Consider the following 144,179-nt stretch of genomic DNA (forward strand, 5'->3'; position numbering starts at 1 on the left):
CCGGCAGGTCGACCTGCCATACCAGATATTATGCCGGCAGGCAGGAAGGCTCGTTTGAATTACAAGGACACTCACCTGGGCTGAGTCATGCTTAACTGCAGATCTAGCCCAGGTAAGTAGGGGGGAAAAAAATGGAAGGAGAAAATTTGCAGCACCTAAATTTGCTCATTCAAATTGCAAATATATAAATACTGCATTGTAAAATACAAAACTATTGCATTGAAATATATCAGTATATTTTTTTATTGACGTACAGAATTTCTCACAACAATTTTAAATTCACATATTTAATGTTAAATAAATTATTATTTATTTTTTTAAACTAACCTTTTTCCACATTACAGATTGCAGAAATACTCATATATCAGGGGAAATACTATTCATATAATATCAACAATTTATAATCTTTATGGTTTTTTACCATTTTTTTAATGGTAAATGGTGTTTCAGTTTAATTATGGTCAGTACACTATTACCATTTGCTGTAAATCTGATTCCAGTTGATAAATGGCCCAAGTAACAAAACGCTCAGCTTAGCTATGGAGAAATTTTGTCAAATTAATGCAGAGATTTTTTTTTTAAAACCAAAGTGAAATAATAATCAGTATAAAACTCTTTAAAAAAATTTACAGTTGAGAAAAAAATACTATAGTTGTATTAAATAAAGATATGAATTGTAAAAAACATTTAGAAATATTTTATTAACACCGTTAAAATTTTATACAAAACAAACATTTTATCTTAGAAGGGATTAGGAGGTCTGGCTTAACAGATACTATTTAGTTATTAGGCTTACTATGAAGCTATCAGATATGGCCACAAAATTAAAGGGTCATATGAATGATTGACTTCCCAAGATTCTACAGGTTCTAATATCCTTAGGATAAACTTAACAAGATCAAATCTGTACTTACAAAAATAAAAATGGAAAAGAAGAACATAGGAATAGAGTTTAAAGAGAAAAAGTGGGTAGTGTGGATGGACATTCTACTCTCAGAGTAACTGTCATATGAGATAAACTACTTACTTAGAGGAAAATATAATGCCCAACCGAGGCAGCAAACAGCCATCCTGCCTACACTGGATAGGGCAACTTGATTTTGCATAGACAGCTTAAATGTACACTGCAACAAAAATCTATTTTCCTCAAAAAATGAAACAACTACCTGGGAACAGGTATGCAGGGTTTTCCTAAAATACAACTTCACCCATCTTCAGAACTATGAAGCCTTTTAAGTATCTAAATAACCAAATTCAATTCTGAAAGACCTCTATTATACAAAAGGCATTAAAGTTAGGTATCAGCTAAAGTTTGAAAATAAATACTTTTCCATTCTAATAGAAAAAAATGTAATTTTCTATAGACAATTATTACTGTTCTATGAAGATTAAAACAATACACATTTTGACACAAAATAAATAAAATACTTAATTCATATTTGACAAGTTGTTCCCCAGAAATTTCACCTCGGTTTGAGTGTGTATTTATATATGTATTTGTAAGAACACACACATACACATATGTATTTTGTATGTATTTTTTAGAACTAAAAAGAGTGATTGAGGAAGGGTATATATTTTCAAGTGATATATATTTATAAGCATTCAAGCGGTGTTCTCTCATTCAAGCAGCTAATTTGCCTTTATAATTATCTGAAATAAGATTGCGAAAATTCATACTGAAAAAAATTTATGATCTGGGGAAAATTAACCAAAATACAAATAAATAATTTTTGATTTATACATTTCAAGCAAACAGATAAACATATCTATCTGTAGAGATCTTTTTAATTTCTTTTATGTCACTGTTTTGATAATGTAGCATTAACAAAAAGAATTCTCATTACCTTATTTTCAATAATTATTCTTTAGTTTGATTAAATCATTTATTTATCAGTTTTTTTAGGAACATAACATACAAACTACAAAAAAATAGAAATTATAATTAACATGTTTTCACTATATGTCAATAATTAAGAGAAACAACTGTTCACAATAATTATTATAAAAACAAAAAAAATAAAGATAAAAGCTACTTATACAGTTAAAATATACAATATGAAATAAAAATTATAATTGCATTATAAAATACATAACATTATAAAATTTAAATAACGTAAGAAGAAAGTTGCCAGAGCTCATATCATTTGTGACAAATCTATAAATACTATTCAGCTACACATGACATTCAAATGTTAAATTTATAATTAATTGTATAACTATACATCTTTTATTCAATTAAACTTAGAAATTAAAAATATTTTTAATGTACTTTTAACAAAGACTCTGTCACAAAAAGTAAGTTTTACTTACATATTCTGTAACAGAAGACAACCAATAACAATAATACTGAGCCTCAAATTTATCTTAAAATGCTAAGCATAAATGATAAAAACAAACTTTCAAGGTAAATTGAGCAAGTTTTTAAACTGAAAGTAGGCTTCTGTTCTATTGTAAACTTCATTTGTGGCCTCCAACATAGATGGCAAACATTCCAGTGCTGAATCTGAATTTTCTCCACAAACCTGGAAAAAAAAAATTTAAATAATTATTGGAGTAAAGAAGAGTACTTAATAATTTAAGTATGTAGTTATAATACACAAATATATATGTAGGTTTGAGTTTCTTAAACTATGGATTGTCTTGAATAAGGAGTAAAGTTTTGGAAGGTGTAAAATATAGATAAAATGACAACAATATAACTTACATTTAATAAAGTAATTTCAATAGGTCTCTTTAAGTTAAACTTCAAGTTAGGATGCACTGTCCTGTATGCCATTTCAATTGATTAACTACTGGCTAATAACCACAATAAACATATATAAATTTAATGGGACAAATAAATTAAACTCTTGGAGAATTAGTCATACATTATACTCGTAAGATATTAAAAAATGTACTGTCAATTGTTTATATAAATTAAATTTTCCAGCTAACTTGATATATAGTTGGCACTTAAAACATTGAATGAGTTAGTACACAGTTATCAAAATGTAATTTGAACATATGCATGCTTAATAAACATTATAAATCAAATTATTCACATGGTGGTGTTATCTAGTCAGGAAATCTATAATTTGTTTAAAACATAAACAATTTGTAAGGTCCTTTCCAAAGTTATATTCTGATAACTGAATTACAACTAACTTTTTTAAACAATCTTGTAAAGTTGATATCATGTTAACAAAATCTTAACTTCTTAAAATCTTAACAGTATATTTTTAAATTTTAATTTACAGCTAATCAGTAATTTAATAAGCTAAATAATTTAATTTAAGAATTTCCAATGAGTGATTCTGTTAACTTTATATTTTTCATATGCAAAATAATTCTTTTTTTGTTTTAAATTAGTAATATAAGACAATTTGTAGACAAAAGAAAACAAATGATGGAAAAAAAATTATTTTTTGAACTAATAGATAGTAAAAAACACTATATCAATGTCCCAAAAGTTTAATTTATTTAAACTTTCATAGTGGCATTGTCTAAAAACAAAATATAATTAAAAACCAATAATTCACATTTTTCATCCATAGAGCAACAGTCAACAATCAAGTCAACAGCAACAACTAGTTTGGTGATCTAAGGAAATAAGTTTAATGAAACTATCTGTTATTATTTCTTTTATAATTTAAGATGTCAATTATTGTGAAAACTGAGGTGAAATGAAAATAACAGTCTATAATAATCTATAACTGATGATTTTATATTGGACCTTTATAAACTTAAGGTGTTTTAATTTTTATGAAGAAGTTATCACTTAAAATTATAAGGCTAAGTTTTATACAACTGAGATTATTTTCCCCCATATTTAACATCAGAGAAATTTCTCATTGTTAGAATATTCCTTTTTTTTTAACTAAAGTGGCTGTAATCTTCTATTGATTTAGGTACTAGTATTGGTTATATCTAATTGTTCTAATATTTTACTATAAACACTAATTCTGTGTCAACAATGTTAAATTACACGACATAGAAAATAACACACATCTTCCTTTTAACAATTTCTTAATTTTTGTTGTAGATACGTGTGCTTGTATAATATGAGTTACATATTCTGCATTTACTCAATATATATCTTGTAATTAATTATTTGTAGAGGAAAATATTAATGGAGGATATTATGGTTCTGGAGAAGACAATAGATTACCTAATTGGAGGCATCCCCCTACGTAGGTTGATTGTCACTTTCCTCATCCTTCATTCCTTTTTTTCTAAGGTTACGTGCCATGGGAATTGGGTAAGAAGCCCTGGTTACATCAGTAGCACCATGTTAGCATCTTCTGGTAGCTGCCAGAACAAACACTTACATTTGCAAGAGAATAATGGGATAAAGATTCAGTGTACCTGTCTAAAGTCTTGTCTTCTATCCAGAGTGTCACAAAAAACCAAACTAATAAATAAGATGCCTACTGAAAAAAGCCAGACCTGCTATTCCTGTCCTAATCAATCTGTAGAGTGTAGGATATTATAGTTTCCCCAATTAATTATTTTATTCTGAAAGATTGAAAATATACTTTTTAAATTCTATTAAATAAAATATCTCTAATAATAAATTACAATACCTTACTGTCTTGAAAAGAATAACAAATAAAAACATACTGAACTGAAGGTTTAGACATAATACAAATATAATTATTCTATGATTAAATTTTTTTTTTCTATAAACTTCTAAAACAATATAAATATACATATTAATAATCTTAAACAGCTTATAGCTAATTTTATTTTTGACTAAATACATCTTCTAGTTCATAAAACACAAAAACTATGTGGACTTAATTAGTAGGAAACAAAGAATCTTGAAAAATAAACTCTAACATTCTTAATAACTCGAACAACACACAGTAAATAAAGCATAATTTTGTACTTCAGTTACATTGGCTTTTGTTTTGTAGTGAACAGACTTTTTTTAATAAAATAATTTTTCTGATAGACATACGAGGTGCGACAATAAAGTAATGAGACTGATGTGAAAAAAATGTTGCTTACCGTTTTAGTCATGTTTCATGTTGTCTCCTTCAAAGTAGTTCCCCTCTGATTGCACACACTTATTTCAGCGCTTCTGCCATTGATGGTAACATTTTTGGAACTCATCTTCTGTAATATCCTCCAAGACCCTCGTCACAGCGTTTTGGACATCTTGTGTTGTTTGAAAATGGTGTCCCTTGACCGCCATTTTGACTCTTGGAAATAGAAAAAAGTCGCACGGAGCAATATCTGGTGAATAAGGTGGCTGTGGTAGTACTGAAATTTGTTTAGAGGTTAAAAATTGCCGTACTGACAGAGCAGTATGGGATGGCGCATTATCGTGATACAGAATCCAATTATCAGCAATGTTGGCGCAGACACGAAGAACTCGTTTACGAAGTCTTTCTAAAATTTCTTTGTAGAAATATTGGTTAACTGTTTGTCCAGGAGGCACCCACTCTTTATGAACAATTCCCTTGGAATCGAAGAAGTACACAAGCATGCATTTCACTTTTGACTTTGACATGCGAGCTTTTTTTGGTCTGGGTGATCCCTTTGAGCACCATTGCGAACTTTGGCGTTTTGTCTCTGGATCGTATTGAAAAAAACAACCTTCATCGCCAGTGATAACACAGCTCAACAAATCTGGATTGATTTCCGTTTGCTCTAACGGATCGGCTGCCACATTTTTCCGTGTTTCTCGCTGTTGAGATTTTTGAGGACCATTTTTGCACAAATCTTTCTCATACCAAGATCTTCAGTTAATATTAGACGAACTGTTTCTCGATCAATGTTGAGTTCTTCTGCAACCATTTTCACGGATAATCTTTGATCAGATCGTACGATTTCACGCACCCTGGTCAAGTTGACATCTGTCCGTGAGGTTGATGATCGTCCACTGCGGTCTTCATCTTTAACATTCGTTGGCTGCCTTCACTAAAAATTTTCTGCCACCGAAAAACTTGAGCTCTTGACATAATCTCCACTCCAAAAGCCTTCTGAAGCTTACCATAAGTTTTTCGTCGCGTTTTCACCCAATTTAATGCAACAAGAAATAGCATACCGTTGCGCAATATTTTGCGGTTTCATTTCTGTGACGAGAGACAAACACGTGTTCACTTATTACAGCACAACTTACGACTGAGCAGTTGCATCAATGTGCTGCTTGGACTAGAAGTAGCTTATAGACCAAGGTCAAAGATGGTGTGTGCCTACACAATCTGCAGGGTTGCCACATCTTGCAAAGAAAAATCAGTCTCATTACTTTATTGTCGCACCTCGTATATATATTATATTTATATACATAAAATAAGCGTATTCCCAAACAAAGTAAATAAGCAGCATTGTTGAATATAAAAATACAATAACTTTTATAACTGAATATCTGCTAATAAGATATGATTCTTATGACTGATCAAGATTTATCAAATTCAATAGTACAGAAGTAGATAAATCACTGCAATTGTTGCACAAATGAATGAAAAAAGTAAAGTAAATATTAATATAGTCTAATGTAAGATCAAAATTATTAATAATCAGTTTCATCGAGTAAACAATGATCTATAATGATGAACATAGACTTTTTATAATTATGATCTCTTTATTCTCATTAAACAGAAAAAAATGGATAGCGAAAAGATGAAAATCTATACTTTAAAGTTACAGAGAAAATATTGTATAGCAGAATAATATATATATATATATATATATATATATACGTATATTATGACTATATATAATTTCCTTCATATATATATATATATATGAAGGAAAACAGAAACTGAATTTTGAAAAAAAAACTGGTAACTTTTATATTAATATGGCTTGTCTTCTTGAAATGTGTTTGAGGGAGGGAAATGCCAAGGTATTTCCCTCCCTCAAATACATTTCCAGAATTTTTTCACTGTTGGAACACTTCCTGGAATTTTTTTGAATAATGTCTAATAGAAAATTTTCCTTACTCTCTTCTACTGTTTAGCCAAGGCTGATTCAGTTTAAATATTAAAAACAAAAAAAAAAAACAAATTGCAGAACCCAGTTCAGGAGAGCAGATAGGAACTGAAAAAAAAAACAGTTGTTGCATGTTTCACCAAAAATTTACCGATACAATGACGTGCAAGTGGTGCAGCATATATAAATAGCTGACCCACACCACCGGCCATTCCATTTTAACTGTCTTTTTAAACACTACACTATCTACAAATAATACTTTTTGATGACATCTACCTCTTGTGTTAGAATGATTTTGTTACATTTTTTGTTTTGTAATTGCAGTGACTTTTCCCATCTCCTATTTTGATTATGTATTGACTTCAATTATATTATAACTGAATATCCAAAATTTCATCATATGTTATGACATTTTTCAAATTGCTTTAGTTATAATTTGACAGATCGAAAACCACCAGATTGTCAACAGTGGATTTTTCTTTTTGTTTCTCCATCATCAGTTGTGGCATAAATTTTAAAATAATGTTCAGTATTTTAGTCAAAATGAAATGACAGATTTTCCACAAATGGCCACTTCTGATATCTGATGTAAGTTAACACTTTTTCCTCATAATTGCAAGAAATTTTCTAACATTTTGATTTTGGTAGAACATAAGATTTTTCATTGTTTTAGACTGTTATTTTGCTTAATTCAAAAAAATAAGATCACTCATAACGTAGTCATAACTCATATATTCATCCTTATAACATTTAAAATTTTTAGCTATAATTTCTCCAATTTAAAATAAAATTTAACATACACACACTCTGATACTGAACACTCAGTGTGTTCAGCACCCTTTAACTTTTTTATCAAGAAAATTATCACAAAAAACTTAATACAACTTCATTCACACAAATATAAAACCAAAAGTAAAAATCACACAAACTTGTAGGCAGTATGAGAAAATTCTTAAAATGCTGCTACACAGCATCACAACAAAGTGGATGTCACTAAACAATTGCAATCTGCCTCTTTTTCTCGGTAACTTTATAGTCAAGTCTTTTATGTAAAGGTACACATGTATACACACAGCACATACACATGCAAATACACACAGTAAGAATAGAGAGACTTACTCTCTTAAGAAGAACTTCTCTGGTAGGAAGAACATACATAGCCATAGCTGCCCCTTTTCTAACTAACCACGGATGATATTTACCCAAAGTGTCTTTATAAACTTCTTGTCCAACATTATTAGTATTCTCATGGGACTGCAGTTCACCAACTCTTTGCAAGAATTTCCGCAGAAAGTCTACACAAAATTGAGTAATAAAAACATAAAAATATAAGGTAATGAAAATAAATTACAGTTCTCTTATATTGAATAATGCAATAACAATATGGCAATTTTTAAGGCTTCTTTTAAACTGAACCCAGACAATCTCTCAGCAGAAGTATAAAGGCAATACAGGCCAAGAAGATTTATGATATTGAAAGCTAGGTGATAAATTGAGATCATTTTAGACTTAGGTTTATCTTACTGAGGTATAACCAGATCTTGGGATGCAGCTCAAGAACACATAATATAAAAATAAATTCAATAAAAAATGAAAAAAAAAAAATAAATTCAATAGAAATGGAATGAAGGATACTTGCTACTTGTAAAAAGCATGCACACATGTACTGTCCTCAGGTGGAATGGGTTAGTTAGGATATGAATATCAAAGCGTATTCAGGAAATAAATTTTGTTCATATGGAATAGCTGCTGGCTGTCTATCCACTCTGACACTATCTGTCAATAAAATTTGCAGACAATTATTTACATTTTTTAAAGATTAATGATATTTTCTTCCCAGTGGGGATTCCGGTTTCTGACAAGTTGTGAGGAATGAATAACAATCTAATTTGCAGTTACTAGATTTCGATAGGAGCGTCACAACGGCAACTGAGAATTTGTTAATGTTTAAGGGATTATTCATGATTATGCTTTTCACATTATACTTAAACAATGATTACTTCCTATCAAAATTTACTACTATTTACACCTTTTTTGACTACATTTTTTCTTCTTCATACATTTAAAACATCTGGTAGAATCATCAGTCTTGTTCATTCATGTTTTTCAATAACTTGGATTTCAGTGGATGCTAATTATAACATTAATTTTAAATATATATATATAAATAAATGATATTAGCTGATTAAGAAATTAATTAGTAACAAAAGAAAACTGCATGCAATGAAACTGCACCCAATATTGTTTAATTAATAAATCTAGAACTGGCTCATTAAGTGGTTTTGCCACTGCAATTTTATCATTACTGTAAATTCCATTTTCAAAGACTTTATTTACTGAGATGTCCAGACTTTGTGGAACAAAAGGCTGTAACTTAAACATTCATTAAAGAAACACAGTGGTCTTCAAACTTCAAAACTTAAAAATAGGGAATCAAAATGTTTGATTCCCTATCAGAAGATAAAAACAGAATAAACAGCAAAATAAAAATTTATATCCACATCTAATATAATAAATTGGAAATAATTTTGTCATTTAGTAAATTATAATAGATTTTGTCATTTATAATTATAATAGATTTAATAGAATTATAATAGACAATTTTTAAATATAGATTCAATTTTGCGTGAAATTGTAGAGAAGGAGTCAACTAACAATTTTTATGTTATTTACTCAGAAAACCCAGGTGGCTGTTTGTTGAATGGTATTATTAGCTATATGGTCATGATGTTGATTTTAGGTTACATTATAGGTTACAATCATATTACTTAACTGGGATTCAAGCTGTATTTTTTAAATTTGGATAAACTAGAGCACAGAATTCAGCAGATTAAATTAATGCAAAAGCTTCTTAAGGTGGTTGGTTAGATCTCCATCTATTATGAGTTAATTAATTAATTAGCTAATTAATGAATGGTGACAATTTTTGTAATTTTCTGTAGACTTCATCTTACAGATAATGTTCTAATGGATAACAAATGATACACTACAGTGCAACTATATAAAAATATAAAATTGTACAATGAGAAAATCTGGTCATTTTGTTAAATCATTAATATAAATTAAATAATATCTAAGCAATTTTTGCTTTAAATCTTGAAAAATATGTTAATTAAGAGATTTGAAATTCTACACATATTTGGCTACATAATATATATCTCCCAGATTTGGTGTGAAGGGGGCATCATGGTAATCATACTTTTTTTTGTTTTAGCAGATTGACTTTTTTTAATCTTATTGAATAACACTGCACCAAATTTGGTCATGTATTGAAATAAATAGTTACTCTGATAAATAAATTTTTAGGCTCCAAAAAAACAGTGGGAATAGTACTTAAAATATCAATTTTTTAAACTTTACTTTTCAAAACTGAAAATCTATCTGCATTCTAACATAGAAACAGTTTTTTAAAAAAGGAGGGGGTTCCTATAGGACCCGACCTAAGATTAAACTTTTTTTTATAACCTCTGATATATCATCTGTTTTTCAAGTTGCAACTGTTTTATAAATTTTATATGAGCAAGGGGGAAAAATGGAACCCAAATCTTTCCAATAAAAATTTGGATTCTTTTTTTTTGTAACAGTTTTATAATTCTGATGATACAAACATCACCTGTTCAAGGGATTCAACTTCTTTTACCAAGAATTTTGAGTTTTTCTCAATTATACTTTTAATATTACATAATTTGTAATGTAAAAATGTAATCTAATCAAGGAAATTAGTTAAACTATGTAATAAATATAAAGAAGTTCACTGACTATAAAAAGTTTTTCTGCAGACCACTGGTTAAAAAACAGTACATTACATGATATGTTCTTGTCCCAATGGTTTTTCCACTGTTTGAAACATTGTTTATATTTTTCTGAACTAATACTGCTATGCCTCCAGCAATTTTTCTTAACCTCTTTTATATCCTGAAAATGCTTTCACTTTAGATTTTTCTACATTCTTGGGAATAAGAAGTCACAGTGGCTAGTCGGGCAAGTAAGAGGGGTGAGAAACAATTTTCTTGCTGTTTTTCATCAAAAACTGGTTGATTTTCAATGCTGTGTGGGCAGGCACATTTTCATGATGAAGCAGCCAGTCTTCCTTGATTCCCACAATTCAGGCCATTTTTTCTAACTGCCTCATGTAATTGCTCAGCACTTGTAGATTGCATGTTGGTTCACTCTGGTGCTCTAGGGAACAAATTCAATGTAAATAACCCCTTTGATGTTGAAAAAACAAATGATCATGGACTTCACATTTCATTTCACTTGGTGTGCTTTTTGTTTGGTCTGAGTGATGAAGCTGTCTTCCACTGGCTGGACTACTGTTTTGTTTCAGGGTCATAGTCATAACAGCAATATCCATCCCCTGTTATGACTTTTGACAAAAATCTGAGTCAGTTTATGACTGCTTTTTTAATTCCTGGCACACTCTGACAGTTCTCCCTCGGTTATCGGAAAGCAGTTGTGGAACAACTTTGCCGCAATACATCTCATGTTCAAATATTCAGTTAGGATCCTCTAGTGTGAATTTCAAGAAATTCCAGTTATCTCCTCCAATTTGTCGATTGTTCTGTGATGATCGAACATGATTTTACTGCATACTTTTGAACATTTCTGTCTGGACATTGAGGGATGACCTACATGGGGGTTCATCTTCCGGAGGCATTTGGCCACTTGTAAATTCTTGCCTGACTTAAGAGCTTCCTTGCCATAAGTTTACCAAAGCATTCAAACTATTTTTGCTGCTGTTCACTTTAACAGGAAACAGAATTTGATGTTGACATGTTACTTCGTAAAGTCTGCTATCGAAGAATTGTAGAGAGGAGGGGCTAAAGAAAACAATCACTCTGTTTGCTGCAATGGTTTCTTGTGAATACTACCTGGCCAATTGAGTAGGCAGAGTGCCTAGCAGGAAAAGATATCTAGTGGGAGAGGGCAGCACTGCCAACTCAACTGCCTACAGAAAATAATTATTTTTTTTGGGAATCCCTGTATTGTAATACGGGGATATTTACTATAATAAGCTGGTTGAATTTGGTGCAGTGTAATTCAACAAGCATAAAGAAATAATTTACTAAAAAAAAAACAAAAAAAAAAATATATATATTATATAAATAATAATAACAATTAACATAAGTATTATTAGATAGTATAAGAGTGTCATATTAAACAGGCATACATAAAATTTTATATATATATATATATATATATATATATATAACTTTTATCAAAATGGAAATGTACTGAAATAAGCTTTATATCCTTTGATAATATAATTTAATAGATAATAAATCTGTTATCAATAAATGTTATACAAGTTAATAATAAATAAAAATATCACACCACACTTCAACATACATTTTCTATATACTTTTTCTAATAAATTTAAAAAGAACTTTTTAATTTTAGATTCTGTATTACATTTTCTAAATATAATGATTTAAAATAGAAAATGGATTATTTAAGATTTAATAATTGGTTATATTAAACAAAAGAACAGAAGAGAAATTTTCATATATTCATATAGGTGCATGCATCTAAGCATGAACATGGAGAAATATGTTCATGTATGAATATATAAATGTATGAATATACATGCTTTATAGAATAATTTAACAATGCATTGAAAAATGTACAGCACAAAAATGTTATGTCAAAAAAGAAGGCATCGCAAAAAAAAGTTACATGATATTGTAGCAAATTTTTGTATTCAAAATTTATATGAAATTATTCAAATACACAATGTATAAAAACAAGTTATTGTAGAAGCTTAGTCATATACTAATATAAATTATGTTGTAAATTCATATGCGATATTAAAGTAAGGGACACACATTATTACACATTCAAAATTATTACATTGAATTTTATAACTTTTTTTGTAGCAAAAATTATTTATCCTAATAGAAGGTGGACCTTATAGGTTTTCTCTAATATACAAATAATTTATCAAACGGAACTGTTTTGGTAATAAACATTTAATATTTTCAAAATTGATAGAGCAGTCATTTTGAAAATAACAATTTTTTTAAGTAAACATTTTGTTCTCAGCTGACAAACTATAGATTAAAAATCTTAAAACCAACAAAGAGGTGGTTAGTTTCTTGATAGTAAATGCAATATTTTAATAAATTGGTCCAGGCATCCAGGAATAGGCAAAATCTATAAATGGACTGAGAGATGGCCAATAAAACATCTTCTTTTAATCAATTACAGTTAAATGAGATTCTTTGTCTGAAAATTTCATAAAATGTTAATTGGTTAACTTTTTTTTGTAAATTAAATCCTAGTGACTGGAAAAGGCATAAGAAGAAAAAATTAACTAACATGTAATACTAAATAAATCAACACAGCCAAGCTCAAACGACAAGCTATTTTTTTGAACTATAACGATGTTTGATGTTCAGCTGGAATAATGATAAATCAAGTTTGGTTGATGTGTTTAAAATTTTGTAGCAAACTGATAAAAGTCAGAATCATACTACAATCTGTATGCGAAAGCTCTTTAAAGTTAATACTTTAGCATTACTGTGACAGTCAAATTGTTTTAGAACTCTCTTTGCATATATGGTAACTGGTACTTTTAATAAATAATGGGTACAATTTGCTACCTGGAAGGTCTAAAATGTCATGAAATTAATAACATTATCACTACATAAAAGATACTTCATATTTGTATGAAACACAAAGTGGTGCATGTAAGATGACGACTTACCCACCAGTAACAACCAATTTTTGTAAGTGATGCAATAATATTGTCATATAAGGCAATAGTTATTATCATCATGTTACCTGGTTAATTTTACTGATCAAAATAAGCACTATTATCATCATTCTTACATTTTGTTTCTAATGTCAACCAATCAGCTCAAAAAAAATAAGTGTTCTGTTTAATATCTTTTATGTAGTTAAGTGTACAGTTTGCCAAACAAAGTGATAACATGAATGAAATCTTAACTGAAGACAGACTGATTTATTATACATAGCAAATCTTGCAAACAGAAATAAAAAATTTGACGTGGACACCACATTACTTTCTTGTATGCCTATTAAATTATATATACACATTTTTTGCTGTACTTCATTTAAACTTATTTCATTTGAAAGTGAGATATGATCCTCTAATTCTTTATTGAAGTGGACAGTTACATAATTGCTGAAATATTAGTTATTTTTATTAACATCAAATATACAATTATAAATTCAACAATCTTACATGAAATATTAGAATAGTAGGAGTAAAAGTCCCTTTATTATTCATATTACTAGATCAGTATCATTTGCATCTTTGTGAGTTGCTGATTAACAAAAATTTCAGATTTCTGGTGTGTCGGAAAAATAAAAGTTAATAATAATTAAACTAATCCGTTTAGTGAACTCCTGTATACTGGTTAAAAATGTTAATTTTGACCTTACAGTGAAAAATATTCAGCTTTTATTATTGGATTATTTAGTGAATAATCAAAAATGAAAAAAGAGAAATAACATGAAGAAATGAGTCTCAAAAAGATGACAAGTAGATTAATATGAAGAGCAACAAAATGTTAACAACAAGGGAAGAATAAAAAAATTAAGAGAAGATGATAAATATAAAAAGGAAGCAAATGTTGCAACCAAAAACAAAGAATAAATGGGAAGAAAATGTTGCAAACAAGGAAAGAATAAAACTGTTACGAGAAGATGATAAATATAAAGAGGAAGAAAACATTAAGATCAAGGAAAGAATGAAATGATGAAGAGAGGATGATGAATATAAAGAGAAAAAATTTGAAAAGTAGAGAACGTGTACACAAATTAAAATCAGAAGAATTATATCAAACCAAAGAGTGATTAAATGTTTGGCAACAAAAAACAAATGAATGATATGATGATCAACTCCAACTTAGGTAGAATATTTTCTGACAATAAAAGAGAAACCATGAACTAAAAGATAAGAAATTTTTGCAATTTATTAAAGAGCGAGCATGTATGCCCCAGTGTACATGTTGTTTTTGTGAGGGTCTATTTTTTCAGTCACTCTGTAGTTAACTTTAATGTAGATAAAATTAAATAGAAATTCCAGATTAATTAAATAAAATTAAACTAGAAAATCCAAAAATAATATATTCTAAATAATAATTTTCAATTAATATTACGTAATCAGATGTCCATTACATACACACATGTAATAATGGCTATTAAATTATATATACACATTTTTAAAAGTACATAAATTTTAATTGACTAATAACTTCTGATTTTATTCATATCACGGGTTGATAATTATTAATAAATCAATATATTTAAATTAAAAAAAAGGAGATAAAGTTGGATTTGATCGACATGCCTTCCCCTTGTAAGTCCAAATATTTCATTAATCAAAATTCTATTTGGCTATAACTCTGGAACCAATGAAAATAAGTATCGCTTATGATATATCATTGAAAAGCTTTAAATGAGGGCTTATTACTGCAGTTAAGAAAAAGTCAAAAATCAAAATTTTTTGGGGTTTTGGGCTTTTTATACATGAAAACAGTTACATAAGATTATTTTTTAGGGCAGGGGTAACTTATGATGAAGTTTTATTGTAAAATTATTATTACAAGTTTTAAAAATTAAAGAAAAATGTTATTAAAACATTTTAATAATATTAAAAGTTTAAATACTCCAAAAAACATTTTGAAAAATCAAAAAATCTGTATATTCCAACTCTGATCAGTTCCCCCACCCCCAATACAGCCCCAAAGTATTTTTTGGGTCGCTTACATTACTACTAGTACGCCTAGGAAAACATTAAAAACAATTTGGTTAATAAAAATGCAACAAATAAAAACATAGCTTTTTCGATTTTTGGGATAAATTAAAAAAAAAAAAAAATGGTAAAACAAGCTTGCACCATGTACTTTTTTTTGAGCGAAAAACGTTTTCGTGTTATCATCGCCCGGAATGAAAGCTTTCATAAGGAATTACAATAAGATAATATAATCAAATAAAAAATATAAAATTCAACTAAAAATAAAACTATACAAACTCTGAAAGGGGGTTAAAGGGCCCCTTCTCGGATAACAGAATGACTAAGAACTATAACTAATTTTAAAAAACCTGTAACTAAACTAAAAATCTATAATTAACAAAATTATATACCTAATGTAAAACTAAAATATTAAAAATGAAATAAAACTTAAAACTAATATCACTAAATACTTAACTAATATCACAAAGGACTTATAACTAATATCAGTCAGAATTTTAAAATAGGATAAAATTTATTTTAAAAAAATATATAAATAAAAATAAAAAACACAATATAAAATTAATATAAATATAGTATTTCACAATATCCAAGAGGAATGTAAAGGGACCCCTTCTCGGATAAGAGAATAAAAAAAAAAAAAAACACAGAAAAAAATAAAAATAAAACAGACACTATAAACTTTACCAAAAACAAAACCATAGACCGCAATATTTAATTATAGTTATAAGAGCAGCACGATGCTAAAACTGAAACATCGGTCTAAAACTTTGTTGTCATTGCCCAAAAAATGATGGCTATTTCTGGGCAATTTAAATTTACTATGCAAAGCCGCATAAAGAATGCAAACCACAAGAATGTGGTGCACGGTCATATGACAATTGCATTGTGCGCATAGTGGTGCGTGACCTGCTGACATTAGGTACTTATGTGTGACTCAAGTATGGCCTAATCGCAATCGACAGAGGACCACTTCCTCACAATGGATTTTTCTGTACGAGGAGACCCAAGGCAACACAGAATGTTTAATGTCCCGGAGTTTGTTATCAACGGTGGCTGTCCAATCACCTTGCCACTTTGCTCGAAGAGACTGTTTAATAACAGTCTAACTGTTTAATGAAGAGATGTAATTAATAAAGTCCAAAATAGCAACACGAGTGGTGAAGGGAGGTTGATTACAAGCCTCTTTAGCAGCGGAATCCCCACTTTCGTTACCTGGAATTTCCACGTGGCTAGTAATCCAACAGAAAGTCACATCTGTGTTGCGATGATTCAACTGAGCGATTGCATTATAGATTTCTGTGATCAACGGATGTCTAGAGTAAAAATCTTGTAAAGCTTGGAGGGCACTACACGAGTCACTACAAATAAGGATATGACAGTACTTAAGGTTAATGATATTCAATGCCTTATTTATAACGTACAATTCAGCTGTAAATCTTAGGCACACCAAACATGTAGATTCTGCTATAAGAGTAAATGTGCTTCCAACGGTATCATTCTATTTTGAGCCATCTGTGTATACTATTGCGTCTGCGTTTATTTTGGAGAGAATATGATGAAAACTTTACTGAAAAACGATAGGTGGTGTTGCTTGTTTGTTGTATGTGGTAAGATCAAAAATAAAATTTATAAGGTTGATTCTCCATGGAGGATATGAACAGTGATATGTTGGAAAAATGGAAGGTACGTCCATGTTTAAATGATGTAGTAACTGCGGAGTATGTACACCCATAGACACAATATTATGTGGATGGTCTTCGTTTCTCTGTAAACTAGGATTTGCAACAACTGCGGTAAAAGCCGGGTGATTTGGTTGCCCTTTAACACGGACAAAGTAAGATGCTAGAAGTTGGTCACGTCTATCCCAAACAGATGGTTCACCGCACTCCACAAGTATGCTAGTGCCAGAGCTTGATCTAAAAGCACCTGTAGCAAGACAGAGAAAAGCATGGTGTACAGCATCTAACATCATCAGTGCGTTATTACGCGCTGAAGAGTAGGCACTGCAATCATAATCTAAGTGGGAACGAACTAAGGAATAATAGAATTGCAACATACTAGACCTGTCAGCTCCCCAGTTTGTGTTGCTAAGAACTCGCAGCATATCTAGCAGTTTGGAACATTTCGTTTTTAATGTTTGATGTGATTGACCCACATAAGACAGTTGTCAAAAAGCAAACCTAAAAACTTAATACCATAAGAGATAGCAATTTCCTCTTCATTCAGAAAGATTTGTGGTATAAAAGGGTCCCACAATCGAGAAGACTACAAATTTTGTTTTTTCAGATGAAAAGGTGAATCTGGTAACCAAGGTTCAAGATGAGATATTGTGTTCTACAATAGCCTTTCTGCTGTGAATGTTGAACAGGACGTGATATAGATGGTAAAGTCATCCACTAACAACGAACATGAAACAGGTGGTTACACACATGCAGTAATACTGTTGATGGCTACAGCGAATAAGGTGGTACTTAATACACTTCCTTGAGGTATTCCATTCTCCAAAGTGATGCTACCCGATAAGGAATCTCCAATACGAACACAGAAAGATCAGTCATTTAGGAAACCCTTGATAAATGCAAGCATACAGCCCTTGACTCCCCATTCTTTCAAGGTGTTGAGAATACCACGTCACCAGGCCGTGTCGTAAGCCTTCTTGATATCAAAGAAATCAGCGACAAGGCGTTGGCGGAATAGAAAAGCGCTTTGGATGGCTGTTTCCAGTGACACTAAATGGTCAATGAAAGAATGTCCTTGGCGGAAACCACATTGTTCTAGACATAGAAGGCCATGGCTTTCTAGGTACCTCGTGAACCTGTGGTTTACCATTCTTTCTTGAGTAATGTTAAGTTATCACTTTACGTAAAACGCTTGTTAAAGAGATAGGGCGGTAGCTTGAGGAGTTTGCTTTGTCTTTACCAGGATTAAGTATTGGAATGACAATGGATTCTGACCAGACTGACGGGAACACTTGTGAGGAGAATATTCTATTATAAATACATAAAAGGTGTTGTAGCGCCGAATTAGGAAGGTGCGATAGCATACTGAGATGAATGTTATCAGGTCCAGGCGAGGTGTCATGTGAGTTCTTAAGTGTGTGTGACTACTTCTTGAATAAAAATGAGGTGTTTAATTCACCGATCGAATCCCCCAACGTTTAATGATACTGCTTCCATCTGCAATTTGTACCTCTGAAATTCATTATTGTATGATAAGGTACGGGCACTGAACGGAAGTAATCTGCCAAAATATTTGCCACTGTAGTAGGTGATGTAAGGACTTCTCCTTCATGAATGAGTCCGAGAATGGATTGTTTTGGTGATCCGCAGATTGTACAGATCTTTTTCCATACAGTAGACATAGGTGTAGTGTGTGACATACTGTTCATGTATTTCGTCCAAGACTTCCTCTTAGCATCCAAGAATACTCGACGACATACCGCTCTAGCTCTACGGTATACATTTAGAAGTTCAGTTGTTGGTCAGCGGTTAAATTTGTGTAATGCCTGACGTCGATTCCTAATGGCATTTTTGCAATCATCATTCTACCAAGGAAAAAAGGATGTCTAGGTTTACCGGATAATATCTATTACCATTCTCAAATAACGTGGATGTAAAAGAGGTAAGTTGATCAAGGACGTCTGTGCCGTCGTCATACTGTGATGGGAAGGATTTATGATAACCGTTCCAATCTGCCTTTTCAACAATACATTTCCATGGCCTTTTTTCCACTTCGCGGTCGACACCAGTGGTTATAATAATTGGCTTGTGATCACTGCCGTAAAAATCATCACAAACAGACCAATTAAAACGAGGGAGAACTCGATGAGCATACGAAGAGGTTGATGTTTGACAGTGTATCGGAAGATGAAGACATAAATTTGTATGACCCATCATTCAGTAGACAAAGGTCCAAATCTTGTCTCACTCCGTTTATCGTATTTCCTCGAGAGGAGCAGAAAGATGATTCCCAGGAAATATGGTGGGCATTGAAGTCTTCTACTATTAACGAAGGCAACAGTATTAGTGTGAGGAGATTTGATATTTCTTGAGCATTGAACTCAGAGTTCGGCGAGAGATACAAATTGCAGATATGTAATTTAAAAAGAACTGAGACTTTTACAGCAACAGCGGGAATGAAGGTAGTCAGTTGTAGCCAACACCTCATTCCGCATGAAAATAGCAACACCACCACTTTCCCTACTATCTGCAAGACAGTCGTCTCTCTCACAGACATAGCCTCTGAGTGTTATTGCATCTTGCTGTAGTAGATGCGTTTCTTGGAAGCATATTATTAGTGGTTCATGTGCGCGCATCAACACTCTAACATCTTCAATGCAGGACCAAAGACCTCTAATGTTCTACTGAATAATGTTCATAGGTATAGATAAATAAATTCAAGAAAGTATAAATAATTAATTGCATGTGATTCGGGTTTTCTTTTTTGTATTTTTGATTTTAAAGAACTACGATGCCCTTTGGTTGGGTGGTTCTTCAATCATGTCCTCCAGTATATGAGGGTGGTGGAGGAGATTTAGTAGAATGGGATGCCGCAGATGACATCTCAGAGGGGTGGTTATGTGGGTTCCCTTAACAGGGAGCTTATTGGGTGGCTTACCACTGCCAGCTGTGATTATTCCTGTCCATACCGGTAAAACCTTGGGAACAGGAACTTTCATAGGGATCACACTGTTAGATTCACTAACTGCAACCAAAGATTTTTTGTTCGTCTTCATCAGTTCTGAAATAGTGGCTGTTAGTGAGGCAACTTGATCAGATAACATCTGAACATGTTTTTTTAGCGCACTGCAGGATCCGCATGGCTGATTACTTAAATTTGTAGGAGCTTTTTGTGATGCAGCGGCAGCAAAATTTACGTCTGGTTTGATCAGGTTTCTTGAGTTAATAGTTTTTTTATATTCTTTGCATGCCGCCGGAAAAGAAAGTTTCTGCTCGGTAGAGATTCTGAGAATTGACTTTTCTTCCTTTAAAGTTGGGCAATCTCATGAGCGAGCTGTATAGAACCACTGCAATTAGCACATTTTTCATCTTCTTGGCAGTTAGTATTATTGTGTCATTCTTTAGCACATCTACCACATACCTCTGTTTTTGATCAAGATATTGTCTTGTGACCATACCCATGGGATTTGAAACATCGTTGAGGGTTGGGAATGAAAGGTCGTACTTGAACTGAAAGAGAATCAATTTTTATTTTTGTTGGTGGGACTGGAAGGTTATCATTATAAGAGGTGTTGGTTCTTCCATTCCATTCTGCCTTTTCATTATACGCTTCACTTCTATAATATCTTGAGCATGAAGTTCATCAGCAATTTCGTTTATATCCATTTCCAGAAGGTTGCGGCAAAAAATTACTCCCCGCTGGTCTTGTGGAATGTCGCATTTATATTTATGCCATCCATATTGCCGAGACGTAACAGGGAGCGACTCGGCTCATCATTAAATGTTTCTATCAGAATTGTTCCGTCTCGTAGTTTTCTGATGTTCTTTGGAGAAACAATAGAACCGGTTATTGTTCTTGATTATTCTGAAGAATAACAAAACAAACATTCTTATATTTAACATTACAATTCTCTTCTGTAATAATATTATCCTTGTCAGACAAAGCTGATCGCGGCCTTTTCACTAGACTAAAATTGGTGGTTTTTCAGATGGGCCACTAACCATCATAGAATTTATTGTTGGATCGGAAATTTTGGTCCCACAAGTACCGGCTATATAACGGACCACTCCAGCAGAGCGCATGCGTACTGGAGCTAGAATTAAATACAACTGGGTTAGCCCAGAGGGCATTGTTTGAGACTTGCTATGTAGAAACATTCACCCATCGGCACAATAGTTTCCACCTTGGGTTACGGTTGCGTTTCGTAAGATGTTGCAACACCACCGAGTGTAAATGTAAGAGAAAATTGGTTGGATGTTGTTGTGTAGTTGAGTGATGATATATGTTGTAATTTGCATAGTGTTCTTGGTGTAGTATATGTGTATAGTGTAAAGAATTCTGCAGCTCAGTGTGTAGTAGGAAGAAAAGCTGCAGGGAACGTGGGGATGCCAACCCCCAAAGTCTTAAAGAATGACTCCCGTTGGGAATGTACCATGTACTGAACATAATATAAAGTGGAGTTATAGTTGAAAAATTTTTGAGAAAATTGACTTCTGCTACCATGTGGAATATTGAGCCCAAATTTTAAGCAACAAATTGCCCCATACACACAGGTCTGTGTACAAAACTTCATCAAAATCAGTTTGCCAATCAAATGTTATTAAGCATCAAATATGTCAACACATGTACATACGTACAAACAAACATTACCCACCACTTTTTTTTGGGTTTCTGGGTCATGAAACATCAAAAAATGCAAAAAATCCTTACCCCATTTTTTGACTGATTACCTTACTTTTCTTCTGGCAGCATAGTTCTAGAGCTATGATGCCAGGAAAGTAATTTCTTCTTGCACCATAGCTCTAGAACAGCATTTTTCAACCTGGGGGTTGTGGTAATATGAAAGGGGGGGAGTGATGAAATTAGCCTAACACTTTATACATAGTCATTTTATGAAAAAAAAAAATTATTTATTATAAACATTTTACTGACATTTATATGTAAACATGTAAATAAAATAAAATAATGAGATAGTTGCATTTGTTTTTCATTTAAAAGCTTCTCCATATGTGAATCTAAGTTAGTAACATACAAAAGCAAATTATTTTCAAGTGATAAAAGACTATTCCTATATTTAATTTCTAGCACCATCATACATGAAAAACCCTTTTCACAGAAATAAGACAAGGTAAAAGGGATTAATATTTTCAATGCTTATAGATTAAATTTCCATATTTACTTTGACGAGCAAGACAAAATGTATCTAAATTTTCAGATGTGAATTGGAGTTGTAACATTTTATCAGCAGACATTTCGATGAGCGGGTTGTGAATCTTAACTGGTAACTTAGCAGTTGCAACAGTGTTTTCATTAAATAGATTCAGTACCCATCTCTTCTAGAAATCATTTTTAACTTGCAGAAATGCATCTTTATGCTATCCAAATAGTGGTGAATAATACTGTCTTCTTCATCCAGATTTTTCTCAATGTAATCGAAAGTGAGTGGAAACATATCAAAATTTTTGAAGGTAAATTAATCCAGATATCAAGCTTCTTAATGAAAGCATGAACTTTGTCTGTAATAAATAAAATGTGTTTATCATGTTCTGGTATATTCAAATTTCATCAGGTAAGCAAGCCAACAGCAACACACACTCATTATTTTGTAAAAAAAATTGAGAATGGTGTTTGTTTATCATGGAAAAATATTATTAATTCTTCTCGCAATTCTTATAACCAGTTTTACACTATCCCCCACAATCTCCTTTTAACCTCTGTATGGAAAAGAAGAAATATTTTCTTTTCTCCTATTTCATTGCATAGTTTAGCAAACAGCCTATACAGTAATGGTTGACTTTTAATAAAATTAACCATTTTACAACTTTGCGAAGAATTTGTTTGAGATTTTCTGGCAAGAGCATGTATGTGAAGGAAACAGTGCATCCATGTTGCTCTTGGTATAAGACGATGTTTAAATTTTTTTAGAAATCCATTGTTCTTTCCTGTAATTATCTTTGAACCATTACTATATACTGCAATACATTGTATTCAGTCTATTCATAGGTTTTAGTATTTTCATAAAAAAACATCAACTGTCCTGTTGCTTAACCAGGTATTGATTTGCAAAACAACATATTTTCTTCGATTTAACTGTCCCTATCACATTCATATCTTACAAAACATAAGAATTGAGAAATGTTTGCTACATCTGTTGATTCATTAAATTGAATACTAAAACTTTCTGCGATTGTATGGGGACATCTTAGCTACTCTTAATGCTAAAAGTGTACTTTTAACAGTCTTAATTTACATTCAGAAGTATGTTGCTTTCTCAAAGTATGCAATTTTCTTTCAAAAAATTCCAAGGGTTTGTTTTTATGATCTAGATGTTTAGTTTCCAAGAAGTAAATTAATGTTGTTGGCTTCATGCTTTCATCGGAAAACACTTTAAAGCAAACAACGCACTGAGGCTTTCCATCCAATGAGGTAAAACCATAATTTAAATAACTGTCATTGTACAATCTTGTCTTTTTACCCATCAATTCACTGGATGTAGATGAATCACTTCATTTTTTCACATATTTATCCATTTTGCATAAGAATCTAATTGGAAAGATAAACAGTTAGACTGTTTAACTGCATAATAAAAAACCAAAACCTCAATTATTATTATTTTCAATTAAAATATGCTTTTAAGAACTTAAATAAAGGATCCAGATGCACGCTTCACATTTGAAACTAAACTTATGTTCTGCAATCCCTTATGTTTCTTTTACACTGCTGAGCGCACAACATGTTTAAACATATCATATGCATGTTCAAACATGATCCTCTCACAGTGAATATTATGCATGCAGACCAAATTACAAGGAGCTGTAAATATCAACTTGAAACCTGTAAATTGCTCACGTTTGTACACTTAATATATGCATGTTCATACTGTCCCTAACAATGCAGCTAAATAGTTTTAACTAGGTTTTATTACGTTGTGATTGGGGGGATTGTTAAATATTCATTACTTTGTTTACTTTTTGGGAGTCGTGGAGCTAAAAAGGTTGAGAATCATTACTCTAGAGCTACGATACTAGGAAAGTAAAATCAATTTTGACAAAAATATGTTAATATCTTCTGTAAAATTTACAAAACTGAAATTTGGATTTAAAAAAACCTGTTTAATAGAAAATAACTGAGTTTTGGTGATTTGAAACGTTTCTATTTTTTACACACTCCCTCTTGGAAGAATATGTTGCTTTTGTGATTATCTTTATGTCTAAGGATCCACTGTGAGAGACGTTTTAAAAATATTATATGTCCTTTTTCTGATTGTATATTCAAAATTGATTAAATTAAGGGCAAAATATGAAAGAAATCAATAAAAAAAAAGCAAATATATATATACATACACACATATTTTTTATAAGCATGTTCCTAACATCAGCACACCTTCAGAAAAAAATTCTTGTAGACATCTACATCAATTTTTATCTGTCTGTCTGTCACTTAAAATAAATATTTATATTTCATAAATGGATTGAGCTATTTTAATAAAAATCTGGCATTATCATTTTAAACTAATATTTTATTATAAAATAAATGTGGTATTACATGTACTGGTGGTATGTGCAAATAAGCACTTAATAATTAAATAACATAAAATTAGATTATGTATAAACTTATTTTCTTTTCTGAATTAAAACATCATTTATACAACTTCAGATATTAGTAAAGTTTATTTTATTAAAACCAGTAATATCATAAACAATGGTTTACATCATCAAACAACAAATTAATGTACATTACAATCCAATTTAACTAGACATTGTTTAAATCAATTAAAATTAAGTTATAGTTTTAATAATTTCACAAAACTAATAACTTATAATTAAACTGTAGAACAATCAAAATATAGAGAGACTACAGTAATTTGTTAGTTTACATTCTTATTCTGAGTGTCTTCTTATGGAAACCAGAGGCAGGCTGAATGTTAACAGAAACAAGTAATCAGATGACTTTTACTAGCAACAATATATTTTAATTTAATTTGTTGTTTGATGTTGTTTTATTACTGGTTTTAATAAAATAAACTTAAATAATATCTGAAGATGTACACATTGAAGACGTGCAGGTGATATTTTAATACAGAGAAGAAAACAAGTTTATACATTAATCTACTTTCATATAATTTAATTATCAAGTACTTATATGCACGTACTCAAATTGGAGATAAGTATTTATTTGAAAAAAAAAACACTACGTAACAGGTAGAAAAAAATCAATCTTTATACAAATTTTTTTCCTTGTACTGATGTTAGGAATACATTAACAAAATAATAGTACTTATGGCTGTCAAAATGAAAGCCTGTTAAATCAATTGAAGCAGTTAGAGAAAATTACAACAGAAAACTATAAAAAAATTGTAATCAATTTAAACTTTAGGACTTCTGAGATTATTAAATGAAATTAGAAAATTTCTGTATTTTACACATTTGTAATCAATCAAAATCTATGAAAGAGAAAACAATAAAATTTGTTGAATGTGAATAATTAAATGAAGCACTTTTACTTTGATTCAACCAGAAAAAAGGACATTCCTCTTTCTGGACCAATTTTACAAGATGCAGTGAATGTAAAAAGTAGAGTGAAGTTTAAAAGAAAATACAGTGTGTGTTTGCTTTTTTATTGGAAACTCCAGCCAGTAATTTACTTACAAAACAATTTACATTGGCATACAAGGAAATGAAAACAAAGAACAAATAAAAGTTTATTATTTTTTTGTGGCTAATGGATTTATGTACATTACTATATATAAAATTTTTTTATTTAGTATATTAATTTATATATAACATTTTACTTTTGCAATTTGTACATAGTTCAACAGAAAATGAATTTTTTTAAATGTTTGCTTATATGGAAGTGGATCAGCACAACATTATTTACGTTAAATGAATTTCTTTTGTGCTATGTTTTTTAATTCAGGTTGACTATTTATTTCATAGTGTGTGAATTGCAATGACCATAATATATCTTACTTAATTATAATTATTAATTATGGCAAAATTAATCATTTTATGAAATTATTTTTTTCTGTTATAACAGTATTATTAAAAGAATCGACCCACCATCTGTGGTCACACAGATTTAATAAACAAAACAAATTTATTCACAGACAATATTAACAGTACCTGAAATAAATAGGCATTTGTTTTAATTTAGGAACACGGATATTTGAAGCTATAAAATATCCAAATATTTCATTAACTAAAATTTTATTTGGCTATAACTCTAAAACCAATGAAATGAGTATCACTTATGATATATTGTTGAAAAGCTCTGAATGAGGGCTTAACTGCAGTTAAGAAAAAATCCAAAATTAAAATTTTTTGGATTTTGGGCTTTTTTAGACATTTTTGGTCAAGTTGATTGCAATCAAAAGGGGAGGTGCACAACTAGATGTCACAACGTCCTAAATCCAAAATTTCAACATTCTATGGCTAATAGTTTTTGAGTTATGCGAGAGATATATGTACGTACAGATGTTATGCTGAAAATAGTGAAAATGGATTCAGGGACAGTCAAAATGGATATTTCTGTTGAAATCTGAAAACCGAAATTTATTGCAATTACAATTCTTCCTTTACTTATTGCATACAAGGAAGTAAAAAGTTTCCAAGACAACTACCAAGGTAATATTGAATGTTTTTGTAGATATTACTCTGATAAGGAGATTAAAAATTTCTGTAGTTTTGCACAACATGTGCAATTAGATAGGGAAAAGATCTTTTTTCCCTATGAATCTTCTGCTTGATGTCACAAAAGCCTGTAGTGCAATAGTGCAAAGTCTCTGTTCTTAACTGGCAAAAGGAAGTAGTAGTAGTAGTAGTAAAAGTAATGAACCTTGGGTTTACATAGATTTGACTACCATGTCAGAACACTAGGTTTAATACACCTCATCATTTCTGCCTGATCTTTATATTAAACCTATTAGAAACACTGGTGAGGATCATACCAATTTGACAGCTTATACACAATTCAATTATTATTAAAATAACAGATAGGGATAAACCTATCTATAAATGATGGTAACAAATTTATAGATCCTTACCTAGGCCTCGATGTAATCTCAGAAAGGTACGACAACCAGAAACATATTGAGCATCTGCTAAAAGATTACTTTCCTCTTCATATTTTACCATACTTTTCATAGATGAAAAGTTACAATCTTTATCGTTTTTCCTCAATTCAATTAGTATATCCATTTTACTTCTTATTTCAGAACAGACAAATGTAAATACTGAACCCATGAGCTGACAAAATCTGTAATTTGTAAATATAACAACAATACGGTAATAAGTCTGAAATGTTTTTGGCTGAGAAAAATTACCTTTTCCACATAAAACAGTGTAACTGTTTTAGGTACTTACATATTAACGCCACCGCAGCTACAGCTTTGTTTAAAAACAAAGTAGTCAATCGGATTTCGGTGGAAAATGAACAGTCTCTTTATTAATTTTAATAAATGGTTATTTATATTTATTTATTTTATAATATTATAATTTAACCAAACTTAACCTACGCTCGCTAACCTTGACTAATTAACACGGTAATTTTTTGAGTATTTATTTAATAAATTCAGTAATTATTGCAATTATTTATTATTTAAATAATCAAAACACTCCTGGTGATTAGGCGAGGTTAGCGAGCGAAGCGAGCGTAGGTTAAGTTTGGTTATATATTTATAAAATAAATAAATAACCATTTATTAAAATTAATAAAGAGACTGTTTTGAATCTATGTTAAACTCTATATCGGCCCATTTTACACTGAAATCTGATTCACTACTTTGTTTTTAAATAAAGCTGTAGCTGCGATGGCGTTAATACATAAGTACCCTGTTTTAGTAAATGAAACCTAGAATGTTTGACCAATGATCAACAATTTGAAAAAGCAGAATGCTAATCTACAGTTTAATTCTTTATGACATCATTATTCATCTTGTCAAATTGTATATCTGATCAATGTATTTTTTAATTGGTATATTGTTAAGTTTTAGCAAATTTAGTACATAAATACACTTTTATATTGTTTGAGTGAATTTACTTTATGGCTTTTAGATATTACATAAACAATTTTAATATTGTGGTAATACTTTTGTATGCAAAACTTTTTTCCATGTGATAAAAAATTAAACTTTGCATATCAACTCATATAAATAAATATATAAATGCTTTAAGCACAACAAACAAATTTTACACAACATATCAATATAATGAAATCAACATACTCAAACTGATAAAATAAGTGACAAAAATGCATACTCCAAAAGCAGATATAAAAAGATAATATATTTGATCTGTGATGCAGAGATGAAGTATATTGCGTTTCTTAACTACCTCTTTCTTTGAATACCTGAAGAAACCGAGGAAATTTCTGAGCTGGTTTTGGTTTTTAAAGATTTTAAAAATAAAGAAGAAAAATTAGATGTAGTCTTAAAGAGATCTTCCAAAAACATAATTCCATTTATTAAGAATGATGACTTTATTTTGAATAAATAAGGTGGATATTGAATATATTCAGTAGCTAAAATACTGAATACTGTTGAAATAAAGGACAACTGCTACAGAGCTGTTTTGTGTAGTCTCTATTGTACATAATCAAATGAGAAATATATTTTTATCATAATTATGCAAGAAATATTGATATTCTAAACTCATAGTGTGTAAATCTTTATATTTATTTTCTATTCAGAATTAATTAAAAAAAAACTGTGTGCAGTCCAATAACATATAAGTATCAAATTAATCTAAATTTTCTTGATGTACACTTATAACAATTTGAGCTATGATGACACAAAATTAATTAAATTTCTAACAAAAAAAAATGGATAAACATTGTAAAATTATAATTAATAAAATGCATTACATGAAGATATTGAAATATAACACTTAAAGATTCACTTAAATAAAATAATATTTGTATAGGATGTGTTTTGTTTCATTTTCACACATAAAGATAAAGATACCTTTTAAATAAATACAAAGTATAAGGATTAAAATAAAATAAAAGATTACAAGAGACAATAATCAATCTTTTATTTTACTGTTATATTAAAACAATCACTAATGAAATAATTAAATTTAAAAAAGCCACACACAAAGGATTTTAAAATTAGTCCATTTTAGTATTGCAGGCGTTAGTATTTTCAAATTAAATAAAAATTAAAAAATGATACGAAAACATTATGATCTTGCAAAAAAAAACTTAAAAAAGAAAAACAAACATTTTCAAACGTGTAAACGTTAAAATAACTGTAATTAAAGTACTTAAAATTATCACACTAACTTGCATAATTCTTCATAGGCTTCAAGATATGATTTAAGTTCTATGTCTTCGGAATCTAGTAAACTTCTTTTAAAGGCACATTCTACTAAAAACAAATCAAAAAATTCGGATGATTTGATCACTTCAACATCATTTTCATTATTTTTTTCATCATTAGGCATATTGACTTCAATAATAATATGATTCTTGAGTAATAAAACTCTAATATAAAGTTATAGTCCAATTATCTTAGAAAAGTAACGTTGAAGTTAAATCTTCTCCGATCAAATATGGAACGTGTTGATGAGAACACAACACAGAACGTAACTGAGTGTTGTTATCCCATGAAACATATGATAACAGTACCAAGATATCAGCTGATTTTTTAAGAACAATGAACGTTTATTATAGTTATAGACAGTATCGATATTCAAATGAAATTAGCTTAAAGTAACTAAATGTAAAATAATGTGTTACATGCGCTATGATGTTAAGCTTTAATAAGAATAAAAATAAAAAAAACTTAAAAATAGGCTTAATCTTCTGAAGTTTTGTAGATTTTCGTGTGTTGTCTAAATGTAAATCATATTTTATTTAACTGGTTCGACGATCGTGATTCTGAAGGAACACAAGAAAAACGTCGATCTATCGAAACTACATCAGTCAATATAACCTTATTTTTGGTTATTTAGTTGCTATTTTGTTTGATTGATTAAGAGATATGTTTGAATCAAATTTGGAAGATGATTTGAAGAAGAGGTTTGAAAGTAAAATGCAGTGTGGTTATAATTTATTAGCTTCTTTAGATTCATTAAAAAGTAATGTTTCTGGGGTTTCAAAATTGAAGAAAAAAATAAAACAAGAATTGGCATTTCTAAACAAGGTAAATTTGAATACGACAAACAAGTATACTGTAAAATTATGCAAACTGTAAGATGCAAAGATTCGTTTGACGAGAAAAATGAAAGTCAACCTTCCTATATTTTAAATATCCTTGTAATTCATGGATTTTTATTATTTTAAGGGCCAGTAAACGTCATAACAAATGTAATTTTTTTTGTGTTGATTCAAGCTCACTTACATTAAACCGTTTTAAAAACTCTAATTAATACATAGACTTTATGACTAGTTTAAATTATCTAGAATAGTTTTTTATTTAGGAAATCAAAATGTCAAAACTTTGAAAAATTTATGTCTTGTTTTATTACAATGTTTTCTTGCAGTTACACCACATTATGGAATCTACTTGTGAAGTAGATGCCTCAAATGTTAGAACCATTCATCTTTTTCAGGAAATATCAAAGTTTTATTGAAAAAGGATTTCTGAGAACCTTGTTGGTTGCTAATCAATCTGCCCTTCTTCAATGCTATTATATATAAAATCCGGTTACAGAAGTTCAGCTGGAAATCTGTTTTACATTGAATTAATGTTAAATTAGTTTAAAATAGTGGCTTGCGTAGATGCATTCTTAGTAAAAGTTTGAAAACTTGTTACAAATCATGTGAATCAGAGTATGATATGAAAATTTTACAGTATGGTGATTGGTATACATAATCCTCATTAAAAAAGGCCAAGATGCTACTACACTGCCGTGGCATTTTAGTATACTATTAATGAATTGAATGTGGTAGTGAAGAATTTTAAAAATTTGGCCTGCCCTTTTTCTTAACACCATCCTAAGTACTGAGCTGGCTTTTGAAATTTTCACATTCCCCTCATATCAGCATGTCATTTACAAGATTATCTTTCTTCACAGTCACTTTTACTTGGTTTATTCATTCTCTCCATAACAACAATGAAAAATGATGGGAATTGAATACTTCCCTGTTCTACTCAAATTCTTTTTTAACTAACCAGTCAATGTTACCAAATGGATTCCTATCTCTACTTATCTGATGTCTGCAAGTTTCATTATACTCTTTAATACTTATTTCCTCGTGTCTTCCTATACTTTTCATATCCATAGAATCATACACATTCATGAATAACATCAATTTTCTGTTAAATTCCCAACTTTTTTCAGTCAGTTGGAAGTAGCAAAGATAAAATTAACTGTGCTTCTAACTCGTCTAAAATTTTTCTTTCCTCACTCTGACTGCTCTCTAGTTAACCCCCCCCCCTTTCTTTAGGATTATACTCTCAAAAATATTTGCTTCATGATCTCATCAATTTAACTCCCCATAATTTATGCATTGCTTTTTGTTGTCATTTTTAACTAGGAGATATAAGCCACATTTTTTGTAGTAATAATACTAAAAGGCTTCAGTGAATGATAACTTTATTTCTTATAAATTTTCATATTGTTTACATCGCAGCTAACTTACTACAATAAAAAAGAGTTTATTTGAAGTCAAATTAACATTCATGTATAATCAAGTAATATTTGTTAATATCTTACTTAAACAGAGTTGGCATGTTCTTTCTTCTCTTTTAGTCTTTAGGAGAAGTTTTAGTTTTCTGCATGCTACTGAAACACATTATAACCAATACATTTCCATTTGACCTACTGTTTTTATGAACTATACAGAAATTTCATCTGGCTCTCATAATTATCTACCAATTTTCTTGTTAATAACCTTTACTCTTCCCACTTGATTTCCTTCATCTCATCTATTTACTGTACTGCACTACTTATACATTTTCTGTTTAATAATCTTCAAATATATTTTTCTCAGTAATATCTGATCTTTTGCATTCTGAACAAGTTTTCTATTTTCTCTATTGTTATTTTTACCATTTATTTCTAATCATTCTATAGAACATCTTGTTCCCATTCACATCATCTTCTAATCATTTGTAAATTCTTCTTATCCTTTTCCTATTTTCTCAATATTTTCTTTTCATCTGGGTGTGCCCTTCAATCTTCCAAACAATGGAGTATTTCCCCACTTATGTTGTTATTTAAAAAGGTTCACTACTTCATTTAGAAAATTGTGTAAAAGTTGTGTTGCTGCTCATATTTTCTAAAGTAATTGAAAAACCTATGAAAAAATTAACTTTTAATATTTGTTGAAAAGTTTAACATGTTAACACTTTAAGCAATTGTCTTCAGACAGTCACTTCTCAATTTTTGGAAAATATTTTAAATTGTGTAGACAGGAAAAAGATTCCATTTTAAAATTTTTGCAATATCAAATTTGATTTGTGTTTTATGAAATAAAAAAATAAACTAGTGAAATCTATTCCACCTTCCTGTTGCCGAAAGGGATTCTTTTTAACTTTTTTTTTTTAAATATATTGATTTATTAATAATTATTAACCTCTCATTGTAAAAAAAAATTACAGTGAATAATAATTTAATAATAAAAAAAATAAAAAAATATCAGAAGTTATTAATGAAATAAAATGTTATGTGCTATTCATTTAAAAAAAATGTGTATATGTAATTTAATAGGTGTACAAGGAAGTCATGTGGTGTCCACGTCAGATTTTTTTTAAGTATGTTAAAAGTAAGATTTTACTATAAATAAACAGTAATAATGATGTAATACAATAGTATATGAAATGAGTTGTTTACTTATTATAGGTTATAATTTTGTGATTTTCTTTGACGTGGTGTAGTTAGTTATTTATGAAAATTATTTTTAAATAGCTCATACGCATTACTTAAGTGGTAACCAGTAGCACTGTTCCACTTGCTGGGTTATAGGGGTGTTGTAGAGGCAGCTTACAGGGAGGATCTGCCTTTAGATTTTACGTATACTATAGTTATGGTATTAAAGTAACTGCTTATAAGTGGTTATTCACATCATAAACATGAAGTTAAAATTCTATCTTTTGATAAGATTATACATATAAAAGTTAGGTCCTCACTTAGGGAAGTGTTCTTGATCCTTTTAATTTTTGAACCTCAAAATCTTGTACCATTAGTTTTAACCCTCTCACAGATGACACACCTGTATCTATATTTAAAGATAATTATTTAAATGGAATTTATGGAAAATTCTACAATAGTGGTTCAAAGAATTATTTACTAGGTGGATTGTAACTATTTAATTTTGAATATGGATAAAACTGTTGCATTGTGCTTCTCAAGTGGACATAACATTGCTGATTGTATGGATAGAATACCCTTTAATTGTAACAATAGTATATGTTACTCATAAAGTAAAATTTTTTTGTGTTTCATCTCATCTAAAGTAAAGTAATATTATCTCTTGGGCTCCCTCAAAATGTCAGAATGAATTTTTAAGATAGAAAATTGGGCTGTCAGATCATCTGGTACCCATAATTATGAATCTGGTAGACTGATATTTAGAAAATTAAATATGCCAACTTATCCTTATGAAATAATAATCACTTATTCTTAAAAAAGTAATAATATCTACACCTACCAAACCAGATAATGGAACTATTTTCATATAACTAATTCAACACAATTTTTCAGCTTATGAGAAAGGGCCATATTTTGCTTCCATTATAATTTTTAATAAATTACTGAACCACATGAAAAATCTTCCCATCAATTTATTTAAAATAAAATGAGTAAATTTTCCTTTACGGAAATAATATTAGTCTGTTGATGAATCTTTAGATAATACTAATTAAAAAAATAACAAAAATATAAAGCCCTGATTTATTTTCATCCCGTTTAATGTGTACACAGATATATGTTCAGATTATTTTCCAGTAGTATCATTTGAATTATGAATTATTTTTCTGTAATTTTTTATTTTTAATATATTTACCCCCTTAACGTTATTAATTATTAAATTTGGATTTTAATCACAATTATATTTTATCTTATAATTTATTTTTATATTTATAATTTATCTTATAAAGATGTGATTTATATAATTCATTATTATGTATTGATCAGAATAAAAGGTTTATTTAATTTATTTTTTATAATGTATGAACCCCCATCAGCTTTTACATTTTGAATTAACTTTACAATTTTTAGCCTTCTTCACAATTCGTTATTTATGAGAATACAATTTTCATAATTTGTGAGCCCAGCTGTATAAATTTTACATGACTTTCTGTTATATTAAAATCACCTGTTTGTCTAATTCTATTTCTTTGACGTAAGTTCATCAATCTTTCTCCTTCTTCTAACATACCTAAAACATTACAACTGTTGTTGTTAAACACCACATTGTAATCTCTTATCACTATGTTTGTACCTTAATATACCATTCTATTTCACTCTTATAATTCAGTTTCTGTGTAACTCTTTAATGCGTAAATCTGCATCAAATTGAATTTTTCTGTTTGAAACCTACAGGAATGGATTAGGGGTCTTATCAGATATACACATAATGCCTTCAGTAAAACTGTATTTTTATATTTTTTCATTACCACAACTCCATATCTCTTAATTTTGTCATCCTGCTCTAGTACATTTTCAGCTTCTTCTCTCTTCTATTCTCTTACTGAGGTTGTAGCTAATGAATGTAGACTATGTATAGGCACTGTGGAACTGCAGCACTTCCTATTTCCACTTGATATTGATAAAATTTGATACAAGTAGTTTTTTCTTTAATTATTTCTTTATACGTGTGCAATATATAATCCTTAAGCCTAATGTCAGTAGCCATCTCCCAGTTTATGAAAAAGATATAAAAACCTTTGTTTGGAACTGTGCGCTTCACAGTTCCAGCCGTGTGGTGTTTGGTTGTTGTGCACATAGGAAGCTGCACGCAATGCTGCAAGGGAGAGAGAGCACTGTCGCTCTTGCAGTACTGACCCTGGCGTGCTGGTGGAAGGTAGTTTCTTTTTTACTCCATGTGTGTTGTGCTTAAAAACCGTGTACCTTAGCCTTGAATGTGATAAATTGTAGAATTAGACTATTTTCCTGCTACCAGCTATTCTATTTGATTAATTTGTTTTTGGTTCTTTTATTTTACAGAAAACTTTAACCATGGCCTTGCAAAGGCCAGAAAAAAATTTTCTGTTGCAGCACCCCCGCTAATTTTAGCTACGAGCTGCCACTGAATGTAGATTATTTTTATAAAATAATGTCGACAGTAAATAAAAAGACTAAAAAATCAATTAAAGAATTACAGATTTTCATAGTGTTTTTACTTGGTTACTGTAATCTGTAAAATAAATTTTGAATCATTTTTTTGTGGGTGTTATCATTTATTTTTTTGGCTATTCTGATAAAATTCAGTTTATTTATTACTGAAAGTCCTTTTTTATTTCTGAAATTTTTGTGTTTGTTTTTTATGTACCTTAACTTTTAAAATGAATTTATCACTTTTTAATCAGTTGATTTGCCAGCATTTGAATTTTGTATTATGTTAGTTATTGACGTTACAAAATAAATATTGTTTCATTTAAGATAAAATCATTTTTTTATTACAGGTTTTAAATTCTGGTTTAATGAAGAATGAACATCTTTTAAGTACCAATCTACATCATTTTGAAGCTTTAGTATCTTGTATATTTAATTCAACAAATGTGATTTCGGTTCTTGAAACAAAATCGTTTCGAGATGAAAATAATTTACCAAAAAAACTTTGCGTTGACATTATTTGTGAAAACGGATGAAATTGGATTAAAGTAATTGCAAGAAATCCAAAAGCATTAAGCCAAATATTAAATGGTAATGATTTAATGTTTTTAAACATTATTATTCTGAATTTTTGTTGCATTAATTTGTTTGTGTGTAATGTTTGTAACGTTTTAAATGACTTTTTTTTTATCAATCTTGATGTTCAGTTTTGTATCTGTTGTGAGTACCTGAAGACAGACCTGGAATTCTAGGGCCACGCCTGTAGAAGATTCAGGATCAAGTCTAAAATTTTCTCTAATTGATTTGATTGATTGTGTTTTCACAAACATTTATTTACTTATGTTTTTGTACACAACAGATCAAATCTGTCAACAGTTCATCTATATATACATAATTACAACTAATGCATGACATACATCAAAGAAAAGTAATACAAAAATAGCAATAATTAAATAATAACATGTTACAATGAATTTCATAAATGGTCAACAGACCTTTTTTTGTAACACTAGTGATTAATCAATGTGAATAAAAGAAATGCCGCAACGGGTGTTTGAAAAAGGATGCAACCCTAAAATTAAGAAGGTAAAATCACGCATAGGTAAATTTTATTTCTCCCTACTCGTCAGCTGGCAACACTGTACTCAAGGTTAGCAGCTTGTAACAGTTGAAATGCCGTTATACACTAGTGCTATACCAATATAAATTCGTCCCTATTATGTTAACTATGTCGTTTTCCAAGAACCAACGTGTGTTTATTATTGAGACTTATTGCGCGTATACATCTTACGAACGAGTGAAAGACGAGTTTCGGATAACATTTCCCAATTCCTCAGTTCCTAATAAGTCGACAATATCGCGTTTGATTAATAAATTTCGTGAGATTGGGAGTGTACAAGATAGAAAAAGCAAAGATCGACCATCGCTGTTAACAGCATAATTCCTGGAGGATGTGAAAAACGTTTAACTCGCTCACCCAGAAAATCGCTCCGAAAGTTTTCTTCACTTGCCGAGCTTTCACTATCTGCAGCTTTCAAGGCTACTAAAAATTAGAATCGCATCGGTTTCGTTTAAGAACTGAAACAAGTAGACCTCGGAAAACTTATAAATATTGTCGTTAGTTTCGTTCTCTTTTTGGTGACAACGGTATTGAAGTGTTTATTTCAGCGACAAGGCACGGTTTCACTTGGATGGGTACATTAACAGCCAAATATGGAGCCCTGAAAAAATCCTCACGCGTTTCATGAACGACCATTACACGTACGTAAAATTTTTGATGTGCGATCTCCCGGCTTCGTGTAATAGTGCTTTTATTTTTTTACAAGTCTGTAGATGGTGTGGTTTATCGCAACTTAATCGAACAGTTTATTGCTATGTTAGATTTTCATGAACGAGAATGTTGGTTCCAGCATGATAACGCAACGTGTTATTCTGCTAATGACACGCTGGATATGTAACGGGAGTTTTTTGGCCACGTTTGATATCAAAAGGGTTGTGGCCTCCAAGATTCCCAGATCTTATTCGAGTAGACATTTTCGTATGAGGGTATTTAAAAAGTTTAGTTTTTAAAAACAACCCTCATACATTTGACGTATTGAAGGCTAACAGTGAAAGTGAGATTTCAAAAAACATTATGAAAAGTGACTCCAAATGTTATGAAATGTGTGTACGAACCTGCATCGGGATCATAGGAAATTAAATTGAACGTCTATTTTAAAGTTAAAGGTAATTTGTATTTTGTTGTATAAGTATTTTATAAACATTAGTATTTTTGTAATTAGTTCACATTGTCAAACAAGGGGTTGCGACCTTTTTGAAACACCGTTAGAATTTATTTTACTCTACCTTCTAATTAATTATAGGCATTTTTTTATGTTATTGTACAACTATATTATCAATAAGTAAAATATGTGGAGGAATTTTAAAATTTTGCCCAACTTAAAAATATTACAAAAATTAAAATTATTATTGGTACTTACGTATTAACGCCACCGCAGCAGCAGTTGTGTTCATCAACAGATGAACACAATGAAAATCGAAAAACATTCTTGCATCATAGTGAAACATATTTAAAGATATAAACATGAAAATATAATCTACCAAACTTAACCTCTTTTTTTCTTTTTCCTGTTTAACCTCCGGTAACTACCGTTCAGATAATACTTCAGAGGATGACATGTATGAGTGTGAATGAAGTGTAGTCTTGTACATTCTCAGTTCGACCATTTCTGAGATGTGTGATTAATTGAAACCCAACCACCAAAGAACACCGATATCCACGTTCAAGTATTCAAGTCCGCGTAAAAATAACTGACTTTACTAGGACTTGAACGCTGTAACTGTCGACTTCCAAATCAGCTGATTTGGGAAGACGCGTTCACCACTAGACCAACCCGGTGGGTTACCAAACTTAACCTACGCTCGCTAACCTTGACTAATTAACGGTAATGTTTTGATTATTTAAGTAATAAATAATAACCCACCGGGTTGGTCTAGTGGTGAACGCGTCTTCCCAAATCAGCTGATTTGGAAGTCGAGAGTTCCAGCGTTTAAGTCCTAGTAAAGCCAGCTATTTTTACACGGAATTGAATACTAGATCGTGGATACCGGTGTTCTTTGGTGGTTGGGTTTTAATTAACCACACATCTCAGAAATGGTCGAACTGAGAATGTACAAGACTACACTTCATTCACACTCATACATATCATCCTCTGAAGTATTATCTGAACGGTAGTTACCGGAGGCTAAACAGGAAAAGAAAGAAGAAGTAATAAATAATAAATTAGGTTAGATTCATTTCTTGATGATTGCGATTGTGTTTTTCTTGTTCCGAGTATTCCTGGTTATTATTGCAGTTTCGTTAATAGTTCTGTTTCTTTTTCGTTTTTTAGTGATGTTTTTAGTAGTTTTAAATGTTAGATGTTTTAAATATTACCCCGAAATTAATTGCAATAATTACTGAATTTATTAAATAAATACTCAAAAAATTACGGTGTTAATTAGTCAAGGTTAGCGAGCGTAGGTTAAGTTTGGTTAACCACCCATCTGATTTTTAACATTCTGCTATAGCACCACATTTCAAATGCTTCTAAACTTTCCTTCTCAGATACTCCGATTGTCCAAGCTTCACTTCCATATAAAGCGACACTCCAAACATATATTTTCAAAAATTTTTTCCTGACATTTAAATTAATTTTTGATATAAACAAATTATATTTCTGATTGAAGGTTCGTTTCGCTTATGCTAAAGTAGTGAATAAAATGTTATAAATGAAAAGAAAGAAGAGAAAAAAAGAATCAATTCAGTGCAATGTGTTGATTGAAACTGATTTTCTAATATCTGATGTAGAAATATTAATGAAGTACAGTATATTTTTCTTATAATAGGTAAAGTTTAAAATTATGCACTTAAACCCCTTCGTTTTTACACCACTGCCCAAAAAGAAGTGTAATGTTTTTAGGGCATATATACATATATGTATGTATGTACAGTGTATTCCATGTGTGTATGTATGTTCCACTGTAGCAGCTCAATGGCCAAACCGATTTAGATGTATGACCCTGTGCTGGAATCCTTACATTACGGGTAGTAGCATAGACTATATAAATATATGTTTAATTGTAACTACAGAGCAAAAAACATATCATATATACGATTCTAAATGGATAATTGATAGTATTGTCGCGTGGTGCGGTGTGGTTCCAGGCGGCTCGATCAGGATATTGAGAGGTTGTTGACAATTTATAATGTTTATATAATTATAGTTTGTTTTAAAATGTTCAAATTACAACCAAGCAAATTAATAATAATAATAATGGTGTTAAATACAGTAATGATGGTAATAATAATAATAAGTGACAATAATAAAACAGTCAATGAACACATATTAATATAGTAATTACAACCTCAATAATAGTCAGGATAATAGTAGTAAACGATTATTACATGACATGAAACATAACATAATCAAAACAGTAAGCATGTTAGAAAAACAGAGAAAAATACTTAACGTAATCAACAAAGATAACAATCAAAATTATTACATGTAAGTAACAATACATCAAATAGTGATAGTAATGTCAGTAGTAAGTACTAAATATAGATTACACATAAGAGAGTTTAAAATACATAATCGTTCGGAATTTATTCCAGGTATATAAACAGAAAACTAGTATTCAAGCCCATTAACAAAGAAACTGCTAGTTTTAACCCTTTTTAACCACTAGTCTTGCATAACACACAATCTCATAAAATTCACTTGCAAATCCGTTTTGCTGTATTTCTTAACAGCTTTTGAATGAAGTCTATTGGATTATTTATTTCGGATACACACTTAAAGTTTTACTGTAACTTATCGATAGTACTTTCTTGGTTACTGAATTATTCGTGGCGTCACCTTAATCGTATCGAATTGGATACTCTCCACGCTGGACCGTCGTCGTAGTCTCGCAAACTGGTTCTCGGAAGTCCGACGAACTCGCACAACTCGTTGCGTGACCGACGCTGTAACGCCTCGCAAACTGATTCACGGATTTCCGCCGAACTAAACTTTTATCTGGTCTTAGTGAGCTATTTATATTGTTAGCCGCTCTACCTGTAGGATCGGATCCAAGTCGAAGCGTGAGAAGAGTCGACCCAGGCTTTGTTCCCTTAAATTCCAAGCCTGTTCTCTTTTCATCGACCCAGGCTTTGTTCCCTTAAATTCCAAGCCTGTTCTCTTTTCATCGTACAACAGGTGTTCATTCTGTGTTAAGGGGTAGTATAACAAAAGACAATTGTAAAACGGACCTATTCTTTACAAAAAGTGTTCTCCTTTTTGTCCCTTTCTGTATTTTTACCAGTCAACTTATGACTGATTATTATTACTTTTATAATAATTGGTAGCAATCCATTATTCAGGCCCACTATACCGGTCTTGTTACATTATTTTCAGTATCAATTTATTCGTATAAAAAATTATTGTGTTTTAAGATCTGCTATGATATTGAATCAATGAATTACGGTAGTAAAATTTAATTAATAATTAATATAACTGTTGTTATTTATCGTTTATAAACGTTTAAGAAAAAAATCTTATAATTTTTTGACTAACAGTATGTTCGATCATGTAAGCATTGCTTATTATTAAGTAATTATTAATAAAATTAATTAAATAAATAATAAGTAAATAAAAATAATCTATACGCTTAGAGATTAAATTAAATAATCTGTAAATTAATTGACAACTAACTGCTTCTAGCGGGAGGGAGCCGTGTGCAGCCGCCCGGCGCACCACCATTGGTTCAGTCTGTGCCACAATTTTACTAAATATTAACTAATAATCCCTTTCTTTTATTCTTAATAATGTAATTGGTGATAAAATATTTAATTAAATTTCTTCTAATTTAATGATCCGTTCCTGAATGGTTCCCCGAATCCAATTATTAACTTCAATTCAGAAAGAGATTTACATAGAAATACGTAGCTCGTTTTTAATCGATCTTTGCTCCACATGCTTCTATTTTTTATTTATTTCTTTTGTTTGACCTTCAGAACCACTGTTAAGTATTGCTTTGAAATGATTTGTAGTGTGTGAAAATGCTAAGGTTTTTAGTTCATCCATTTTTATAGGACTAGCTGAACCCGGCAAAAGAACTTGAAAACTTATTGAAGATTCTTGGAATGCAAATTCTTGGAATGCATGTGTTTGGAATGCAATAAACAAGTGTTGCATCTCTTGCTTGCAGGAAATTCTCAGTAATCAATTATTTTTATTTAGTATTGTGTCAAAGTGAGCGCGGCACTCACGCGTCGAGTAACAGCATTACTCTTGCAGGGTCAAATAATGGCGGGTAAAGGTATATAGGAGGAGGTTACTGACTAGGGAGATGATTATGTAGCGATTTATCTCAAATTTTGTGAAAATACTTTTGAGGTGTTATACATTATGAAAATGTAAAATGCTAAAAATGGATTCTTTGGACCCAACATACTACATTTAACACCTGAGTGATAAATCTAATAATTGTCGGGCGATACCCAACAATTTCGGCTGGGGCTACGGTCCACTTCGCCCCTGCTCGCTACATGCATGATATTATTTTACTATATTTAGGGTGTATGTATGTTCCACCGTAGCAGCTCAACAGCTAAAGCAACTTAGATGAATGACCCCGTGTTGGAATCCGTATGTTACCAGGAGTGTCGTAGGCTACATAAATATATATATTTATGTAGCCTATTTAATATATATATATATATATATATATATATATATATATATATATGTTTAAGTGTGTTTAATTAAATTTAAAAAAATTATACTGTATACAAAATTGTCACCTGTGTGATCATTAATTATCCTATATATGTAATTAACTTATATTAAAGAGCAATGGTTTTTGGACAGTCGTATTTTTTAATTTTTAATATTTACCTCTTCTTATTATTACATTTTGGTAATAATTCTGGATCACAGAATTGTATTCTAAAGAAGCAATGAAAAGTATAAATATATTGTTAAAATTCTTTTATGTATTATGAATCCTAAATTTTTATTAATCTTGTTTACAGTCATTCAAATATGGTTAATTAAATTAATTAAGATAATGAAATTATTATTACTAAAGTATACTGTGTAAAAAAAAAATCAGTATGATTTTTATGATCAATTATCATACATTTACATTTTTTAATGTTAAAATTTAGCTTATTATTATCACAGCAATAGTAAATCTTACTATTGCCCTTTGTATAAGTCTGTCCCTTTGTATAATTCTGGATCATTAACATAACAGATAGTTTTAAAAAGCTTTGTATCATCCTCAAAATGTAATAATTCAGAGTACTTAATACAATCAATAAAATAAAGTATAAATATTGAAAATAACAAGGGCTTCAAGTTAGACATGGTACACCTGAAAAAATGGAACAGACTCTGGAATAAAAGATACTGCCCAGACTCTACTACAAATTGCCTAATCTTATGCTATGAATTGGATAAAATTATTTTTTGTAGACCATTGTCTTATAAATTCATGTTGGGTTATCATTTGGGATTTGGAATCTTTTATAAATGATATATTCAAAAATATTACATAGCAAGATCTGATGTATTAAACTTTTCCTTGGATGATTGTTACAATAAATGTATTTGCTAGTTTATTGTTTGCCATCAAAATATCATGTTTTGCTTAAAAAATATATTTATTTAATAATTTCTTACCTAAATATAAATGATGATGAAGTTGCTGGTAACAAGAAAGTCTATACGCTTTAAAACTAACTTTTTTCAAATTTAGCATTTAAAAATATCAAGTTTATAAACTCCTAAAATTATTTATTTCTGTGTTGTAGGTCCACAAATTACATAGTTTTATTATTTTTATTGTTATATATTAATAAACTGACATTAATATTATGGATTTTTTTAAGAAGTAACAGTGAATACAGAAAAAAATTATTGTGCAAGTTATTTTAAAGTTTGTCAGTGTATGTTATGAAACATTTTATTTATATGGATGCAGGTGGTGGAGAGTTTGGACAAAAATCTATTGTTGATCATGCCATTCAGTACATTAAATGTGCAAAACAAAATAATTACATGTTTGAACAGCCACAGGTAAGATGAAATTATGCTCTTATATACATTTTTATTATTCATATATTTTACATTTTTTAACTTACAGTATTATAATGTTTACATTTAAACTTCTATATTTCTTTGTATTTCATTTTTATTAGTAATTTTAGCTTTTAATGGATTTTTTGGTTGGAGTTCTCAGTGTATTTCTTGAGAGTACTGTATTTTTTGAATTTATTTTTATTTTTGTTGCAAAATGTTATATGGTATTCATGTTGAACTTATAGGGGTATATTGTTGTTATATGGTATATCGTTATATGATACTCATGTGATTATTTTAGTTGTTCAGTTTAAAAAAAAAAATTATTGTTTTAGTGTACTTTCATAGTAAATTGATTTTAAAATTAGTATTCCGCTGTGGAAATTATTTTAATTCTCATCCCTATTATTTTTCTATAGTAGTAGTCATAATTATTACATTTCTGTATCTATTTCATTGGCTAGGTAATCATTGTAAGGCTTTCAAATCTAAAATTTAAGGAGGCCTGGAGCTTTGGGAAAACTCAAAATTTGATACTACTGATTTTGATTATGCCCCTCAGAAGTTCTATTATTTTGAAAAGATGTGAATATAAAATGTGTGTGTCTTTTTTTATTGATGTGATTAATTAGACTTATGAGAGTCTTAAGGACTGATTGGGTTAAAACCTATTTTTATACCGTTAAGCTTTTTGTTTGTCTCAAAACAAAAATATAAGTTAAAACAACTTATATTAACAAAAAATGTCCATTTATAGCAGTATTTTGGCTTCTGTTAATTTATTATCAAATGGCCCCCTCCAGATAACATTAATGACTTTCAATTTTTTAAAACAGCAGTTAAACTTCCCAGTATTTCAGTTTTTCTTAAATTAATCGAAGGGTTTATGAGAGTTTGCATCCTCATCAAACCTAATAGTGACCGAAATGGGCCTGAAGATCAAATCCCGGAGTTTGGTGAACCTATTTTATTCTCTTGATGTATGATTTAATTTTTTATTTATATTTTATTAAAGATCTTATCATGGAGGAGTATCAACAATGAAAGGGAATTAGGTGGGGGTTTAATGAGGTAATTCATTTTTACACATATTATATCACTCTGGAAGAAATTTACTTTAAAAACAGGGAACAGATTTTTTTAAATTTGTTTCAGTAGTCATGGAAATTATCCTGCATAACCAAACTATACTATAATATATGGTCATCACTGATTTTTCTGGTTTGATGCTGTTCTCCATTTCTTTCTGTTTTATTATAATCTTTTAACCCTTCATTGTTTGTTTTTCACTCTTTATTTTGTAAATTAAAATTATTGTCTTTTACAGTTTCCACCCTGCTCTCAACCTTCTATTATCAAATTAACTAAATCTGAATGTCTTAATATAATCTTGAAAAGATTAAATTAATCTTAAATTAATTTAAAAAAAATAGTATTATTTCTGTTTGTTTATTATAAAATTAGATTGTATGTTTAATCAAATTTACCCTATAAAATTATTTTTTTCTTCTTATTTTACTTTGGTTTCATAAATTAAAAATAATTTCAGATTTAAAAAAAAAAATACAGGTGATCAAAGAAACGGGAAATTAAAAAAATTAAATAACGTTAATGAAAAAATGAATTTTATTTCATGTAATTGTACAAATGTTGCCATTTTAGGATACATACATTTTAGTTTATTTTTTAAAGATGACATCTTGCAGGTGACCTCCTCTTCTAAGTAAACATTCACGAAGTCTCTTTGTTAAATTGTTCATGGTTGGACGTAACATCTCAACTGGAATTTCCGCAATTGCTTCTTGGATCTTTGCCTTCAGTTCTTCCGTTGCTACTGTGGAACACTTTGCTTTTAAGGTGACCCCACAAAAAGTAATCGCAAGCTGAGAGATCAGGTGATCTGGGAGGCCATCTAATGTCATCATTTTGTCAAATGACACGTTGTCCAAACAATCGGCATACAGCTGCCATCAATATTCGTGCAGTATGTGACGTTGCTCCGTCTTGTTGAAACCAGGCTGTGTTAAGAATCGGTGGAAATCTCTTTTGTTGTTCCACAACAAAGGTTTCAAGCATGGCTATGTAACGAGCTGACGTCACTGTAATCGCAAGACTGTTGTCATCCTCAAAAAAATGAGGGCCTATAACACCGTAAGATGACATAGCACACCACACGGTCACTTTCTGGCTGTGCAAAGGACGCTGGTGTAGCTGCGTAGGATTTTCTTGTGCCCAGATCTGAAATTTTGCTTGTTAACAAATCCACTGAGGTGGAAATGCGCTTTGTCAGACATCCACAGTTCGTGAACAAACTCTTCGTTATCATTTATCTTCTGAAGCATTACATTACACAATTGTGCTCCCACAACTGCATTGTTCGGTTTCAGTTCCTGGACGATCTGCAACTTGTATGGATGGTATTGCAAGTCCTTCACTAACATTTTTCGAACACTTGAACTACGCAATTGTAAAGATGCTGAGAGATGACGGATTGACCGATGTGGACTTCATGTGACAGCATCTTGTAAAGCTTGTTGAACATTCTGTGGTGTATGGACGGTTCGCTCATGGCCTGGAGGTTTTTTCATTGCCGAACCAGTTTCCTCAAAATTAGATATCCATGTTTTAATTGCATGTGCTGATGAAACACAGTCGTGCCATCCCAGAATAAAATTCTCTACGTGCTCCCTCCACACTGTCATTGTTTTTGTAAAACGCTTTGATAGCAAATGCACATTGCGCACCACTCCAAGGATCCATGACAACTAAATGGCAAGTTAGGTTAGAGAGGCTGGTGCCACTTATCAAGTGGTACCAATCGCCCACGGCTACCAACACAACTTTCAAAATTTCCTGTTTCTTTGAATCAGCCTGTATATGTATTTATATAGATTTTTATATAAATTAAAAGTGAACTGGATGTATTGGGATTTATATGAAAATGTACAAAACTACAAGAAAAAATTCATGCAAAAAACTAATTTATGTGTTGGTAATTTAAAGTATTAATCATCCAGGTGCATGATCCTTCAGATTATGTACCCTTATAACAATATTTAACAATACCCAATTTTAACAGTACTTTACATAAACTTATTTAGAGCAGAAATTAATTAATATCCATTTTTTTTCAGGTTTATTTTTTCTTTGCATCAGGTGTGACAAAAACTTTAGCTGATAGTTTAAGTAAGTTGAATATAAATATAATAGGTAATGAAATTGAAGAGAATTTTTATGAACAAATAAATAATTTTAAGTTAAATACAGAATTTTTTTCTGAAAGTGATTCAGATGGTTTATCTGACTGTGATAATTGCGTGTATGATAGTTCGGCTGATCTTCTATCAAAGTAAGTTCAAATTGATTTATGTTATATATTTTGCTATGTATTTTAATTATTATTTTTTTCAATACCAACTCATCATGTTAATCTTGTATTTCCTTTTATTTTTGTTTTTCTTTTCTTTGAAAGGGTAAAATTTCATTTTACTATAATAACTGCGGACCATATTATCATATTTATGATGCTCTTTTTTCAATGAAAAGATGCTGTTACATTGGTGGTACTTGTTATTAGATGAGACCACTTCTCCTTTCCTCTAATCCTCGTCTTGTTACTTATGTGAGGTTACTTATTAATAATTGATTATATAAGATTATTTAGTTGTAATAAAATTATTTGTACAAAAGACATATTTAAAAATTTTCTATGTTTTACATAGTTTTCTATATGCACATTGATTGTTGTGTAAATAATTGAGTTTGAATAAAACCAGTTTTACTTGTATAATATTTCTGTTGAGCTGATACTATTAGCTGTTGTATTTCTGTTAGCAAGCCAATACTATCTTTCTTTTTACACCATGGTGATGGTCACAAATTGTGTGATTCTGTTTGTAATAAATGTTAACATGATTATGTAGGCTGTATTTTCAATCTTTGCTTTCAGAATGTATAAAAAAAAAATGTTAAAAAATAGATACTATTTTGTCTATTTAAGGGTATAATTGTGTGTATATAATTGTATATACACAATATATATATGTAATATTATTAATTTATTTAAATTAAACTTTTTGTAGTCCATATCTCCTCTGTATGTAAAATCTAGCTAATTATATAATATAAAACTTATTCAGCCACTCTGCAAAGTATAGTAAGAACACTCTTACCTTACTTTTTTTTCATTAAAGCGCTTTTGGGCATAAGTCCGTCTTCAGTAATGTTTTTTGTAAATTTTAACTTTTTACTTCTACACACAATAGATAACAAGATATATTAAAATTTATAGAAAAAATATTTGTTCAGCCAATAAAAAAGAAGAATTTATTTTTTTAATTTTAAAATGTCAAATTAAAATTCCCTAAATTTCACAGAAAATCCACAATGAATGGCATTAGAAACATGTAAAGTCTAATCACCCATGGTCACAAAAAATTGGTACATGTAAAAACTTGATTTTATTTTGTACATTGAACAATGAACACTGAAAACAAAATCAAGAAAGAAATATGTGTAATAAAACAAATATTAGTATTTAATGGTTTTGATAGTGAAATTATAGAAACCCACCAGGTTGGTCTAGTGGTGAACTCGTCATTGCAAATCAGCTGATTTCAAATTCTAGAGTTCTAAGGTTCAGATCTTAGTAAAGGCGCTTTTACGTGGATTTGAATGCTAGATTGTGGATACCGGCATTCTTTGGTGATTGGGTTTCAATTAACTACACACCTCAGAAGTAGTCGACTGAGACTGTACAAGACTACACTTCACTTACATTCGTACATATTCTCCTCATTCATCCGCTGAAGTAATACCCTATGGTGGTTCTGGAAGCTAAACAGAAAAAAGAGAGTAGTAAGTGGTGGTTGAGAGGATTTTATGGGAATATATAGGATTAAATGTAATGAATACAATAAGATTTATATTGGTAAAATTAACAGATCTTTTAAAAAAAAAAATTATGGAACATTACAGTGCTTACAGAAACAGAAAGAGGAGGTGTATATAATATGGCTGACTATTTGTTGCAATGTAAGCATAGTATTACTGATTATAAAAATAACTTAGAAATTTTGGAAATTTGTAACAATTCAAAAAATGAGTATACTTGAAAAATATATTTATAAATTTTTACAAGAGTTTGAAATGATTAACCAACAGATTGTTTTTGAAGATGATGTTTTAATTAAAGACATTGTGGGTTGTAGCAGTTTTGTGGTTGTTAGGGTTTATGTTTGCTAAATTTTTATTTCTTTTTAATGTTTGTTATTTGTTGATGTAAGTGTAGAATTATATACTGACTGATGATGCAGGATCCTGCAAAAGTCAACTATTGGTATTAGTCTTTTTAGGTTTTTCTCTTACTGGGTTTGGTGGTTAAGTTGTTGTTTTTTGAGTTTAATTGGCACAGTGGTCACTATGTTGATGAATTATTTGAATCTTCAGATTGATATATGTAGAGACATCTGTTATTTTTATAAATCATGATTAATTATTATATTTATGCATTTAAAAAGCAACATTTATAATTTTTTTTAATGCATTCATTATTTTAAATTACATTGTACAAAAAACTTGATTTTTATTTCTCATATGAAATTTATCATGTGGTTATAATTTATCATTAGTGATTATCAATGTGATTAGTAACTTATCATTTATCATGTGAAATTGTAGGAAAATTAACGTTGAAAAATTAAGCAATTTCAATTACCTAGTCTATGTCACAATGAAATTTTTTTCATGTTTAATGCAGATGTATCCATATTTTAATCCATCATGTTTGGCATTTTTCATACAACATGAATATCAAATAACATGCTTATGCTTGTAAGCTGATGTGATATATTAATTTTCTAAAAAAAGAAAAAATACCGGTTCCTGGCAAAGTTGGGAACTCTGGCTATCGAGGGTACTTTTTAGGTGAAAAATTAAGTGGAACATACAGTGTATAATTATGCAAGTAAGAAATTATATAAAAATATTCAACTATTTGATTAAAATTTTGAGTTACTGGCCCGTGGTGTTATAACTGGTTAAGGACCAGTTAAATGGCAAAGATTAAGTGGCAACACACCATATACAGAAATCATCACACCAAATTTCATCCAGATCAGTCTTTCCAGTCTGAAGATATCAAGCAAAATAAATATACTTATGTATGAAAACTTTCTGGAATTCAATTTCAATGCTAAAACTGCATTTTTTTTAATTAAAAGGATCATGAAATGTCAAGATCTACAAAAAACTATGATTAGCATATTTTCCCTTGTATGGTGTATTACACTCTATTACACTTAGCATAAGGTTTATACAGTCGTACACCTTACACAGCCAGGAAAGTAAAAGTAAAATCTTTTTAATTAAAAGGAAATAAAAAAAAAGTATTCTTGGTATGGTGAAGGATGCCAAGAAACAAGAACCGTTTGCATGCAAAGATTGGTTTTAAGACAGTTAATTATCCATTTACATTTTAAAGCATTGATTTTCAATATAATACTATGAAACATAATTTTGAACTAATTTAAAAACAAAATTATTGAAATGAAACTAAAAATAAATAAAAAAAAAGATTGGCCTGTACTTCATTTATGAAAATAAAATTATTGATCAAACGCGCCAAAAGAACACATGATGAACTTAAATAAATTATTAATTGTAAGTAGACTCTAAAAGAGATCGCCGTGCTAATGCCACTCATAAACAATTTAAAGATTGTATGTAGTTAACTTCTGAAAAGTTATTTTAGAAAACACTGAATTAAACATAGTTGATTTCAAGTATCTGTGGTGTGTGATTTATTTGGAGTGGCAAGTTAATTTAATTTTAATTGTGTAATGATAAGAATTAAGCATGAAGAAGTTTTCTTATTTTTAGATTAAATTTATTTCTAGTAATGCTAATTGATATTTTTCTTACTCATAATATTCTTAGGCCAGACATAACTACCATTAATTTAGATGTATCTACTATGATTGCGTATGTTTCTGCTCTAACTAATGGTGGTTCTAATTGGATATTCAGAGAACCACTGCTTAATCAGCAGGCAGAATGGGAAAGAAAACGACCTGTTAAACCTATCTTAGATGAAATTATTTTTGGTAAGTGTAAATCTGTCGCTAAAATGATTTTTTATGTGAGCATATTATATACATTGAATTAAGACTAAATTGTGAATTCAGATTTACAATTTAATGTGTACTTTTGTGAATTTTTCTGCTTGGTGTTATTGAATTGTTGGTATTAATCTATAAAATAAACTGAAATTATTTTAATATTTTAATATTTCACAATAATTGTAGAAAAAGAACCTGTTGAGAAAGAAATATAAAAGCCCATTTTTAAACAGTGATAGTACCAGGTGATGATACAACACTTCTTTGTGTGTTGATGTGTTTGTATGCACACATACACATGCATACCATGGAAAAGTCATGTGACTTCTTCAAAGTTAAAAATGTATCATTGGTAAGTTTTGTAATTTCAGTATTTTTGAATTATATTTACATAAAAATGTCAACCTTATGTTGGATTTAACCCCCAAAAAATTATTACAAGAAATCTGCTATGAAGCATAAAGGTCTTTCGCTATTAGAGACAGATTGCAACAGTTGAAAACTACTTAAATAAACTGGAACTGTCTGCCTTCCAAGTTAGCACCCTAACAGAAAATATCATCTGTTTCAAAACGTCTTGATTATTATAACCTCTTAATTTAAATTGATGGCTCTGCTTGAAATGTGTACAGTGGAAGAACAACATGCTATGATAAGAGTTTTGTTTTCTGAAGGTGTAAAACTAGCCGAAATTCAGTCATGGCATTTAATGAAGTTATTGTTTAAAACATGTTACTTTAATTTTATTATATGAGGGTTATTTTTTTTCTAGGTCTGATCAGTCACGAAATTAAAACCACAGTGAAAATAAAAAAAAATTTTATTTGTAACAAGTTATTACATAGTTACGCTATCTCTCTACATAGTCGCCACTGCGATTTAGACATTTGTCGTAGCGTGGTACCAACTTTCCAATACCCTCATCATAGAACAGAGCTGTCTGTGTTTTCAGCCATGTTTTTACGCTGGTCTGCAGCTCGATGTCTGTGCCAAAATGTTGTCCTCCTAGCCAGCGTTTCATGTGAGCAAAGAGGTGAAAATCAGGTGGAGCCAAGTCCTGGTTGGCTAGGACTTGGGGGTGATCAAACGCTGCAGGAGCTTCTTTGTTACAACTGTAGTGTGCAGCCGAGCATGTCATGGAGAAAGACAATGCCTGATGACAACATTCCTCTCCGCTTATTCTGAATTGTCCTTCGTAGATGTTGAAGAGTCACGCAGTATGAGGCTGCAGTGATGTCGTGCCACATTCCATAAATTCCACCAAGAGAACTCCATTCCGGTCCCAGAACTCAGTAGCCATGCACTTTCTGTTGGAGAAGGTTCGCTTGAACTTCTTTGGTTTACTGGGAGAATGAGAATTCATCCACTGTTTGGATTGTTCTTTTGTTTCTTCAGTTTCAAAATGGACCCATGTTTCGTCCCCTGTGACAATTTTGTTAAATAAATCTTCTCCTTCATTGTGGTACCGCTGATGAAATGTTAGGAAGGCGACCATTCTCATTGTTTTGTGATGGTCGGACAGCATCTTGGGAAGCCATCTCGCACACAGTTTGCGGTACTGAAGTCTGTCACTCACAATGGTGTAGAGCTGACCTTGAAATTTCAGGAAACGAATCACTCAATACAGAAATTGTGAAATGACGATTTTCTCGAATTGCCTCATCCACACTTGCTCAACAAGATCATTGGTTGACACTCGCTTCCTTCCCTGACCGCCTTTATCATGAATATCTGTTCGTCCTGCTTTAAAGTTCCTGCGCCATTGTCGCACTTTGCTGTCACTTATTGAAGTTTCACCATACACATTATTTATTCGTCTATGAATTTCAGCTGCATTACATCCCTCAGCCTGAAGAAATCGCATTACTGCACCCACTTCACACTTGGTGGGAGATGCTATTGTTGTAGAATGTTTACGTGCTAGCTGTATGTTCAGAAATAAACTAAGTGAGACGGCGTGATTGAAGGCCATACTAGAGACGGTGCGCAACACATATGCGCAAAGGTTCATCTGATTTTTACACAGGTTTTTATTTCCCGACCGATCGGACCTTGAAAAAAAATAAACCTCGTAGTAGTGGTTAAAGTATGCAAATGATGTATCTTATTTGTTTTCTTTTACCTTTTTTTAATGTATCTTTTTTAATGTATTTTTTTTTTTTTAATGTATCTTTAATAAGAATCTTTTCATTATTATTTATTCAAATCATACCTGATACCATGTACTTGGAATATCTACTGTATTTTATTATACGCAAGTATTGTGTGGTAATAGCATGTTCAAGATTGCTCATCATGTTCTTGAATGATAATCAATTTATCAAGGTAGCCACATTTTATTTACAAAATACTTAACCTGGAATGTGTAACTAATTCAACCATCATCATTCTACCCCTAAAGATTTTACATGGATGGCAGATGATTTATAGTCCTTACATTATGTTCATTTTGTTAGGATGGCAGATCTTTTCAGTTGTTTTAAGTAACAAGTATATTATCTTACTACTACTATTATTTTTTACTATTACTTGTACTATTTTATCTTAGGATTGTTCAGGTCAGGTCTGAAGGGTGAACAAAAGGTTTGTAACAGGACATTGTACAGTACACACAGTTACTTTTGTACAGATTTGAATACTAGATTGTGGATACTGGTGTTCTTTGGTGGTTGGGTTTCAATTAACCACATATCTCAGAAACAGTCGACCTGAGTGTACAAGACTACAGTTCATTTACATTCATACATATCATCCTCTGAAGTAATACCTTACAGTGGTTCTGGAGGCTAAACAGAAAAAGAAAAAAGTACGCACAATACAAGTTCGATTGTGATATTACAAAGGCTATAGTTATTTTAATTACTCAGGTTTTTCTGTTTGCAAACTTTAGGAAAGACTGGGGCCAAACAATGTTCTATCAAAACCGCCCAAACAGGTTTATCGAACTCTGTAGCACATTTTAAACAATTTAAGTGAATGTCTGGAGAGTTGCCTGGTTAAAGATAAATTTTACCTGTCCTACTCCCACTGGTAAATTCACTAGTCATAATTTTCAGTTTAAAAATACAGTGCTGTACCATAGAATCAGTTAAACAAACAGTATTGCGTTAAAGTGATTGATCAGATACCCAGTAGCCAAATACAGTACAGTAATACTGTAGTCGTGTCAGTGAATGCGTTTTCATTTTAGTGTTTCTTCCTAAAACAAACTGTACAGTTTATTTTTAAAAAAGTGGTGTTCTCTATTAACTCCAATTCATTTCTAATGAATGATGAAAAATATGGTCTCATTCCACACCATATTTCGATGGAAGATTACCATGATGAAGATGATATACCACTCTCAGAATGGATTCAAACTCTTAACTCAACAAAAAAATCAGCCTTTCAAGAATACTCAGTAGATGACTACACAACAGCCGATGAGGAAATATATACTACAGAAATTCCAACTAATGAAAATATTATTACTGAGGTAACTTATAGTCTTGCAGGTGGTAGCAAAGCTGAAACTGAAAATGAATCTACTACTCTCCCAGTTGTATCAATGAATGATGCCAAAGAATGTTTTAAAAAATTAACGAAGTTGGGAGACTAATAATGTAAGTGATGAATTTGTGGAGTACTTGAATAAACTACAAAACTGTTTTGATTATTACAGGTATAAGATTATTAAACAACAAAGATAAATGATTATTTTAAAGCTAATTAGTTTGTATGAATTAAGTTTTGACATATTCTGTTAGAATGAAGAAAAAAATAGATTAGAATGATTTTTTAGATTTAATAAATGCAGTTTGTGCATAAAAACCTGTGACAGAAATTTTTGTGTGGTGTTTTTTGTTACTTTCCTTGATGATTTTGATAAGTATAAATCAAAGTATACAAATAAAGGAGAGAAAGTAAACGTGCATGTCATATGTAAAATATTTCTGCTGTATATAGTATATAATGTACAAGCCAAACTAGCATGTTGGAGATGTGGTATTGTACTCTATTTTTTGCTCCTCATGTTACAAGTTCACTCATAACTGTATAATACCCTAGTCAACATATCATGTATAAAATTTCACTATTGATGTACTTAAAAAAAAAATTTACTCTAACTGTTGTTTTGAGTAAACTGTCATGCAAAATGAATGATAATAGTGAACTGATACATTTTTTGGGTCCAAAAAAATGACTAATTTTCATAAATCCATTTATAATGTTAACTTCAGGTGTAATATTTCATATTTCATGATTTATTTTTTTTACCCACCTGTTTTTTTCTTTATATCTGTAACTTTTTATTAATTTTAACAGGTTTTTTTAAATATGAGGTCTGTTAAAAAATAACCTAATTTCTATTACTCTGGTGCTTATAGATATATTTTAAGATATTTGGTTAACATAACTGCATACCATAATGACTAACACATAATCCCTCATTATCCATGTTTATTACAATTAGTTTTTGTGTAGCATTTTTTCAAAATACAACTTTGTACAGATTAATTGAAACAAGTACAAATTTTTGTATTTTGTTGTTGATCAACCTGCTTTCAGATGTTTCTCTCCAAATATCAGCTGATTATATTTAAAAAGTTTTGAGACGTTTGTAGTTCAGTAAGTGCTCAGTTCTTTTTTCCTGGTTATTTTATCATTTTGTTAGATTTTTTGTATATTTTTGTTTGTGTGAATAGAGAATTTTTAATAATGGATGAAATATCTAAGGAAAAAGAGGGCTGTTTTGATTGCTTTATATGAAAAAAACTTCCTTTATTCAATGAAATGTAGCTGCTAAATGTAAGATGTGTTACGTACAGTCAACAGAATCATTAAACTGGTTTAGTATCACCTAAATGCAAATGAAATTAACAGAGGAAAAGGGCTACCACTTCCTTCACAAAATTATATGTTTTTGATAAAAAAAAATAAAGTAGATCTTTAAAAAAACTCCTTTGACTTTCAAAAAGATCTTGAAGAGGTTAGTATGTAACTACGATTCATTAGAGGCTGGTTATAGTGCTTGTAGACCAGTCAAAAGCAAACTTTAGCATCTGCCATGATGTAAAAAAGATTTGAATGGGCTAGAAAATATAAAAGTTGGACTCAGGAAGGCTGGAGAAAAGTATTATTTTTTGACGAATCCCAGTTTCATGTTTAGGGAAAAAGAGTACAGCACGTGTGAAGAGCTGAGAAAAATTTAATTAAAATTTGGCCATACTAACTACCAAATTTTATTGTAATGTAAATTATTTTACTTATTTTAAAGAAATATAATAGAGAGTAATATATTACTCACTATAAAAAAATAAACCATTTATATTACAAAAATAATATTATTTTAGTTAATTTGCACAAGGTGTAGAAATGCTTTGGTTTGATTTTTCAGTGATCTTTGTGATGAGTGACTTTTACCAAAACAAAATGATTCAAGAGGTTTAAGGGGACTGTCTGAGCTGCACGTAATACTTCAAAATGGTTCAGAAATTCAGAAAGTGATCAAGAATCTACTGAAGGCATTGCTCATCCAAGAAGACTATTTATGTCAACACACATATCCTTCCTACATTGCCTGATTTAGTGAAGTCAAATAGATTTTGAACAGTTTCCCAGGTAGCGAAGAGACTGGAATTCAATGGCTTTATGTCACAAAATCTTAATTGAAAAATGCATTGTGTTGCTGGCAAAATCCTTTAGAAACGCTTGACATAAGAGCAGAAAGACAATAATCATTAATGATCTATCAGGCACTTTTGAATTATGCAAATGATGAAACCTTTTTATCAGTAAATAATAGTCAGCAGTGAGACATGGTTGTATAAGTATGATGTGGAAATAAAATCTCTGTCAACACAGTGGGACAGAGAATTGTGACTGAGACTGAAAAAGGCATGCTAGCAAAACCCATTCAAGCACAAAGGTGATGTTCACATTTTTCTTTTTTTTGATATTAAAAGCGTTATTTACTATGAGTTTCTACTTGTAGAATAGATGGTCAACTGACAAAAATATCTAGAAATCATCAGATGATGCTGCAAAAATGTGAGGAAGAAGAAAAGAGAATTTTGGCATGGCAACTTGTATTTCCTTTACCATGAGAATGTGTCAGTCTGTACATCATTGCTAATTCATGAGCTCTTTTTTTTTACAGATAAGTTGCTCTGTGTTATCCTTCACCCACTGTATTTACCTGACAAACCCCTGTTGAATTTTTTTTTATCCCCAAAATTAAAATTGCCATTAAAGAGACATTTGAGATAACAGAGTCCATGAAGGAAAATTCACAATACATCCTAAAAGTTGTTTTTAAAAGGGCATTCCAGAGCAGTTTTTCAAAGTGGAAGGGATATTTGAAAAAATGTGTAGAAGGAGAGAAGAGTACTTTTGAACTTAATTATACAATGGTTTAAATATTAAATAAACTATTTTTTTATCAAAGTTCAGTTATTTTTTGATCAGACCTTATGTAATTGACATCTAGATATTTTTTTTAATATTCTCATAAATGGAATTTCCATATGAGTAATATTGTTGAGTATTGGGAAATATAAATGATTAAAGTTGTTTGGTTAGCCAATATTGTTTATGTTTAAAAAATATAACAATTTATAAAATGTATATTTTCTCAAAGATATTTCAAATGAATAATCTAATAAATAAAAGACATGGCAAGAAATAGTGAAAATAAATAATTTTATTATACTAATGTAGTAGTAATTTTGTATACATATATGCATACATTTACATATTGTGTGTATTACTGATTATGTAAAAGTTCCCAGGTTCTATACCTTTTAATTAAAATTTGTGTAATGTTTAGTTTACATTACCTAATGTATTTGTAGCAATAGTATGTTATCAGTAGTTCTTTTATATAGTGCAGCATATTTTTGCCCGATAGAGTTAGGTATTTATCAATTACTATAGGTTTTTTTTTTTAGTAATTTATAAACATTTTAATATTGTTTATTATTTTGTTAACTTTGTAAACCACAGGCTTACTCACCCAATACTGGATAACCTTTTCTTATGATAGAAATTAATTTTATAGAATGTGAACAATTCCAAGCTAAGTATGGTTAAAACCTAGAATCATCTAGATGAAAATAGTACTACTGCTACTACTTTGAGATGCAGAAACATTACTATTTTGCTATAGAGATGAATATAATACTAATAGTATGAGTATAGTAGTATTGATTATAATTATACAAAATATTTTAATGTAAGTTATTTGTATAATTTATACTTGTATTTTTTTCCAAATATTGTAGTAATCTTTAAATGTGAATATTTTTCAGGTAAAAATTTAATTTGTTGTGATACTGCCTATAAAAGTTTTAGTAAAATTGTTGAAATAATTGGTGGTCCAAATGAGAAGGAAAGAACTGAAAAACTTTTGTCTCATGTTAAAGTTGTATCAGATGTACCATTTTCTGAGTTAAGGCTAGGTGGAAAAATTAAATCAAGATCTTTAGTGATTTTTGGTACTGGTTATCATCATAAAGCCCTGACTGCAACTGCCAATGAAGGATTTATACGAGCTGCCAAACATCAGGTACTTTATTTAATCTGTCATTAATCTTATGTAAAAATCTTTTTGTTTACAGAACATAGACAGGTAATTTTTTAATTTATTTTCTTCTTTTACTATTTTAGTTTTTTCTTTTTCTACCATCAAAAAAAATAAAAACATATTTCTTAAAAATCAAGTGTAAGAAACTATTACTTTTTTCTTAAGTTCAATTGAGTTAGTGTCTGTATGTTCATATACAAGGCATTTGCATAACTGACTGTCACAAACCAAATTGTAAGCTAAATAAATATGTAAATTGAAAATTTTACTGCATCATTTTTGGTATTTTTAATAAATCTAGAATCAGGCCATTGAAAAACAGCTTATTTAATTTATTTGCATGCCCCAAAAATAAAAAGATGAAACTTATTCTTGTCATAATTTTGTTAATCATCCGTGCCCTTAAAAGTTAATGGACAACAAAAAATATTTATACAATATGATATGTTTACATTTAATGTAATGAGGCATTCACTTTAGTGTGAACAAAGTACAAAAAAGTTGTAAAGACTATTTCTTTTTATTTAATGTTTCTTCCAGTTGTTTCTTGGTGAATTGTTATATTAATCACTTTTAAATTGTTACTATAAAAATAGTTTTCTGTTCTGATTACCAAATGTAGATGATCAGTCGAAATTATACATGCACCAAAAGATATCAAAAGTTCTCGTTCATGTTTAATTTTATCATTTTTACTTCCTTGTATGAAGTAAAGGAAGTATTGTGATAGTGAGATTTCTCGGTTTTCAGATTTCAACAGACATATCCATTTTGACTAGTTTCGGCATAACGTCTGTATATGTACATACATGTGTGTGTATGTATCTCCCATAACTTAAAAAATATTAGCCGTAGAATGTTTTTAATTTTGGATATGAGACTTATAACATCTAGTTGTGCACCTCCCCTCCTTTTGATTGCAATCAACTGGACCAAGTGTCCAAAAAATTTGGATTTGTACTTTTTGTTAACTGCAGTAATCAGCTCCCATTGAGAGTTTTTCAATGATATGTCATAAGTGGTACTTATTTTCAATGGTTTCAGAGTTATAGCCAAATAAAATTTAAATTAATGAAATATTTGGACTTACAAGGGGAAGGCACGTCGGTCAAATCCAACTTCATCTCCTTTTTTTTAAATTTAAATATATTGATTTATTAATAATTGTTAACCTTTGATTGTAAACTTATTTTTACTATAAATAATTCAATAATAACAATAAAAAAAAATAAAAAATATCATAAGTTATTAATAAAATAAAATTTTATGTACTTTTCATTTATAAAAAAAGTGTAAATTTAATAGGCATACAAGGAAGTCATGTGTTGTCCATATAGATTTTTTACATCATAACACTGATTCATGGATATTTAATTAAAATACAACTAGTCATATTTTAAGCATATTCTTTATTAATGATAACATGTTTTAAATGTAATATTTGTAGGTGTTATTGTTATTTGTAGCTGTAATTGTTTGTGTCTATGTAGTTTTATTTTTAAAGAATAACTAAATAAAACAATAATACATATCCAAAAAAATTACAATGAAGTTGTAAATAGTACAGTAAGAGACTTGCAAATATGATATCTTCTGCTCAAAAAACGAAAAAAGAAAAATTTGTTTTATGAGGCCTTTAGCGGCCTGATTTCATTTATTAAAAACAAATAATCATAAGAATTGTATTATTTCTGTAAATGTGATATGTATTACTTACAAATAAAATCAGGCTGGTAAGAATTTTGTAACAAATTTTAATTTTTTTTGCTTATTATATGGAACACTTAAACATTGTTTATTTATTATCTTTACTGTACGAGGGTTATTTTTTTCAAGGTCCGATCGGTCACGAAATTAAAACCACAGTGAAAATACTAAATTTTTTATTTGTAACAAGTACTTACATAGTTACACTACCTCTCTACATAGTCGCCACTGCGATTTAGACATTTGTTGTAGCGTGGTACCAACTTTCCTCATCATAGAACAGAGCCGCCTGTGTTTTCGGCCATGTTTCTACGCTGGTCTGCAGCTCGATGTCTTCGCCAAAATGTTGTCCTCCTAGCCAGTGTTTCATGTGAGCAAAGAGGTGAAAATCTGATGTAGCCAAGTCCGGGATGTATGATGGGTGATCAAACACTTCCAAACGAAAACACTGCAGGAGCTTCTTTGTTACAGCTGCAGTGTGCGGCCGAGCATTGTCATGAAGAAAGACAATGCCTGATGACAACATTCCTCTCCGCTTATTCTGAATTGCCCTTTGTAGACATTGAAGAGTCACGCAGTATGAGGTTGCAGTGATGGTCGTGCCACGTTCCATGAATTCCACCAAGAGAACTCCATTCCGGTCCCAGAACTCAGTAGCCATACACTTTCTGTTGGAGAAGGTTTGCTTGAACTTCTTTGGTTTACTGGGAGAATGAGAATTCATCCACTGTTTGGATTGTTCTTTTGTTTCTTCAGTTTCAAAATGGACCCATGTCTCATCCCCTGTGACAATTTTGTTCAAAAAATCTTCTCCTTCATTGTGGTAGCACTGGTGAAACATTAGGGAGACTACCATTCTCATTGTTTTGTGATGGTCGGACAGCATGTTGGAAACCCATCTCGCACACAGTTTGTGGTACTGAAGTCTCTCACTCACAATGGTGTAGAGATGACCTTGAAATTTCAGGAAATGAATCACTTAATACAGAAATTGTGAACTGACGATTTTCTCGAATTGCCTCATCAACTCGCTCAATGAGATCATCAGTTGACACTCGCTTCCTTCCCTGACCGCCTGCATCATGAACATCTGCACGTCCTGCTTTAAAGTTCCTGCACCATTGTCACACTTTGTTGTCACTCATTGAAGTTTCGCCGTACACATTACTTATTCATCAATGAATTTCAGCTGCATTACACCCTCAGCCTGAAGAAATTGAATTACTGCACGCACTTCACACTTGGTGGAAAATGCTATTGTTGTAAACATGTTTACGTGCTAGCTGAGTGTTCAGAACTAAACAATGTGATGCAGCGTGATTGAAGGCCATGCTAGAGATGCTCTGCAAAGGTTAATCAGATTTTTGCGCAGGGTTTTATTTCGCGACCAATCGGACCTTGAAAAAAATAAACCTTGTATATCTATTGTCTATTACATATATTAAACATGTATTTTTTTAAAAGAAAATTCTAACTTGATAACAGATTTTGATAATAGAAATTAGTGTCTTCCCTTTTTTGATATCAGTATAGTTTTGTTAAAAACAGTTTTATTTGTATTACAGAATAGATGATTATTCTTTTTATGAATTACTGATTGTTATCTTAGGAATTTATTATTAAAATTTATTGCCTTAGAACAAACAAATCGAATTTCATGGCCAATTATCTTTGTTGATAGCCATTTCATTCACTTCATACTGTATTTTACCTTTTTTAATAAAACTAGTATAATGAGCTTTACGAATGAAAAATTTGTGATGTGATATTGCACTTATTACTTTGTAAATGTAACCCTTGACTTTTATCGTTAAATTCTATTTTAAAAATCATATTTATTTCTCTTCTATTTATTCCTTTTTTAATAAAACTAATATAATCTCGTAAACTAATACTTTTATTTTTTTTTTAAAGAAGTGATGGGAATTAAAATATTGTTTCACCTTCAGTACTTTCATTTACATAATAACATTTACTATTAAAACAAGCTGTAGTATATTTTCTATTAAATCGTATTATATTAAGTACATTATCAAATTTTTGTATGCTACCCACTATTATCAAGTACTGCTACCTAGTGATGTGATTCATAAAGGTACATTAAAAAAATGAATAAAATGACATATTCGAGACTCGCGGTTTACCAAATGGAAAAAAAACCGTTGTCTAACAAAATTTGAGGTATCTTTTTAAAGTATAATTTATTAGTAATCTAATTGAACTGAAATATAATGTTTTCCTTATTTAAAGCAAGTTCAATTTAAGCATAGTAATACTTTTACTTGAATTAAGAAAAATAACTTGTTTGAGTAGTATACTTGAGAAAAATTCCTGATGTGTGTTGTGCAGCAATAAAAAGTTATACTCCTCACTGAGAATATTTATAAGACTTTCAGTGAGTGTAAAAAGAAACAAAAATTTGGAGGGCTGAATTTATCTTTAAAAAAACTTAAATACTTGTAGATAAATTTTTATTTAAGTCTTGTTGATTTGTTTTTAAAATAAATTTTAATTTTAACAACAGTTTATTTATCTGAATATAAGTACTGTACTTTAAAAAATCAAAGTCCCTGGACTTAAGGGAATGATTTGGAATATCAAAGTAAACAAAAAATTTCATAAAGTATGATAGGTACCCTATCTTATTTTTCCTCTGTGTGACAATTTCTGTTTTGTCAGTAAAAATGTATATTTTAAAAAAGGATTGAAAAATGTTAATGTGGTATGAACTCTAAAAAATAAGTTTAAAAATTCTGAAATGGTGGCCATTAAAGTTTTTTAATCATTACTAGTTCTTAAATATCACTTTATCAAATTACGTTTTTACTAGATAAAATCTTAAAACTTTTTATGGTGAACAAAATATCTAATTTGTTCAAATCAAAAAATCAGTTGATTACAGCTGAAAGATGGCTGAAATTATTGAAGAGGATTGTAAAAATTATGCAGTATATGATAGCTTTGGCATGTTTTCACTTCCTTCACTAATAGGATTAATAATTTCTATTACTAGTAAATTATTATTAACAATTCAATAGAAATAAGAAACCTAACTTTGGCCAAAACTATCAATATAAGAGGATCAGTGTAAACAATGAAATCTGTTAGTTTATTATCTAGGTTTTAGATAACTTAGATGATAACCTTTTTCAGATGAGTAAAACTTAGATTTGGAGTTTTCCATGTAGGTAACAATAATTTAAATTACATTATGAAAATGGCTCAGTTTGCCTGGATATGATCATTTTTGTTTAATTAGTTGAAAATGAAGAATATCTTTTTTTACTAAGCAAGGTAATAGTATGCGAAGCAATATTATTATTTATATCATTATTACTAAATAATATTTAGTAAAACACTGTATTCTATACAGAGATATTTATAGAGTATGAGTAACTCTACATCAGAAAAAAAGATTTGTGTATTACACATGTTTATATTTATGTTGTAAAGTTTTAATACCCTAGGTAAACATTTTCTATTTGTGTGTGAAAATTCTCATTGTCTTGTCATTGTCGCATAAGAGTGAGTTGAATATGATGATATCAGAGCAAAGGGAATGCATTCACTTGAGTTATGATCTTGTCTTTATATTCAGTTTTTGGTATCGCTAGCCTGTGGTGGGGGAGAAAAGTTAGTAGTTCCATTGGGAGGCTTGCTGGTACAGTTTCATTTAAAAAAAGGAATTATAATATTAGTAGTGTGCTGGATCATGATGTAATCTATGAAACACAACAAGAAAATTAATAATCTGGAATCGTAATAAATTTCTTTCTCCTTAATTCCTTAATAATTTTACAAAACAAAAAGTTTGTTTAATTTCAAAAAACAAAAAGTTTGTTCAGAATGTGTCTAACAAAGTATAGATTTTTTTAAACAATCATGGTTTTATTGTTTTTTAAAGAGTATTTTATAATTATATTAATGGTTATTATACTAACTACTCATCATCGAATGAAAATTGATAAATTGAAATATATATTTATATAAAAGTTCAGCATCAATTCTATGTTTTGTCAGTTTTATTATTTAATAAAGTTTTCTTATTTTTAATGTAGCTTCCTATACCTTCAAATTTTTTAATCAGTTTTGTTTTTTTCTTTTTGTTACAGGGTGTTGATTTCGCTGTTGTAATTCATGAATCAAGAGCATTAACAGAAATTAAACAGGATAATTACTTACAGCCATGATCTTAGTGTATTGCTGTTTTCTAAATTGATTGGTTTTACATATTATATTCCATTATTTGTTTCAGTATTGCATCAAAATCAATTTATGTTCCTTACAACAAAATTGACCAATAACAAATAACTTATGCACAGACATTGGTAGTGTGTTGACTTTAATAATGAGAGTCAAAAACTTGTTTATATTTCATTCTTTTTGTTTTAAATGTGATTGAGATTATTGTTTCAATAATAATAATAATAATAATAATAACAGCCATTAGATAATACATTTATTGATATGATTAGAAAACAATCAAAAATAATCTTTAGATTTTTTTTTCTAAAGAAACTTTGTTTTAACAAATATTTTTCAGTAGTTTTAATAGATTAATTTTAGTTACTTTTATTTCTTAATTAATTCCAAATTAGAAAAATTATTTTACTATTAAAACATAATTTTCAGTATCTTTTTGGGATTAAATGTATGTTCATGAATAAAGTTTAAAAAGCAATCGCATGTTTTGAAATGAAAACAAAGCAAACAAAACATATGAAGTGTATTGGCTGACTAACACAACATGTGCTATTATGAAATAGGTTTGTCAAATACTTTTTTTTAAATTCTATTAACAATTAAATAAAATATTGTAATTTGTAAGATATTCAGTACGTTATAATTTATATTTTATTACATCAAAAGCTGAGAAGGTTATGTTATGCTTTTGATTTTTCCCATGAAACAGGTTAACTAATTTTTAAGAAATGGTTGGAGTTACTGAAAATTATAATTTTTTTAATGATTACAATCATCTGAGCTGAAATTGCACACACTTTCAAAATATTAAAAAGAAAGTTAATTACAAAAAATTCTTGAAAGGTGCATTACACTTTTCTAGCTCTCTTACTTTTATCTTGTATTAATGAAAAGAAAGTGGATACGATGCAAAAGCAAAGGAATTGTATTATTTTAACTAATAAACAATAGTATGATTTAAAGATTAAAACACAAAAATTAAACACAAGATTTAAACAAAACAAACAATTAATACAAAAATTAAATATTATAAATTATTCAAATAGGATTAAAAACACAAAAATTAAAACACAAGATTTAAACAAAACAAACAATTAATACAAAAATTAAATATTATAAATTATTCAAATAGGATTAAAAAAGAATTCTATAACTTATAGTGCTCAATGTGACTCTTTGTGAAGTTGCTGCAAAGCTAGCTGATCAGGTATTAAATCCGAGAGTGACAAAGGATGCATGTTACAACATCCCTGATAAGGACATCTGAAGAAAAAACAAAGTTGCTATTAAAATAAAAATGTAAAGTTTATAAATTGATAAAATCATAGATTGTATTATAATTGCTAATCTGCTTTAGTAATGGAAAATAAATTAAGATTAAAAATTTAGTAATGCGTAAGACAATAAAAAATGATAAAACACTTGAAATAAACTATGAGAGCAGAAGCACTGCTATATATTTATCTATTTCTTGGTCAGTGCGTTTTTTTTTTTTAATATAAACACGTGTTTCTAACAAGTATGCTATGCTCAGACTGATTATATTCAGTCTATGAAATACATTTAGCACAGTTCCCGTGCAGTTAGTTTAGAATTGTTGGATCAATAATTAATGTTTTTTCTCCTGCTACAGCTTTCAGACAAATTGAAGTAATAATAGTTAATATAGTATGCACAGTACTATTTTTGAAACCAACACATGTTATTATATTTAACGACTTTAGTGTTGAGTTGAAATTTTTTTGCAACTTTAAAAAATAAAATCATGAGAAAGCAGTTAAATTTTTTTCTTCAAAGTTAAATTTTTTTCTTCAAATTTTACTTCAATGTAAAAGAAATTACAACAAATAAACTTGCTCAACAAGTATTTATTATTTTGTGAACTTAAGACAACTTAACTTATTTTGTGAACAAGACACTGAACATAAATAAATTTTATTTGTAAGAATTTTAAAGTATCAATCTCTCAATATCCTTTATCAGACTGATAATGCACAACATTATTTCTAATAACTCAAGATTTCTTAAATTTTTTAATACTTTTACATTTATAATAAAGTGATGATCAAAATTTGATTCGTTTCTTCTTTTACTTTTTATGATCTTAAATATTCTAAAAAGACTTTTTGTTTAAAGGTCTCATTGGTTTAGCTAAATATATTAGTTTATGATTAAATGAATTCTATAAATATAACTTCTGTTAAATTATCGGGATACCATGACATGACGGCCCCTTGCCTGAGTAGGTCGAAAATCTGGTTTGGCTCTGGCCCCAGTCAAACCAAATAAAATAAACATATGTATATTTTTTTTTTTAACCATGATATACATAATATCTGTCTTCTTCACACTGAGGCCTGAAGGAAACAAAACAGATACCGAGCAAGGCAGTATCAATCGGATGTACACAAAATTGCGTGACAGCTACTGCATGCCTGATCTAGTTTCTTGTAACAATAATAACACAGAAATAGTTGCCTATTGCTCGGTGTATTCTAAAAGGTTATAAATTGTTAAATATACTAAAGTTATCTCTGATGGTAATTTTGTTTTACCATTACAGTAGTAATTGTCATACACAGTTAGTAGTTATAAAAAATAATGGTTTAATGAAATGATAAACATAAATAGATCTGTAAATAATTTTTTAAGTACTTTACACAAATCCTGAAATACTACTTACATGCATAAAATAAATTAAAAAATATTTTATGATTTATCATTTTTTCTTTTTTTTTTCTTAATTTCTAATGGTGAATCACTTTATAAATAATCACACCCACTAAACACCTCCTCATCTTCATCTACAATAACATTACATTCTGAGGAGTCATTTTCAAAATTAATAATGAGTTTATCCACCTTGATATCAACAAAATAATTCATCTTCCACATTTTTTCTTCTTCTTCTTGCAACACGTGTTTAACACAGTTCTGCTACTTTTTGCTGTTACCTCAGTAATAGTAAAACCTACTAATTTGTAAGTTTTGTTATTCTGAACTACAAATCATTTTGCTTGACTCCATACTAGTTATGTCCATTTGCTTCAACCATATCAATTATATGTTTATTAAATTTTTGCTTATTTTTTTTTTACTTTCTTCTAGTAGTTCAACCTTTAAAGATGTAAAATGAAGTAGGATTTGTTTTTCTTTCAGCTATCTATATCTGCTTTTAGTCAGGATGTATTTCGAAGTTTTTCTAATTTTATACTATGGTATCCTACATTATCCATAACAATTACACTATTCATGTGGAATTAATTTTATACCAATATTAAACCAGTTTAAAAAAAAATTACCATTCATATCTTTATGGTAATCATACTTTGTATTGAATTCAAAAACTAATGCGCCATTAACATATCCATCTCCATTCTCTAAATGACCTACAATATACTATTTTCCTTTGTTACTTGCCAATTTTATACTGGTACTTAAGCCAAACAAAAAAGCCTGTTTAGACGTCTTACGGAAGTGTCACACCAAACTTTATTGGGTGAATCTCTTGTTCACCTTCATCCAGATAAAAAAATTTTTCCTCCTTTTTCTAAACTCTTTAATGTTTCAAATATCTACTTCGCCAAATCCCTGTTATCTCTATCAATGATAAAATTACTTTTTCCTGTAAATTTGAAACACATTGATAAAAGAAGTTTAAACTAGCCTGACTAATTTTCGTTAAATCCAGATCACTTTTGACAGCTGAAAGTATCTTATTGAGTGTGGGCAATTCATTTTTAAAACAGATTTTAAATGCTCTCTTTTGTTTTTTTTTGTGTATACTATTCCATAATTTTTCTTTTCAGCTTGTGATCTCTCAATACTTGAAATGGATACACCTGTGAATTCAGATGTATGTGCTTCTACTAGTTCCCTTTTTTCATCTTTTCCCCCACTTCCTAATATTTTACTTTTTCTATGTATAACTATACAGCAAGAAGGCCTCAATTATTAAATTTCAAAACACTTTAGTCATACATTTCAGTATGATACTTATTCAAATCAAATTAATAACAAAAACAACATTACTCAAAGTAACTTCTATCATGAGCAATTAAAACACCACAGTTAAAATAACAATGAAGTTTCACAAGACCAAGTAATCGTTTATAAAATAGTGTCAGAAATATAATTTGTCATAAAACATATGTCATAAAACTATAGGGTCTAGCAGAAATAACTCCCCGATTTCCCCACTGCTGCTGCAGTTATGGGTGTTCAATTTTAGAGCTACCGGTTCAGTTTTAAAGAAGAAACCACCAGGTAGGCCACGTTTGAACACACAAAAATATTGAAGCAGTGAGACAAGCATTTATACAATCTCCAAGTCACTCAGCTCTTAAACATGCTGTTGTGCTACAAATTTCTGAAAGGACTGTAAGAATTTAATTTGCCTTTTTACAGCTTCATCCTTACAAAATAATGGGTCATGCAGCAGCTAAATAAACGCGACTGGATTAGCTGTATCGCTTCTTGCCAGGTAATTCTGGAAAATGTTCCAATGAATTTGATTGCGCTGTCAAGTGACGAAGCCCATTTTCATTTAATGGGTTGTGTTAAATAAAACTTTGTAAACTGGACAGAAAATAATCCTTTACTACTTCATGAGCGTCCTCCTCTGAACTCTAAGCGTTAAAATTTGGTGCATTGTTAATAATAGGGTCATACTGTTTCGAGGAAGAAACAGTATAATCGGTTACAATAACTTCCAAATGTTATGTGACTTCTTGCTACCAAGATTTAATGAACTCAGAAATCAAGCTGAAATTTATGGGTTCAATAAGAATGAAACCATACTGTTTGTTTGAGCAGTTTCATTGCTCAAACAGCAAGATGATTTCTTCAGATAAATGTTCCTGGGCATCTTATTTCATAACAAAGAGACATTCCACGGCCTGCACTGTCACTCAATCTTGCAGTAAGTGATTTTTTTTCTCTGGGGGACATCTAAAGGCTAAAAAATCTTTTTTAATACAAGACAAGAACCCTCGATCATTTAAAAGCTGCTATCGATCAACAAATCACTGCAATACCATTGGAAATGACAAGTAAAGTAATGCGGAATTTCAGAGAATGTTAAAGACCTGTATAGATAATGAAGGTCGGTACATATGAACAACATAAAAAGTTTAATAAAAGGCATGTAAAAATAAATGCAAACACTGTTGTTCTTTCAGAAAATATTTAATTTTTTTTTATAATTTTGTTGCATTGTCTATTTTATTTACATTTCAAATTGGGGGAGTTATTTCTGCAGGGCCCTGTATAAATAGCTATGATGTATGCTATTATTGATATAACATTGTACATGACATGAATTGATTGCAATTCAAATACTCGCACTAATACACAGAACGTTTGTTGACTCTAGGCCACAAGTAGCAAATAATATGAATATTATAAAATTAGGAAACTGAAATTAGTGTACATTTTTCAATAATAGTGCGTTATTTACATTGCTGTAGAACTAACATATTTATAATTACAAAATAATAAGTAATAATGTGATAATCTGAGATTAATAACACTTTTAAGTAATTAATGTTCTTATCGTGTGGTAGGTATTTTTAAAAAGATGTCATTTTTGGATTGCATTAACTGGTTGCAGATTGTCATATGTATGTAGGTTGTGTATTTACACATACCACACACATGCAGATTGATTACTTTAGGCCTCAATATAAACTAAACAGACAGGAAATAGTATTTTAGTATATGTATATGTTTACTACCTAAACATATATCTATTTTCTATATATATATATATATATATATATATATACATACAGAAAAGAGAAAACTAAATAAATAAAAAGTGACATTGTCAATATTATTTGACAGTGGAAGTTTAAAACACTGCCAAAAATAATACTACTACATTAGCTATGTATCAAGTACTGACAAGCAGACAGACAGACTTGGCAGTAAACAAACTATTTTCTTTCTTAGTGTTTAGTTTTAAGTGGTTCTGCTGCTGCAGCAAGGGCGTTGTTTCCTATGTGGATGTTACTTGAAGGACTAAATTGAAGTTATTAAGTTAAGCTCGTAAGAAGCTGTTGAAGTTATATTTTAGTTGTTATTTAAAGGACTAATGGTGTTCAACAAGTATAACTGCATTTATTTTCTTACTATTTTACAAACTATTAGCACCTTTAGTTGAGGATTCTAGCTGATTGGTTTATAGTACAGTTAACAGTTTTTCATTCCACCCATTCTAAACAATGATTCAATTAATTAAACAGTTATTTCCTAGAAACTCTGAAACTGTTTTTGGATAGTTGTTAATTCCTGAAGAAAAAAAATGTTATTGTACAGTGTTACATTGTGTTAGTGCTAATTCCATCCGTTTAAAAATTTTTCAAATTTCCTAAGGAATTGCGTATGAGATGGACTTCCAAAACCTAGAGAAGTCCTTGATAGCCTTTCTTCTGGGTGAGATTTTTGTTGTGCACTGCAATTCCTTTGAAGATAAATCACTCTTGCTTATCAACCTTCGTCTCTCTTAACCTTGATACCTTCTTTCTTACTTTTTTAATTCTCTAGGTCTTTGCTTGACTGTATTTGATGTTCCATTCTGAGGATATCAGGATGTAGATCCATTCTTTGGGTGTTATCAGGTAGGAGGCTGCCAGTGGGCCAGTTTAGAGGTTTTATTTTCTGTAATTTTCTCAATGCTATCAGGTAAATTGGACTTCATAATTCCTTCTAAAATATGATATACTACTATAAAATGCTCCAAGTCATCATTTTCTCATGTTCTTTTGTTTGCAGATTTTTGTTATATATGTTTCTGATTAAAAAAGAGTATTACTGAATGTTAGGTATAGTATAAATCTATATATACATGCATGTTTATGAAAGAAAGTGTGCATGTGTTTGTGTGAATGTAATTTGTATGAAGTAACAATTACGCATGCAAAACAGTATCCATTAACAACTTTCTACTACAAGTAAATGTTCTGTTCCCTGGTTGAAAATATTAGAGTATGGAAATACTGGTCATCCTTTTGACAAACTTATTATTAGTTAATAATAAGTTTGTATACTAATAGTAAAGTATAATTTAAAAACCAAATCATAAGATACTGGAAACAGCAATTCATAAAACATAAAACTTGAAAATTCATTCTTGATAAACAGTTTTGTATTTTATTATTTAAAAATAAAATTAACTCTTAATGTTACTCTTATCTTACTGTATTAAATTGTAGTTATTATTCTTTTATGACTTAAGCTATTTTAGAAGAAAATGTAGCTTATGAAAATATAACTTTAATATTAAACATGTTTATTCTGTAAGCACTAGATAACCATATAGCTTCAGTAATTATTGTTTTTGAAAAATAATAAGTACGAATTCTACTTGTTTGTTGCAGTTATATGATCAATTTTCTTTTCTATGCTTAAATTTTACAATAATGTATGGCTCTCCTTGCTCAATTACTTATTTTATGAATCTTATTGTTTTGTCCTTTTTTACTGTATTCATCTTTTATATTTTTCAATTAATCCTGATTACCTTGATAAGAGCCAAAAATGTATTATCTGGCAAAATATAGAACATTTCTACTTTTTCAAAATATTAGTTTTAGGGTTACTTCTGAAATTTTATCAAGTATTTTTTTTTTTTTTGAAATCGTGAACAATTTTGTTAAAAAATATTATTCAAAATGGTGTTTTGTTGAGTTAATCAGCATATAAATAACACTTTTATGTTATCTGTTTTTTAATAATTTCAAAGATTTTTACATCAGAACTAAAGAGAAGTACTAAAACCTGCGTAAAAATTAAAATTTTTTATCTAAATATCCAACTTTACATTTTTTTAATTGTTATGGATGAACTCATAGATTATTACAAAAGTTCTTAAAGATTAAATGAGAAGCATGCCTCTTTAAATATATCCAAAATTGTCTGCCAACATGTGCTACCATCACTCTCAAATGTTTGATGATTCTACTCAACTTTCTCCAGCATTAATTTATTTTTAACATAAATATCACAATGTTTTCTTTTGTTGTTCATGGTGTCCCTTAATTTTTTTCCTTAGTAGTGGTGATTTCAAAATATTATTTTTTTGTTTTATTTTAATTATATATTACTTTCTTTTTTTGTGGGAGAAGCAAGCAATAATATTTTTGGCTGATCTGACCAAAAAAGAAAAAAATTATTATACAACCTAATGAAAAAAAAAAATTATGTCTTAAGTTCAGCTACTATTTTTAGTAACTTAGGTTTGGTCATAGCCAATTATTTTTGACAAACTGCAACTTTTTTAGTCAACAGGTTTTCAAGATATGAGGTGAAAACTTAGAAATAATGTTGAATATCCTCCCATTTCTAACTCCAAATTGAATTAAAATTAAAGAATTTTATATAATGTAATCATTGTACTAAAACTCAGTTTTCCAAAACCACTGCACAAAAAGAGAAAAAAGAAAATTCTATTTTTTTTTTAATTTTCCCCAAAATTTCATATGCCATCCTGACCCCATAGGGAAAGCACCTGCCTTGTGACGATGCTGTGATCAACCCACACCACTCCCCCTGTTCCTAACCCTAATGGGCTTCATCTTCTAGACCCTCAATATCTGATTACATATTTCAGTAATCAGTATGGCCTCTATCAAGATAGCACCTGATGCAAATACCTTGAAAAATATTTGTCTTTGATCAAGACATTTGATGTCTTGAAAGACATTAGTGTTGAAACTCATCAACTAACAAAAGATATTTTTCAAACCCACCTAAACCGAATCAAAAAACTGATAACCAATAAAAATTTTAAAATTGAGCTGAGAGTATAACAAAATATTAAAACTCATACTGGAAATGCAAGGTAATTACTCTAAAGGTGGACTGTATTAGGTGTCTCAATTAAATCACTGGATGTGTGAAAGGCATACACATTTATTACTGTAAACTAATTGAAATACTTATTATAAAAACATCGGAACATAGAATCGTAAATTAACATATGTGAGAATATAAATCGTCTGTAAGTAAATTGTAAACAAATAATGAAATACAACTATTTATGATGCGCAAGAGGGAATAATCAACCAACACTCATGTCCACCAAACAAAGTCCACACGATCTGTACACCTCGACCTCATCTTACCGAGTGTGTAACTTGCCAGCCGCTTGCAATAGAGCGTGCTCTACCTAAAGACAGGTAGAACATCAACCACATACCCGCAAAAATTGTTTGCAACATCAAAATTTTGACCTACCATACCAAAGCATCCAAAATTACCAATAAATTGATACATGAGTTTCCAAACAACAATCGGGCACAATTGCCGAATGCGCCTACACTGGTGGAAAAGCACCCAAACAGGTCCCTAGCCACCCAGGCTACTATTCTACACTAAACACCTTTGCAGTTTTTGAGTACTAAATACTTTAAAAATCTTTCAAAAATGTGCTACTCATCCCTAAAATTCCAATTAGCCTGCAAATTGAGACTCAAACCAATGCCCTCAAGTACCCTGAACTCATTTTTGAGCAGACATACAGTAGATGATATGCATCATTCCATACTAAGCATTAAGGATACGACTTGAGTCAGTCAAGCCAAATTGAGCCAGCCTGTCCCAAAATGCAAAATGCGCTGAAAGCAACTGAGCCACATATCTGTGCAGGGAGATCCAGGAGGCAACTCCCAATGCCCTTATGTCTGGAAAGAGACCATGCATATACCACCCATTTGCTCTCATCCCACTTGTCCTGCCAAATACCAAAAACTTCCTCCTCAGTTTCCTGAATACACTGCGAGTCAGTTCACCCATCTTCTTCGCAGCATAACGTAACTGATGTTACAACACAAGGACATCAATTGGTTTCATCCATGATAGCTAGAACTGCCTCACGTGAAATAGTCCTATAGTCCCCTATCACAGTAAGTATGAGGAGATACTGAGCCCTCTACAGAATATCGTGGTAGCTTTTATACCTTATTCTGTTTGCCCAAACAGGTGCTGTGCAATGGATAGTTGCCTCGCATACACCTTTATACAAAATTTTCATTATTTTAAAATTTAGACCCCAATTGAGATAGACCACCCTAAAAATGATGAAGATGGCATTACACATCTTAGCAACACTCTCAATTAAAGTGCTCCTTGAATCTGAAATTCTCATCAAGGAGTACACCCAAATATCACTGCAACAAGAAGTAATGAATAGGAAGGCTGGTCATTGAAACACGGGCTCACCGCATAGTGGCCAAATGGCCCTTCAGCAACATCATGGTGGTCTTCTCAGGGCTAAATACCATTTTGTGGTGATTGATCTACACTTCTAGTAGTTTGTAAGCTTGAGTTGCCTGGAATTCAACCTTGTTCTACGAGTCTTGATTTACTAGCAGAACTATCATCGGCATAAGTGATGACATGACATCCACTAGACAACCTCAACCACATGAGAGAGTCAAACTCCACAACCCAAAGCAGAGAACCCAGTACACTGCCTTGGGAACACCCCTCGGATAGCATTTTACTCACCTCAATGCCCCATCATGAAGCACTACATAGCGGTTACTAAAGTAACTGTAGCAACCTGATCTCATCATGCGTACACCACACCCACCATTTGTTATTGACACAAGGCAGAGAACTATACAAGTTGTTATAAGCCCCAGATATATTCAAAAATATACCCAGGACATACACAGAGTTGAAGTTAGTAATGATGTCACTCACTTTTAAAATTGCATACTCTGTATTGTACCATTACCCAATCAAAAACCATACTGGTCTTCCATCAAGCAATTTTGTGAGGCCAACCTTCCATTAATATGCAAACACAATACCTTCTCAAATACCTTACCAAGCACTGATGATGAACTCACAGTAGGATCCTTGTCACCACCTTTAAAAACAAGCTTAATCACACCTCTTTTACAACAATGCGGAAAATAGCCAGCAGAAAGCATGCTATTCAGAACTTTCGTTATTGTACCTATACTTACGCCCAACAAGCGAAGAAGGAGTTCCACAGTGATTCTGTCATACCCAAGAACCTTTTGCCTTGCAAAACTGCAAACAACCTGCTGCACCTCTGCCTCAGTAATCAACAAAGATGCTATATATGAATGTAAAGAAGTGATGACACTCATCCTCCACATCATCATCTGGCAGTAAATAATTCAACAGAGTGCGCAATATCCTGTTAGTCAGTACACCTTGCCGGGTCAAAAGAGCAGATAGAAGAATATCTTTCTATCTTTTATGTCAAAAAATCCTATAAATGACACCCCAAGGATTTTTATTACCTTGATCCTGCATGAAAGAATGCCAAGAATCCTTTTTTGCTGTTCCAATCATATGAAAAAAAAATACCGGGTCCTCAAATCCCTATACACAGAAGCGAGTTCCACTCGCCCCTCAGGGTCACCCTCGTGTACAGGAGCTCACCTAAGATGATTCAGAGACCGCTTCAGATCAGAAAACTCTCTTGTCCACCATGGAGCAATTCCCTCGCAACCAGAACTATGTGAAATAGTGTGTTCTGCAGCAGGCCACATAAGCTAGAGAAAGCCTTCCCCCAACTACTTCAAATCCGTAACTTCCAAACTCTGGCCAATATATCAACAAATTTTTGCCAGTCTGCCCTCCTGCACAGGAAATACCCCTGCTGAACGGGAATATACACCGGAAGACCTTACCGCAGACATTCATGATCTGAAACAGTCATCAACTACTGTCCATCAACAATCAGTTCCGGCAATATTCCTTCCAAACGTCAAATCTATATTTGTGCCAGCAAACAATGTTAGCTTATCAAGTTTTTTTGACAGATATAACTGTGTCTTTTACCTTGAATAAATTGGTACTTCCAAAACTGTTGATATACACCTGAGATATGGAGTTAATTGTACGCCTATTTTCACATCCTTCACAAATTGAATTAAAGATAAGTAATAATAACTTCAATATTTTAAAGGAAAGAAACAATAAACTTGGCCCAAAACCATCAACTAAATAAAATAATAAATGTATTAAAATCAGTGTAAATAAAGAATTTATTACTTTACTATTTAGGTTTTTCATAACTTATGCAATAACCTTTTTATACACAAGTAATAACTCGTATTAGGAATTTACCACGAGAGAACAATTATTTAAATTACTTTCTCAAAATGGCTTATGTTTGCCTGGAAACACAGCTAGAGATTTTTGAATGTCTATAAATCCAATCCTACGACTGATTAAATGATGTTTTCACTGACTAATGGATTGGTCAGCATGAATACAACGCTTGAGCTGTTTGCAGTGGCCAAGGTCTCCTGAATTGATCCCATGTGATTTTTAAAGGATTTTTTTAAGTGCCTCTGCTACCTACTAATCTAGCAAATTTGAGTCAAATATTAAAGCAGTTGTCATTTCCATTACTTGAGACATGCTGGTTAAAGTATGGGATGAACTCTCTTATTGATTTGATGTGCATCATGTGAGGAAAGATGTTCACATTGAACTCTTGTAGGGAAAAACTGTAAGAGTTACATTTCATTTTATTTGTGATTCATTACTCTAAGTCAAATTAAGAAATATTAAATATGTTTAAAAGCCAATATTCTTTTTTATACACCCTGTATGTATTATACAAAAGGGTTTCATGCCCACGAAAGAAACAGATGAAGAGTCCAAAATACATGATTTTTTTATCTATAGTTGCAAATCAAGTAAAGAACAACTAAAAACCAGAAAATAACAAAGCTACGATAATGAGCATTAAATGAAACATGTTACGGAAGGGATTGCACTCGGCCAGTAGAGTTGTATGATTGACAGTAGATACAGAGTGAACCATGACTGAAAATTTGTAACTTTGATTTCTTTAGCATAGTAGAAGAAAGATATTGTAGAAAAACTGCAGAATTAGATTAACAGGAAACCAAGGTCTATGAAGAAGATTGCTATAGCTAAAGGGTAGAGACCATTAAGGAATGCTCTCGGAAGCAGAATATGGATTAAAGGTTAACCAAGGTTGTGCGGCAGGGCTAAGTAATACATCTTCATATCAGGTGGTCAAAGAGGAGTGTAAGTAATAGGAGTCAGTATCACATTCGGTCTTCTATAACAAGTGAGGTTCTTAAGCACTCATTCATATGATCATAAATATTTGTATTGGGGCAGTAACAGGTAACTGAGGTAAAATGCTGACTGACAGCAATGGTAAATTCTATTCTATTTATCTGCTATATTCAGATAGTTAAAATGAACAAAAATTAAGATAGTGAAATTAATTCAGTTTACCTCAACATCTGTTGAGCACTTAAAAATATTTATTTGTCACACTGTCTCGGAGAAGGTGGGTTTTATTTTAAGCAGTAAACTACTCTGATAAAGAGACATCCCAACTCCATAGGAGGATCTCGTGCAAAAAAAAAAAACGGATGATAGCATACCATGATGTTTGTTCTGAATGGCTCGCCTAAGTTTCTTTAAATTTTCCCAGTAGACAGCTGAAGTAATCGTACCACATTCTTCTATAAATTAGACTACAAGAACTCCCTCGGCATCCAAAAAAAAATAACTGCAGCCATAACCTTCCTCGCAGACAAAGTCTGGCGAGCTTTCTTTGACTTGCATTGAGAAATGGTATGATCCCAGCTCATAGACTATTGTTTTGTTTCAGCATTCACATAGATCACCCAAGTTTCATCCCCAGTCACAATTCTCTTCAAAAAACTCTTTCTCCTTCAACGTCGTAGCGTGAAAGGAAGACTAAGGCAGAGCCCTTTCGTTTGGTTCGATAAATCTCTGTAAGCATTTTCAAAACCCATCGAACACAGAACTTCTGGTAGCCAATTTTATCAGTGACAATCTTTGCGAGAATTGTTCAGAAAGTTCAGAGATGTGAATCTTCTTTTTTGTGCACCTTTTTGTCAATTTCACTGATAATATAATCACTCACAACAGAAGGCCTACCGCTGTTCTCTTCTTCATGGATGTTTGTCCTTCCATTTTTAAAAAATTGAACCCATCGCTGCACTACACTGTCATTCATACACAGAACACAACTGATGATGATGGGTGTCTGCTGCCAAAACATTCTGTGCTCGAAATAAATCTTATGACGGCACACAGCTTCCATTTTGCAGGATTTTGTATTGCAGTACTCAAGATTTTAGGCTATAACAAGTGAACGGGCTACAGTATGCAGCAGCTCACACATACAGCTGGAAGTGCTGTTTCAGAGAGTATGCCAGTGTGTCAATGGTGGTGCCACTAACACTACTACTAGCGCTATACTACAATGGAGGTTACTTTCTGAACTGCACTTATATGATTTTTAACAAAAAAAATAAAAAATAAAATGGAAGTAGAACAATGCATATGTTCAAATCACAAATGACAAGTATAAATAAAAGTTTAAAATAAAATTACTGAACTTATGAAATAGTTAATTAAAATAGTTCATGAAAATAAACTAAAAATGAAGAATGTAAAGATTGCAAACTACATACTACTTCATACAGCAAGGCATACATTTGACTTTCATTAAAATTTTTGTTTTCTTTTGTGCATAAGGCTGAAAAAAATTCATCAGGAATAACTTTTCACAGCAAGTTTCCTCTTTCATATGATGATACTTAAGTTCAAAAAACTCTTTAAATAATCCTTAAGTTGACTTTTTCAGCTTTTTAGAATTTTTTTCAGAAAGAAAAAGTATTGGGTCTTTCAAAATGCTTCACTTTCAAGGATAATTGGCATAAAAATACAAGGAAAATTAAACTTAATTTTCCTTATAAAATTAATATTTATAAAGTAAACACAATAAATGAAAATTTAATCAATTCAAAATCAAATTGACCAATAAATCAAAATTCACAAAAAAATTACTTATTTTCAATACCCTTAAAATTTTATTTAAATTATTTAAAAGTATTGAATTTTCTTTAAACTTCCACTACATCTAAAATGGCTATAAAGCATATTTTAATTGAAATAATAGAGGCAACAAGACTCATTTTATTTGGGATTTAATTATATTAGAATATATAAACAATATTTAACTTATACAAAGGGCACAAGGAAAGTTTTGCAATATGATGAACAGATTGTCATCGGCAGTTACAAGTTGTAACATGTACATGTTTAGACAGGTCCCAACCTGCTTTTTAGCTGTGGTTTAATGAAAAGAGGTAATGATGTCTTCGTGGTCGAAAACTAAATACTGGGCAATTTTACACTAAGTGTTGATCAGTGTTTACAGGAAATGACTCCTGTGCTTGGATAGAACTGTCCTCATCATAACAAATAACAATAATAATAATAATTAGGTGGTACCAAGAATTTAAAAGACAAATCCGACCATCCTCAAGGATGTTCCAAGGTCAGGTCAACTGCTGGCCAAGGTTGGTTGACTGAGGAAAACATTAGTGCAGTAAAAAAATGCTTGAAACAGATACGCATGTGACCTACCATAAAATAGAGGGGTCCACTAAAGCTGCGCATTAATGCTGAAGCAGTTCATGCTGTTTTGCATGATCACCTTCAAGTTAAAAAGCTTTGCATCCTCTGAGTGCCATATACCTTCACTGATGATCAAATGGCACATATTTCATGATGCTGTGAAATGCTGAAAAAGTTTGAAAACGGGAAATTTTCCTATGTGAACAGTATTGTGACATCTGATGAAACTTGGCCACACTATTATGATGTTCTGACCAAGCTCAGAACAAAGTCTGGGTGAGATGAGGAGACTCCTGTGGCTCTTTGAAAATCCAGATTAGTGAAGATGAGAATGGTGACTGTATTTTTAATGTACTAGAGTTAGCTGTGTTGGAAAATCTGAAGACAGTTACAGGGGAGTGGTATACCAGGGAATTCCTGCCTTAATTGGTTGAAGCTTTCAAGAAGCTGCGCCCAGACTTAAGGATGCAAATTAACTTTAAGATATTTTATAATATGGTTTTTAACAAAAAAAACAGAAGAACAAGAGAAATCTTGTGAATTCTTCACCATGATAATGCTCAGGTGCCATGCTCTAAGTATTTTTTTTCTGTTTACCTCCAGAACCACCATCAGGATTACTTCAGAGGATGAATGAGGATGATATGTATGAGTGTAAACGAAGGGTAGTCTTGTACAGTCTAAGGTCGACCATTTTTGAGATGTGTGGTTAATTGACACTCACTCAATCACTAAAGAACACCAGTATGATCAATGATCATAGTATTCAATGATCTAGTATTGAAATCCATATAAAAATAACTGTCTTTACTAGGATTTGAACCTTAGAACTCTCGACTTCAAAATTAGCTGATCTGTGAAGACGAGTTCACCACTAGACCATCTCGGTGGGTTACTGCTCCAAGTATTTTATTTGTCTAGCACTAATATAACAGTTACAGCACCTTCCCTGTAGTCCTGACCTTACTCCATGTCATATCACACTGCTCTTCCAGGTGAAGAACAAACAGAAAGGGTGGCACTTTAACAAGGGATGATGACCTCCTAAGGGGCTTGGGATGATGATTGTGCCCAGATCTTTGAATTCTTTGAAGACTAGTTTCAAAGAATGGAGAAGAGTATACACTATGTGGTGGAAATTATTTTGAAAAATTATAAAAATTGAAGTTGCAATTAATTAAACAGATGTATACCACACTATTTTTCAATTAAAAATTTATAAAAAAAAAATTGTAATTTTGATGCATTCTTAACGGCTAATTGCAACTTTTAAATTTTGACAAAATCAGTTTATGTGGTATGTTTGCCATAATTTTGTAAATATTCGTCACATGGAAATGAAAAGAAAAACAGATTACAAGTAATCTAAAAAGTTTTTCATTTCACAAATAATTTTTTACATAGGAATAATTTTTTTCAAGTAAAGATGAAAATTCAAGTAAAAATTAAGTCAGACTCCAAAGTGTATAAATATTTAATGAAACTTAAAAAAAATTTCCATCTTTTCCAATTTATATTATACAGAAATTAAATAAATCAAAGGGAATTTTAAATCCTTAAAAAAGGTCAGTTTTCCCAAAATAAAATCAAATATTTTAAAAATTATTTCTAAAAAACTCAACTGTGAATTTATTACCCACATTTCCCTCTTTTCAGGAGTAAATGAGGTCGGTGATTCTTTAAAACGTAAGCAGTTACATTTAAAAAAAAAAAAAGAAGCTATTTTTGTTGTACTATTAAGAATTACTAACTGAATATCAATAATAAAATACATAAATCTAAAAAACTTACCTGGGTCTTTTATTTTTCTTGTCATTTATATAGATAGTGATAGTTTCCATTTCATATGTATGATTGCAAATAATATTTTTAACTGGATTAGTCATGATTTTTTTACTAATTGGATCAATTAAATTTATACTTGACTGAGTCTCCATTAAATCATTATCTTTTACTATAAATCAGAATTATTATTATTAGAAAAATATTATAAAATAAAACAGTTATGTAAATATAATTTTTTTTTCAGACGTAAAATGAACATGTGACGTGAATCTACTTTATACAATGCTTTTTAAAAGATTCTCAATTTTTTTTTGGCTTACATAAAAAATAAATGAATTTTCTTAAGTTATTCAGTATTGCCTCTCTTGAAATGCTCTACTGTTTTGTTGATACATTTGCTAATGATGTGGGCACTTCTTTCATAAATCTATTTTCAGAAATTGTGCATTATTTCATTTTTCAAATTTATAATGTAAAGAAGCATAGAATAAAAAAGAACAACAACAGCCATTTTACTTTTGAAGAAAAATCACTAATCAACAGCAGGACTTGTGTTGTAGGAGCTGTGAGTTGTCTTTCAATTCAGACCATTTTTTCTTAGATAAGCGCATCATTTAAAGAAAGTATTATTAAAAAATTAAACTTTTAGAAAACATTTAAAAAGTAAGCTTTTTAAGTTTAGAAAGTACTTTCTTAACTTTTAGATTTTTTTTTTGAAGATGAAAAACAGTTTCGCGTTATCATCGTCTGGATCAAATATATTGTACTAGGTAAAAATTAAAACTTAAAAGTAATACCATAAAATATAACTAAAAACTAATGACACTAAAACTTACAATAATACTACCATACAAGAGAAAAAAATAAAAAGCTAAAATACTAAATCTAGATTAAAATTAACTTGAAGATTAATAATTAAAACTTAAAGCTAATACCACAGGTAAGATATCACTAAAATGTAAAACTAATAACATGTAATCTTACAACTAATAAACATCATAGTCACAATCTTAACAGTAAAATAAATTTATTTATTATATATAGTGTACTCAAAATTAATTTTGTTTCATAACCAAATCTTGTAATGTTTACTGTAGTTATGTTTACAATTTTTTTTTTTTTTCAAATTTTGGGCCCAAAATAAATAATGAAGGGCTTAAGGTAACAGACCTGTTTTTTATCTTTTAACTCTTAGGAACTAGTAGTACTTATAAAAAAAAATTGAACTGTTACTGAGTGTCCTTCATTAAAAAAAATGACTGCCAAATCGTAAGATTTTGAAAATGTCTCATTTTTGGGGCCCAAAAACCACATGTGGGACAGGTGGCAAAAAATCTGAAATGTTTACAACAGTACTTTTTATATACGTTAAAACCATATAAAACTTATTTTGTTACTCAAAGGGGTTGATGAGTAATGAAGCCATCAAAACCACTAAAACCATTGTTCCTTCTAATTGTGAACAATGTATCCAAAAAATTCACTGCATGTATTTTTTTAGATAATAATGTAGGCCTACTATACAAAATATTTTGACATGTCTATATTGAGGTAGCTTATATTCTAGATAGTTTGTTACTTAAAGTATGACTCATACACACAAACTCATGTTTAAACACAGAAGTAAATAGACATGCATGGACATGAATGTTTGTGTAATCCTGAATGTAAACATTGTAGAAGGCTCAGTCATCGTTTTGATTTCAATGTGATATGTTGTATTGTTGCTAGTGTTAATACTGTGGTTAGGTAATGTACAATTTTTTATAAAGTAATTTTATTAGCAGTGAACTTCACTTTTATCTGATATCTTTTATTTGTAATTTTATTAATTAGAGAAATTTTTATTTTAGCTGTAGAGAAATTGGGATAAGACAAACTGAGGTGCAATTGGTAGTTTTATTATTTATACTAACTCTATTGTTATTGTAAGAACACTTGCATTTTATAAAAACTGATTATGGCGTGTTCGATTGGCATTCACACTGAAACAGTATGTCACAAATTAACTTACAATAGATCTTCAATATTGCACAATATTTTAGTTTACTGAACAGCAAATAACACTGATATCTATAAGAAGTGGATGGGCTGAAACAAAAAAATATCGGTACTTTTCATAAAACTGAATATTTAGGTAATGTTCTAATCTTGTTTTTTATCCAAAGTATTTCACACTTCTTTGATTTCTCAGATTTTGTAAAAAATCAGCAAGCATTTTTAAAAAGAAGTGTGGAATACTTTGGATTTAGATAAATATTTTCATATTAAAAGGAGATGTTGCTCTGACCCAATTAGCTGTCACACTAAATCGTTAAGAAATTTCTCTGAGAAATATCTTTGACACTTTCAACAAGCAATCCGAATTTAAAATTAATTCCAGGCAGAGCACTGTATACAAAATGCTTAAAGAAAATAGAAAAACCACAAGATGATACAGAAAGTGAACTAAAATGTCAATATATATTTGAGCTTAAATGTGTTACAGTTGAGTCGGTGAATAAAGGTTGTTCAGCACTTGGCATTTCCCATGTTAAAATTCAAAAATTATCAAGCAGCACAAATGAACCAATTTTAAAAACTAAAGTTACGAAAATAGTAGAGTCAGTTACTAGTAAATTAAACGATTCCTTTGATTTAAATATTTCTACAGAAGAAACCAGTTTAGTACTACAAAATTATGCTGATTTGGGTTGGGAATATGAAGAATTAATCATTAAAATAAAGAATAAAATGAAAACAGTTACATAAACCCAGAAAAAAAATTAATATTTTAAGTTTATTACCAAGCAGCTGGAGCATTCAAAAAATGCAAAATGAGTTTAGTGTTAGTCAATATTTAGCCCGTCAATCCAAACAATTAGTTAAAACAAGTGGAATTTTGCCACAAATCAGTAAAAAGAAACACAGTCACGTAATTTATGAAAATGTTATTAAATGTGTCCAAGATTTTTACCAGAATAATGAGCACAGCCGAATGATGACAGGTAAGGATTGTGTCTCTGTAAGACAAGCCGACAGGAAGAAAATTAATATTCAAAAAAGGCTTACTTATGTAACTTAAAAGAATTGTACACAGCTTTTAAAGAAAAACATAATTTAAAAATTGGTTTTTCAAAATATGCTAATTTAAGAACTAAATGTTGTGTTCTTGCTGGTGGGTCAGGTATTCTATTTGTGTGTGTGTCACCCACCAAAATGTAAAACTCGTGTTATCTGCTCCAAAAATAAAAATTTGATTATAAAATTCTCCTTTCAACAATGGTATGTGATATAGAAAATGAAATGTGTATGCATGCTGTCCTCACAATGAGAAAAATGTCCAGGCACTAATGAAGTGCTCAGATTACTGCAAGACAACTGGGATGATTTTGATTCTGAAATTATCTTCAATCAATGGGTTTCTGTAGACTGTTGTGAACTAACTACTCAAATTCTACCATTTCAAGAGTACTTAGATAAACTTACTGAAAATTTAAATAATCTAAAAAGGCATCATTTTTTTGCAAAGAAACAAGCTAATTTCCTCAACACTAAAAAGGAAAACTTGTTGGAGGGTGAATGAATTGTAATGGGAGACTTCTCTCAAAATTTTCCTTTTGTGATACAGGATTAAGCACAGTCATATCACTGGTCAAAAACTTATGCCACAGTATATCCACTTCTCATATATTTTAAAAAAGAAGGAAAATTACAAAGCCAAAGCTATTGTGTGATAAGTGAGTACTTGAAGCACAATACTACATTTTACTTGCTTACATATAACTTGCTTTTGGAAGGAAGTTATAAATAAAGTAAAAACACTGTTACCACAACTTAAACAATTTTTTAATTTTTCTGATGGCTCCTCAGCCCCATATAAAAACAAAAAAATTCATAAATTTGTGCATATAAATATAATTTGTTCATAAAAAGTACATATCAAAAAGATTTTTAAATCCGTCAACCCCTTTGAGTAATAAATAAATTTTATATGGTTTTAAAGTACATAAAAATTACTTAATGCTGTAAACATTTCACATTTTTGCCACCTCTCCCACATTTGGTTTTTGGGCCGCAACAAAGAAACATTTTCAAAATCGTTCGATTTGGTGGCCATTTCATTTAATGAAGGACACTCGGTAACAACTCAACTTTTTTATAAGTACTACTAGTACCTAAGAGTTAAAAGATAAAAAAACAGATCTGTTACCTTAAGCCCTTCATTATTTATTTTGGGCCCAAAATTAAAAAAAAAAGATTGTAAACGTAACTTCAGTAAACATTACAAGATTTGGTTATGTAAAAAAATGAATTTTGAGTATATTAAGATGAAGTTCCATCCTTACTCTTTCCAAAAAGCCCTTTTTGACCCTTTGCACGATGTAAAATAAGAATGCTACAGCTCATGGAAAAAGTGACAAAAATGGGTGTTTTTACTTGTTGGTGAGTTAGAAAATATTCTATTATTCAAGAAAAATATTTTTTAAACATATAAAAAAATATTTTTTGGCCACTACACGGTAAACAGTTATCATATACCAAATATCATCAAAATCAAAAATAGTGATGCACTGATCATTTGTTGAATTACAATGGAATACCCCAAAACAAAATAAACAACTTTATTATTGTTGTATGTGAAACAGGAAACATATGAGCAGCTTCATCATTAAAGCTGCATAAAAACTAAAAATTTCTTTATTACAATTGTTATTTTAAGCTGAAAGCAGCAATTCTGGGAACTTTTTAACAAGTAATGACAGAAGTAGAACAGTAATACACAGTGTACCAAATAAATAATAAGACTGATTTTTTCCAGGAACACTTTCAAGAAACGCGCCAAATGTGGTAACCAGTTTACCCGCTAGATTGTGCTGAACACACAACCACTTTGATTGTATTGATGACTCAGCCAGTGCATGCACAGCAGCCGTGAACGTAACGTTGTGCAAGTAGCAGCAGTCAAAACGTAATATCATGGATCAAAGAGCTGTGATAAAATTTAAGAGCTGAAAATGAAGAAAAATGGCATCAGAAGTTTACAAAGGTGTTTTAGGTTTGACCCAGAGACAAAACATAAGAGTATGGAATGGCATGAAATATCGTCACCGAAGCAGAAGAAACTCAGGTTGCAAAAATCACGCATCAAGACAATCGCGATTATTTTTTTCAATGCTTCTGGAGTGATCCATCGTGAATTTCTCCCTGAGGGCACAACAATAACCAGACAGTACTGTTTAGGAGTCATGCAATGTCTCTTTGCCTGCATGCGTCATGTCAGAACGCATCTGTTCCAAAGCAAGAGTTGGGTTCTTCTGCATGACAATGCACCGGCTCACTGCGCAATACCCGTAACACAGTTTTTAGCATCAAAACAGATCTGTATGCTCAAACATCCACCCTATTCACCTGATTTGGCACCTGAAGACTTCTTTCTATTTCTGAAAATTGAATTTGCTTTAAAAGGAGAATGTTTCAGTGACATTGAGGACATCCAACGTGCTGTGACCGACAGACTGAAGGCGGTACACAATCAGGATTTTCAGCGTTCTTTCAACTTGTATGATCGATGTAAACATTGTGTAAGGGGATTATTTTGTATCTATGTAACTGCAAAATTAAAATAAAGTTCTTAGTTTCGATATAATTCTAGTTGTCTCATTACTTATTTGGCACACTGTGTATATTAAAAAACTATTAAAATGAAAATTATAATATTATAAAATAAAAACATAAATTTGTAGAAAACTGATTATCCAACTTCCAGTAACTCAAAACTAAATGGAAAAATCAAAGTAACAACAATTCATTGAATATACATATATGAGGTACATGTGAACATATCACATACACTATCCCTAACAAACATACATAGCTCAGTCTCTCTCACTCTCTCTCTGTGTGTGTGTGTGTGTGTGTGTGTGCACTAGTCGGGTTCCTTTCTTGTACACCTGTACTTGCAGTAGTAAGGATGACAATATTAATAATATACATAACTTGATAAATAAAATAACAATATTCCCTATCAGCTTACTTCACCAATTTTCCTAGATTCTCACAGTACTTACTTATCACTTCAGCAAATGCACACAACAAATATAAATAATTGCACATTTTTTTATGGTTCATTAACTTAAGCTTAATCCTAACACCTCTGTTAAACTCAAAATGTTATAGCTTTAGCCCACAACTTCTCTCTTTAGTGAGACACATTAGAAAAAATCCTCATTAAGATTGATATGTAATTAGAGTTAACACACTTTTTGCCTACACTGTGAGATGTACATTATTTACATTAGACTCAAAGCCTTTTGAAGGCTACACCAAAATTAGCAGGGTTAATATATTTATAAACTTATTACATGAATTAAAAATAAACAACTTTTCTAAAGTTGATAATCACAGAGAAGTTGGTTGTAGCTTTGGAGGGTAATACTTTAAAAAGGAACTGTTTAAAAAGGAATTGTAGTATTTAAAAAATAACATAAATTGCAAGAAATACATAAAGTATTAATTAAAGACTATTAATTATCTAATAAAATTATCAGAATATTCAGTGAAAGGTTTTAATGGTGGTAACCATTAGACTCAAAGCCTTTTGAAGGCTACACCAAAATTAGCAGGGTTAATATATTTATAAACTTATTACAAGAATTAAAAATAAACAACTTTTCTAAAGTTGATAATCACAGAGAAGTTGGTTGTAGCTTTGGAGGGTAATACTTTAAAAAGGAACTGTTTAAAAAGGAATTGTAGTATTTAAAAAATAACATAAATTGCAAGAAATACATAAAGTATTAATTAAAGACTATTAATTATCTAATAAAATTATCAGAATATTCAGTGAAAGGTTTTAGTGGTGGTAATGAGCAAATAATTTATTTCCATCTCTCTTGCAAAAGGTTTTAGCATTGTATCTTTTACTAATGACAATAACTGGTTCTTCCATTCTACTACTGCCACTTCACTGATTTCAATAAAAATTTTATCCTTTCCTACTTGTTTTTCCAACACATTTGCCTTTAAAAAACTTAGTATGTATTTGAATATTTGGTCCTGAAATAGATGTACCTTTACTTATATAATTATAAACTACTCACAAATGACACTGTTAATATTATCATTTTTAGAAAGCAATCTGTAACTTTAATCCATTTTCCATTCAACCCTTCACAGCCATTTAACTACATTTCATATTTATTTTTTTATTACAGTGTGTAATGGCAGAGTAATATGTAATTCAATGATATTTTTAAACAAATAAATAAAACAAAATTTGTTTTTAATTGTAATGTATTACTTTTTTACTTATATATTCGATAAATAATTATCAAAAAAGTAATACTAACGTAATATTAGATAAATATAAAATAATTTATAAAAATAAAAATAATAACCAACTTCAACAAATAATAATACTAAAAAATTGCAAATAATTATATTTTTACTTATTAACTAAAGTAAAATATTTACAACAAATCAACTCTTTTTGAAGTTGGTGCCAGCCAACACAAATAAAGTTATGTAAAGTTACAAAACATAACTTACAATATGTAAAGTTAGTACTTCAACCACCCATTAGGCAGCTAAATGGGATTCCCACATGTAAAATGGGATCTCAAGAGCATATAAGAGAGAGCGTTTCATAATCATAACTCATCCAGAATTCGTTAAGGCAAATATACTTGGTGATAATAAATGTACCTAAGCATCTAAAAAGTATTATTTTATCATATTTTTTATATCACATTTTATTGTCGTATTATATTTTTGTAGATCTCACTTAATTGCAGTAAAACTTCAATTACCAATTTTGCATTATATTTGTATTATACAAATCATAGGTTTTTTGTTAAACTTGTGTTGGGTGGTACAAATTTCAAAAATAGTTATTTGTTGTAAATAGTTTTATTTCAGTTGATAAAGATATAATTTGTAATTTTTTAGTACTGTTATTTGTTGGAAGTTGTTTTTATTTTTATTTTTTTTTTATAAATTTTTTATTTCACAATTTTTAGTGGTATCTAGTACCTCTATATACATATAAAATATGGGTATTAAAGGAAAGTTGCCAAGAAAGGAATATCAATTAAGGAAAAATAGAGGAAGAATTGCCATGAATATTTCTGCAAAAACTTCTCAACAACAAGAATGTAAACTATCACAAATGAGAACGTACAATTAGTCAATTCTTACAGAATGAAAGTCTAGACTCATGCTCATCATCTCAGTTCAATACACAGATGTTTGTCAATGAAATGTATGAACAATGGTCTCACCGCCTCAGCTTGATACATGAGGAAGGAGAGTTACTGGAAGCTGTACTCATAAAATTTGATGATGAAACTATTGGTCATAGACTGAAAGATGTTGATGGTTGCACAGCCATTTCACCTGTTTGTAGAACATTTTAAGCATCAAAGGGATACATAGATGTCGAGCGCAGAATGCTACCTCTAATATTAAGCTGGCCTATAACAGTTCACAAAATGCAGCGTACCACTCTATTGATAGAGCAGTGATTGACATCAACAACAAAAATTTCGCCAAGGAGCAGATTTATGTCACTCTTAGTAGAGTTAAAATTTTAGAGGGCATCGCCTTGTCTGATTTGGACCCAAATAAGTTATTAAATAGACCACATGATGATGAGAAAGCTCTGATAGAAATGATGAAGTTGTGTAATCTATCCAATTTATAGGTTTCATTATTGCGAGCAAACATTTGGACAAGGTTGCGAATACCCAGATAAAAAAAGTGTTTATAATAACTGTAGAATATTATTTATTGCAAAGTTATAATATTTACCTCTCTTCATACAGGATGATACTGGTTGGGAGCTTGTTGTATAACTAGTTATTTAATATTGAAAAATTTGAATTCTTTATTAGATAATATAAATATTTATATTATAATTTTGCAATTAGGGATAATACACTTTTTTACCATTTTATATAAATATTAAATGTAGGTTTAATATTTAAATGGAGTTTAGAGCAAAGTAACCAAGAAAAAAAAAGAATGATTGTTTAAAGAAGAAAAATAGGAAAAGAAATGCCATGAATATTTCCACGGCGAATAAACAACGATAATGTAAACTGTTAATACCCAAACCATACTGGAAACAGAGCAACATGGTATTGGTGTGAGCTGTTAGCGGCTAAGGATGTCGGGCTGTTTGTCTTTTTGGTATTTTTCTTAATATAATCATTGGATTTGCTTAAAATTTATATGGGACTATTCTGAAAGTATACTCTTTCGATTAAAAAAAAAAAATTATTGCATATTTCCTTTATTTTCCCCCATTATAATTGTAATGTAAATTATTATTTTTCTATTTCAAAGATAAACAAAGTTAAGAGATATGAAAAAAAACTAAAAAAGAAAGAAATAGATGCTTTCAGAATATATTATAGCAGAATACTGAAGATTTCTCCTGTAGGTGATGAGGTTTTTTGATAGATTTGAGAAGAAACATTAGTGCCAGAATGCTGAAAAAATAATTAAGCACCTGGGCTTAAGATTAATGTACCAGCATTTGTTATTTCAATAATAAAAATTAATTCATATATTAAAAACCATCTATCTTTGAAGAGAGTAAAATTTGAATTTGAACAGATAATTTGAAAACAATATTAGTACAAAACAGTAAGGAATGGAGGATGATAAAATCAAATTAGCCAAATAAATATTTAGAAAAAATTTGTCTGAATTGCCACAAATAGTAAAAACTAAAAGATAAGAGATAAACTAAGAACTAATACAGACAGCAGATTCTCTTATAGCAGTTCACATGTTTAATTGAAATATCATGAACTACACATGTACAGCCCAAATCATTTTATATGTACATAGAGTATAATGTATTTAAAATTAATTGCTGCTATTCTACGTACATAGAGAACAGCAACATATCATTATACATCAACATATAATTAAAATTGTCTGAGAAATGTTAAAAATTTCAATCAACTTACCGGCATTAGTTACTTTAGTTAATTTCATGTCAAATTCATTATTAAATTTATTTTTATCATTTTTCTTAACAAAATCCTCCTTTTCATTCTTAAATAATGTCTCATGAACCTAAACATTATATCACAGTAATATAAGAAACATGAACCACAGTTAAAAAAAAAAAAAAAAAAAACCAACTAAAATACTAAGATTATTAACTACAATCATTTACAAAATCACAGTTAAAACTACTTTATTGTGCACAATCAATTTATTTAAAAAATCACACTTAAATATTATCACCAAAAATCTATATTTTAAGGTAAAATCTATCAAGGCATGACAATCAATATATCAAATACAAGTGTTACAACAGTGATTGAACACTATATAATCATGTGAAAGAAATCTTTTTCTATGTGAAAACAGATACATATTACTTTTCTGGAGAATGAGGTAAGAAATATACTTTCACGTAAAAAATGGGGAGTCAAGTTTTAGCAAATCTTTATGTTTTAAGGTCAACTAGTTCATCAGACAAAAAGAAAACATGTATATGTATGTATGGATTTGTGTTCATAACAGATTTGATAAAAATCACAGAATTTTTTAATTTCCCAGGCTGTATAAGTGCAATTGTCAAATTCTTTTTTGTAGTGTTGGTACACTTGTCTGTAACGTATGTTTACACGGGTAGCCATTTTGGATGATTAGTTTATTGTTGGCTGTCGAAAACATTACAAGTATTTTGGTATGGTTAGTGACTTTTAACTTGTGGAAAAAATAAAACAAAGAATTTGCATTACATTTTGCTTTAATAGTGAAATAAAGTGCAGCACCAAATTGGAAAGGTTGAATGCTGCTTTTGGCGAGTCTTCTATGAATAAAACAAGCATTTACAAGTGGTACAAATGTTTCCAAGAGGGCAGTGAAGACGTTGAAAATGACAAGCACCCTGGATGTCCCAGTACATCATCAATGGATGACAATGTCAAAAAATTGAAGTAAATTATTATTGACAATCGCCGAATCACTATCAGAGACAATATTGATTACTACCTGGAAGTTCTACACCACAGACTTCTATCAAGCTATGGTTCATTCCTGCTTAGACTACAGCTGTGTGGCTTATTTGTCCACTTGGTTCACCACACTTAGAATGCTCAATGCAGTACAACATTCATTCATCCATTTTGCTACGGGTGCGTTTCGTTCAAGCTCTACGGTAAGTCTATTTCCGGAAAGTGGAGTTTGGAATAAATGAAAGTAAATGATCTGCTCTTATGTAGTTTGTATTAAAGCGCAAAAAAATCATCCAACCTTTAATGCGGTGTTCTCTTACCAACATCTGAATCGATACCAGGAACAGTCAAGATCTACTGCTCCACTAGAGCTCAATGCCTTTTCTTAGCATTAAATATACAATTACCTCCAGTTCTTAGTGTTGTTCCATGTTATTATCCCCCTTGGCGGTCTTCTCTTGTTAATTACTGTTTGGTCTTTGTGAGTATCATAAAAAGGACACAAATCTGGTAAAATTACAAGAAAAATTCTATAATATTATAAATAGTGTGAATTCTGATGTTATAGTTTATACGGACAGCTCCAAAAATGTTAATTTGGTTGGTTGTGCTTTTGTGGTTGGCAACAGAACATACATGTAAGTCTTCTCAGCATTGCCAGTATTTTCATTGTAGAGCTGTATGCTATTAATATAATTAGCCCAAAACTTTTATATGTACTCATCTGCTCAGACTGCATAAGTGCTTTACATGTGATTATTGACATATACTTTAGACACCCTATTATCTGTGAGATTCAGTGTATCATTTTGCAAATGACTCAATGTAACACAACTGTAAGCTTCTGCTGAATCTCTAGTCATATTGGAATTTCAGGGAATGAGCGCATTGATAGTGCGGCAATAGAGGAGGAGGCTTGTTTCCAGCTTCCTTTCACCAACTGCACTGTTTTGAACAATCTTGTCTGTTTTCTGAAGAGGGTGGTTCATGATGAGTGGCAAAGTGAATGGAATGCTACCATCAATAATAAACCTCATCCAGTTAAGAACAATGTGCTACCATGGAGCTCCTCATGCAAAAATAACCATTGAGAGAAAGTTATTATTTGTTATTTGCAAATAGGGCACATTAGGCTCACTAATGGATATATGATGACTCAAACAGTACACCCATTTGTGTTCACTGGAACTGTCAACTAACAGTGCACCACATCCTTATGGAATGTTCTGTTATGCAGCTTTGTGTTATAAGTTTAAATAAGGGACTGGAAACAACGGTGTTTTCCCGCAACAAATTGTGGGAAAACAATGAAACTGTTATCTGATCTTTTACAATTTCTCAGAGCCATCCACTTATATTCAAATATTTCAGTATTCAGCTATTTATACCATTTAGCGTATGGCAGATGGTAATCTTTAGTATTTTAATTTAGATTAATAATGTAATACTTCATTGTGGATTTACCTTGTTTTTGGGTTTTTAGTTTTTAATGGTTATGTTTCTTTTATTATTTTAGTTTTAATCTTATTATTCTAGTTTTCATTTTAGTTTTAATCTTGTCATAAATATTTTTTTATTCGAGAAGGGGCTTTTTGTTTTATAGTTTTGTCCCGGGTGATAATGAAAAGTGTTTTTTGCAAAAAAAAAATCTATGCAGTTTGCATGAAGCAATCTCAAGAAACATTCCGATTTGTGGTGAAACAATTCATGGCAATTGCATCATGATAATGCTTCTGCTCACACTTCACTGCTTGAATGTGAATTTTTGGCCAAACACACTGTTACGATACCTCTGTATTCACTGGAAATGGCCACCTGTGACTTCTCCCAATTGCCCAAGCTGAAAAATCCATGAAAGATGATGTTTTGCCACCATGGATGAGATAAAGACAGAATCGCTGAAGGAGCTAAATGTCATATCGGAAACTGCATTCCAGAATTTCTTTAAAGATTAGAAAAAGCACTGGCACAAATGTATTATATCTGAAAAGGAGTACTTTGAAGTTGACAAATCAATATTGATTAATAAATATAGATTTTTGGGAAAAACCAAATTTCAGCATATTTCTTTATCAACCCTCGTATGTATTACACTGCTTTTGGCCTTATATCTCAGGATTAACCACTTCAATCTTCTTCAAATTTGGTACAAATATTTCTATACATGGGGCATTGACAATATTTTTTAAGATTCATTAAGAAGGTGGGGATTTCATAATAAAACCAATTTTGATTTTCTTCAAAGACATTACAGAAAAAACTTTATTCAAGCAAATTTTTTACCTATGATGAACATATAAATAATCCAAAACGATTTTTTACAAATAATCAACCTCCCCCTCTTAAAATTTGAAAACAGTCAAACCTTATTTAATGAAGAGGATACTTCCACAAAATTATACCTTTAAACATAACTTTGTTTTCAGAGATTACATTAAAAAGTCAAAAAAAGTTAAAAAAAAAAAATATTTTAATCAATAAAAATTATTTATTACACACAGCAGCATGCAAATTAATCTGAACACAGGGAATTATTTGTTTTTTTCAATGGTGTGGCTATACTGATTGACTTCACCCATTCTTCTAGTTGTTTGTTATTGTTCTTTGGTTATTTACCAATTTTCATGTTATAAATAATAGTATTTTATGAAAGTTTTATTACAAAATCATATTTTTGTATTTTTTTATTCTTCGTGTCTTCAATATATAATACTCCAAGACAAAACTCCAAGAAAGTGTTTGAAAATGGTTTCTCTTTCTGAGCATACCAGCATGACACAATGACAAATAGCTTCTGACTATGACGTCTAGGAACAATGAATGCTTATAAGAACAATTTAAAGAAAGTGATTACTTTTCATAACAGCAAATAAGATCATAAAAGAAAAAAAATACTACAATACAATGAGAAAAAGTAAACTTGATCCAAAATTATTTGGAAAGCTGTGAACTTAAATCAAGAATCAGTAGCCAATGGAACAGATTTACATGTGATAACTGTAAGACACTGTGTTTTAGCAGCTGGACAGAAAGCTTATTGGGAATCTAAAAAGATTTATTTTTACTAATGTGAGACTGACCAGTCTGTAACTACAAAGCTAAATGATACAACAAGCATAAATGAGCATGCTGCAACATGAATTTTCCTGACAAATGTAAATGACTTCAAGCACCTGTTATAACATGAACACTGCAGTTGAATGGTTCAAACAAGTCTATTTCAACTATAATAATAAGTATAAAAATATCAAAGTGCCAAAAAGACAAGAAAGCCCTTGGAGCACTTATTTAGCAAGTCATAATGGTATCGCTTTTAATAGGTCTTACATGATTTTTGAGAGATTATAACTTTTTTATTAGTACAATAGACGAGAAACCTTTTTATGTGCCATAAACATCTACAAAAACACTAAATTGTGAAAATTTGAGATTTTTATCACAAACATCATCAGAGTTATTTGAAGCCAAAGTTTGAATTAAAAAAAAAATTAATTCACAAAAATTTAGGGGTAAGTATATCACAACTAATGTTATTTATGGTAAAACTACTAACATATAAAAAATAATTCCAACTGTGTATGCCATCCCTGCCTTTTGAAAGAAATTACCAAAAGTGAAATTTCACAGTTTTTCATGATCAACTTTATTGGTAATTTTCTCTTAGAAAAAAGAGAGGTAAATAAATAAACCACTGGACCAATCCTTACCTTGAGAAAATATGAATAAATTGCTTTTTTTCATCCTTCCAGGACCAATAGTTTTGTAGTTATGATTTTTTTCATAAACCCTTACAATCACAAAAAATAGGTGTGCGCACCATAACAAAAATGGCCATCACAGGTAAACTGCTTAAATAAAAGACTTAAAAAAAGTTTTAAGGTCCTGAGACATGTAGGAAACAAGTGGGTGTTTCAATTTTTTTGAATTTGTCAAGCAACAACCCTTGGGTCACTTCAAATGGATTGACCCAGATTTTGAATTTGTTTCACATCTGAAGGCCCTTGTTCATTACTTCAGTAGCTGGTATGTTGAAAACTTATGGATATTGGTTCCAATAACTGTGCCTAAGTGCACCTCCATTATTCAGAACTTATGTCGCTGGATCATCAGTATCTTTAAATAAATTTCTTGTTAGTGTGACCAATATATAATTTATTTATAATACTTTTAGATACATTTTCACTTATTTAAATATTATATTATTAGTAACTTATCTCACACTGTTGAGTTTAAAAATGTCATACATGTACCATATTTATATTTAGTTTCACATTTAAGTTACATCTTTTAAATTTCCCGGGAACTCCAGATGAAAGGCCAAGACAAAATATATAATATAAAACAGCTGTTGAACTCAACTAGATTAACAAATTTATATGCATTACATAAGTAAGACGAAAAGAGTTAGACAGTTTATTTATCATTAATATGAAATTGAGATATATCAAAATTCTAAAGGAAAGGGTTGTGACAAAGCTTCAAAAGAAATTCCACAAGACAATGTAGTATTCCAACAAGATTGGTACAAAGTCATAATGCCAAAAATGGCATTATGGCACTTCAGGTCCTGTTTTTGAAGAATGAAACATTAAAGTTCTCTAATGGCCAGGAAACTCCTCAGACTTAAACCCAATTGAAAATTTTTGGGCAATAGTCAAAAATCAATTCTTAAAAATGAATTGTACCAAAAAATTGACCTCACTAAAGCAATAATTTCAGTGTGGTTTCATGGTGAAGAAATCAATAAGATGTGTAGTACACTTGTTGAATTGATGTCAAATCATGTACGTGTAGCAATTAAGAAAAAAGAAGGAGATATTAATTGCTAAATTTTCACAAATTGTACAGGTAAGATTTTTTTCTAAACAAACTTACTTTTTATTAAATAATATGTGTGTTTGGATTAATTTGCACGCTACTGTATATATACAAAAATTTATATCACGAATACTATAGTAATCGCATAATATTTAAGAAGAAATGTTGTTTATAGTAAAACAGTTATTGTAATTGTACAATTACAACTTTTGAAAATATGGATCTAAAGTTGATTGTTGTCAGCTTTTCTCTTTTATTTAATTGCTTGTATGGAGTTATTGTATTTAATATTGATCTTTTTACAATAACACTTTTTCGTACATTTGGGTAATTTCCACAAAAAAAGAAGATTTTAAATATTATCTACTTTATTCAAACATCTTTTCAAATCTTTTGTTGTTAATATCTTTTTAGTATGAACTTCATCTACCATGCAAATTTTGCTGACTTTGTTACTACATGATTTTCTAAATCTTCAACTTTTGAGTGACATTAATAGTTAATGTGTGTTTATCTGTATATGTAAAGTTTTTATGAATCATGCCTCCTCTATGAATCATGAGACCTCGCCGTTGGTGAGGGGGCTTGAGTACTCAGTGGTACAGAGTAGCTGGACCGAAGGTGCAACCATATCGGAGAGGTATCTGTTGAGAGCCAGACTAAGGAATGATTCCTGAAAGAGGGCAGCAGCTCTTTCAGTAGTTGTTAGGGGCGTGAGTCAGGACGACTTAAACGGCCATATCAAAATCACTCAGTCCTCTGAGTACTGCGCAGCTGAAAGCAATGGAAAACTACAGCTGCTTTTTTCCAAGAAAATGTGGCTCTCTGCATTTTCATATAGCAATGATGAAAATAGCCTTCCTTGGTAAAATATTCCGGAGGTAAACTAGTCCCCCGTTCGGATCTCCAGGTGGGGACTACTAAGGAGGGGGTCACCAGAAAATTAAAAAATAACATTCTACGAGTCGGAGCGTGGAATGTTAGAAGTTTAAAAAAGGTTGGTAGGCTGGAAAATATAAAAAGAGAAATGGATAGGATAAATAATCAGCTTCAATTTAACTCAGCTTCAAATAATGGGCAGGCAGGAGTAGGTTTCATAATGAACAAGAAGATAGGGAAGAGAGTAGAATATTTCAAAACGCATAGCAATAGAATCATTGTAATAAGGATAAAATCAAAACCTAAACCGACAACGATTGTTAACGTCTATATGCCTACAAGAGCCCATAATGATAATGAGGTAGAGTGTGTATATGAAGAGATTGATGAGGCAATTAAACACGTAAAAGGAGATGAAAATTTAATAATAGTTGGAGATTGGAATGCAAGCATTGGAAAGGGCAAGGAAGGAAATATAGTAGGTGAATACGGGCTGGGCAAAAGGAATGAAAGAGGGGACAGACTTATAGAGTTTTGCACAAAGTATAATTTAGTAATTGCCAACACCCAATTTAAAAATCATAATAGAAGAATATACACTTGGAAAAAGCCAGGCGATACTGCAAGGTATCAGATAGATTATATCATGGTTAAGCAAAGATTTAGGAATCAACTCATTGACTGCAAAATTTACCCTGGAGCAGACATTGATAGCGACCATAATTTGGTGATAATGAAATGTAAATTGGGATTTAAAAACCTGAAGAAAAGGTGTCAGATGAATCGGTGGAATTTAGAGAAGCTTGAGGAAGAGGAGGTAAAGAAGATTTTTGAGGAGGACATCGCAAGAGGTCTGAGTAAAAAAGATAAGGTAGAAAATGTAGAAGAAGAATGGGAGAATGTTAAAAAGGAAATTATTAAATCAGCAGACGGAACAACTTAGACGGAACAAAGAGAACTGGTAGAAAACCTTGGGTTTCAGACGATATATTGCAGCTGATGGATGAACGTAGAATATATAAGAATGCTAGTGATGAAGAAAGTAAAAGGAACTACCGACAATTAAGAAATGCTATAAACAGGAAGTACAAACTAGCGAAAGAAGAGTGGATGAAAGAAAAGTGTTCAGAAGTGGAAAGAGAAATGAACATTGGTAAAATAGACGGAGCATACAGGAAAGTTAAGGAAAATTTTGGGGTACATAAATTAAAATCTAATAATGTGTTAAACAAAGATGGTACAACAATATGTAATACGAAAGGTAAAGTCGATAGATGGGTGGAATATATTGAAGAGTTATACGGAGGAAATGAATTAGAAAATGGTGTTATAGAGGAAGTTGAGGAGGATGAAATGGGAGAAACAATACTGAGAACTGAATTTAAGAGAGCATTACAAGATTTAAATGGCAGAAAGGCTCCTGGAATAGACGGAATACCTGTAGAATTACTGCGCAGTGCAGGTGAGGAAGCGATTGATAGATTATACAAACTGGTGTCTAATATTTATGAAAAAGGGAAGTTCCGTCAGACTTCAAAAAAAGTGTTATAGTCATGATACCAAAGAAAGCAGAGGCAGATAAATGTGAAGAATACAGAACAATTAGTTTAACTACTCATGAATCAAAAATCTTAACTAGAATTCTACACAGAAGAATTGAGAGGAGAGTGGAAGAAGTGTTAGGAGAAGACCAATTTGGTTTCAGGAAAAGTATAGGGACAAGGGAAGCAATTTTAGGCCTCAGATTAATAGTAGAAGAAAGATTAAAGAAAAACAAACCAACATGCTTGTCGTTTATAGACCTAGAAAAGGCATTCGATAACACAGACTGGAATAAAATGTTCAGCATTTTAAAAAAATTAGGGTTCAAATACAGAGATAGAAGAACAATTGCTAACATGTACAGGAACCAAACAGCAACAGTAATAATTGAAGAACATAAGAAAGAAGCCGTAATAAGAAAGCCCTATCCCAGTTACTTTTAATCTTTACATGAAACTAGCAGTTAATGATGTTAAAGAAAAATTTAGATTTGGAGTAACAGTACAAGGTGAAAAGATAAAGATGCTACGATTTTCTGATGTTATACTAATTCTAGCCGAGAGTAAAAAGGATTTAGAAGAGACAATGAATGGCATAGATGAAGTCCTAGGTAGAAAAATTTTGTTATTTGGGAAGTAGAATTACTAAAGATGGACGAAGCAGGAGCGATATAAAATGCCGAATAGCACAAGCGAAACGAGCCTTCAGTAAGAAATATAATTTGTTTACTTCAAAAATGAATTTCAATGTCAGGAAAAGATTTTTGAAAGTATATGTTTGGAGTGTCGTTTTATATGGAAGTGAAACTTGGACGATCGGAGTATCTGAGAAGAAAAGATTAGAAGCTTTTGAAATGTGGTGCTATAGGAGAATGTTAAAAATCAGATGGGTGGATAAAGTGACAAATGAAGAGGTATTGCGGCAAATAGATGAAAAAAGAAGCATTTGGAAAAATATAGTTAAAAGAAGAGACAGACTTATAGGCCACATACTAAGGCATCCTGGAATAGTCGCTTTAATATTGGAAGGACAGGTAGAAGGATAAAATTGTGTAGGCAGGCCACGTTTGGAATATGTAAAACAAATTGTTAGGGATGTAGGATGTAGAAGGTATACTGAAATGAAACGACTAGCACTAGATAGGGAATCTTGGAGAGCTGCATCAAACCAGTCAAATGACAGAAGACAAAAAAAAATAAAGTTTTTATATGTTTAGTTATGTTCATTAGGTCAACAGTGTTTTATCATCATTTACCCTTTAGAATCATCTTATAAAATAACCATAATAAAATAACATAAATAATCATATAAAATGACATAATTTATAAGTTTTATAAGTTATGGACTTTGTCATATTTAAGGCTTCATAATCAGAGGTAACATTAAACAAGGTATGACTGTATATGTTTTTTGTTCTTTTGCTTTATCTCCATTCTGTTTAAATAATTTTTTTTAAATTCTTTGGAAGTTTAAAGTTATCACAAAGAATATCTACATTTTTAAAAAAATACAGACCAGGACGTAAAATATAGAGAAGTTTTTTGATAACTTTACTTTTCTTATTTTAGTCTTTATTGAAGGGGGTGTTAGACTTAGAGAAAACTTTACTTAAGCAAATTCATTAAGCTTAACCTACACATGAATATTTTTAGAACAGTGTCTTTAAATTTATTCCCTGCCTCTAAAAAATATATATATTATGTTTTTTGGCTGTCTTTTAATTATTATTATTATTATTATTTTTTTTTTTTTTTTCCTTTACTTAAAGTGCTATCAATATTAAAGTAGCTTTGGCACCCAAAATGAGAAGCAATTTTTTCCATTACTTTCATAAGAGTTTTATTTGACTGCCGTAGCAAGGGAAGTTATGCAATACTTACGCAGCTTTTTTTTTTTAATTTAGTTTTCAGTTTACTATTCATTTTCATTTACCATGTACATAAACATCATTATATCTACATACCTTCATCCATCCAAGTTTCAAATGAGATTAGGGAACTAGGTATGTACCATAATAGTGTTGTTATAATGGCATGGATCAGTGTAAAAATAAAAACTGAAATACCAATTGCTATAAAAGTATTATTACTAAATTGGAACTGATCATCATAAAATTTATATAAAATCCTTAGACAAAATTTTATCCTTAAGTTTATTAATTTTTTTTTTTTTTTTTTTTTTGTTTATTCAATAATGAAGTTATAAAATATTGAAATAACATTATTAAGACAACAAAAATCTGGATTTTTCTTTTTATTACTTTTACATTCAAGCCACTTGAAACTTACATTACCACAGAAAATAAAAAAAATCAATAAATAATAAAATTCAATTTTTTCCCAATAATTGGTTTAGAATACATAATTCTTCAAAAACTACCTTTTTTCTGGCACATACTTGAAATCTAACCCCCAAATCCATATTAATACAGCTTAATTGCCTTTAATAACATTTATACCAACCTCACAAACATCAACTGAATCATCTAAAATATTATCATAATTTTCTCTGATTTTATCAACACAATTACTGGCTAATGTCCAGTCTTCTTGAAGTTCTGAATAATTATTAAAAATCTCTTTCAATTGAGCAATATTATCATCAACTTCAGCACCTAAAATAAAAAAAAAAAAAACAGAAATGAAAACAAATAATGTAACTTTTCATATAAATGTAAAGTGCACTTCTAATAATTAGTATTCAATATATCTCTTCTAAGCATCACAGAACATCAAAGTATAGAGTACAATTTCCATAATAATCTATGTTTTTACAATAATACGCAGTTCAAACTGTTGTACATAACACACTTTTTCTACATTATGGAACACCAATGTGTAATGTAATTCTCACGTACTGCATTACTTGGTTAGAGACAGCGAAGAAATGCGTATACAGATGTTTAAGATTGTATCACAAAACTAAACATTTTAAACAAAATTATTAAATTAATGAAATGACTGAATATGAACCAGAAATAAAATAAGACTATTCTTTTCATAATTGCAACTCGAAAATAAACTTAACTGCATGTACAATAGAACATCTGGGTTCAGATTACAACTATTCCATTAGGCAATTCTGATACAAGGGTAAGTCAATTATAATCCACAATGTAGTTATAAATTTTATTGCAATACAAATAGGAAACTTACATGTACATAATTTTTCAACATAGTCCCCTTGCATTTCAATCGTCGTACAAGCTTACTGATGCCCTCATAAAAGAAGGTTTTCGGTTGAGATGCGAGCCAGGAATGCACCACTTCTTTCGTTGTTTCGTTTGAGGTAAATCGACTGCCCCTTAATGCCTCTTTGAGTGGACCAAACAAGTGGTAGTCAGAAGGGGCAAGATCAGGACTATATGGAGGATGAGCCAGTACTTCAAAGTTGAGTTTTTGGAGCGTTTTAGCAGTGTGAGCAGCAGTATATGGACGGACATTGTTGTGCAACAACACAACATCTTTCAACAGCAGTCCTCGGCGTTTGCTTCGAATTGCAGGCTTCAGCTTGGCAGTAAGCATCTCACTGTAACACGCACTGTTTATTGTCGTGCCCCTTTCCTCATAATGTTTCAGTGCTGGGGCTTCTGAGTCCCATAAAACTGTAAGCATCAGTTTTTCTGCGGATGGTTGGGTCTTGAACTTTTTTTGCAAGGTGAATTTGGATGTTTCCATTCCATACTCTGCCATTTACTCTCCAGCTCGTAATGATGGATCCATGTTTCGTCACCAGTGATGATTCTGTCTAAGATGTCCCATTCGTTACCATAGCGATCCAAATGTTTTTGGATCGCTAATGTTTTTGGATGTCCAAGTTTGTTTGTTTATGCACTGTGTGAGTTGTTTTGGGACCCATCTTGTACAGACTTTATGAAACCCAAGTCTGTTGTGGATGATTTCGTAGGCAGAACCTTGACTAATTTGCAGATGACGTGCCACTTCATCAATAGTTGCTCGTCTGTCTAAGAAATCCATGTCACGTGCACACTCAATGTTTTCCTCATTTGTGGCAGTAAACAGTCGTCCGGCTCCTTTGTCGTGCATAACACTTGTGCAACCATTTTTTAATTTTTGAATCCATTCGTAGACACTCCATTGCAGCAAAACACTGTTCCTGTACTGTACCGAAAGTCTTCGATGAATTTTGGCCCCTGATACGCCTTCTGACCACAAAAAATGTATTACTGAATGTTGCTCTTCTTTGGTGGAAACAGAAAGCGAAGCAGCCATGGTTAACAGCATGGCAGCGATAATGGGACTAACCTAGCAGCATCAAACCTGCACAGACATAACAACAATTAAACCATACATGCATCATCTAAGCAACACGACAGTACTACCAACATAAAAAAAAATATAACTAAATTGCGGATAATAATTGACTTACTGCCCAGTAAGTATAATAACTACTTCACTTACTGCCCAGGATATATTCTATGAACACACATGGAGTCAGCCTTTCTATAATTCTTTTATATTTAAATAAATATGAATGTATTTATACAAATACCCAATAAAATATTTAAAAATACATTACTATTTCCAAATAAGAGTGCAGGTTTGTGTTACTTGCATTCTATACCTTCTTAAAAATAAAATATCTTAAAATGGTCTGTTTTTTCTGTTTTCTTTCTACATGAACAATTACTATATCTTCATATATTATTTTAGAACTCTATGGTAAGTGGGATAGTGTTAATAAATATATCCATAATCTAGATAATAATTAATTCAATTGTTAATTCTTTTTTCAGTAAAAATTCTTAATACTTTCCAGTCTCATTTTACTGGCACAGCAATGTTCTGAGCAACTGATTCTGATTTCTTGCCTAATGGTGAAGGATTCCCGTCAATTTTTCTCCATGCTATATTCATGCATTTTGTAGTAATTTTTTAAAAGACTAAGTTATGTTGCATTTGTTATGTTTTACTACTTCCAGAATTGTTTATTTGCACCGATTGATCTTTGTTCCGTTCCACATTGAGCTGTCTGGTTCTGCGATCTAGTGGCTGCTAGTGCTCACCGGAAAGTTAAGCTCATACTAGCATTCTATATTAGAATCCCGCGCAGTGTGGTGCATTTTTCATTTTGTCCAGATGGACAATCAGTGTTACTCATAGTTACTAGTATTTGGCACTTGAATCTGATCCAAGGTGGTCACATCATACTCTTTGTCTGGACGGACTCCATTCTTTGTTCGGATGAACGTTAGCTTTAATGTTGTATTTAATTTTATATTTTTTATTTTTATATGTAAAGTTATACATTATATTACAATTCATTTCATTAACTGTCAAGACAACAATTCATTAAACCATTATTCAACAAGCAACACGGTGTTGTCTTCATTCATCACCTTGAGGATCCCAAGACAATCTAATCTAAGTGTTTTGAAATTTTCATCTTTGTCTAATTTGATGAATGATTCAGAATCCAGGCACATTTGAATGACATTTATGCAACGAAAGTCCGTATTTGTTAAGGAACAACAAAATATCATTACATAATTGTTTCAACTGATCGATGTTGTCACAACCAGTGAGCAGATCATTGACATAAAAATCTCGCTTAATTACTTGGTAAGCTTAAGGGGCTTCGTTTTGATTGGAAATTTCAATCAAACATCTTGTGGCTAGAAAACTTGAAGGTGCTAAACCATAAGTAACTGTCTAACTTATATGAAATGATTGATGAGTTGGCATCATCATACCAGATAATTCTTTTAAATATAATGAAAAATCTTGAGGGTTAATGCGAATTTGTCTGTACATTTTAGGAATTTCTCCTGATAGCACGTAGCTGTGAGTTCTAAAACGAATTATAATTGAAAATAAATCTTGTTGTACTACTGGACCTGTAGCAAGAATTTAATGATTGGCCATTTGAAGTTTTTGCACTACCATCAAATACTACTCTAGTTTTGGTAGTGATGGAAGATTCACTAAAAACTGCATGATGAGGCAAATAAAAGGTTTCAAATGAAACCTTGGACTGAGATGAATCTACACATTGCATATGATCTAATTCTTGATATTCTTTCATGAAATGGAAGTAGTCTTCCTTGAGTTTAGGATTTTTCTTAAATCTACGCTGTAATAAATTTAAACGATGTTTGGCATTTTGCAAACGAATCTCCTAAAGTTCAATTTTCCTTACAAGGGAGATACAACAAATCTGCCTTTGACATCACAAAAGGTATTTCCAACAAAATGTTTTTCGCAGAAAGATTCCTCCTTGGTCAGTAAACGATCTTTTATTTCTTCGAATCTCCAAAATGATTCTAATTGAGAGGAATGCTGTTCATTGCTGACAAAAAATGATATGATGTTGAATTTGAATTGTTTTTCCGCTTACTAGATTTAATAGGGATTTGACCAGCAACTATGAAACCAAGATGAGTTTCTTGAAGTATCGTATGATTAGAATAATGAGTTAATTGAACAGGCTTAAGTAGAGAAGATAATATTGAGTGCCTAGGAGAATGTCGACTTGCCCAGGAATATTAAAATGAGGATCGGCAAGGAAAAGTTGAGAAGGAATTTTCCAGTCAGTTATGTTTACAAAATCATTAGGTAAAAGACCTGTAATAGATGGCAGTGCATGACATTTCAAATTAACATTAAAGTTTTCATACCTAGAATTAATATTTAAATCAACACTTAGCTTAGATTTAGTAACAACATTACTAATATCTGTGATCGGCATGAGAACAGGTTTGGTTTGAAGCCCAAGTTTGGCAGCAAACCTTTCAGTACAAAATGAAATTATCAAAGTGGAATCAAGTAAAACCCTGGCTTGGATGAAATTACTTTTTTTTATCTTTTACATTAACTACAGCTGTTGCAAGTAAAACAGAATTGTTAGGTTCTGATTTTAAAGTACAATATGAACTATTAGCTGAAGGAGCTTGATTCGGCTTAGAAGATTTAATTGCTGGCTCTTGCAGCGCTTTTATCTAAATGAATTAGCGTATGATGCTTTCTTGAGGATTTTTTATATTTACGATTGCTTTGATACCTTTTCACAATATGCTATTTACTTAAACAATTAAGACATAATTTTTCCTGAAATACAAAATTTTTCCTTTCATTAAACATTAAAACTTAAAAACTTATCACATCGATAAATGGATGGTTGCTAGTTTTACATAATGTACACATAAAATTATTAGAATTATCTACATGAAATACATTTTTACTAGAACTAGGTTTTGAATAATCATATTTTTACTGCTAAATCCTACATTAGGCAGCTGTGGTTTTTGATTACTTTGAATCGTGTCTGTGGATTCAAGTAGTTTACGCTTACAGTCTAAGAAAGAAATGAGTTGTTCTAACTTTGCAAATTCATTATTTTCCAATTTTTTTCCCAGTCTCTTTAAGTATTTAAATTTAAGTTTTGAGTAATTAACTGTATTATAATAAATTCTAAATAGCCAATATTTAGATTCTTCAATTCATTAATATTTGAATTAACTTGGTCAATAACCTTAGATAAATTTTCCTTTCTAATAATTTCTAAAGCATGTTTAGCTGCTATTAGCCTTTTGTTATCATAACGCGCCTTAAGTAGTTCTATTGCAATTTCATAATTTTCAGACATTACTGTAATTTTTTATTACAACAAGAGCATTGCCTCTTAAGAAATTTGTAAGGTAATAACATTTTTCAACATTACAAAATTCTTCTCAGTTATGAACTAAACTATTAAAAGATCAAAGAATTTATGCCAAGCCTTCACATCACCGTGAAAGGGCTCAATTTGTATAGGTTTAAAGAAATTGGATTTCTGTCTGAGTCGGTTCACAGACAGCTTCATTGCTGTCAGATTCCGAGACCACCAATCATATATACGTTCCCGGCCAGTGCCTCTAGGAATGGCATCTTCAGCCGCTGCCACCACCGCAGAAGAAAACTTTCTGCCAGGACATTTACTGGCAGGCCGTCAAGGTCTCGAGAAAAAATCTTCAGTCTGGACTTCAACAGAGGAGAATTTCAGCCTTCCTATGCAGGAAGCGCCCCAGGTAAACAGTAAAGTGCCCAACACTACACGCCTGAGACGAAACAACAGTCAAAACAGTGGACTGCAAAGGGTGAACTTGCTTCGAAAAAGGAGAAAATAATTCCATCGGCTGGGAAGGTGATGGAATGGTGAATGGAAAGGTGATGGCGACTGTTTTTGGGATAGTAACTAAATTTTGTTTATCAATTATGAACAAAAAGGTAAAACAATAACGAGACAGTATTACACATCATTATCTGACAAGTTGAGGGCAAAACTTGCAAAAAAAAACGACCACATTTGAAGAAGAAGAAAGTTCTTCTCCATCAGGACAATGCGCCTACTCACACTTCGATGGTCCCACAGCTAAAATTCACGAATTGCACTTTGAATTGGTTGACCACTCACCGAATTCACCAGATCTGACCCAACCTTAACGTTTTGCTTAGAGGTAAGAGATTTTCGTTGGACAAGGAGGTTATTGCATACATAAGCGCCTGTTTTGTAGAGAAAGGACGCAAGCTACTATTTGGAAGGGTTAAAGAGGCATTGCTGGAAAAGATGTATTGACTTGAAAGGAGACTTCGTTAAAAAATAAAACTATATTTGACAGAAAAATATGTATTTCTATGTTAGGCTCAAAACTTTTCAGACAACCCATATGTATGTATATATAGTGAAAGCTGATGAGTTCAGGCCTAAAAAGCACAGCCAGATGACATGGCCTCTATGTCTTAAGTACTAACATATTATTACATTTACATTTTTTATTCAGAGTTAAACATAGTTTGTACTCATTTGAATGGATACTGAAATAAATCATAACCATCAAGTTTCATGCCCAGTAACTGTTAACTACATATTTAAGATTAATACATCAGTTTTTATTAAAAAACTAAGTAAGTCTATTGAATATGTCTAATAATAATACAGAAGTGGTATTTCCTGGTATTAATTTTTCAACATACAAGTGAATGCAAAACTGGACAATTATTTAGAAAGAAGACATGCACTCTGGAGTCAATAATCTTGGCATGTATGCTGATTGTAAATATATAATAAGTGTCACATTATTGTAGCTTTTGACATAAAGATTTTAAAATACTTATTAAAAATTACATATCCCCTATTGGCCGGATAATGTCTGAATTTCTATCAAAAGTTTCAATATTCTCTTGTGTTTACACTTTAAATCAGTCAATTTAGTATTTAATGAGGTTAAATAAATTAGATGATATTAGTGAGAGAAGCAGGTAGGTTACATTTAGTGAAGTGAATACAAACCAGTATTTACTTTTACTTGCAATTATACAAGTGTTTACTTGCAGTTCTGTGAACAAACAACGGTAAACCAAATACTTGACAAGTATTCTCTTTACTTGTAAAACAGGGAAGTGAATAACCTTTACTTATCAAGCATTTACTTGTAACTACATGCAATTACTGATTCCGGTAAGACTCTACTTAAAACGAATGAATAAAATCCTGAGTTCGGAAGAGTATTCAAGTATTTACTGGTAGAATTTCAAAGTAGCTGTTTAGTAACCTTATCAAACTTTCATTTAATTTTTTATACTTGGTATGGCTGCCTTTACAAAGAAACTTACAAAGAAAGGCGAGCATTGAGTCCCAGAAGATATGAAGAACTAATTCGTTTTACAAAAGAATCAGTTGAATTTTTGACGAACGCTTTTTTGGAAGAAAGTAATGAAAAGCGAGTAGGTGCTCTGTCATCGCAACAGAAGATGGAAGTATTTTTGCGGCACTTATCAGACCCTGGATTTCAAAACGGTGTAAGTGAAGACTTCGGGATTTACCGTTCTACAGTATGCAAAACTTTCGATTACGTTCTGAACAAAATAAATGAAAAGGCATCTGAGTGGATTCACTTTCCACAGAAAGTTCATGAGTTAAATGAAGCCAAGAGAAAATGGAGTTCTCGCTTTAAAATGCTGAGCGTAATAGGTGCTGTGGATTGCACTTAGAAATAAATAAACTAGCACGCTACGGAGACTGTTACATAAACCGTAAGAAGTATCCCAGCATCAACGTTCAGGTAACATGATACCACTGAAAAAATCACTAGCGTTGATGCTTCTTGGCCAGGTAGCACCCATGACAGTTGTATTTGGAGACGGAATAGTGTTTACCAAATCATGGTTAAATTTAATGGTACGGTATGCCTTTTGTGAGACAGTGGGTACAGAATTGCCCCATGGTTAATAACACCTTTTAAACCAGCAGGAAACAGGCAGGAAGAAGTGTTCAATAAACAACATTCTAAAGAAAGAGTTGTTATTGAACGCATTTTTGGTCAACTTAAGAAACGGTTCCCAATATTGGCGAATCTTGTTCATGTAAAATTGGGAAAAATTCCGAAAGTATTTGGGGTTGTTTTGTTTTACACAATGTAGAGAAACATTTAAATGACGAATATTGTGAGTTTGAAGAAAATATCAATTATGAAAGGAAAGAGGATGAAAATGAAGAACCAGAAGAACTTGAAGAGGATGGAATTTGTCTCAGAGGGCAAGCAAGAAGAAATGAAATCATGGCTTTGTTGTTGGAAAATTGATTTGGAATAAATTCCTTATCATTTTACCATTTATCATTTATTATAAAACTTTAATTAAATTTATTATTATTATAAATTTGTTACCTTTTTCCTTACCTCATTTTGTACATAAAAAAATATAAGTATAAATAACAGTTGAAAAATAAATAAAGAGAAAATTCAGTATTAGAGAAAAAACAAAATCATTTATACTGGATATTTCTATTTTATACTGGTGTGTGTGTATGTGCGTGCATGTGTGCACACAAATGAATGAGCATGTGTTAGCACACACCCATGCGGCCCCTGCAAGTATAAATGGATTTTTAATTTTTTTTTCTCAAAGTGATAGGTTTTTATTTTATTTTATTAAGGCTTACAAATACAAAATTAAATACATACTTTTTTTTTTTACAGAAATACAAAATAAGGATTACTTCAACAATACGTATTGGCTGAGATCAAAATCTCTGTTCTCTTCATTAACTTCACACAGTTCTGTTGAAGATGACTGCAGCTGACGTAATTTAATTTTCTCTTGTTCCAGTTTTGTCTCCTCTGTCTTAATTTTTATTTCCTCTCTCTTCATCTGCAAGATGAAGATCAGTGGTTGATAGAGTGGCTGTTTCATCAGTGTCCCAATGTTGTCTCTTTTTTACGCTTTTTAGGCTGTTTTGATTTTGAATGATTTTCGTCTGATGACTTGTTAGCGATTTTGTTAGTAGGCTGAATTGGGGTATCTTCTTGAATCCTATTTTCAATTTCTACATTGGTTGCTCCCGGTATCTGATGCAATACAGGATTTTCATGAATTTCAAGTAACTCAAAGAGGTTTGATTCCCATTTTAGTAATTTCACTGCTCTATTCCCACTTTTATTTTTGTCAGTTTTCTTTTTAAGGTCTGCTTTCATGTTATTTAAATTTTTTTTAGTTTTTCTACTGTAATTGACTTCCCCGCATTTTTCTGATATTCCTTCTGAATAGTGTTCCATGCTTTTTCTTTGGCAGCAATTCTTTTAGAACTCATAGACCGATCTAAAACAACGGTGGTGTCTTTAAGAATATTTACCAAATAGCCATCTGCTACTTTCTGACGCAGATGGCTCTACTGGTTCTTGTACTTCGAAATTAGTCTCTTCACTAGACACGATGATGTTTGCTAAAAGACTAGCATGCAAATGGTGCTGGATTGATTAAAACAAGAGAAATGTTTGATGCATTGACAAACGTGTCTGAACATGATGATGTACAGGATATGAACCATATAAGTGTTTACTTGATAAGTAAAGAGAATACTGGATAAGTAAAAGCAAAATGGGAAAACTACTCGCAAATACTTGGACAACTACAAATGTTACAAGTGTTTATTTGTAAGTATTAGTAAAAGGTTATTCACTTAGTCTCAAGGGTTTACTTTACTTGACCAGTATTTACTTTAAAGTAAAAAGTATAGTTTATTCACTTCACTGATTGATATTGTATCAGTACAATGAAATGTTAGTTAAGTAACCCAACTACGTAATTAACTATAAATTTTTTTATATGCTAATTTCAATTAAATTTATGGCAATTTCAGTTACTGATATATTGTAATGAAACAATTTAAATAATAAAAAAATGAAATTAAACGAAACCTTGTATGATATCAGAAACACTCGCTAAACTCGTCTAATTTAAAAATTAAGGTACAGTAGCAATTTTTTTTTGTATATTTCTAAATATTTACCATTCAATCACATATATTTTCTAGTTAACCAAACAAATGCTGAGTAGCAAGCAGTCACGTGATATCTAAAGCAATAGCAATTTTAATAAATGGTCTAGGCTATCGTCTAAAATTACTCTGTTTAATCAAATCTTTAACCTTACCTACACCTGCACTAGGTGCTATATATACTTGGTAAATTATCACTTGCATGTGATTTTTCACTAGATATCTTAACTAAAACAAAGAATGTGCAAGTGACAACAGATTTGTATAACTGTTTTTCAAATTAACTAATGTACATATTTATATAGCCTATGATACTTTCGGTAATGTACGAATTCCAGCACGGGGTCATACATCCAAATCAGTTCAGCCGTTGAGTTGCTACCGTGGAACAAACATACATACAAACACTCTTAAATACATTACACTCCGTTTTGGGTAGTCGTGCAACAAAATAAGAAACAAGTACATATCCTGAAAAAAAATATCATACCTGCCTTAGACAATACATTCAACTTAATATAATTCAACAGTCATTAATTTGGTTCTTTACAAACTGAAGACTGATGTAGAAAGTACAGAAATCTATACTTATTACTCACCGGTAAAGTTTTCGTATATTCTTTGTATTATTAGATCAAAACATTGGGCTCCAGAGTCGTATAATTTGGTACGTTCATCGGTCGCATCCATTTTACAAAGAACAAAAACAGACCACTTTAAAGAAAAACGAAGATTGTAAATCTATAAACGTTGAAAATGGGAAATAACCACAACAAATTACGTAACTCATCAGTATTAATTTTTAGTGTAATGTTTGTCGATGTTGATACCTACTGAACTATCGATTTAGTTTAAGAATATATTCAGTAATCGATTCTATGAATATGCGATATTTTTGTATGACGGTTGGCGGTGAAAATTATGTTAAAGATTAATTTTTAATGCTAAAAGGAAACCATACCAAAATTTAATACACACTGATATAAATTTAAAAAATTATTATAACGATTTCAAGCTCTTTTGAGGCTTAACCTCAAGCTCTTCTGACTGGTACCACCATTTACCATTCTAATGTCTTTTTCTTTCTTTTCCTGTTTAGCCTCTGGTAATTACCGTTCAGATAATACTAAAGAGGACAAATGAGGATGATATGTATGAGTGTAAATGAAGTGTAGTCTTGTACAGTCTCAGTTCGACAACTCCTGAGATGTGTGGTTAATTGAAACCCAACCACCAAAGAACACCGGCATCCACGATCTAGTATTCAAATCCGTGTAAAAATAACTGACTTTACTAGGACATGAACGCTGGAACTCTCCACTTCCAAATCAGCTGATTTGGGAAGATGTGTTCACCACTAGACCAACCCAGTGACCACTAGACCAGTACCATTCTGGTGTCATCTTACATTAAGTTAATGAAAAATGTTATGGGCTTTGAAAAGTACAAAGTGACCACAGAGTCCTTCTCCATGATATAACATATGAATTAAAAACACTGTATGTCGGTAGGTAATTGAAAGAATTAATTAACTACTTTCATTTACTTCACAAAATGCCAGGTATACCATTCGTCCCAGCAAGGAAAAGTATGAAAAAACTTTAAAAGACACCAATTGATTTGTCGTAGTTTACACCTTTCATTTTTTTAATAATTTAATTTGCACCCTTTGTTGTTTTTGAGGAATCGGAGAAGAAATCTGTAACCCTTTGAACCATAATTTCTTGCTTATTTGGACAAATTTAGAGATATTACTTAAAAAATTGGACCGAACTCATCTGTTTGTACCACCGTTATTTGTGCAAAAGGCATTAAATGCATTTAATAAATACAATTTATTACTTAAAAACTAAGTATACAATTTGAATTGTAAAGTAGTTCCACAGATTCTCTTACGCACAGTGCATAACTGAGTCTAATATATTTTTCTTGTATCAAAAAATTCACAAAATTTTTCTTGTTTCTAACAACAGTGGAAATTAAAATAACAAACGTCCAATTTTTTTAAGATGAACAGGATAGCAAAAAATGCTTGAATAAGCAAAAAATCAATTCTCTAAGGACTACAAATTATTTATCAACATTTTTCTTAAAATTAAAAAAGAAATAATTAAACTCGAAAAATTAAAAGTACTCATACCTGGTTGCGATAATTATTTATCATTATTATAAAAACAAAACAAATGTACTATTTGAATCGGAAAATCATTCCCGTGAATACTCTTTGATGAATGCACAGTGGGCACCTGGGGTCAACTTGTAATCTGAAAATGGCTTTCTCTTATTTCAAGAAAATTCTCAGTTTTTCTTGATTTTAATAATAGTGCAAATTAAATAAGCTCAGGTACAATATTTTTAACACCAGTATTACCTTGAAGTATGATCGTTCAGGGTTCAAAGGGTTACAAACTTCTGCGTTTCTCTCAAAAACAATAACGATGCAAATTAAACTTATTAAAAAAACGAAAGTTGCAAATTATTACGCATCGATTGATGTGATTTGAAGTAATTGTTTCATACTTTTGCAGGCTGTGTCGGGTCTGTTCAAAAATTATGTTATCTTCATATGTTTAGTGAGAATTTTACTTTATGCAGTGCTATATTAAAATGGCAGAAAAAAGCAAGTATTCAAATGAAGAAAGACTTGTTGCTAGTGTCTGGGTGCATGAACGTACAAATGCCATTGAAAACATAAGAGACAAATTTATTCACATTTTGGTAAGGAAGTTCCAACTGTAGTAATTCTCTGAAAGTGGGAAAAAGCCTTTACCAGAGAATTAATTCTCGATTTGAAATGATTTAGATTTCCTTTCAGGTGACTGAACAGCTCTGATACTGAGGAGTTATGTTTATGATTTCCTCTTAAGTCAACCAGAAAAAGGTCTTCAAAGCTAAATATTTCCATTTGAAATTTTATGTACAAGTTACTTCAAATTCTGACATCTATTTCTGGGATAAATGCGATTCCATTTATGGGCAAAGTAACCATTCAAGTTCAACTTCTACATTAATAAGTCCTCTATTCATCATCTGTTCATTTATTAGTGAATTCAAATTCTTACGAATAACTTATCTAAAACTTAGAATGACTCCCATTAAATAGTTAGAAAACACAAACAAAACTGTCTAACGTTTGGCGTGAACTAAAGGATATGTAACCAACTGTTACTTTGTTTAACAAGTGTGTCTGAAATTTCTAAAAAATCTAAACATACTGTAAAATATCCTTCATTGCAATCTGCAATCAGGCCTGTACCTCACAGTGAACTTATTCCAGTTTCTGAGCCACCTGTGAATATATGTTTCGAAAGCAGCGATGAAGAATCAGGCAGTGATAACGGGCTGTATGTTAATAGCAGAATAATGGACTGTATTATGAATAAATAATTACACACTGATTGAAAACTAAATATACTATATTTATAAGATTAACAATATTAAACTATATTACTATGATGCAGAGGCCGCACTGGCGTGCATGATTCCCCTATCACTGCCCAACTCCGAATGAATAGTATACAGAATGTTCTTAATACTAAAGCTGCCCATAGGCAGCGCTGAGTGTCTGATTTTAAACCATACATACTCCCCGCACGTTGATCTTTGATCAATATTAATTACGTTGTCTCCTTTCACTAGTACTACTAGACCTGGTCGAAGATTTTTGGAGGGTGACTTCCACTTGCTGCGCTGCTACAAACCATGGAGATAATCGTGAGACCATCGTGACCAAAGACTGTCATATCTTCTGAAGCTGCTGCCATCTGGAAAGCTTGTTACATTTTATATCTAACAAATTGGGTTCAGGTAGTGCTATTAAAGGGTTACCAATAAGAAAATGTCCAGGTGTCAAGTAAGATGGATCGCTAGGGTCATCGGCTAAAGTAGAAATAGGTCTAGAATTGAGGATAGCTTCTATATTGGATAAAAGGCTAGAAAATTCTTTGAAAGTTAGATAAGTTTTACCTATGACTCTTTTGAGGTGGTATTTGATTGACTTCACAGCTGCTTCCCACAGGCCCCCAAAATGAGGTAAATTAGCTGGTATGAAGTGCCATTTGAGCTGTGACTTGGCAGCGTAATTTTCAATGTCTGTATTAAATTCTTTGTCGTGAAAGAGTTTCCTCAATGAATTTAACTCGCTGTTGGCTCCAACAAAATTGGTGCCGTTGTCACTATACAAGTTGGCAACGTGACCTCTTCTCGCAGTGAAACGTCTTAAAGCTGCGAGGAAGGCTTGTGATGTAAGATTACTGACTAGCTCTATGTGAATAGCATGAGTTGCTAGACACACAAAAATTGCAACATAACATTTGGTTGTTATTTTACTTCTCAGATTCCCATACTTGATTTGAAATGGTCCTGCATAGTCTACTCCTGAGTTAAGAAAAGGACGACTAATCTCTACTCGGTGTTTGGGCAGCTGACCCATTAATTGATTAGCCGAGGCTGCCTTAAATCGAAAACATGTTACACAGTTATGAATAACACTTCTAATTACTTTTTGAGCTCGTGTTATCCAATATTTGAGTCTTAGTGAAGCTGACAATAATTGAGTTGCAGCTTGCAATAACCTCAAATGTTCAGCCTTGATGATCAACATTGTAAGATGGTGTTTTGGTGGCAAAATAATCTGTTTTTAATAACATACGCAATATCAGCATTATTCAACCTTCCTCCATCTCGAATTATGTTGGATCGTCGAGAAAAGGATGAAGATTAAGAAGTTCACTTTTTTAGAAATGGTAGAAGTTGATCGAAGATCATTAATTTCTTGACAATATACTTCTTGCTGAACCATCCAGATGCATGTTTGTAATGAATCTTGAATGTCTGCAGTATTAAGATTTCCTGTTTTCTTCTTTTTTTTATTATATTAAGAGATTTATAAATAAATCTCTTGCATAGGGCAACTACTCGTGTTCATCTAGAAATACTTGAAAACTTACAAACTAAATCGTCATTTGGAGGATAAACACATGTCAAACTAGTTTCCGTTTGTCATACTTCTGGAATATCTTGTACATCATAACTGTCTGAATTAGGCCAAGAACTGGAGGGTAAATACAACCAGATTGGTCCACACCACCAGATGCCCTTGTTTAAACACTCTGGATTGGAACCTCTGGAAATGAGATCAGCAGGATTGTCTGACGAAGTGACATGTTTCCAGTCATTGATGTCTGTTAGATCTTGAATCTGCGAAACTCGATTCGCAACGAACGTTTTCCACTTCAATGCAGGAGCTGAGATCCATGCCAAGCAGATTTTGGAGTCCGTCCAAAGATGAACCCTTTCAATCGACAAATTTAGGATTGATAATGTTTTTCGTAACAATTTTGACAACAGTAAAGTTACTTTACTGTTGTCAAAAGGCAGAAACTCGACCATCTAATTTAATATATCTTACCGGGCTATTTTCACCGATTTATTCTTCAGTTGCCATCCTTGACCAAACTTCAAGCATTGGACGTCCTAATTCGCCGGTTGGTCAAATAAGTTTTCCACCTGCCTATATGCACCTCTAATGATCTTATTTATTGTAAGCACATTGATGGTGGATTGGGTGGTCGTCGGCTGGCTGACCTGGTGCGTGATTCGACCCTTAAAGCTTACTGTGCCCTGCAAGAGACCTCTGACGTTGTTGTTCGCTCTGTCTTACTTAAGTCTGATTACTCTAAGTATGAGGACTTTACGGTATCCGAACGATTTATAATTCTTTATACGAACGATTTATCTAAAATTATATTTTTTTTGAGGTTAAAAAAATAAAAAACTGGTATTAAAGCTGTGTTAAAAAACCAAGAAACGTAAACCATGCAACATTTTCGCGGCAGGCCGCAGGCCCGCCTTTTTTCTAGTGTTATACCACAAGCACTGGACCTTTTCAGCTATCATTAATTATAAGGCTATAAAGTGTATTTAGTCACTTATACTCGTACATATCCTCTAAAGTATATCATTTACTAGCATTTCATAAAATGTCACGAGTTTTTACGATAGAGAAATGTACTGTTAAATAATTGCGATTACATAAGTATGTAATCTGTAGATTTATATTTAAATAATTCAATTTTATAACCAACTTTGAAGCCGTATTTATAAAAGTGCAATCTTTGTAAAACGAATAGTTACTTATTAAAAAAAACTAAAAATACCCACTCCTACCAACAGACAGCGAAACTGTTTTTTTTACCATTAGTATTCAATACTTCAAATTGCAAGAAAAAGCCTTATTTAGAAAAAAAACTAATGAATATTTGAAAAAAAGAAATAGTTAAAATACAAATAAATGATTTTTATTTACGCAATCAATATTACTTTGCTGATGAATTTTTGAATAATACAGTTAAAAATATAATTTTAATTATTAAATTAAACCTCTGATTTATTAGAATCCCGTTCATTGAGTACATAATTAATCTTAATAATTTTAAATAGGTCACTAATTCTGATTATTGAAGTATTTTGAAGCAATTTTTTTTTCTAATGCAATATATTAGATTTAAATAATAATCTATACCATTATTTCTTCTGTACATATTTTAATTATTAATATATTCTGCAGTTTTATATATTCTTAATTTCTTGTACGAATTAAAGGAAGTATTGTAATCGCGAAAAATGTCGGTTTTCAGATTTCAACGGAAATTTCCATTTTAACCATCCCTGAATTCATTTTGTCTAGTTTCGGTGTGACGTTTGTATGTATGTATCTCGTAACACAAAAACGATTAGCCATAGAATGTTGAAATCTTAGATTACACTGTTGTAACATCTTGTTACAAGAATAACAAGATGGGAGTTATGTACCTCCCATTTTTATTGCAATCGACTGGATCAAAAGTGTCTAAAAAAGCCCATAATCCAAAAAAATTGGATTTTTAGCTTTTTCTTAACTGCAGTAAAAAGCCCTCAATGAGTGATTTTCAATAAGTGATTTTGATTGGTTCCAGAGCTACAGCCAAATAAAATTTTAATTAATAAAATAATTGGATCTTACAAGGAGAATATCATCGGTTCAAATCCTACTTCATATACATATATTTATTTTTAACTCTTTTTTTTAAATTTAAATATACTGATTTAATAATTATTAACATCTGATTGTAAAAAAAAAAAAAAAATTAACAATAAATAATAATTCTATAATAACAATATAAAAAAATGAAAAAAAATCAGAAGTTATTAGTGAAATAAAATTTTACGTCCTTTTCATCAAAATTCAAAAATTTATACAAAGGTAAATAATTATTAATAAATCAATATATTTAAATTTTTATTCATTTTACTCCCCTCACACCTTTCGCTATGTTTATCTGCAGCTGTAGTGTATCTTTCACTTGTTTTATAAGTCATAAAGTCTTTTGTTCCTGAAAACTAATTAGAATTATTTTTTATTTTTAACTATTATCAGTTGCATAATGCAAAACTTATTATCAGACAGCAGTACAAGTATTTTGAAGTCTTCAAAAAAATTTAGAACTGTATTCAACCATCTTACAATTTTCTTTCATACTCTCAAAAACATATAATATTTCTGATTTAGACAGCCGTAAGGCAACTAGTCCGGCAATTAAGCATCACTCGGTCACCTCAGGGTGTCGTGGCAGCAGCCTGGCCTCCCTGTCTAGCCCCCTGCAAAGGCACCCTTCCGCGGTCTCCCTAGTGTCTTCAGGACACGTCGAATATGTACCTAAAAAATATTTTCAAATGAAACATTGGATGTTTGTTAAAATCTCATCATAATTTTCAGGTTGATGTTTTATGGACTTCTTGACAAACTTTCTATTTACTTTTGCGAGGATTTTGCTCTTATTAAATTGTTTCTCGTGATTAGATATATCCTGGAAATACGTTCGCTGCGGTTATTTTTAAGGTACGGAGTTTAGCGTTGAGGAAGATGTGCTTTTTAATTGGAAGCTCATATTTATGCGTAATCTTTAATCTGCTTTCTCTTAAAAAGTAATTGGATTTTTGAAAAATTTAGAAACATATGGCTTTTGGTTTCCAAAGAAAGATGAAATGCAACGCTATCGATTCATGTGGCATATTACTTTCATTAAAAAATTTGTTTCCTTTTCATCTTCTTATAGGAGAAATTTTAGAGAATACTTCCTTAATGGGCCATAAAGAGTCAACATTAGAAAATTGATTTACCAATTAAAAGAAGTTTGAGTTTCTGTCGATGTGTCAGTCAGGATAGTTTTTTTATACATAAATAACAATATCTTACATTTACGTCTAACTGTATAAGTTGATTTACACAAATACAGTTAGTGAGATAAAAGCTGGACCAATATGGTATTTGACCTATACTATAAAAACACCAAAAAATATTTGATAAATATTAGAGAAACACTTTATAAAAAAATCACGAGGGAAAATAATAGAAATTATTAATATAAAACTATTAGGACCAGATTTATTCCAAATTTCACTGAATCATCACTAGAGTGACCAAATGTTCATGCGGTTAAATACCTTTGAATAATTATGAATTTAAAAAATTCGGTGATTAACATTTTAAATCTGCGTTTTATATTCAAAACTGTTTTTAATTTCTGATTTCTCTGAAAGATCACATATCTTCATTACCGGATTTTACGAGAATAACCGAACATCTTCTATCGTTGCAACATTTCCCTTGTTTTGTATAACGTGTGCAAGAGTTATTATGGCAAAGGTACAACCTCTTGTTGAACAGATAAAGCCAATCAGCTCTGAATACCGTCCTGTACACATTTAAATTTTGCATTGCCGTTCTTGGTTCATCAAGGTAACTTCATCATAACTTCATAACTTCATCAAAGTAACTCATCAGAAGAATGCATTTTTCGCTCTAGAAAAATGATGATATATATGGTTTCAGTTTTGATTATTATTCTTCCTTGCATTAGCGTTACGATTCCTTTCACGTTTTTTAACGCTGAGTCAAAGTGAAAACTAATGGTGAGCATTTAAGACATTTTGTGAAATACTTATATATAATTGTGATCACAACATTTGTGTGTTAGTGTAATTTAACTAGTTAATTCTATTTTATCCATTCCTTTTTTCTTCCTTGTACGAAGTAAAGGAAGTATTGTGATTGCGAAAAATTTCAGTTTTCAGATTTCAACGGAAATATCCATTTTGACCATCCTGAATCCATTTTGACTAGTTTCGGTGTGAGGTCTGTATGTACGTACGTATGTATTTACGTACATATCTCGCATAACTCAAAAATGATTAGCCGTAAAATGATAAAATGTTGCATCTAGGATTGTTGTAACACCTAGCTTTGTACCTCCCTTTTTGATTGCAATCAACTGAACCAAAAGTGTACAAAAAAGTCCAAAATCCAAAAAAATAGGGTTTCCAACTTTTCCTTAACTGCAGTAATAAGCTCTCAATGAAAGATTTTCAACTATATTTCATAAGTAGTATTTATTTTCATTGGTTCCAGAGTCATAGCCAAATTAAATTTTAATTAATGAAATATTTGGATCTTAGAAGGAAAGACACATCGGTTGTAATCAGACTTTCTCCTTTTTTTTAACTTTTTTTTTTTCAATTTAAGTATATTGATTTATTAATTATTATTAACCTCTGATTGCAAAAAAAATATTTACGCTAAATAATAATAAAAAAAGAAGAAATATAACAGTTGTTATTAATGAAACAAAATTTTATGTACTTTTCATTTAAAAAAAAAAATTGTATATGTAATTTAATACGTGTACAAGGAAGTCATGTAGTGCGGACATCTGATTTTTAATTTATTTATCCAGTTTTTACAGGGGAAAATCCTATTTTACTATAAAAACATCTATACCTGTTTATAGCTTTCTTTGACCCTCTGCTGACCCTCTGCTGGGGTCATACCTATTATGCCACAGTTCCTCCTTTTAATTGCCCACCTCTCGCAGCAGAAAAATGTGTGTTCTGCATTGTCAATTCTCTCACAGTACATACATTCTGGACCTGGCCTTCTTCCAACACGATGGAGGTACTCATTGAAATTGCCATGACCTGTAAAAAACTGCGTGATATGATAATTTAACTCACCATGTTCCCTGTCTAACCATAGTGCAAGATCTGGAATCAGCTCCTTCGTGCGTCTGGCTGGTCCATCCTCCTGCCATCTATTTTGCAATCTATGTCTAAGTCTATCTTTTGCTTCATTTGCTTCCAGGCCTTGCGCCCTCTCGACTATATTTAGGGCCATTAAGTCTATTGGTGGCACCCCAGACAACACGCACAACGCCTCATAGGAGACCGTCCTGTAAGCTGAAACAACCCCCAGCAACAGCCTCCTATGAGTACTAACCAGTCTGTTCAAATTTCTTTTAACCCTGACTGAGTGCCACCACACTGGTACTGCATATAACATCATAGATGTCACTGTGGACGCTATCGCCCTTCGCTTAGAGGATCTTGGAGCTCTCTGCGAAGACAATATTATATTCAAATTCTTAGTCATCTGTTCACCTTTGGCAGATATGTCTATTATATGCTGGGTGAACCGGCAATTCCTCTCATAAGTCACACCCAGGTATTTAATCTTTTCGAGCTCTGTTATTTGTTGGTTTCCAATTTGGATGGCCGGACGGTCTAAAATCCTCTTCCCTGTGAAAATAATATATTTACATTTTTCTATTGCCAGCTGGCAATAGAAAATCCCCTCTCTTTCAACCAATTATCTATCGTCCGAAACGTGTTGTTAGCACTCTCTTGTACATCGACAGTTGTTTTACCCTTGATGAGTATCGCCAGGTCATCGGCATAGACAATTACTTGTACCCCATCCCGATAGTCTAGTCTTAATATCCCATCGAAGGCCAGTACAGACCCCTGTGGCACACCGCCATAAATATTGAAACGTAGGCACTCACTTTGCATCTCCACCAAGCATTCTCTATTTGAGAGGTATTCCCCTATCTGCCTTCTTAAATAACGAATGACACCTTTTTCCACTAATGCCCTATTTATTGATTCCCACTTAATAGAACCGAATGCATTTTTTACATCTAAAGCTATGAATAGGGGAATACGCCTCGTTCTCCATGTGCCGCTCCTAGAATCCTTAGCCCAGTCGATCACCTTTGTCGCCGCCTGTATCGTCGAACGACCCTTCATGAATCCAAACTGATTTCCACTAATGCCTATTCCTTCCTCAAGTTCCTTAAAGATTCGGCCAGCGAGCATCTTCTCCACTACCTTCGCCATAGTATTTAAAAGACTCAATGGTCTGAATAAAGGTTCTCCATTGTCATTTGTGCCTTTTGGGATAAACACCACCCTAGATTCCTTCCAGATTCCTGGAAATGTCTTGTTTTCTAATCCATGGCTGGCAACATCAAGCATTTCATAAGGAATTCTCTTTATCAGACTTTAAGGAGTGCCGCTGGAATTCCGTCTGAACCCGGGCTCTTCCTATTACCCAGTTGTGCTACAGCCAAGTGCAGTTCAGAGAACGTGAAGCGTCTGGGTTCGCAATCTATAACATTTCCTGCAGTTTCTACTCTACCGGGGAATAGCTCATTAATTTGTTGTTCTACCTGCTCATTATTTAATACGGGCAGACGCCTTCCAAATCGCTTAGTGATTATTTTGTATGCCTGTCCCCAGGGGTCTCCGTCTAACTCCTCGCAGAGTCTATGCCATTGTTTTTTCTTAGACATACGAATAGCTTTGTTTAAGGCCCGTCTGGTCTCTTTATAAGCCAGAGATGCCTCCTCGTACTCCTGTCCGCCTCGCATTCTGAGTCTCTGCTTCCTTCTTCTGCGCGATTGTAGGAGCCCTCTCAGTGTTTCAATCTCCATATTCCACCAATACACTGAGTGTCTATTGGCTCTTCTGTGAGCTACTCTGCCCATTTCTTGTCTTATAATGTTAGTCAGGGCAACTGGTGTCAGATTCTCTATGTTGATAATCCTTTCGGCCGTTCTATCGATTATGATCTCGATCTGTTCCGTTGTAAAACTACTATAGGGCATTTTCTCTCTAGTCACATAGTCTGATCCTTTTATGGTAATCATAGTGGCATGATGGTCACTCGCCACATCATGTGGTAACACTCGCCAGTGCCAGTGTTCCCTACTCCATCTATCGTCTATGATTGTTAGGTCCAAGACTGACGAGTGTCCTCTCGCCTCATATGTAGGGGTGCCATCATTTACACAATGACAGCTAATTGCCCCCATCATATCCATAAGGATCTCACCTCTGCGATTGGTGTATGCGCTCCCTGCTGCAATCGCTTTACTATTGAAATCACCTAGAATAATGACTTTCTTCCTAGCGTTATTTACTACTCCTTGTATTATGTCTAGTCTTCTAGTAAATTCATGTATGTCACAGTTTGGAGACACATAGGCACCAATCGCTAGTGTTGAATCCGACTCCACCGCCAACATGCCTCCAGGCATTGACTGGACGTCAATCTCCATGCTATCCTGCCTCTTACATCCATAATTGCCACGTCACCATTTGTATCCACCATCCAGCCTGATCTAGCAACAAGGTACTTGTTCGGCTCCGTGATTATCAGTAAATCAGCCCTTTGCTCTATGACCAGTTCAAAACATGAGACATGGTGCTTCTGTTTGCGTTAACCATTACCACCCTAAGCATTTAAATGTTTTGAGCACCCCCAGCCTCCGGTGCGGTGTTCTTGGCTCCCACAATCCAGGCAGTTACTATGCTCCAGCATTCAGCAATCTTGTGGTCTCTGTCTCCACAATTGAAGCAGAGATCCATTCTGTCAGGGCCCTTGCACTCATGTTTACGATGTCCAGTATTCCAGCATCTGAAGCACTTTTCCTCTGATTCCCTAATATATGCCCGACAATTTACCCAGCCAATCCTCAACCTTTTTTCCACCAGCTTACAGGCAGCCCTATACGAGGTGATAACTGTAACATTTTGGGTCTCGGCGTACCCTTTTCTAATTGACGATATCTTGATGTCCTCATCAGTACCTACTCTTACAGTAATTGCAGCAAAATTTTCTGTCTCAGTGGTGTCATATTCTACATCCCTGATGATGTGAACTATTGTGCGCCTTCCCGCTCTGAAACGCAGGTCAACATTCAGATCTGCCGCCTTATCTCGTAGGTTACATGTAAACTCAGCAGCTTTCTGCGCTCCCTGAATTCTCACGTGGAGTTCTTCATTCCTACCCTTACGTAAGGAGATGACCGCTTTTGTATCTTCGCTACTTACTGCAGACTTCATCGTTTTAAGTAAATCAGAATAGGATTTTCCAACTGCTTTGATAACCACAGTAAGACTGTCAACTGCCGGTGGTGTCAACTTTTTAATATGGGCTTGTCCAGACTTGCCTTGTATAGCTTTACCTTCAACTGGGATCGTAAGCACTTTAACCGCTACTTCCTCGTCTCTCCGCAAATAAGATATTAATTTCTTCATATAGTTTCCAATATTATTATTGGGGACGACAAAAACTAAATTACCAGCCTGAGGAATAATCTTCCTTAAAGCCCTCAATATAGCTCCCATTGTGCTCTTCTCAGTAGCATTACCATCATAGTAGATTTTGTATTTACTTTTCTTAATGTCGTCACAGTCTCCAAGAATTGATTGTACATTTTTACGAATGTCGCCTACTTTGTATTTGGTACTAATACCTTCTTTTTCATCCCCTTGACTTGATTTACTTAAATCACTAACAGTACAAGAGTCCACCACCTCAGAAGACAACTCGTTAATCAAACTAATTTGAATGAATGTGCCCTGAGGTAGATAATCCCCACGTCCGGAACACAACATCTACGTTCCACGTCCAGGGCGGCAACAGCTGTCCTCAAGTAAATTACATATAGCTGGCTAACGGGGTTCCGAGTGTTGTTTCTCGGATATGCTTTTTTCGGCCGATTTTCATCTATAGGCCGAATTACAGGACTGGATTTCGCGGCCACCTGCAGATACGAAATTCTTAACGATTATGGAAATGGATTAATACTACCTTTAAAGCTGGTGGTGTGGTGGCCACGGTTATAGTTATTTGCAGGTGTAACTGAGATCTTTCGTTGTCCACATGCCCCCCGCGATGGCAAGCATGTAGTTAAGGTGCCCATGTTGTTCGGGGCATGGGGTCCCTGAAAGCCTCGGTGTGTAAGGGCCTGGAGTCAGTGCAGAGACTGCGCATCCGCTCTCTGCCAGGACATATGCCGGTTCCACCGGAGTACCGGAACGGACCTCCAGGCTTGGTAGCCCTAGTCGAGTTGTGGACATCGCTGTGAAAAGACGTGTTGTGTACCGCTCCGCGCTTTTTAGTGTTTTAGATTGGTTTTTTGGTTTATATTTTGGATACGGCATTTAGGAACTAAAGTGATAAGGATAACGGACAAGTATAGTAAGTTTTTTTGAATTCGGTCACGGACTAAAAAAGTTATTAGAGTTTTTTCAGCTTTATTAGTGAGCTGTGGATATTGTGTTTTTTACCTTCTAAAACTGAAGATTTATAACAGGTGAATGCGTTTTTACGTTTCTAGTGCATCGTACTTTTATTGGACGTTACTTTAAGTACGATCAAGTGAGTTAAAACTACTTTTTTAATAAATTATATAGTGAATTTGAGGTTAGAATTATTCAGTTCTTAGCGAAATTTTTCTAAGTTAATACACAGGTTCATACAGGCGTGTTTATTGTAGTAAACAAGGACTTGTAATTATTCTCTCGTATTACCGTCGTACGAGTAGAGATTTTTTCTAAGTCCTCAGAGCTGTTTTATTAGGGAATTACATTTCTACTAATATCTCGAGAACTACCCACTCGATTTCCTTCCTACCTGGACATAAATTCGTCCCAAAACCTTCCCTAACCCCCTACCCCCTCGACCTCCCCAAAGTTTTTGAACCCGTTTTCGGTCACATACCTTTTTCTTACCCCCCCTCATCACCCACCCACCTAAACTTTTTTTTGGGGGCCCCTCCCCCGAGTGGGTATTCATAGAACTTGGGACGGCCCCCTGAGTACAGTACTATATCATGCGAAGACGTGGTTCACTCCCTATGGATGGGACATCCGCCCAAAGTAGCAGCAGCATGACAAAATCGGCGACGGTCAAGAAAACCGATCTAAAAGGGAAGAAGAGGCTCCGTCAAGGATCTTCCGAGGAGGAAGAAGAGGCACCCGATACAGTGAGCAGTCTAGCATACCAATTGGGTCTGATACTGATATCGTTGAAACAGCATTTAGGCCCAGGTTTGAATAAGTACATTGCGACCCATGAACAGGATCTAAGGCGAGTATACGAGGGACTGAATGCGCTTTCCGAGCTGTCCTCTCCAGACACAAAGACTTCCCAAGCTATCCAAAAGGACCCTATTGCGGGTGACGATTACATGGAGTATATTTTGACCAGCGATTTGAGTGATGAAGAACTCATTGAGCTCCTCCCTATAAGGTGGCCTAACTCACTTAGGGGCAAGCTAAAGTTGGTTACTGACCTTCCACCTGAAGTCAAAGACACTTATACTCTTAGAGATTTAAGGAGAGTAGGTGAGCAGGATATGGGTAAGAAACTCGCAGCTGGTGACATCATAAAAGACGAACTAACTCTAATAGGAGACCAAACCGTTGAAGAAAAGAAGAAGAAATTTAAGATACATTATGACTCGGAAGCCCCGGAAAAGGAAACCCTTTCTTGTTTATTGAAGGCGTTCAAAAAGATAGCTATACAGTCACCAAATTCAGCGTATATACTGCCTTCGGGCAGTAAGGGAAATTTTGCCAAGAAGATCATATCCTATGTCTTCAGAGCAAGGGAAACTATATGTGTTAACTCTCCAAGGGGATGGTGGGACCAGGCACATCGGTAATAATTAAATCCCGATAAAGAAGGCTACTCCACCGGCGGAGCAAAGCCGAACAGTGATTGTTAAGGCAGAAGGAAAACGTACGCGGAGCTCCTCCGGTCCATGAAGGATGCTGTCACCAGCGAAGAGGCAAATAACGTCATCTCATTGCGAAAGGGCCGTAACGAGGAGCTCCACGTTAGGATACAGGGTGCAGAGAAAGCGGAACAATTGACATCTATCCTGAGGGACAAGGCTGCCGACCTTCACATTGATATAAAAAGCAGAGCTGGAAGGAGAACTGTTGTGCACATCCGAGATGTCGAGCATGACACAACAGAGCAAGAGGTTATGGCCACCATTATAAATCGCGTAGGTTCTAGCGAGGAAGTCAAGATAACATCCATGAGGAAAGGTTTTGGCGAGACACAAAATATTACGGTCATGACCTCTTACAGAGCGGCATGCAAACTGGTCGAGGAAAGAATAAGAATTTGATGGATTAGTTGCCGGGCGTACATCCAGGAAGATGAAGACAGGTGCTACCGTTGTTGGGGCACGGGCCATAGAAGGCACGAATGTAAGGGCCCAGATAGGCTCGATTTGTGCTTCAACTGCGGTAGCAGAGGTCACAAGATAGCGGATTGTCTTGAACCTAAGCAATGCCTCGATTGTAAGAGCGGTGAACACAGGACTGGAGCATGGCAATGTAAGAAAAAATTGCATGATTAGGACTATGTTAGCGAATGCCAATAGGAGTATTCTCGCTCACGACTTATTTAGACGTGTTGTTGCAGACAAGAACGTAGACCCCCTTGTGGTCACCGAACCCAATAAATATGAAGCTGCCAAACTTGGATGGAGTATTGATATGTCGGGAGATGTTGCCATTATGGACGTAAGTCATAGTATACAATGGAATTTCAAGTTTAGAGGTAGTGGCGTGGTGTCTGTTGAGACCGAAACAACTCTATTCGTGGGTGTGTACATTTCGCCCAACATTGGACTTTACTAACTTCATCGACACTTTACAAGGTGTGATTACCAATTCAACCAAGAGGATCGTAATGTTGGGTGGGTGATTTTAACAGCAAAATGGTGGCGGCTGGCAGTCGACACACCAACAGGAGAGGACTTGCTGATCTCCTGGAAACTGCCGGCTGCATCTGCATTAATGACGACACGCCCACGTACGTAGCGAGAGGTCATCGGTCAGTGCTTAAGACCTCACCATCCTGGACTGTAGGTGGAGGAGGAATCAGTACCAGTGAATGTTTCTCTCAGAAGATATAGCGAGCGATCACCGCGCCTCTATCTTGGATCTGAAAGACGTAGATTTCAGGCGTGAAGGGCACTCCCCCCCCCCCCCCACCGAGATTCACATCAGTACAAATAGAGCAAATCGTCAACAGGACTGCAAGTAGACTGTCTGATAGACATCAACAATCACCTGAGGCTTTATCTAATATAATAAAGCAGGAAATGGACAGAATGGCAGCTAACAATACAACGAGGCGCTCCGTATATTGGTGGACTGCTGAAATTGAAGCAATGAGACAAGAGCTCCAGTCCCTTAGGAGAAGGAAACAACGTATTCTTAGAAATAACAGAGAAGGGTACCAGGAAATAGCCAATAGATACCTCGAAGCAAGAAGAACGCTCAATAAGGCTATTAAGAGACGTAAAAAGGATTGCTGGATCAGGCTCTGCGAAGAGCTTGACAGCAATCCCTGGAGCCAGGCATTGTTGGTTAACTGGCATTTCTCCCGCCACCACCCCATTCGGTCGCCCTAGAGCATAGACCAAATGTACCGTGCCAAAAACGGCTACTGTGTCTCTAAACAGATTAGCGACCTCGTTATCCTAAATGCTCCTAGTGAGCTCCTATCTTGCGTGAGCGGTTAAGCTGGGCGCCATACAGCACCCGCTTATGTGTCCCTACCGCTCACTTGTCACATTAAAACTAAATCGGGGAGGCGCACCCCTTGTTACAATTAAAACAAAATAAGTTACCATATAAAAAGACGGCAATTTAAACCGCCACGCCTCGGTCACTGTTTGCCAGCTAGTGCCTGTCCACCATTAAAGCGCTTGGAGCTTATCGGCTGATGGCAGCCATTATTTCTAGGAAGGTTTTCACCGACACGCTACAGGAATCAATAATTCCCCTTAAAATTAAACTTAAACTACCGATGACGGTTGAACATCGCAACCTCATCGAGGAACTCCCACACGGTCCGACAATGCGGCTCACGCCACATTGACTCGCCGTTTATGAGCGGCCAGTTTTCCCCCTGACCTCTAAGTTCCAGGGTGGCTCGGTCTCTGGCCCCCCCAAGAGCAGGGCAGTCGAACATTAGGTGTTCGTTCGACTGGACCTCCCCACAGACGCACAACTCATCAGCCACTAGGCGAAACCTGAACAGATATTGCATCAAATTCACGTGGTTGGTGAGCACTTGGGCACCCGCCGCCCTTAAAAATGAACTTGAGGCATACCATCCCCCCAGATCCTGTATAAATCTATACAGAGATCTTCCCTTAGACGTGGTGTGCCATTCATGCTGCCATGCCTCCATCGCGAGGCCCCAAAGCCTCTTCCGCAGGCGGGAAATGGGCAACTGTTCGAAATTTAGACCCGGTGCATTGTGATCACCGTTCCGTTCCGGTTCTAGCCCGGCCCGAAACCGTATCCCAAATACCTCGGTTTCCCGACCTCTTCGCAACTTCCACATGGCTGCTCGAACTTTCACCACTAAATCGATTGGGAGAGCCTTTCCCAATACGGTAGTAGCCTCATAGGAGGTTGTTTTAAAAACACCAGTGCATACAATTAAAGCTCTGCGCTGGGCACTCCTTAAATTTAGAAGCAGTGCTCTATTTCTGTCCAACCTATGCGCCCAAACTGGCGCCGCGTATGCGATCATAGTCTAGAAGACACCTCGGTACACTAAGTACATTTGGCGACCAGAAAGCCCGTAGTCTTTCCGAGCAATCCTTCTAAGTTTGTGTATCACAGAGACAGCGTCCGTCTGGAGCCAGGCATATCGTATTGTGACCAAAACGTTCGGGAGACGTATGCCTATCCTCAATAAGACCAGTTTTGCAAGGGAGGTAGCCAGGTTGTTCCCCCATACAGTGCCTGATATCGTGAAATCCACACCTTGCGACAATAGAAGATTCACCATGGAAGAGCTACAATTTGCGGCGAGGAGTTTGGCAACCAAAAAGAGCCCTGGCCCGGACAAGATTCCCGCGGCAGTGATCAAGGGGCTGGTTCAGAAGGCTCCCTGGGAGATGCTCGAGATTGCCAGCCACGGCATGGAGAACGGAGACTTCCCCGACTGCTGGAAGGAGGCCAGATTGGTATTTCCTACCTAAAGGCACCTCTTCGGAGGAAGATATAACCTATAGACCCCTGAGCCTCCTTAACATGATGGGGAAGCTAGTAGAAAAGATGCTGGCTGGCCGCATCATCAAAGAACTAGAAGAGAGAGCCGGAATCAGTCCTAACCAGTACGGGTTTATGCGGGGGCGATCCACCGTGCAGGCTATCTGCCGAATTTCGGGATGGGCCGACGAGGTGAAGAGAGGCACTTGGTGAACCAGGAGAATTCCACTGATGCTGTCACTAGACATAAAAACGCGTTCGGGTCTATTGGTTGGGGTCACATTAATGACGCAATAGCGGCTAGGGGCCTCAGCCCGTACCTGCGTAGGCAAATTGAATGTTACTTGTCCAACAGAGGATGTCTGGTAGAAGCACAGGAAGAAACAGTACATTTTCAAATGCACGGTGGAGTTCCGCAGGGCTCTGTTCTGGGGCCGTTGTTGTGGCTGGTGATTATAGATGAACTCCTTCAGAAGGAGTTTCCTGTCGGCGTCCAGGTCCTGGCTTATGCAGATGACCTTGCAGTCCTCGTAGAGGGAAGGACGGTCTTGGAGGTGCGGGAGAGGGTGTATGCGGCCATCGACACTATACAAGAGTGGTTGAGGTCCAGGGGTCTGCAACTGTCTACGAAAAAATGCCGGTGTATTGCCTTTACGGGTAGAAGAGTGCTAGAACCGTTCAATATTTCCATCAACGGTCATGCTATAGAAGAAGCGAATAACATCAAGTACTTAGGAGTTATCCTGCAGAAAAACGGTAGATACACCGACCACATAGTCAATGTATGCAACAAGGCAGAAAAGATGATAAAAAGTCTAAACATCATTATGTCATCGCAGAATGCCCCTCGGGCCTCAATGCGCCGTTTACTGGCGACCACCGTCGTGTCTTCGCTTATGTATGCCGTTCCGGCCTGGTGGCGCTCTATCGCCATCAGGCGCAACAAAGAGAGACTGACGAGGACGCACAGGTGTGTGCTCCTAGGTGTTGTGTCCGCATACAGGACATTGTCCTATGCCGCCCTGTGCGTGTTACACGGTACACGTGCGGTACACGTCCTATTGACCTAATCGCAAAAAAGAGGGTGGAGAGGGCACAAGGCAAGCCAGAACAAGAGGTCAGGAATGCTGTTTATAATATCTGGCAGGAAAGGTGGTCGATGGACGGAGAACCCTCATCCCCAACATCAAGCCATGGTTGTCGAGAAGATTTAGTGAGTTTGATCATCACCTATCGCAGTTTTTTACAGGACATGGTTCCTTCAATAACTACCTGCACAAAATAGGCAAGAGAGAAGAGCCAATTTGCAACTACTGCAACGAAATAGATGATGCTGAGCACACCTTTTTTGAGTGCAATAGGTGGGACACACTTAGACATAGTAAGGCACTCACAGGTATAACTCCAGAGACAATAATAGACTACATGCTAAGAAGCGAGTCAAACTGGAATAATTTTGCTAGTTTTGTTAGACAAGTTGTTGTACAGAAATACTCCGATGAGAGAAGGCAAGGTGTTGGCTAGAATAGGACTGGATGGACAGCCTTGCTGGTGAGGTCCAGCATGCTGCGGTGTGTTGGCACTGATGAGCCACCAAGGACTCCACGGGTAACAGTCAGGTAACAGCACACTGAATACTGAAGGGACCCGGCGCCGCGTCGAGGTGAACTGGGTCTGGCAATATTAATAAAGAAAAAGGGCAATATTAAAGAACTCTCAAAAAGAGCTAACCGGTAGACCGACCTGCCATGCCGGTATATAGCCGGTAGGTGGGGAGGCCTATTTGAGTTTAAAGACACTCCCCTGGGCGGCGTAATACTAAGTCGGTCCGGCCCAGGGGAGCTGAGAGAAAAAAAAAAAAAAAAAAGGCTTGGTAGCCCTGGAGTGAGGGTGTGCCCCGGCGGCTAGCCTTACTACAGAAGGGATTAACCGTTCATGAATATTGAACAACCAAACATGGCAGAGGGTTGACGTAAACACCCTAGTCTAGAACCGGCCGTTTCGCCTGAGGCGAAACGCCGAAAGACTGCAGAGTCAAGAAAGATTGAGATTGAGGCTAGAAAAAGCTTACAAAAAGCTTTTTTTAAGAGTAGTAATGTACCGAAACCCAAATATTTGGTCATTACCAAGGAGGATGGAAATCTCTCGAGGGTGAGTCCTTTTCTCATCGCTCGGGAGATAACCAAATGCGCTGGAGGCCCTGTAAAAGAAATAAGGAAGACCTTCACGGGACTTCATGTTGAGACTGTAAATGATACTCAGTCTTAGAAGATCCTAGGGCTTAAAAAGATTGGAGAACTGGCTGTACGCGTCGATCCCCACGGTACGCTCAACACCTCAAGAGGTGTGGTCGTCTGTCGGGATCTTCTAAATTGCTCGGAGCAAGAAATTGTTGAGGAGTTGTCATCACAAGGAGTAATAGAGTGCCGTCGATTGAACATGAGAAGGAACGGTGAGGTCTTACCCTCAGCTTCTCATGTCCTCACTTTCAACCGGCCTACTTTGCCGGAAAAGATAAGAGCAGGGATTCATCGTTTGGATGTGCGGGCATTTATCCCACAGCCAATGAGGTGCTTTAAGTGCCAACGCTTTGGCCACACCGCTCTTAGATGTGAAAGACCGCAAATATGCGTGTGCGGTGAAGAGGTGCATGAAGGAGAGCCGTGTAAAGAGCCTCCTACATGTATCAACTGTAAAGGAGCATATTCTTGTAGATCAAGGAACTGTCCTGTCTACAAAGATGAAGTAGCTGTGCAGGAAGTAAAAACCCTGCAAAAGGTCAGCTACTTCGATGCAAAGAAGATTGTTAATGCCCGCAGGCCTAGAGCAACGACTACCTATGTTCAGGCTGCGGCTGCTGTTCCTGCTCCTGCTCCAGTTGCTGTTGATGAGAGTGCAATCATCAACAAATTTGCACCTACCTTGGCTGGCTTAATTGAGAGGATAATTGCAAATAAAATGAAGCCTCTCAGAACTAAAGAACCTGTTAAGCCAAGAATTATTTTACAGCCTCCAGAAGACACATCTCCAAAACAGAAAGTCGCTCCAGTACAGAAGAAAACGCGACACTAAACCTGAAATCCAAGTCCGTCTTAGTGAGATTTTAGTTGATGAAAAGAAAGTGACAGTTACAGAGTCTGTTATGGAGGCTCCCAAGCCTCCTGTAACTGAAGTGGCCTCTAAGCCTCGGAGGCCACAAAAAATTTCACAGGGGGGACGAGTGTCCCCCCTTCCACAGGCGGTGACCGGTGCGACCCCCGTGTCTGGGGTCGGCCAAGTTGCCGCCCCACAATCGGCGCCTGTAACCGGTGCCGATCCATGCCCGTCGTCGTCGGCGGCTTCGGTGGTCTCCGATTCGGAGACCGGAAGCTTCACAGGCGACGACCTTCTACACGAACACGATGCTGTTCTTAAGATGGAGAAAAAAAGGACAAAAGGGTGGCCGAAAGGCAAACCCAGACGATAATATAATTTAAAATTAGCGAGTCGATAGTACAATGGAACAATGGATGTTTTTCAAACATCCATGAGTTCCAACGCTTGGTACATGATGTAGACCCGATTTGTATATGTCTGCAAGAAACGCATTTCCACCGAAATGAAAATTTTAAATTAAAAGGATTCGATATATTTCGGCGAGATCAACCGCCAAATGTAAGAGTTAGAGGTGGAGTAGCCATATTAACATCGACCAGAGCTACCACCGAAGCGGTTGTTCTAAACACAAACCTACAAGCGGTCGCCATTAGAATGAAGCGTCCGCTTCAGGTCACTGTCCGCAACATATACTTGCCGTATTTTGATTGGAATAAGGATGACATAGCAAGACTAATTTCTGAGCTTCCCCCACCTGTTTTACTGGAGTTATCGGAGACGATATCGACGCCATAACAAATGCAGTAATTGAGTCGGCATCGAGATATATTCCCAAAACATCTGGGAAACTTACGAAGAAACCCGTTCCATTGTGGAACGATGAAATTAGTGAAGCTATTAAAAGAAAGAAAAGAGCGTATAACGCCTTCAAGAAACGTCCTACCCTACAAAATCTTATTGCCTTTAAAAATAGTAGGGCGTATGCAAAACGTCTTATGATTGACTCGAAGAAACAATCCTGGCAGCAATACGTGTCATCCATCGACAGAACCACTACTGCGTCACATGTTTGGAGGAAAGTGAAGGCGATTTGTGGGCGTAGAAATTTTGCGCCCATAACTAGCCTTCAAGATGAAGATGGAATTAAGGACACTCCAAACGAAATCGCAGAGCTATTGTCCAATCACTTCGAGAAGGCAAGCAAAACGGCCTACTACGAGGAAGGTTTTCGAACCAAAAAAGAAGAACTCGAAGGTCTACTAAATTTTAGAACTGAGTATAATTACTCATATAATGTACCATTTAAAATGGAAGAATTCGTAAAAGCGTTGGAAAAAGCAGGTAACACAGCTGCTGGTCCGGATGAAATCCATTATAATATGATCAGGCAGCTGAATACCACTGCAAAACGCAGATTATTAGAACTTTATAATAAAATATGGCGGGATGGAATGTACCCGCAGCAGTGGAAAAAAGCTCATGTTGTTCCAGTACCAAAGGAAAATAAAAAATTTAACAGATCCCAATAGCTACCGTCCTATTTCCTTGACGTGTGCTATGGGAAAAATACTGGAAAAATGATTAATAATCGACTCGTCTGGGTTTTAGAAAAAGAAAACCTGATATCACCATATCAAGCAAGTTTTCGACAGTACCATTCCACCACTGATCAAATGATCAACTTAGAGAATATTATATATAACAGCTTTATTAAAAGGAAACATTGTGTCGGAGTCTTCTTTGATCTTCAGAAGGCTTGCGATATGACCTGGCGTTATGGAGTAATGCTCCAGATATATGACTGGGGCATTCGTGGCAATTTGCCAGTACTGCTCAGCAACTATATGAACGACCGTACCTTCCAAGTACGCGTCAACAATGAATACTCATCTGAAGGAATCTTGGAAAATGACATACCGCAGGGTTCGCCGTTGAGCGGTTCTTTGTTTACCATCACAATTAACAAATTGATATTAGCCATTCCAGTAGAAATCAGCAAAAGCGTCTATGTTGATGATTTGGCAATTGTGTATGCCAGCAACAAGACTGCTATGGTGAGGTACAAATTGCAACGAGCGATCAATGCTCTAAATGAAGTTGCAAGGAATAACGGATTCCAATTTTCACCAGAAAAAACGTTCTGTGTACACTTTTGTAGGAAGAGAATTCCTCATCAAAGTCCTGCGTTGACAATTGATGATAATCCAATACAAATCCCTTACATGGGGATTACATATACAGGACTTGAGTGATAGATGCAAAAGAGCCCTGAACATTATAAAATGTTTATCGAACTTAAATTGGGGCTCAGACAAAGAGACATTATTGAGATTGTATAAAGCATTGGTTCAATCTAAACTAGACTACGGATGTATCGTATATTCATCCGCTAGAAAGTCGCATTTAAAAAAGTTAGACGTAGTTCATAATAGCGGAATAAGATATGCAACAGGCGCTTTCCGCACAAGTCCGGCGGCTAGCCTATGTCTGAAGCCGGAATAATGCCACTACATTATAGAAGAGAGATCCTATTACTAAGATACGCAGCAAATATATGGGCTTATCCTGCCCATATAAATAATAAACTTTTCAACAACCATCCTATGGCTGCATTATACGAATGTCATGCTACCTATTCCAGACCAGCCGGAATTAGGTACCACGAATTAAGAAGTAAATAGGAAATTGCCATTCCAGAGAGACTACCAATTTCTACTAGAGAAATACCGCCATGGCTTTTGCCAGCGGTAAATACAAGGTTCGATCTCTCTCAAGGAGAAATAAAAAAGAAACCAGCAGTGATCATCCAACAGGAACTTTTGGCCACCGTCAGTAGATACGAATAACATATTAGAATTTATACTGTCGGTTCTAAAACCGAACATGGTGTTGGATGCTCAATATATGTAAATGGAGAAGCCCACTTTCGGAAAATGCCAGATGTTGCCAGTGTCTACACGGCAGAACTCACTGCAATTCAGTAAGCTGTTCGCTACACTGAACACTATTGCGAAGAGAGAGTGCTAATATGTTCCGATTCTTTAAGTGCACTTGTCGCAATTCGGAACAAGAACATTAAGGATGTCCTAATTGCAAACATCCTGTCCATTTTATACGTTCTAAATCAACGAGGACAGCGATGCGTATTTGTATGGACTCCGGGGCATGCTGGTATTACAGGTAATGAAATCGCAGACGAAGCTGCCAGAAAGGCAACAGTCTGCGATGATTTGGATGCATTTCCTGTAAGAGTGGCAGATGTTAAAAACCGTCTAACAAACATAGTAAAAAAAACAAGTGGAATGCTGATTGGTGGAGTTTAAATACAAAATGAAACTCAGTAAAAACTTCTCCTTATAAATGGAAAAGCGACTTTAAGTTGACTCGCCGTGAACAAGTAGCGTGACCAGACTTAGAATCGGTCACACGCGATTAACAAATTTATATTTGTTAACCGGCGAAGTGAGACCAATGTGCGGTGTTTGTAATAAAACACTGACAATCAAGCATCTAATAGAAGAGTGTACCATATACGAGGACCTCAGAAAGAGGTTCCGTCTAAAAAATGACATTACTGCTGATCTGGATAATGGAAATGAACAAAAATAGTTGCTTTTTTGCACGCCAGTGGACTTCTTAGAAGTCTGTAAAAGTTTGAAAATTTTAAAGCTGTGAGAGAATCTCTAAGATGGAAATTTTATATGTATGGGAGTCTCGAAGCGTGGCACGTGTAGTAACGGGAGGTAGCCCTCTTGCCTAGGCCATTTTGGCTCACCTGCATTCAAGAGCAGTGGGTCGGGGTGTGTCCAATGATGGCATGGGGACCCTCAAGGTTGGATTGAGGGCACGAGGCTATGGGTGTGCGCAGTGCATGCCTGTAGCCTGTTTATAAGAAGGATTCAACTGCCACGGCACCCTGGCGCGACTGATATACTGCTCAACGGCGGTTCTGGTCGCCCCAAGGGTGCTTATACAAACTATAAACGAGTCTCGTAGAAGAAAGAAAGAAGGATGTTGGTGTTGATAGGTTGAATTTTTTAATTTCATGGTCTTTTGAGAACCTTATCTCAAATTTTAATATCGGTGCCCTTTACACCCCGTAAGTGTTGTGTGTTGTACTTGTCTTTTGTGTCTTAATGTTTTGTGTAGTTTATGCTTTTAAATAAAATGTAAGGGCCCTTTACACCCTTACATATGACGATCCAGATGGTGATAGTAATTTCTTTTAAAGATTGTGACGAGGGCTAATGACCTTAGCAGTCGATGCCCGTAAAAATTCAGATAAAAAAAAAAATATTCATGAATATATTATTATATTGTTTTGTGATAACAACTAAATTTTTACATAAAATAAACAATAAACATATAATATTAAATTCAATTTTTATATGACCGGTAAAAAATTTTGAAATTTCAAAAAGGTTTCTAAAGAACCTTTAAAGGAAAGGTTTCTTTAGGTTTAATGACACAATGCAATTGAATATTAATTGAACAATATCTAAATCATTAATACGCTTCAAAATCAAAGGGCAAACGTGTGAATTGACTTTACTTATATTTCAATGAATGGCTTTATGTTATTATTATATGTAATTTCATATAAAAGCTGCATTTTAGGTTTAAGATAGATAATATCAAATTTTCCTACGTCTTGATTATTTACTCAGAATTAAATGATCGTAACTAAAAATTAAATAATTATCTCTAAAACCTAACTTGAATCTCTGATATTTAGGTTAGAAATTTTCCACCCCATTTTACCGAGTTAATAATTAAGCAATGAACTTACTTCCCGTAAGGTTAATATAATATTTAAATTTCAGTTTACTAATTCAATAATATTTGATGATAATTTTTATGATAGTTATCATCCAGATTTTGCCAAGCAATAGAAAAGTTAGCTCCCTTGTTTAAATTACTGAATGCACAAGGATATTTTTACAATACACCATTGTTTCTGAACCTGTGGGGCACTCCCCCACAATCCTAGGGCGGGTGTGTGATAACAGTAAAGGGGGGTTGCGAACATATCAAAAATAAAATATTATTTAAAAAATTTATTAATTTACTGAAAGGAAAACAAAATAAAACACATTCTGTTATAATAAATAATAAAATACACATTTAAACTGATGTAATACACTTAAAAATAGAACTTATCCGTATTGCACAATGTATTTAATGACTAACTTATCAATACTAAATTAAAAACAAGTTTAATAATTATTAGTTACTTCCTTGGGCCTGTCTTCATCTGAAGGTTTAATAGTAGAAATAGAACTAAGTTCTTTTTCCATATTTAACTGAGATCTATATTTTGCCTTCAAAGCAGCCACCGCAGAAAATCCCGTTTCGCAAAGGTAAGATGTTGAAAATGGTAATAGAATACGAAATTATCTTGTTTTCAGTGCAGAAACTCATCATCCAGCTCTGCTCAAAATTCAGAGGGATTTATTACTAAATTGACTTTTGATTTCGCCACTTGCCGTATTAAGATTTCTTCTTTGGCAGTTGAGAGTCCTTCGGAAGTATTTTTATTTCTAACCCACTCGTAACTTGCTACCAAGCTGTCGTCAGCAAGAAAATACTTTTTTAAAATCCTGAAGAAGAAGGAAGACCCTCTACCCGTCCCAACATCACGGACTAGAGTCCGGAACAGAGCCCAGCAGAGATGCTTCCTGGAAGGCAGCCATAACAGAAGTGGATGAAGAACTTCTACACAACCTTTCCTTTCTAAAACTTACTAGTTAGATAAAAATAAACCAGCAATTGCGACTCCTCCGGAGTAGGGGTCGCATTGCTCCCTCCTTATAGTTAGTGCCCCGTTGTGGCGTATTCCTGCTAGCCTATTTAGCGTTAGCACCGAAAGGACTTCAGTAGACGGTCTGAAGGGGAATTGCGCCTGGAGGACAGGCTTCATAAGCCTAGCCTTCCGCGGTCGGCCCATAAAATGGGTTCGATAACGCTGGTTCAACAACGAATTGGAATGCAACTAAATCCGTCTTAAAATCACTAAAAATAAACAAAACTTAAAAATTAGACCCGCCATTTAAAAATAACCCTTTTTAAAAAACAAGCCCGATTAGAATCATCCAGCAGCAAGGGACTCTGTCCAGGTTCTGCGATAAGTAGGGAGTAATAAACTCCCGCCAACTTTGCATTCCATTCCATTCCATTTTGAAATCCTTTGCTAGCACGTCTAAATGATTTTCTATGGTTACAAAAACAACTTTCACATGTTCTTCAGCCTTGTAAATTTAACACATAAATAAACACATTAAATTCACACATAAACACATTCGTAAATAAACACATTCATTCACATTTGCAAACATTTCTAGGATTTTGCTTTAAATTTCTACTCCACAATTCATCTTTCTTAACTTATAAACACGTTATAAAAATTTCCCATGTGATAACCATCTTGCCTTGCAATAAAATAGCAACGCTGATTGTACTGCACTGACTTTACAAAGTGCAGAAAATGTTCTTGATTTTACGGGTCTCATTATTATATAATTTACTACGGTTACAACCGTCTTTAGCACAATATTCAAACCAGGACTCATTTCTTTGGAAGCCAGAGCTTCTCCGTGGATCATGCAATATGTCCAGACACCCTGTGGAGATTTTGTTTTTTCACAAGTGCTTGTATACTTTGGAATTTTCCAGACATTGAACGAGCACCATTGGTTCATATTTCGACGCAATTTTTCCACTCTATGTTTGCCTCGTTTATAAAATTATTTAAGATAGCAAATAATGCGAGTGCTGTTGCTTTGAGTACTATTGGTTTGCAGAAAAGTAATTTTTCTACTGCTGACATTCCATCACAAAATCGAACATAGACAATAAAATGAGCATCTTTATTGCAATCTGTTGCCTAATCAAGCAGAATTGTAAACAATTTGTCACGCAACTTCCCGAAAATCTGATGCTGTACATCTTCAGCTATACCATCAATTTCACGGTCAACAGTATCATTTGTTGGTATCATTTGATAGAGATATGGACTGCAATTGCTTGGCAAAATTATCTCCAAACATAGTTTCTATAATCTCAATTGCAGATGGCAAAATAAGCTCTTTACCGATGGTGTGAGGCTTATTATATCTGGCTATTTTATAAGAAACTTTGTAAGAGGCAAGTAAAGTTTTTTCATTCACAAAGCTTTTTTTAAAAATGATGTTTGCTTTTCATATGATTTTAGTTTTAATTCGAATAATTCTTTGTATGGGTTTGTTAACGTACTCACTATGAAGCGTTTCCAAATGTCGTTTAAGTTTAGTAATTTCATGCTGTCTGCTGCCAAAATTTTTGAGCAAAAGACACACAGGGGCCTTTCTTCTTCATTTACTTCAGTACTGATGAACCCAAAATTTAAGTATTCCTGAGAATATTTTCTTGGTTTTATTTTCGAAACCACGCTCGTCTGTGCAATTGTTAATGCTTCACTATCGCCTAATTCTCGTTTACGCTCACTTAAAATTATATCCACGATTCTGTATAAATCAACTGACGTGAATATTTAATGCCAAGAATTGCATTTAACACGCAAATTACAACACACACATTTGCGATAGAAGAATCGACTCGACTGAGACTGGCTGGAATCGAACGATGTGCAGCATTTATACACGTTTACGCAGTCGTTTGCGCAGACGTTCCATAGTATTCCAGACGAATCGGAACTTCTCGCGGATCCACGAGAATGTCCGATATGGTGGACGTAAGATAGAAAGCAATAGAGGCATTGATTCTGGTTTTGTCAATGCAGCGGGTGGGAGTTGCCGTATATCAATAAATTTACTTATTCTTGGTACTTTGTAAGGTTTGTAATTAAGGTCGTAGTGAAGCTTTAGCGTCAAAATACATTTTCGTTGTATTATGGGGTCGCGATGAAAATTGTGACTGAAAATTATAGTTTATTATATTATTATTATATATTATTTTTTACAAATAATGGAAGGTTGAGAAATGCTGCTACACAGTAATATGTTCTGTGTTAAGAAGTAACCTTGGTCTGTTGATAACAAAAATGGTAATTAAATTATTATAGAATAAATTGGAACCAGTGTGTTCATCATTTCCAAAATAGTGGACTGTATTTGTTTTCCAGTTTAATAAATCAAAAGAATGACATTAGTGCTGTTATGTTATTTTTTTTATTTTTTTTAAATGCAACCTTTCAAAAAAAAACCTCAATGTTCATATTTTGAAATGCTTTTATTAAAAGTAATGTTATGCAACAGCATCCACTTTCAGTAACCACCTCATTGAAACAAGTCTCAAGAATACAAATATCAAATTCAACATGAAAATCTTACAACTAAATTAGATACACTCAGCCTTACATGACAATTACTAATAAAACTGAAATTCTTATTGACTGGATTATCGACTCCGGCGCCGATCGGATCCTTCCACTGGGGTTAGCAGATGTTAAGAAACTGGACAGACGACCAATCTCTTTTCTCAGCTTATCGACTTTCCTACACAGTCTCTCCTCCCAAGGTGTACGCTGGGGACTCTTACGCATTGCAGGAGCGACGATTCGCTGGCCATTCGCTTTGACTGCCGTGATCGCACCGACGTACACTAACTCATGGAGCTCAATTATGGAGGGTACTAATCTTACATTTTCTTAAAGAATCTCATTAATAAGGCCCACTATGTTCCTCGTGCCGCGATTAACCCTCAGCCTTGGTATACGCTGCCTGGCCGACGGATCCATACTACCATACAGCATCTCGTTTTCTACAAATTGATCGGAGAGGGGATTGTCGGCTCTCTAAGGTAAGGCTTGTTGTCAAGCCCATCTGAAGATGGGCTTGACAACAACCCTTACTCCCCAGAAACATCAGCTCGGATTATCGCCAACACATCCGCAGGAACCCTATAAGACGTAAAAAGAGATCTGCGCTGATCCAGGATGTTCTGGACAGACTTACATCGTAGCTCAGGGAACTTCTCAACCATCGCTTGGTGCAGCGGAACACTACACGGTTTCATGTCCGATTCCATTTTTGTTATAGTAAGGTAGGTACGGTAAAGGAAGGCATTATGTTCATCTGTCCATTTAAACCGCTTTCTACTCCGGGATTCTACAGCACTGGGTGACTGAACTTCAGCCACAACAGAAGCCACAGAAGACGTTCCAGGCCGGCCACAAGGCCTGGAACGTCTCCTCTGGCTTATTTCTGTTTTATGTAACAAATATTTGTTGCCACTTTTGCAAAGGTTTCCTACTGTTCGTGTTTTTTGTGTTTTATTAGCAGCTATAATCTCTTGTGAACTAATACTTTTATTTTTTTTTAATGAAGTGTTGGGAATTAAAAAAATTGTTTCATATTCAGTACTTTCATTTACATAAGAGCATTTACTATTAAAACAAGCTGCAGTATATTATCAAGTTTTTGTATACTAGTTAGGACTTTCAAGTACTGCTACCTAGCGGCGCGATTTGTAAATTCATCTTTTTGAGGAAAACGTAACATAGAGTCCCGCGGTTCATCAAATGGAAGAAAATCGTTGTCTAACAAAATTCGAGGTATTTTTTGGAAGTATTCTTTATTAAAAATCTAATTGAACTGAACTATAATGTTTTCATGCTTATTTTTTCCAATTTTCATTTCACTTTTAAGTTAGGTGATGTTTAGAACTGTAAACATAGTTCATTGACTTCGCGTGTCGTCTAGTTCTACGGACTCTTACCAAAGAAGTTCAAACGAACTTAGTGATAACATGTAAATTTTGAACTAAATAAAAAAATGACAGCTACTTTCTTTAAGAGTAATGAAATACATTATACAAGCTTACTTTTTTCTTCTTTGTTTAACCTCAGAGACCACCGTTAGGTATTGCTTCAGAAGATGAGGTGAATGATTTGTAGCGTATGAAAATGCCATGCCTGACCGGGATTCGAACCCGGGACTATATATACAAGCTTACTTGCGGCCAA

The 144,179-nt window shown here is 32.6% G+C and overlaps 3 protein-coding genes across 3 annotated transcripts; 1 reads left to right on the forward strand and 2 right to left on the reverse strand.

Annotated features, from left to right (window-relative positions):
* Positions 1–1,866: 1,866 nt before the first annotated feature.
* LOC142319629 (ceramide-1-phosphate transfer protein) lies at positions 1,867–29,952 on the reverse strand. Its single transcript, XM_075357140.1, has 4 exons — positions 29,606–29,952; positions 27,369–27,580; positions 8,041–8,216; positions 1,867–2,525 (listed from the first exon to the last, which is right to left on the reverse strand). The coding sequence occupies exons 1-4, from the start codon at positions 29,764–29,766 to the stop codon at positions 2,403–2,405; spliced, it is 672 nt and encodes a 223-aa protein (XP_075213255.1). The 5' UTR covers positions 29,767–29,952; the 3' UTR covers positions 1,867–2,402.
* Positions 29,953–30,222: 270 nt separating this feature from the next.
* On the forward strand, positions 30,223–64,521 carry LOC142319636 (UPF0415 protein C7orf25 homolog). Its single transcript, XM_075357150.1, is given in 7 exon segments — positions 30,223–30,467; positions 35,895–36,135; positions 43,552–43,646; positions 46,784–46,998; positions 50,586–50,752; positions 58,057–58,313; positions 64,151–64,521. Coding segments are annotated over 7 exon segments (1,215 nt in total). The 5' UTR covers positions 30,223–30,305; the 3' UTR covers positions 64,229–64,521.
* A 622-nt stretch (positions 64,522–65,143) lies between these two features.
* LOC142319643 (uncharacterized) lies at positions 65,144–112,748 on the reverse strand. Its single transcript, XM_075357164.1, has 5 exons — positions 112,525–112,748; positions 102,115–102,266; positions 91,412–91,520; positions 81,459–81,621; positions 65,144–65,504 (listed from the first exon to the last, which is right to left on the reverse strand). Exons 1-5 carry the CDS (start codon positions 112,613–112,615, stop codon positions 65,405–65,407), a joined length of 615 nt encoding a protein of 204 aa, XP_075213279.1. The 5' UTR covers positions 112,616–112,748; the 3' UTR covers positions 65,144–65,404.
* Positions 112,749–144,179: the final 31,431 nt, after the last annotated feature.

Source organism: Lycorma delicatula, chromosome 1, assembly GCF_047948215.1.
Source record: "Lycorma delicatula isolate Av1 chromosome 1, ASM4794821v1, whole genome shotgun sequence".
In the NCBI taxonomy this organism is placed as follows: domain Eukaryota; kingdom Metazoa; phylum Arthropoda; class Insecta; order Hemiptera; family Fulgoridae; genus Lycorma; species Lycorma delicatula.

Bases quoted from the DNA above. Each gene is read 5' to 3' on its own strand.
- LOC142319629 (XM_075357140.1), bottom strand. From the start codon at position 29,766: ATGCCTAATGATGAAAAAAATAATGAAAATGATGTTGAAGTGATCAAA. The intron at 27,581-29,605 runs GTTAGTGTGATA...TACAAATTACAG, and splicing joins GCCTATGAAGAATTATGCAA to ATTTTGTCAGCTCATGGGTT. The intron at 8,217-27,368 runs GTAAGGATCTAT...AATTTTGTGTAG, and splicing joins GAGATTACATCGAGGCCTAG to ACTTTCTGCGGAAATTCTTG.
- LOC142319643 (XM_075357164.1), bottom strand. From the start codon at position 112,615: ATGGATGCGACCGATGAACGTACCAAATTATACGACTCTGGAGCCCAA. The intron at 102,267-112,524 runs GTGAGTAATAAG...TTTTTATTTTAG, and splicing joins AATATACGAAAACTTTACCG to GTGCTGAAGTTGATGATAAT. The intron at 81,622-91,411 runs GTAAGTTGATTG...TCTGATTTATAG, and splicing joins AACTAAAGTAACTAATGCCG to TAAAAGATAATGATTTAATG.